General features: G+C 38.6%; 4 protein-coding genes and 1 pseudogene across 8 annotated transcripts in view; 3 read left to right on the top strand and 2 right to left on the bottom strand.

Moving 5' to 3' along the window:
* The first annotated feature begins 1,016 nt into the window (after positions 1–1,016).
* On the top strand, positions 1,017–76,896 carry MED14 (mediator complex subunit 14). Of its 5 annotated transcripts, none has more exons than XM_053670571.1 (33): positions 1,017–1,412; positions 10,076–10,102; positions 12,714–12,819; positions 19,624–19,797; positions 20,442–20,571; positions 21,532–21,660; positions 21,963–22,070; positions 22,552–22,684; positions 23,438–23,597; positions 24,160–24,271; positions 29,223–29,348; positions 31,160–31,238; positions 31,377–31,426; positions 33,785–33,878; positions 37,272–37,431; positions 41,259–41,453; positions 41,839–41,973; positions 44,812–44,888; positions 52,433–52,593; positions 52,680–52,826; positions 53,721–53,812; positions 54,736–54,888; positions 55,389–55,658; positions 59,563–59,703; positions 61,156–61,267; positions 63,989–64,120; positions 65,975–66,157; positions 67,064–67,299; positions 69,255–69,434; positions 69,531–69,638; positions 71,188–71,313; positions 71,673–71,865; positions 74,350–76,896. In XM_053670571.1, exons 1-33 carry the CDS (start codon positions 1,198–1,200, stop codon positions 74,421–74,423), a joined length of 4,518 nt encoding a protein of 1,505 aa, XP_053526546.1. In that variant the 5' UTR covers positions 1,017–1,197; the 3' UTR covers positions 74,424–76,896. The 5 variants fall into 5 exon arrangements, with proteins under 5 accessions (XP_053526546.1, XP_053526547.1, XP_053526548.1 ...); XM_053670572.1 differs by having other exon boundaries at positions 23,438–23,588; positions 74,350–76,894; XM_053670573.1 differs by lacking the exon at positions 63,989–64,120.
* Positions 76,897–78,555: 1,659 nt separating this feature from the next.
* CUNHXorf38 (chromosome unknown CXorf38 homolog) lies at positions 78,556–93,724 on the top strand. Its single transcript, XM_037165278.2, has 7 exons — positions 78,556–78,806; positions 78,978–79,112; positions 81,204–81,323; positions 82,561–82,710; positions 82,991–83,173; positions 90,510–90,672; positions 91,113–93,724. The coding sequence occupies exons 1-6, from the start codon at positions 78,591–78,593 to the stop codon at positions 90,669–90,671; spliced, it is 966 nt and encodes a 321-aa protein (XP_037021173.2). The 5' UTR covers positions 78,556–78,590; the 3' UTR covers position 90,672; positions 91,113–93,724.
* A 2,618-nt stretch (positions 93,725–96,342) lies between these two features.
* Positions 96,343–96,883, bottom strand: MPC1L (mitochondrial pyruvate carrier 1 like). The gene has a single exon (XM_037165630.2). The coding sequence runs from the start codon at positions 96,784–96,786 to the stop codon at positions 96,343–96,345; it is 444 nt and encodes a 147-aa protein (XP_037021525.1). The 5' UTR covers positions 96,787–96,883.
* Positions 96,884–118,760: 21,877 nt separating this feature from the next.
* Positions 118,761–119,523, top strand: LOC119064050 (DNA damage-inducible transcript 4 protein-like; annotated as a pseudogene).
* A 2,270-nt stretch (positions 119,524–121,793) lies between these two features.
* ATP6AP2 (ATPase H+ transporting accessory protein 2) overlaps positions 121,794–121,896 on the bottom strand; it is a 20,444-nt gene continuing 20,341 nt past the window's right edge. Inside the window, exon 9 of the mRNA XM_037165264.2 lies at positions 121,794–121,896. This exon is cut by the window's right edge and continues 937 nt beyond it. The gene's annotated coding sequence lies outside the window, so the exon portion shown is untranslated.

Here is a 121,896-nt window from a genome sequence, read left to right as displayed (position 1 = left end):
CATTAGAATGACCTAGGAAGCTTGGAAAATATCACGCCTGCCAGACTTCTCACATCAAACCAATTAAAGTCCAATCTGTGAAGCCGGCATAGTTTTTTTTTTTTAAAGTACCCTCCCCCCAGTCCAACGTGCAGGTGAGGTTCAGATCACCGTTTTAAAGCAGAAAACAAAATATGAAACGTGGATTTTGAGAGGGGAAAAAGTGGCGGTGGGTCATACAAGACGAACTGAAAGCCCGTGTAGGGCAGGGCAGCTACTGCAAACAGCAGGGAAAGTCAGCAGGAGAGGATTTAAAGGCTGTTTTCTGTGTATACCTGCCGGAATTTGGGGGTCGGTAATAACATCTGTAAGCATCCAACTCCATTAAAGTGAAGTTATTCTGCCAGGGGCCCTGTTTCTACCTCCAATCATATTTTCTCGCATCTTTTCCCACAGTAAAAAAAAAAAAAATGACGGAAACGTTTTCTATCCCACGAAAGGCGCATGAGCAGACTGTGGGAGGTGCAAAGACCTGAGAAGTCACAAGTATGCAGCCGTTACAATTCTTTCGCTATTCCGGAACCACAACTCACGAACATCCAGGAGACAAGCTCCCCTGCCGGATTCGCATCTCACTGGGGAACGCGGATAGTTACCTTAAGGGAAATTGGAGCCTTTTAAACCCTGAGAGCCGAGAGGGCAAGGGTGGGGCAACTACTGCCGTCTGGCTCCTCCTACACAACCGCTTCCGGTGGCGCGCAGCCCCGCTTCCGTTATTCTAGCCCGCGCGCCGGCCCCGCCCCACTCAAAGCACCCTTGCGCGTTCGGGTAAACCGTCAACGGTAGAAAGAGTTCCGTTGGTGTCGGAAGTCCCCCTGCAGGTTCCCCTTCCGTTCTGCCTATCGACTTCCGCTTTGGGCCGTCAATATGGATGCTGAGGCTGCCTGGCGAAACGGACTCTGATCCTTGGCGGGGGCGCACCTTCTCTGCGGCAGCCGTCGCGCTTCCCCGCCCTTCCCCTCCCCCCCCCCCGCTCCAGTCCCTGGGGCTGGCGGGCTCCTCACTATATGGGGGCGGGCCTCAGCGTCCGGCGCTGGGCTTCCTGTTCAGAGGCTGTCTGGCGGTAGGCGGCGGACTCGGCTGGTGCTCACTTCGGCGCGGTGAGCGAGCGCTCCTGAGGCTCTAGGGCCGCTGCGCCAAGCCCGACCCTGCGCCACCATGGCACCAGTACAGCTGGAGAACCACCAGCTGGTCCCGCCCGGAGGCGGTGGCGGAGGCAGCGGCGGCCCCGCGTCAGCCCCGGCGCCTCCTCCTCCTGGAGCCGCCGTGGCGGCGGCTGCTGCCGCTGCGGCTAGCCCTGGCTACCGGCTGAGCACTCTCATCGAATTTCTGCTGCACCGGGCCTACTCGGAGCTTATGGTGTTGACGGATCTGTAAGTGCCGCGAAACCCCTGTCTGCTCCCCAGCTTCCTTCCCCCTTCCCGCCCAAGCTGCTGAGAGAGGTTTACTCCTCCCTTTCCCCTAGAGGCTGCTGTTTTCGCATCTCTGCGGGGCTGCTTACTCGACAATATATATCTGAGCTCCTGGGGTTAGGTGGAGGTGGAAAACGTTGTATTTGTAGTCTTTGGAGAAGCAACCTAGACTAGTTAGTTATATACGTTGTTAGACTTGCCTTGAAAATCTTATCTTTGGGATTTTTGATCAAGTTGCCCACAGAACTCTATTGATTTCTTGGCTCGAAGCTTTTTAGTTCAAAGCTCAAGATTAAGGTTTAGGAATACGTAATACTCGAGCTTTTTAAAAAATCCCAAAGATGGGAAATCTGTTTTACAGCATCTTGATGGTACGTTTGAATGTGGGTTGTAACTGCTTTTAACTTTGAATTCGGGAGATGTATATAAAATAATCCAGAATTTTGGACTTCGGTTTTTTTTCTGGAACATTTGAAACCTCAATGCATTTAGTGTAAGTAAAAGATTTTGCGACATAATTAGAGTGTAATCCCTTCAGAATAGGATCATAATACACTAATGATTTTTTAGTGTGTGAAGAAGAGGCACCATATTACTGTTTTATGTGTTTTACTCCAGGTTCAGAAAAAGAAAGAATTACTACTTTTTTGGTTCTTGTGTTGCTAGACGCCAGATCAGTGTTTTCAATTGAAATAATAGTATATAGGTATTAGTCTGTAAAGTGTCATAGTAATTTGTTATTAGAGACTGTTAAAATATTTGTCTGCAGATGACTAAAAGAATTTGAAAAGATTCTTATTCCTTTAAAACGTCATTCTCAGTCAATTTTAATACACTGTACTTTATTGAATGGGAGAGAAAAAAGTCAACCCGTTTGATGAGAAACTTAAGTAGTTGTCATGATTAGGGATTATTGTAGTAATTTATCATTGGATTTCATAAAAATCCAAGAGTGTCCATGAGAAAATTGCATGTATGTGAAGGTCACATTTCCTATGTTTAACTATGTAAATGTGTTAGAAACTATTGTTATCAGTGATGGTGTAATTTGTATAATTTTTTTTCCATAGGGATTTGTAGAAATTCATTGAACACATTGTGGTGTTCTTACTATTTTAGGGCTTAGTTATGAAGAGAGAAACATTTTATCACTGTAGAATAAGTGTATGATTTTGATCCCCTACCCTTTATATGATGATGATTCCCACACTTATGTCCCCAATATAGACCTCTCCACAGAACTCCAAACTCTATAGCCAGATGCCTACATTTAAATCCCTAATAGGCTTTTAAGTTTACCAAGTCCAGAAGCAAATTCTTGCTTCCACTCCATCCCCCCAAACCTTTCCTATCTCACTAAATAGTATCTCCATTGTTTCTGTGATTACTTAGATCAAAACTAATGGAATCATTCCTGGCTCCTCTTTTTTCTAGCCCCACACCCAGTATAAAAGCAAGTCATCTCTGACTTCAGAATCTGACCACTTTTCAACATTTCCATCATGTGTTATTCCTTTGCCAGTGTTACTGCAGTAGTCTGCTAACTGGTATCTGTACTGCTTCCCTTTCCCCCTACAGTTTTTCCTCAAAAAAAAAAAAAAAAAGCCAGGGTGGTCTTTTAAACCTTCTCACAGCCCTCCAGTGGTTCTCCATCTCACTTAGAGTAAGAGTTTTTATAGTCACCTATTTGTTGGGTGACCATAAATTTGTGGTAAAAATCGGGATACTTTTCTAAAAAATTAGATTTATTGGGGTGACATTGGTTCGCAAAACCATACAGGTTGCAAATGTACACCTCAATAAAACATCTGCACACTGCATCATGTGCCCACCTCCCCAATCAAAGTCTCTTTTTGTCCTCCATTTTCCCTCACTTTGCCCACCTCCACCTAGTCCCCCATCTCCTTTTCCCTTTGGCTATCACTACACTGTTTGTGTCTATGTGTTATGTATATATGGTTTTTGGTTAATCCCTTCATCTTCTTTCATTCAGTCCCCCCTCCCCCTCCCCACTGACAGCTGTCAGTCTGTTCCATGTGTTCATGCCTCTGTTTCTATTTTTGTCAGTTACTTTATTTTGTTCATAAGATTCCACATATAAGTGAAATCATATGGTATTTGTCTTTCTCTGTCTGGCTTATTTCACTTAGCATAATAATCTCCAGGTCCATCCATGCTGTCAAAAAAGGTAAGATTTCCTTCTTTTTTACGCTGTGTAGTTTTCTGTTGTATAAATTACTGCAACTTTTTTATCCACTCATCTACTGATGGACACTTGGGCCGATTCCAAATCTTGGCTATTGTAAATAATGCTGCAATGAACATGAAAGTGTATATATTCTTTTAAATTAGTTTATGGATTTCTTAGTATATATTCCCAGAAGTGGGATTGCTGGGTCAAAAAGCAGTTTTAGTTTTAACTTTTTGAGGTAACTCCATACTGTTTTCCATAGTGGCTGCACCAATTTGCACCCCCCCCCCCAATAGTGCAAAAGTTCCCTTTTCTCCACATCCTGGCCAATACCTATTTGTTGATTCATTGATGATAGCCATCTGACAGGTGTGAGGTGGCATCTCATTGTGGTTTTAGTTTGCATCTCTCTGGTGATTAGTGATGTTGAACATTTTTTCACGTCTATTGGCCATCTCTATGTCATCTTTGGAGACGTATCATCTATTCAGGTCCTTTGCCCATTTTGTAAATGTGTTGTTTGTCTTCTTGGTGTTGAAGTGTGTAAGTTCTTTATATATTTTAGAAATTAACCCCTTATCAGATGTATCATTGGCAAATAAAGTTCTCCCATTCAGTGGATTCCCTTTTTGTTTTGCTGCACACCAAAAAAAGCTTTTTAGTTTGATGTAGTCCCATTTGTTTATTTTTTTTCTTTGTTTCCTTTGCCCGAGGAGATATATAAATTTTTGGAATATTTGTTTTAGATCTTTGAAATACATCATTGGTGTTTTAATAGGAAATGCTTTGACTCTGTAGGTTGCTTTAGATAATATGGACATTTTAATGATGTTAGTTCTTCTAGTCCATGAACAAGGTATATGCTTCCACTTTTTTGTAGCTTCCTCAGTTTCTTTCTTCAGTGCCCTGTGACTTTCTAAGTACAGGTTTTTTACTTCCTTGGTTAAATTTATTGCTGGGTATCTTGCTATTTTTTGTTGTTGTTACAATAGTAAATGGAATTGTTTTATTAATTTCTCTTTCTGATAGCTCATTATTGGTATATAAGCATGCCACTGATTTCAAAATACTAATTTTATATTCTGCCACTTTGCCAAATTCACTTATTAGATCTAGTAGTGGTTTTTTTTTTGGTGGAGTCTTAGGGTTTCCTATGTACAATATCATATCATCTGTGAATAGTGACAGTTTTAATTTCTCCTTTCCAATTTGGGTGCCTTTTATTTCTACTTGGAAATCAAGACACTTTCGAGCATGAAAGATGGGTGGTGTTAGTGATAATATCGAAGCAACAGTCATAAACTGAAACTACCTTGGGCAAACCAGGACATGTGATCACCTCAGCTTTAAGGCCTTACATGATCTGTGTCTTCTCTCCCTTATCTCTTTAATGTCATTTCCCAATACTCTCTTAATTAATTAATTAATACTCTGCCTAATTCTTTTTCAGCCACTTGACCCTCTTGATGTTTCTGGATAGTGCCAGGCACACTCCTCCCTTAGAGTGTTTGCTCTTCTAGAACTCTGTGTGGTTTGCTTTCTCATTTCCTTTAGGTCTTTGTTCAGATATAACTTATCAGAAAGACTTTCCCTGACTGTCCATGAAAAACCCTCTGCCTCTTCCTTCTAGCCTTTTTGACTCACTGCTTTTTTTTCCGTAAGCACTTACTGCCACCAGACATTATTTATTGCCCGTCTCCTCCCCACCGGAAGCTCAGTGAGGACAGGGATTTTGATTTGTTTACTGCTTTATTTTTTTAATATATTTTATTGATTATGCTATTACAGTTGTACTAAGTTTCCCCATTTGCCCCCCTCCCCCTGGTAGCCCCCTTTCCTACAGCAATCTCCCCTCTTAGTTCATGTCCATGGGTCATGCATGTAAGTTCTTTGGCTTCTTCATTTCTCTACTATACTTTTTAAATATATTTTATTGATTATGCCATTACAGTTGTTCTATTTCCCCCCTTCATTGCCCTCCACCCTGCACACCCCCTCCCCCACCATTCCCCCCTTTAGTTTATGACCACATGTCTCAAGTTCTTTAGATTCTATATTTCCCCTACTATTTTTGCCATCCCCCCTATCTATTTTCTACCTACCATCTATACTACATATTTTCTGTTCCTTCTCCCCCTTCTTCTCCCACTCCCCTGTTGCTAACCCGCCACGTGATGATCTTCATTTCTATGGTTCTGCTCCTGATTTAGCTGTCCTCTTAGTTTGCTTTTGTTTTAGGTGTGGTTGTTAATAACTGTGAGTTTGCAGTCCTTTCACTGTTCATCTTTATTATCTTTTTCTTAGGTAAGCCCCTTTAACATTTCATATAATAAGGGCTTGGTGATGATGAACTCCTTGAATTTGATCTTATCTGAGAAGCACTTTATCTGCCCTTCCATTCTAAATGGGAGCTTTGCTGGAAACGGGGCCTAGAACAATGCCTGGCACATAGTCAGGATTTAACTAATTATTCATTGATTTACTACATCAATGAATTAATTTTTAGAATTGTCATTGTAGACCATAAAAATTTTATAGGAAGATTCACTGTTGCTCTTGATAGGTATATACAAAATAACTTTTTTCTCTTTTGGTTTGTGGTAACCAAAATTAGTTTAGGGACCTACCTTGGAAGTTCTTAAATTATGTGTTTTTCCTTGTTCCAGGTATAAACTGTCAGGATAAATGTATTAATAATGTAAAGTCAGTATTCTTATTCTTAATAAGACACTTTTTAAGAGTTTTATTTCTGCCACATTTGATGCTTGTCTGTGAACTATCAAAAGAAAAAAGGACAGCCTTGGCATTTTAGGTGGTTTGTTTTGGGCCCCAGATTTTTTTTCTTTGCTTATACACTACCTGCTTCTGCCACACTCCCTCCCCCAATATAAATGCACTCATCTTCGAGTTTACACTCTTCCTTGGCTTTTTTTTTAAGGTTTTATTCATTCATTTTTAGAGAGGTGGGGAAGGGAGGGAGAAAGAAGGAGAGAAGCATTGATCGGTTGCCTCTCACACTCTGCCATCAGGGGACCAGCCAGCAACCCAGGCGTGCTCCAACTAATCAAACTGGCGACCTTCTGGTTAACTGGCTGGCACTCAATCCACTGAGCCACACCAGCCAGGGCTGCTTTGACTTCTTAGGGACTTAGCATCTGTTCTTTTTAAAAATCTCTTTAAATTAAAATCAGAAAATGCTGGAATTTCAGTCATGTAAACCTAACCACTCTTAGATAGCAATAAGTTTCGAGCTTCCGCCAAGGTGGAGGCATAGGTGGAAGCACTGTGCCTTCTCGCACAACCAAGTTTAAAAACAACAAAGTTTTAGCAACAAAAATGCAGCCAAACCACAGAAAATTGAACTATACGGAAGTCTGACAACAATGAATCCTTCAGCTAAACCGGTAAGAGGGGCAGAGCCAACAGCAGAGCTGGGTCAGGCAGGAAAGAGCCGCCGGACCGACCCAGGTGCATGACCCAGGTGCGCCAGCAACTGTGGGCGGATCCCAGGTGTGGAGTAGCAGGCGGACCCACTGACGGCTGACCGTGGTCACACATTTGCGCGTAGATAAACCGGTGAAGGAGCAAGCAGTAAGACAGACCATGAAGGCCCCAGCGGTGGGAAGTGGCAGAGGGGACCGCTATTGTCCCTCTCTGACCCCGCCTCCGCATACAGCAGCACAAACCAGCCACCTGGGTAGCCCTGCCCTGGTGAACACCTAAGGCTCCGCTCCTCATAAGTAACAGGCACAAACTGATCAAAACATGGCTCAAGAACAACTCAGAGCCCCAGAACCAATAAATCTAAGCGATGAAGAAATAGCCAAACTTTCAGATGCACAGTTCAAAACACTGATGATCAGGATGCTCACAGAAATGGTTAATTTTAGTCACAAATTAGAAGAACATATGAAGGCTAAACTAATTGGAATGAAGGGAAATGCACAGGAAACCAATAGTGATGGAAAGGAAACTGGGACTCAAATCAAAGAAGTGGACCAGAAGGAGGAAAAAAATAACCAAAGAGAAAAGGATGAAGAAACAAGAATTCGAAAAAATGAAGAGAGGCTTAGGAACCTCCAGGACAACTTTAAATGTTCCAACATCCGAATTATAGGGGTACCAGAAGGGGAAGAGGAACAGCCACAGTGGAAAACTTATTTGAACAAATAATAAAGGAGAATTTCCCCAATCTGGCAAAGGAAATAGACTTCCAGGAAATCCAGGAAGCTCAGAGAGTCCCAAAGAAGTTGGACCCGAGAAAGAACACACCAAGGCACATCACACCAAGGCACATCATCATTACATGAGCCAAGATTAAAATGAAGGAGAGAATCCTAGAAGCAGCAAGAGATAAGGGGACAGTCACCTACAAAGGAGTTCCCATCAGACTGTGAGCTGTTTTCTCAAAAGAGACTTTATAGACAAGAAGGGGCTGGAAAGAAGTATTCCAAGTCATGAAATCCAAAGACCTACATCCAAGATCGCTCTACCCAGCAAAGCTTTCATTTAGAATGGAAGGGCAGATAAAGTGCTTCTCAGATAAGACCAAATTCAAGGAGTTCATCATCACCAAGCCCTTATTATATGAAATGTTAAAGGGACTTATCTAAGAAAAAGGAGATAAAAAACATGAACAGTGAAAGGACAGCAAACTCACAGTTATTAACAACCACACCTAAAACACAAGCAAACTAAGAAGACAGCTAGAACAGGAGCAGAACCATAGAAATGAAGATCACATGGTGGGTTAGCAACAGGGGAGTGGGAGAAGGAAAAGGGGGGAGAAGGTACAGAAAATAAGTAGCATAGATGGTAGGTAGAAAATAGATAGGGGGAGGGCAAGAACAGTAGGGGAAATATAGTATCTAAAGAACTTGAGACATGTGGTCATAAACTAAAGGTGGGAATGGTGGGCGAGAGGGTGTGCAGGGTGGAGGGCAATGAAGGGGGGAAATAGAACAACTGCAATGGCATAATCAATAAAATATTTTTTAAAAAAAGTTTCTGTGACTTACCATTTCAAAAAATTAGCATTTTAAGGCTTTTGCCCCAAATCATGGATTTGTTTTCAATAAAGGAATTTTTTAATAGGAGGAATTTGGGGAAAAGGGATACAGACCACAAAGCCAGGTTTTTGTCCCTAAAATGATATGACCTCTGACATGAGATGATCCTTTCAGGGCCCCTGGGGCAGGTAGGAAGAGTTGGAACAATGGTTCCTGTTTTTTTCTATCCTCAAAGGCTCTACTCTGTTTCTCTCTCTCTCTCTCTCTCTCTCACACACACACACACACACACACACACACACACACACCTATGGTTCTTACCATCTCTTTCCCTTGAGGACAGAGATTGTGGCTTCTCAAGGAGTGATCTCAGGAACTTTCCCAGGTAGAGGAGCTTGACAGCTGCTTTTACTTCCAGTCTCACAGTATAGCCTTTATTTTTGCTTCATCCCCTGGTCTTGCTGGTCCTTCCAGCTCCTACTTGATTTCCTTTATTATTTGGATGCTATCTTTAGCGTCCATCCCACTGTCTACCATGAGGATTGTAGGTAACTATAAGCCAGAACTCTTAGTTTTCCCTCCTTGTACCTTGAATCTTTGGAGTTGGTCTTAGTTTTTCTGCACCTGTGGCATGTGGGTAAGAGAAGAGGATCTAAGGGTCTTGGTGCGTATTCTTCAAGAAGAATTAAATGGTAGGGGAGGCTTTAGTAGAGTTGAGTCTTCAACCATGGGATAGAGGTTTGCAGAATAGGAAGACTCGGGAGGCAGATCCTTTGTAAAAGCACAGCAGATGTGTGAGTGTCATATGCCATTATTTGTCAGGGGAAATGGTGACATTGGTTGCTAGCTATCAGTTCTGGAGAACTAACAAAAAAAAAAAACTACACTGGAGCTGTTTAAAGGTAATATAAGTCATTTACATCTAACCACATGCAACGTCATAAATACTGTGTATAACCTTTGCTGACACTGGCCCTTTTGTGTGCTCAGCTTCCACTTTTACCCATAACAAAACAGGGAAGGGTTACAGCTTGAAAGCAAGGTTCCACTGGATATGGGGAGACTGGCAACTAAGTAGTATTCTGCATCTGTGACCATTTTGGTCTTAAAAGAATATTTTCTCTGACTCCCTGCTATAGTGTGCTGATGTAAGACTAAGGCATTTTAAATACCTAAGGTTCATGCAGTACCTTTTGAAGCATTTCCAATGGAGATAAATGTTCCTTTGTTGGTTTTTCCCTTATAGCCATATTGCTGGAAAGTAATAAAAGTAAAAAAAAAAAGAGTTGATAGCCACACAAGCTTGTAGTGGCTATTTTTCTGAAACACTAAGGTCAAAGTCAATAGAGTCAAAGTAAAGACTTATATTTTGATGAAGGTATACATATAATTAGTCAATTTCTTTTGTTTTTATTTCTTTTTAGACTGCCAAGGAAATCTGATGTGGAAAGGTGAGTATGAAAAATCCTTAAATCTGTGTCTCTTTTGATATATCCAAAAGAGTATGTGTGTGTGTGAGAGAGAGTGTGAGAGAGACAAAGTGTGTGAGAGTGGGTGTGGGTGTGGGTGGTGGGCTGTAGGTCAGAAACCCAGGTCCAGAACACCTGGGGTGATTTTTTCCCACATTATTTGTTTGTAATTTCCTTATCCTGGACAATTCTTGATGAGTGACCAGCTTTGGACCTGAGGTTCTAGAAAGCTTTATTTAGTCACTGACTTAAGTGAAGTCCCTAGGGGCATAGGAAAATGTGCGAGTAGAAGATACAGAACTTAATGGAAGAAGCTGAGGAGTAAGTAGACTGATCGTGGAAGTTGGCTGCTAATTTACCATTTGCTACAACGATGCTATTAGATTTCTTTAGAGAATTAACATTTGCCTAGTCCAATTACTGTTTTATAATTGAGAGAGTTTTGATTCAGTTGGAGTTTGGGGCTTAAGATATAATTAAACACTATTACTATCATGTTTCCATAGGCCAGATGAGCAATACAAATTAAGGTTTCAAAGAAATTGTATAATTAAGATTTAAATTATGGCTACAGCATAGGCTATCTAACTGTATCTGTGACACTACTTATGCTCCTTGGTTGATTTTTTTCTTTTTCTGGAAAGCTATTAATCTAGAATTCTATATCCAGTGAAATTACTTCTTCTTTTTTTAATTCTCACCCAAGGACATGTTTATTGGTTTTAGAGAGGGGGGAAAAAAGGGAGAGGAGGGGAGAAACATCCCTGTGAGAAACATCCATTGGCTGCCTCTCGCAGGTGCCCCAACAGGGACTAAACCACAGCCTAGGCGTGTATGTATCCTGACTGGGAATTGAACGTAACTGGGAATCGAACCTGTGACCTTCTACTTCACAGGATGATGATGCTCCAGCCACGTGAAGCTCACCTGCCAGGGCTGATTTTTTTTTAAAAAAATACTAAGTCACTGGGGAGGATTTTAGCATTTATTAATGACAATGCTCCACCCCTACCCCCAACTGACCTTTCTGACAGGATTAGACATAGATCAGAAAGGTGGAGGTGGAAGAGACAATTGAAACATGCCTGTGTTATGGTTTGGTTGGTCAATTTTAAAGGAAGAAAATGAAAAAGTCAGGGTTTGTGCTGTTGACTCTCAGGTAAGAAGGGTAACTGGGCTCTGGAAAACCTATCACTTGAGATAGCATGGTGTCAACAAACAAACAAACATCTTACAATAGTTTGCAAAGCGGGGTGTCTTCTTTCCAGTAGAGGAGCTCATTTGGGAAACCAAATTAATAACATACAAATATAATTCTTCTGGAAGAGAAGCAGAGACCTCTCATCTTCTGTAAACCATCCCTGAGTTAGAGTAACAGTACTGAGGCTCCTGGCACTGAGGTAACTGCCAGGTCATAATTCACATTGAATATTTCTGTTGTGTCCCCCTCTTTCCTTGAGGCTCTACTTATTTTATCTCTTAGGATCCTTCACAGACACTGGCAAAGAGTCATAACTGTCTCTGTCTTCTTGATGATATGACTGGCTGATCCGAAGGAAGACTGTCAGGTTGTTTGTGGGCTATGTATGCTGTCAATAGGAGCTAGACTCTAGTCTTCAGTCAGGATTATACTTCAGCAAAAATTTTATTTTGGTATCATGATATTGGTGTTGTCAAGATGCAGAGATGTGGACTGTATCTGTAGATCATTGAACAGGAGTACTAAGATTAATAGGTCAAAAGCCACTTGGAGGGAGGTTGGTGTCCTGTTCAGTCCCTGCCATTGTCACGGCATGTTGAGTGTTTTTTTTCAGTGTCTTAAGGTGAGCCATGAGAGGTATGATTATCAATTTTTTAGATGACAGGAAGTTGAGAGGTCTAGCTAACACATTGTTTGATCAGGTAAAGACTTTAAAAGGAGATAATAAAAATAGTGATGAATAAGTATTGGGAGAAAAAGCATTGCAAGTATAGAATAAAAATAAATATGGACAGACCTTCTAGCTTTTACTCTTAGTACTCAACTTCTTTGCTTGGCTAATTTAATATCTAAGTTTATCATTTAAATTAGTTTGATAAAGAGTTACATAGTTAAGTTCTTTCATTACCTAATTTTTAAAATCATGCCCTTGCAAGATGTGAATTGTGCCCTTGCTTTTGTAGACATAATACAATTTCAAGCTCCATTTTAATTCCTTTCTTTTACCAAAAAGGTTACTGATTCACAACTCATAATTTCAGTAATGAAATTTATAACTCCTTATTTGGTCCCCTATGTGACCCTGTTAACTTCTGTATAGTGACTTTATAACTGTGAATTTAGTATACTTTAGTAATAAACAATATAAAATTAATTGTTAATATGTGACTTATTGCTAAAACATTCTTTTGGATTTATTACTATGAGGTGAAAAACAATATGCAGATGCTGTACAAAATTTGACTGTATAAGTAGTTAGATAAATATTGTAGGTGGTTCATTTTATTGTAATGCTTTTAAACAAAGATTGAGTCATACTTTAGCTCAGATGAAATAAATTATGAAATGCTCTTTTAAATCTGTTGGTTCATTAACAATTGTTTTATTTTATAGGAAAATAGAAATAGTGCAGTTTGCTAGTCGGACACGTCAACTCTTTGTTCGATTACTAGCTTTAGTAAAATGGGCTAATAATGCTGGCAAAGTGGAAAAATGTGCGGTGAGTTGAACTTTTGATTTTATTTTATATAAAATAACTTTGTAGAATGTTATCTTACAATAGACACAGTTTCTAATTCTAGCTTATTTCTAGCTTTATCTTCTATCTGGTGATTTGTTTTGGGAGACATTACTTATGTGAGTAATCATATTTCTTGTGATAATGTATATTTCTTTAGAGGCTTAGTATTTGTTATAGACAGAAAGAAGAGTAGGCAATATGTGAAGACATCATTACACTAGAAGGCATTAATTAGGAGATTTGAACTAAGGGGGAAGTAGTTAATTTACATTTGTATGATCCCTTAAAGTTTACAAAGTATTCCCTTAAATTTTGCCTATTGATTCTTGACAACCCTGTGAGTATGACAAAGTCAGTATTTTGTTGTTTTATACATGAGGAAACAGGAAGATTCCTAGAGATTAAATGGGTTCTTCATGGTCACAGAGCAGATAACAATGTTTATTTATTTATTTTTGTTTGTTTATTCATCTGCTCATTCTACAAACATTTATTGAGCACAGGTTATGGGATGTGGTGGGTGGAGACTTGAATAAGGCACAGCTCCTGCTGTCAAGAAACTCATAGTTTTTTGACTGTTGAATCACCCTTTTGAATTCAAAGGAGTGGCATAGAGTGAAGCATATCAAAGATGCTTTATCAAAGATGCTAAACCTGCCCCCCTCCTTCCAAAAAAAGTTTTAAGCTATTTTCAAGATGTGTTCAGAGGAAAAATATCACTAGAGATCTTGCGTTAGCCTACTGAGCTCATAACTTGGAGGAGAATAGTGTGGTGTTAACACATGAGATGCACAATTATTCATTCCTTCCTATTTTGCTTCAGTCACTTCTAATGAGAGAAATGGGAGTTCATATTCAAAAGGGTAGAGTAACTGTCATAAAAAAATAAAATCCTAAAATATAATGAGAGCATTTACCCACTTTAATTGAGGTCAGCTCTTCAGGCCCATGTTTCAATGGGCAAGTGGCCTCCTAGTCACTGTTTCTTATATTTGCAAAGTGGGAAATGGGGTAGATTCTCTAAGTAAATTTGACATTGATGCTAAAAATTCTTTTTTTTTAATTTGGTTATGTAATGACATTAAAATTTTTTAAATAAGTTTATCAGGCTTCCTGGATAATTATAATGAACAGCTACCCATTATTGAGATACCATAATAAATTTATTTTTGGCACCCTGAGAAACTAAATTAGAAATACTTTTATAGAATTTTATATTTGCAAATCTGTTGGGGTTTGCATATGCCATAAAATTGCACTTCAGAAAGAAATCTACAGCCCAATTATGTTTCTTTTTGTTTGTTTGTTTGTTTGTTTAAAAAATTGATTTTAGAGAAAGGGAGAAACATTGATTTGTTGTTTTAGTTATTTATTCATTCATTGGTTGAATCTTGTATGTGCCCTGACCAGGTATCGAACCCGCAAACTTGGTTTATCAGGATGATGCTCTAACCAACTGAGCTCTCAGGACAGGGATGGGATAATCTTTTCTTAAAGATGATCAAACTTTCAATGAAAAGTTAGGTATTACTGAAGTATATCAAATCCAAGTGTACAACTTTTCAAATCTGGTGTTAAATCCCAAATTATACCATGGGTATTTAAGTTACCTGTTTGATACTGAGTTGTGCTTCAGTAACATTATATCAAACAAAAACCAGAACTCTTGGTTTTGATATTGAGCTGTATTGCATTCATTTCTTATTAATTCATAGTACAGTGTTAGTTTTTTGAACTGGCTATTCAAGTAAGTCATATTTTGATGAAGTGTCATTAAATTTATGTAAAGTTTTAGTGTTTATGTTTTGTGAATGCAGATACAGATGTGTTTATGTCAAAGATAATGTTCATCAGCTGGAGAATTAGAGGATTATTCATGTTTTGACACTTCTGTTCTCAACCTAGTGATTATTTAACTCAACAGGTGGCAGACACAACATTTGCATGCCAAATCCTGCCCTCCACCTTGTTATATCCAGCCCAGCACCGTGTTTCTACCTTGTGGCACTGAGCTCTCACTTAACTGTTAAGGAATAGTTACGTTTATACAGTCCTAAAATTATGTTTTACCCTTGGAAGGCAACCATGAGGCTGATGTGACCCCGGTGAAAATGAGTTTGACACCCCTGATTTAACTGATATTTTTAGAGGCGCTTTTAGATAATGATTGTTAGCCATGCCAGACATAGTACATGTTTAGCTGAGTGTATAAATACACGGTTTATAGAACTCTGACTAATGACTGTTTTGTCTGGATAATGTTTTATTTAAGGAAAAGAAAATGTCTCTCACATTCTTGTGGAGCTTTAAAAAAAACAGCTTTATTGAGATGTAATTTACATACCATACCATCCACCTTTTTAAAGTACACAATTCAGTGGTGTTTAGTATATTCACAGATATGTACAACCATCACCACAGTCAATTCTAAAATATTTTCATCACCTCAAAAATTAAACCTTCACCCTTTTAACTATCCCTAAGCAAGCAGTAATCAACTCTGTCTATAGATTTGTCTATTCTGAACATTTCATATAAATGGAATCATGTGGTCTTTGTAACTAGCTTCTTTTACTTAGCATGTTTTCAAGGTTCATTTACATTGTAACATGTAGTAGTACTTTGTTTTTACACCTGAATTGTATGGATTTTGTTTATCCATTCATCAGTTAATGGCCATTTAGGTTATTGCCAGTTTTGAGCTCTTATGAGTAGTGTTGCTGTAAACATTTTTATACAAGTTTCTGTGTGGACATACGTTTTTATTTCTCTTGGGTAGATACCTAACAGTGGAATTGCTGGGTTATATAGTAAGTCTATGTTTATTCATTTGAGGAACTGCCAAACTGTTTTCCAAAATGACTGTCCCATTTTATATTCCCACCAGCAGTGTATGAAGGTTCCAATTTCTCTCTGTCAGTATTTGTCTGACATTTTGACTCCAGCTGTTCTACTAGGTGTGGTGGGCATCTCATTGTAGTTTTTTGCATTTCTCTCATGACCAATGATGTTGAACATCTTATCATGTGCTTTTGATCATTTGTAAATATTTCTTAGAGAAATGTCTGTTTGGTGCTCAGTTAAATTGTACAGGTATCAGGGGAACACTTTGTAAAGTATATATGATTGTCAAGTACAGCTGAAACTAATGCAGTATTTCGTAATAGTACTGGATATAAACTGTAATCGAGAAATAAAATTTAAATTTTAAAATGTAAAGAAGATGACTAGTCATATTAACTGCTGTACTTAAAAGGAAACAAAGAACATGCTGATCATTAGGGACCTATATGGATTCACTAATAAGTTACTCAAAGCAAAAGTTTTAATCTTTATCTATTTGATTTCTAAGTCAAAGGAATATAGCTGAAGCTAGTATATTTTGAGTTGAACAAGATGGTTTAGAGTGTTTCATTGATTACCCATGTTTAAAGCAGAGGGCCTTGGGATGGATAAACTGTGACACCTTGCTAGGGCCAATGAATGTTTTCCTTGAGGGCGGTCTTTGCTGCTCTTTGGCCTTGGCTTTATTAGTCTGATAAGCGTTTTTACAGTGTCTTGAGCGAAGGGAAGTTTGGGATAACCTAAATTTGAATAAAAACCAGTTCAGAAGTTGAGAGAAGTGGGATTCAAGATGGTTATATAAATATGTTAAAATCAGATTCCAGTCCTGCTTTAAATTAGGATGGGAAAGTGGATCTTGCCTGTTAGAGAATCATGAACAAGAGATTAAGGCCTTTTAGTTGTGTCCAAACTTGCTATGTGTTAGCTGTGGCTTCTAATAAGAAGTTAGTGTTGGTGGCAGTGATAAAAATCCATTTTACTAGTGTGGGGGCGCAAAAAATGCTCCTCCCAGATTTCTAAGTTCTTCTGATTAAGGTAAAATAATTAGAATAACATGAGAAGTTAATAGGTGAAAATATCCAAATTTATTACATATGTACATATGGAAGTTTCATAAGAATATGAGACTTAAGGGTGCACCTTATATGCCATTTTTGACTGAGGAGGGGAGGCAGGGGTCTGGTATTTCAGAGTGAAAGCAGGCAATTCACAGGTAGCAGAGAAAGAGCAGACATGGTAAACAAATTCTTACCTCACCACTCAGAAACAATGGGACACAGAGGGGAGTCCCACTAATGGCCTCTGCCTAATTTTTCCCTGTCTGCCACATTTAGTTTATATTATGCTAAGGTGATACTCCCTTCCTTTAAACTGGTTTTTCTGTCTGAATTCCTTTAGGTAGGTAAGGAGGAGGAGCAAAGATTTTTTTTTTTTGAGTCTTTGTTTCTTAAAAATAACCAGCTTAAAATATCCCAGAAAATATATTTTGGAGTGGCAAAACTTTGGTCCCCTTTACTAGTAACGGAAGGTAACACTTGTACTGGGTTTGCTGGTCCAATGAAGAGTTAGAAGAAACATTTTTTGGTTCTGGCTTCTCTGATAATTAATTTTCTTTGGGCATATGTCTTAACCTAAGCCTCAATTTTTTTTTTTATCTCTATGGTGATGGTAATTATCTGGTTTTTGTGTACTTCCTGGACTTGTGAAAATCAGATAGTAAAATGAGTATTGAAATGTGAGAAAATGTAGGGCATTTTGTGTGCATGATGTGGTATTAATTCTGGATACCATATTTTAAGTTGGCCACTGGTACAGAAGCATTTCTAGGCAGTGGGACAAGAATTACAAGTCAGGAATTTGGAGATGTGAAGACTAATTAAAGTGATGTGGAATGTTTAGCTTGCAGATTGGTTGGGCATCCCCTTTTTGAAGGGCATGAGAGACTAACTATTGTTCCAGAATAGAAGTAGAAGATAAAAGTTTCAAGGAAATACAAGGTCTGTCCAGAAGGTATCCAGCCATATAATATGAAAAATAGAGACGTTTATTGAAGAAGATACAAGACACAAATATTGTACATAGGACAATGACACCTCAGTCCTTTTCAAAGTAGGCACCTTGGGATCTCACACAGTTCTCCCATTTGCCATCAGCTGCCCTGTCGTGTTTTCCCAAATCACATCAACTATCTGCAATCTCTTTCCTTTCAAAGGTAATTTTACTTTTGGGAAAAGCCAGAAGTCGCAGGGTGCCAAGTTTGGGCTGTAGGGAGGCTGAGTCACCTGGGTGGTTTGATGATTTGCCAAAAAACTCTGCATGAGACATGATGCATGAGCAGGCACATTGTTGTGATGAAGCTGCCCATCACCAGTTGCCCATAGCTGAGGCCTTCTGAATCATCCTAATAGTTTCCATGGAAGAATATTCAAATTTGCAAAATTTGATGCAGATTCATTGCTCTACTTGCTCAGTCATTTTGAATGCAATGGCCACACAGTACACATGCTCACTCAGTGGCATCTACCACCCCCACTGACTAGTACAGTGAAGTTATCATTATTCACACGTGCATTTTAGTTCCCTCTCCTTGGCTGCCAGGTTACATTGATGTTGTACAAACAGTTCTCATTATATTAACAATGGCTGGACTTTTTCCAGACAGACCTTACAGATTTCAGATCTGTGAAGAGCTCTACTAGTTCACATGCCCTTACGAAATGCACTAAGTCAGGAAATTGATGGGAAGGATCTTCATGTTGGGCATGAAGTTGACCTAGATCTCATAACAGGCAATGTTTATTGAATGTTTCCATGTTCTAGGCATTGTTCCAATTCTTGGAACAACCTATGAGGTTGGAAATGATCTCTATTTTACAGTTGAAAAAACTGAGGCACAGAGGGATTAAGTAACTTACCCAAAGTTATAGGGTTAATAAATTGTAGAACTAAAATTGAGACCAAGGCAGTCTGGGTTCAGGAATCCACACTTCATTACCAACTATTAAACAAAAATTTTAATTGAAAGTCTTTTTAAAAGAAAGGGCTCATTAGGCCATTGCCCGCAAGAAAAAAAAAAAAAAAAAGATGACTGGTCTTGGGGCATGGAATCTGAATCACCGTGGCAAGGTAGAAAAGACAAGTATGTCCATCCTTGTAGCATTTTCATACATCAAGTGTGTGGGTTGTGAGGGTTGGCGCAAGCCCTGCTGAAAGGCTTTACATTAGCTCTAGACAAAAGGTGGGAGAAGGAAAATGGGGGTTAGTTCTGGGATAGGTGCAAAGCTCATATGTAAACAAGAAGCTGAGGCTCCTGGGGTTTAATTGTACCTGGCTCTTCTCTCTTTAGATAATCTCAGAAATAGCCACCTGGGAGTTAATTTAATAATTCCAACCTACACTAAGGAGTGTGAGCAGTCTTTTGTTAGTTTTGCACTGCACTTAACGGATTGACCCATTTTTATCTCTTCCTTCCACCCTCTGGCCTGCTGTAATTTGATTTAGGACTTCTCAGAATTTACTCGTTGTTGCCAACCAACTCTTGGAGTCTCTAAAAGTAGTTAAAAGCATTTTATTTTATTTTATTTTTATTTTTTCAAGTTATATTTTTATTGCTGTTCAATTATAGTTATTCCTATTTCCCCCCATTACTCCCCCTTGCCCTGTCTACCCCCCTATTTATTTTTCCAACTCATGATATTGTGTATTTGTAATGTTAATGAAGAAACGAATTAGAAAATCTTTTACTGAAATTGACAGAAAAATTATTGTTTTAAAATTTCTTCAAATAATTGGGAAATTTTTTAAAGAAATATTTTGCAGTATGGAACACCTGTATTAATTCTCCTTGAAATTTACTTTGAAACGAATCAATGATATTTGAAGTGAAAAGTGGTAGTTTTCAAGGAAACTTATTTACTACATTTATCCTTTGCTTTAAAGATGATCTCAAGCTTTTTAGATCAACAAGCCATCTTATTTGTGGACACTGCTGATCGCCTTGCTTCATTAGCTAGAGATGCTCTGGTTCATGCACGCCTGCCTAGTTTTGCCATTCCATATGCCATTGATGTACTGACTACTGGGTCTTACCCACGGCTGCCAACCTGCATCAGGGTAAGTACATTCTCCCCCACCCACCCTCATCTTAAAAGTTGAAGGCTTTGGCACTGGATCTACTATATTAGTAAGTAAACCAGCAAAAACTTTTATATTTTTAAAACAAATATTTTATGTAGTTTTTTCCTCTATAACTGAAATTGTGTATTGTTTTGTTTGTTGTTTAAATCAATTGGGGTCAGAATGTGAGTAGGTATCAAAATGGGTTTTTTGTTTTTGTGGGGTATTTTTTGGTGAGGATAAACAGATGTGCAGATGTAATTTAGATCTATGTCAGATACGAAAGTACTGCATGTTAGTTGCTTTTGGGAAGTATTTTTAAAGATTTATTGTGTGGTAGTTTACTGCCTTGGTACACTTGCACTTTATACTTTTAAGAAGTGGTGGAAGTCATCTAGTGACATTAAGTTGGTTTCATAGAGCATGAAGATCATGTTGTATGACTCTGTTAGATGGGTAACTGTTGGAATCATTTGGCACTCTAACGCATGATAGTAAAGGTCACTATTACTGATATAGACTGCAGAAAGGAATGTGGATATTCTCTTGGGTAAAGTAAGAAAATACTGTGTTAAGACAGGCACAGCTAAAAATTATGCCTCTTTGTATGTTATTTTAAAATCACTTAAATTCTTTTGAAGGATAAAATTATTCCTCCAGACCCAATTACCAAAATTGAGAAACAAGCCACACTTCACCAGCTGAACCAGATTCTTAGACATCGTCTTGTAACCACAGACCTTCCTCCTCAGTTAGCAAATCTTACAGTTGGTATGTACTTGAAGGTTATTGTTTTTTTTAACAATTCACTTGTTAGAATATTTTAAAAGCTTTGGGGTTTTGTTCAAAGAAATATCATTATGAAATTTTGACCTACAATTCTAGTTGTCTTTGAATCTGTCACTTGTCAGCCCTATCATCTCTTTATTACCTGGAAATACAGTGCTGGTATTTGAAGTTGGCGAGTGGGTGAGAGTGAGTGAGATCACTCCAGCCTGGGGGTGGAGGAGAGACACGTCTCAGGGTTGAGCCTCAAGAAAATATTGTTCTTGGAAGTTAAAAGAGTTGTCTTTGGTTTCTTTCTCTTTTTCCCCCCTTTTTCTCTTTACTGTAGAGGGAGGGGAAGGGAGGGAGAAACAGAGAGAACATTGATATGAGAAACATCCATTGTTGTCTCCCATATGTGCCCTGACCTGTGATCGAACCCACAACCCAGGCATGTGCCCTGACTGGGAATGGAACTGGTGGCCTTTGCTTTGTGGGGTAACACCCAACCAACTGAGCCATACCATCTGGGGGCTGCCTTTGGTTTCTCAATGACCTGGAACCTGGCTACTGCTTATGCAGAAACCACTGAACTGTTTGAACACTTAATGAAAAAACATTCAGTCTACTTAAAATTTCTTATAAGCAAGACTGACAGTTCTGGGTTAGCAAAAAGCTTCTTTTTTTTAAATTCTCACCCAAGGACATGCTTATTGATCTTAAACAGGAGAAGGGAAAAAGAGAGAGGGAAAGGAACATTGATGTGAAAGAGAAACATTGATCACTTGCCTCTTTCATGCATCCTGACAGGTGATAGAACCTACAACCTAGGCTTATTCCCTGACCAGGAATCGAACCTCTGACCTTTTGGTCTAGGGACCAGTGCTCCATCCAATTGAGCCATAGCACCTAGGGTGAAAAGCTGCTCATTTTTAAAAATAAAGTAGACTTTTCTTTTTCTGAAAGCAAATGGTCGGGTGAAGTTTCGAGTCGAAGGAGAATTTGAAGCCACCTTGACTGTAATGGGAGATGATCCTGATGTTCCATGGCGTCTTCTCAAGCTAGAAATTCTAGTAGAGGATAAGGAGACAGGAGGTAAATGACAAATATGGATTTAAATCCTAAGTATTGATTTAAATGTTTGGTGTTTTTATATCATTGAAACATTTTTGCAGATTAATGAATGTGTTTAGCAATGTATCATATAATTTGAAGTAGATTTTATGATAATCATAACTACTGACTGACCTTAGAGATTTTAGTGTTTAAATATAATATTCTCTAGTTTTCCAAGATAGTTTCAATTCTTTTTTAAAAAAATTCATTATTAGTTGGTACTGTGACATGATCTGTATGCTTTTCTGATTAACCACTGTCTTGTCTTCTGCTAATGGAAGATGGGCGAGCCTTGGTTCATAGCATGCAAATCGACTTTATCCATCAGCTGGTGCAGTCAAGGCTATTTGCTGATGAGAAACCTCTTCAGGACATGTACAATTGCCTACGTATCCTTCTGCTTCTAGTCTTGAACTGTAGTAGCCTAAACTCTCCTCTTCCCCTTCTTTTGGTAGAAATGGGGCAGGGGGACTAGTCAATGTGAAGAATAGTGATAGGTATATAATAAACCAAGTTTTAAATTTTATTGTTGACTTTGCGGGTAAAAACAAAAAATGATGAATTAGAAATAGTACTATTTGGAGAAAAAAGTAGTACTATTTGGTCTACCCACATTCTCTAAACTGATGAATTAAGGGGCAACTTGAACCTTATGGTTTGTTTATAATTAGATCAAAATTAAATACACCTTTTTCTAAGATTATGGCACAAGTTATATCACTTTTTAGGATGAGTCATTGGAGAAATATAATTTCAGAAATGTTTTATAACCAGCTTTTGGGAATACAGCTTTTACTAAATGAAGTTTGCTTATACTTAATTGGCTGTTGGTAGTAATCTATATTGTGTTTGCTTAACAAGATCCATCAGATTCTTTCTGCTTATCACTTCAGTTAGAAGTGCTACATTCCCAAACTCTAATGTTAATCCGAGAGCGGTGGGGAGACCTTGTGCAGGTAGAAAGGTATCATCCTGGAAAGTGCCTCTCCCTCTCAGTTTGGAAGTAAGTAAAGTTGATTCTGGTGAATTCATGCTATGACTGTAAATACTCTGTTTCTCTTTTTCTCTTATACATCTGATTTACTATATGCTGATAGCTGTGTGCCTCTAACAACATGATTTTGTATAGTAAGGTCCCGTGATAGCATACAGATTTCACAGGACATCCAAAATCGACACCTTTCTTAGAATGTGGCGTGTTTTAAATATGTAGACATCTATCTGCTTGTCCGAAGATTTATTCTAAAAAAGATTACTCTGGGCTAATACCAGATTGCTAAAAAACTTAGGTTGTTGGATATTGTTTTTTTAAAAAACATGCTTGCTTATCACAGTTTTACATTTTGAATCGCACCTTTTTAATATCTTTTGGGGGTAAGGTTTTGGGGAAAAATAGTATCAGGCTGTTCGTAGTGCTTAATTCCCTGTTTAAATTTTGCTTGAGTCCCGTTTTCTATAAAGCAATCAGAGATGACTAGATACCACTTAGAATATAGGTTGTTTTGTTTTGGATTTATGTTTGTTTGTGTGCCTGTTTTAATTTTAAATTCTGTGGTGTTTTTTAATGCAGTAAATCAAATACTGTGTTTGATTACAGACTGGCTCTCTTCCCAATATTAATGTATTCCCTCCACAAACAGTGAGGGTCTGTCATGTTCTAGATTCTGGCTAAGGCACACAATGGATTTCCTCTATTTCAATCCAAAAGTTAACAGTCTGTATTGAAAAAATTGTATATTTCTTTTTTTCTCTTTAGTCAACAGGTCCTTGGGAGAAAAACAGGGATGGCATCTGTTCACAAAGTTACAATTAAAATCGATGAGAATGATGTCTCTAAACCTTTGCAGATTTTTCATGATCCTCCTTTGCCAGTTTCTGATTCCAAATTAGTAGAAAGAGCCATGAAGGTAGATGATGTCAGTATATTTTAATATTGATTTAATGAAATGAATATAATATAACTTATTGTTTATAGTTAAACTTTTAATACATATTCTTTAAAATATCTAATTGTTGGGTTGGGCTGGGATGGGAGTAAAAGACAGAAAACTGTACTCGAACAATAATTAAATTTAAAAAATGCTTAAAAAATACCTAGTTATTTCTAAAATCCTTTGTGAAACTTGTTTTAAATGATTGTTATGCTTCTACACTTGTCATTTGTTAAAAATCTAATATTCTAAGTTTTAAAAATATTCTTTCATATTTTAAAATTTAAATCAGATCATTGTTTTATTTTTAAGGTTTGTCATTTAATCTTTATGATAACTGGTGCATACTGTATCTTGATCTGTACAAGCCAAAATGTTATCTCTAGTCTTTAAGTCACCCATACCATGTTTATTTTTTTAAGTTTAAGTTTGCACTTAATCAGTATGATTCTAAAAGAAAATATCTTGAAGCATAGTAAGCTACTCAGGCTTTTAAAGTAAAAATGTTTAAATTACACATAAGATTCTATTGTTCTTGTCTATGCAGATTGATCACTTATCAATAGAAAAACTCCTGATTGACAGTGTCCGTGCACGAGCTCATCAGAAGCTCCAGGAGCTGAAGACCATTCTTAGAGGCTTCAATGCCAATGAAAACTGTAGGTTCTTTAAATAGGCATTTCTTTCTTTTGTTTGAACTGGTATTCACTTTTATTTTCCGAAGGGTCTGTCTGAATATGACTTCTCCTGATATACTGGTTTCGTTATGGAGGCTGGGCATTTTTGCATTTTTAACTTGTGATCTACCAAGCTTGTCCTAACTTTTCCCTTATTTTCTTTTTATTTAACTTGGCCTTATTTTCAAATGTTTACATACTGACTTTCCTTAAAATTCTTTTTTTCCTAAAAAAAGAATGGAAGCTATGGAAATGAAATGGAAGCTATTTTAACATTTTAATATGAATCTTACTACTTTTAGTTTTTCTTCTGCAATTAAGGCAGCTTTGCAGATTTTTATGATATAGCTATAAAATGTGCCTTTTCGAAGCAGAATATATGCTTTGTCTTTTTAAACATTATTTTGAATTATTAATACATTAACAAGGTTCAAAATAAATACAGATGTACACACATAGTGAAAAATCTTCTATTTAACTAGTAGATTCAGAGCTTTGGGGATAGTCATTTAGAAAGTAAGCACTTCCATTTTAGGAATATAGTTTCACAGTATTATAATGCACCTATTTAGTAATATCACTACCCCAGTTCTTGGCCTTGATTACCTTGTTCACACAGTGAACATCCTTTAAGTGAGATGATGTAAGTGAAATGCCATATAAATATGAAGTCTTAATAGTGCCAGTAGCAAAGACACTGCCTTTCATTATCACAGAGCCCACCTCAATCCATTATACTTAAAAAGCAGCTTCTTAGCTATGGACTAGTCACAGTGGATTAAAATTGCTTTGATGAAGTAGATAAAAACACTGCCTTAAGAATAGACAGAAAGGCAGAAAAATATATTTAGAATACAAGATTTTCAAGGATGGTGAAAGAATATAGGTTAAAAAGCTAAAGACTAAGAGGAAGGGCAGCTTAATTTAAAAATGCAAATGCGGGACTTAAAGAAATAAAGAGTATGTCAGACATCTGTTGAATGTAGTGGCTAAATCTGTTTTGAGGGTACACATCCAGTAGCTTCATCAAGGTTTAACATTAGATTTCTTAGTTTTCTTTTTTCTAAGATTTTATTTATTTTTAGACAGAGGGGAAGGGAGTGAGAAAAAGAGGGAAACATCAATGTGTGGTTGCCTCTCATGCGCCCCCTACTGGGGGACCTAGCCCACAGCCTAGGGATGTACCCTGACTGGGAATCGGTCTGGTAACCTTTTGCTTTACAGGACAGTGCCCAAACAAGTGAGCCCCATTGGTTAGGGCTAGATTAGTTATCTTTTTATTATTGAGCTATAACATTTCTTTATGTAAGTACCTTTTCATATATCATGATTTGCAAGAATTCTTTCATTCTGTGAGTTTTTTCACTTTATGGTATCATTTGTAACACAAGTTTTTAATTTTGACAATGTCAAATTTGTCTTTTTTTCTTTTTGTTGTTTGTACTTTTAGTGTCATACCTAAAGAATCACTACTTAACCAAAGGTCATAAGATGTATGCCTGTGTTTTCTTCTGAGAGTTTTATAGTTTTAGCTCTTATGTTCACATTCCCTTTAGCTAATGTTTATGTTTGGTGTGAGATAAGGGTCTAACCACATCCTTTTGTATAGCGATATGCAGTTGTTCCAGTAACTTTGATTAAAAAGACAATTTTTCCCCTATTGTTTGGGCACCCTTGTTGAAATGCCCCTTTTTTGTTCTTAACAAAAACTTAAAAAAATTTTTTTGCAATTTTAATTTTTCTAATTTCTAATTTTTCTAAACAGGGAAATTCTAAAATTTCATTTGTTGAGATTGCAGGAAAGAGTATTTTGTGATTTTTTGATAGACTCTGGTTTACTTCAGTATCATCTGTAATCAAGGCTTAATTTAAAAAAAACTTAGTATAATTGCCCTGAGGATATTTAAATTACTTTGAAAAACAGACTTTAAGCATATGTTTACATAGGAAGTTTTGTATGCTGTTCGTAAGTTGCGAAGCTTTTTCTTTAGCAGCATTTTGTAGCGATGTCACTACTTGAGTAGCCAAAAGATCTGAGTTCAACCATGTGCTCAAGTGAACAAGTCAGAGTCTTTGGACCCCAGTCTCCTCATCTGTAATTAGAGGATGTCCAGGTTCTTCCTAGATCTCTAACTAGTAGAAGTGTGCTACTGTAGTGGTTTGCAAGCCCTAGGTGTTTGTAGAGTCCTCAGTGTTAGAGAAAGGTGCTTTGGAAGCTATTTTTGGAGTGGGCGGGGGGAGTGCTGGCATATAGGGTTGGGCCTCTCAGTTCTGGAAATGAGGACAGCTGTAGAAAAGGGTCTTCTGACCCATCATTTTAGGGCATATGCTTTAACTTTTTAAAATTCATGTGTATGCATTTAGACTCTTCATGCAGTCTTAATTGATCCCTTTTGTGATGGGAAAGCGTACTTTAATCAGATCTTTACTCAGACCAGGGGCTGTTTTTGGAATCCCTTAATACAGTTACCCTTTCTCCCCTGGCTTTTCTTCCAGCTCCTCACTGGAATGAACTGAAGACATGAGTAGCTAGCCCTCCAAATGGAGCATTTCAAGGGATGGATAGGAGAATGTACAGACAGTGGGTTTTGTATAGCCCAGGTGGCAGTATGTGGTTGCTTTTTAATTTTTTTTAAGATTTCATTTATTTATTTTTAGAGGAGGGGGAAGGGAGGGAGAAATAGAGGCAAAAAACATCAATGTGTGGTTGCTTGTCATGTGGCCCCCACCGGGGATCCAGCCTGCAACCCAGGCACATGCCCTGCCTGGGACTCGACCCTGTGACCCCCCAGCTTCGCAGTCCTGGTGCCGAATCTGCTGAGCCATGCCAGCCAGGGGATGTGGTTTCTTAAGGGTAGAAAAAAGGCTCTGGGTAAAGGCAGTGAAAGGCACTAAAGGTGACTTGCCATGTGGCCCTATTTGCCACATTGACTGATTCTTGGAAGCAGGGATGCTCTCCTTGGGTTGTGCTCTGTCAGCACTGAAATTGGGGTATCGAAGTCAATTCAGAAACTATGAACTACACGTAGCCATTCCTAATTGTGCCTAGTGGCTTGTCTTCAGTCTTCACACTTTATATTACTGTCTATTGGTGCATTCCTCATGTCGTCCTCAATAAATAGATAGGGACAAATAAGAAATATGTGTATATACATTCCTGCTACAGGAGAAAATAGTATACAGTCCTGTCATCTTGCATAGCTTTGAATTCTCCCCTCTATACTTTATTCACAAGTTTCTCCATTTTTGGACACCGTAGCACTGGTTGCTTTTAAATGCTTAGGGCCTCGTTTGTTTTATTTTGTGGACATTACTGGTGATAAAATATGTTCAGATATATACATCAAAGTATTTTCTGTCTTTTGGACTGTGTTGTATGTTCTACTTTGATGCCCTACCTTTTTAAGAATGCTCATTTTTTATAATTAGATTGAAATTATAATTGTTATCCTAATTGTCAGAACTAGTTTTACTTAATTGCTACACTTTAAAAATGTTTTTGCTTTAAGGAATACATTTCTATCCTGTTAGAAATTTTAACAGTACAGATCAGTTTTAAAAATCAGCAACAGTGCTTCAAATCTGTAAGTACTTTTTATTATGTTAACATAGTCAATTCAGCAAAACATGAACTCATTTCTCACACTGCTCTGAATTGTAAAATACTGTGCAAGCAATTCCTGTTTGTGCCTTTTTCTGTTTTTTGTTCTATTTTGTTTATTTTTCGGTGACAGTTCTGCTGGAGCTGCATCTTAAACATTTGTATACAAATATATATCAGATATATTTTCAAGCAATTTGTTTTCATCTGACTAAATATATCTCCTTAAAAAATTTATTTTGCTTTATAAATTTGATAATTTGTATAGATAGTAGCAGTGGTATCCTCACATATTTTAATTATTGCAAAACCATAATAAAAGGTTTTGGTATGTCTTTGAGTTATAAAGAAGTATAGATAATGTATATTGTTAAGCACTTTACTTTTTAAATCACCCTTACAAATGTGTTATTTCTTCCTCTGAAGGATCCGTGGCATGGACAGCAAGATATTACTGTCCTTGTTTAATCAAGTAGCACAGAGAAGTCACATCTGGTTAAAGGCGGGGACTCTATTACCACTCTTCTCACTGCCTGCCTTTCTTCTGTGCTGTGGCTTTAGAGAAATGTGGTAACCAAAAGAGCATACTCCTTTTACAACACTTCAACCTGATCAGCACCGTTGTGCTTTCAGTGCTCTGCTCCTTTACTTACTTTGTTATGCCAACCTGTGGGACTAAGGGAAAAGTTAATTGGGCCTGATAAAAATACTGTGAAATTCTAGAACAAGAATATTGGCAGCTTTGGGAATTTGTGTATAATAGTTGCCTATGTCTTATTTTTCTGTAACTTGAAAATTAGTTATATAAATGATGGAAAACATTTTCCTATATAATCATTAATGTTTAATAGTTCTCAAAAATTTTTTAAACACATGGGTCCTAATTTCCAGAAAACCTTTTTTTATGAAGAATGGCATTGAGAATATTTTGGCCATAGATGAAACTTATTTGATTTACCAAACAAATGATTTTCTTCCTACTATATTAAAAATAAAATCCTAAAAATTAACTTACTTGTAATTACTGAGTGAAAGTAAAACAAGAACCTGGCTCACTAGTGAAGTTAAATTTTCATGAGCTGTTTAAACCTTTTTTAAGGCATCTTGAAATTTTTTTGCCATAATATTTGAGACAGGCATGTTTGTTTCAAGTTACCTTGAAGATTATACTCTTTTGAGCTACTAATTGACTTAATAGTACAATTCCAGTTCTGCAAAAATCATGTTTTTCTTCTGTCTGGATTGTTCAATAGTTGGTTTGTTTCTAGTCACAGAGAAATGCTCTTTTTTAGAACTACTTAGAAATATAATTTTTAATTTTTAACTGTTCAGCTTCCATAGAGACTGCACTTCCAGCTCTTGTTGTTCCCATCTTGGAGCCCTGCGATAATTCGGAGTGTCTACACATTTATGTAGATTTGCATTCTGGAATGTTCCAATTGATGCTTTATGGACTCGGTATGTTACTAAATGATATAGTCATTCAGTGTAAGGAAAAATATTTTTAACAGAAGCAAAATTTAAATTTTCTGCCATTAGATATTGAGAAGAGTGGCATAAGCAAGTATAGAGAGTAGATATGGAAGGAATAACTCACTGATATCTTCTATTCTTTGGGGCCCATTTTAACTCTAGTTTGGATTTTTTTGTACCTGAGGCTAAACTTCCCAATATGAAGTACATTCATGTTCTTTCTCTTATGTAAAAGTAATAATGTTGATGGCTGATGTTTTTTAGATGAACTGTTTTACCACTAATAAATGGATGACATGGAGATGATGAAAAGGTATTCTCATGTCATTCCTGGCTGAAAGACAATTTAATGACTATAAATATCTATGATAACTTGGGGTACAGAATCCTGGAGGAAAAGACTTTTTTCTAGATTAAATACAGTAGAAATTAAAGTTGGATTTCTTACATGTTTTATTACTGAGTTCTGAAATGATGAAATACTAGAAACTTAATGGTTTTGTATTGCTAATAGCACATTTGCCATTTGAAATTTATATTAAGCTAGATAGATTGATGAAAATAAAGGGTTTTTTAGTTATATGGCTAGAAAGGCTGTTCCGTGAATTTCTCATGGAAAACTGGCCACATTACTTTGAATCACATCAAATTTATGTTGGCTAAATGGTAACTGACACATTTATGAATTACCTTTTAACTATGGTTCATACCAACTGGCAATTGTCTGTTCCTCAAAACTTTATTTAACTGTTTTCTTGATTATTAACACAGTATATACTCAAATGAAAATAAACATGTAAAAATGAGAGAAGAAGCAAAAAATAGTTACTCTTGGCCATCATTGTTATTTTCATCTCAGGCTTTTATAACAAAGAACCAGAATGGGTGGCTTAAACAACAGAAATTTATTATTCTTTCAGTTCTGGAGTTTGGAAGTTTGAAAGCAGATTGCCAGCATGGTCCCCTTATGGTCAGGGCCCTCTTCTTGGCTTGTAGATGTCAACCTTCTCACTGTGTGGTCACATGGCAGGAAGAGGGAGAGAGCACTAGAGATCATGAGAGAGCCAGCAAACTCTCTGGCTTTTTTCATAAGGGCACTAATCCCATCATGAAGCCCCCAACTGCATGGCCTTGTCTAAACCTAATCATCTCCCTAAGGCCCTACCTCTAAATACCATCACATGAGGAGTTAGGGCTTCAACATACGAATGATGCAGTTCAATCCATAGCAGTGCTCTTTCTATTTTTTCAAATCATTTTATATTTTGCTTTTTGTTCAACATTCTCTTACTAGCATTTTCTAATGTCATTAAAAATTCTAAGTGACATTTAGCATACTAATCTTTAGATAGCAGTGCTTGCTTATGCCAGAGACCATTTGTATTTAATAAAGGAATAAATGTTATAATGGAGTTTAATAAATTTTATAATTTTTAAGTTTTTAATTCTAGTAATACTGTAAGTTTTAAAAACATACAAGTTAAAAATATTGAGTAGACTAAGAGTTTTGGGAATTAAAATATGGGCAAAATTAATTCATGTATTTGTTACTTAATTCTTCCTGCAATTGTATATTTGCCATTAATTACTTGTCTTAACTGTAACTCTCACTAAATGTTAAAGAGGGAATACAAATTAGCTTAATTTATGCCTAATGACACATCAGTTTAGTTTTTTTCTGACTCAAAAATAACACTACTATTTGCCTAAAACAGTAATTTTCTTTAAGTTTTGGGCTACCTAGATATTTTGTGTCTTGTGTCAGCCATTAATTAATGAAATGCTTTATTTTATAGACCAGGCCACTTTGGATGACATGGAGAAGTCTTTGAATGAGGATATGAAACGAATCATTCCTTGGATTCAACAACTTAAGTAAGCTTATTTATTTAGCTCGAGACTAAAAATGGAAACTTATTTTGACAAGATATATTTTCTCTTGATCACTTTTAATGTTTATGACTTGAAACTTGAGCACCTTTGGGTACTTAAATCTAAATTCTCTTGGAATAGGTCCAGGATGGGAGTGCTTCGTATTAAATTCCCCTCTAGAGCAAATACAGGTATGAAGGGCATGACACTCAACTTTCGTTCCTTGCCACATTTTCTCTTGTACAAGTACTCTCTAAGTACTCTACACAATGAATTTTATTGTATCTAGTCTTCTCTGCAATAGTGTCTTTTTTGTTCTTACTCAGGGCAATCTTCAAAGTATGAATCTACCAGCTGGCACTTTGAAAATTATCATTTCTGCTTCTCTAATAGTGTCATTCATTTTGTCTCAAAATCCTTTGAATGCTTCATATTACGAAACTAAATCAAATTGAAAATTGAGCTAGAGATAATTGTGAGGTTGGTTTCATTACCACTCTAACATGCAAGTGTACCTTACAGCAACTCTTAAGAAGCTCTCTTTTAAAATTAACAAAACAAAATTCCAAGTGATTAAAAATAAATTTTAGAGATTAAAATTAAAGCTGGCAAATGGAGAAGGGGTGGGATCTATTAATTTCGTGATCTTTTAGCCTACCTCTTCTCCTTTGGCAAATTTTAGTTTTGTAAATATTTGAAGATTTTGATATCATCAAGTCATTTTTTCATTAACAGGACATGATTTTATTTTATTTATTTTTTTTATATTTTATTTATTTATTTTTTTTGAGAGAGGGGAAGGGAAGGAGAGAGGGAGAGAAATATCAATGTATGGTTGCCTCTCATGCACTCCCTGCTGGGAACTGGCCTGCAACCCAGGCATGTGCCCTGACTGGGAATCGAACCGTATACTCTGGTTCGCAGGCCCGCACTCAATCCACTGAGCTACGCCAACCAGGGCAACAGGACATGATTTTAAATGTCAGTAGATAGATAATATTACATGAGCCTTTTGGACAGCTGTTTAGTTTATCTGTATATGAAAAATGATAGTCATTACTCCGGATAACAGTTTCTAAAATTTTTGTGGATTGGCATCATTTGTTGTGCATTTTGGCTCAACAAGCAAGGTTTAAATACTTAAATGATTAATTCACATCTTGCATACCTTGAGGTTGTTTATCTGGCACTTTCAGCTAGCAGAAATATAACCTAAAACCAGAAAGCTAAGCCCCAAAAACCTTAAGCTCACATAATTTATTTATAAGAAAGTTCCCATGGTTGTCAGTTATTTTAGTGCTTCTCAGATGATCTTTGATGAATAACCAGTTTACCACAAATTTATCGTGGGGTATTAATTTTTTGAAATAACTATTCAAATATTATTTACCTAGCATAAAATTTACCCATCTCAAGTGTACAATTCCATGACTTGAAGTAAATTTACCGAGTTTTGCAACCATAATCACAACCCAGTTTTAGAACATTTTCATCACCTCAAAAAGGTACTCATTTACTGTTAATCCCTGTTCCCAGCCTCAGCTTCAGGCATGAATCTATTTTCTGTTTCTATAGATTTTCCTTTTCTGGACATTTCATATAAATGAAATCATAAATGATGTGATCATTTGTGACTGGCTTCTTTTACTTAGCATAATGTTTCAGAATTTGTGTTGGAGCATGTATATCTCAGTACTTCATTCCTTTTTTGTTTGTTTGTTTTAGATTTCTTTTAATTTTTTTTGTTTTCAGAAAGAGGGGGAGGGAGGAAGAAAGGGAGAGACCCATCAATGTGTTGTTGCCTCTCATGCGCCCCCTACTGGGAGCTGCAACCCTTCAGTTCACAGACCTGTGTTCAATCTATTGAGCCTCACCAGCTAGAGCAGTACTTCATTCCTTTGTATGGCTGAATAATACTTCAATGAATAGGTAGACCACATTTTGTTTATTCATTCATCAGTTGGACATTTGGGCTTTTTGGCTATTGTAAATAATGCTTCTATGAATATTCACATACAGGTCTATGTGTGGACTTACATTTTCATTCTACTATGAGTGAGATTACTGGATCATACAGTAAATTTATGTTTAACTTTTTAAAGAAACTGCCAAACTATTTTCCAAAGTAGTTGTGCCACTTTACAGTTGCATCAGCAGTGTTTGAGGGTTTTCATTTCTCTACATTCATGCTAACACTTGTTACTGTCTTTGACTATAGCCATCCTCGGGAATATGATGAGGTATCTCACTGTGGTTTTAATTTACATTTCCCTAATGGCTAATGATATTAAGCATCTATTCATGTCATTACTTTTTTAATAATATGCAATGAAAACAAACTTCAGAAAAAACAAATCAAACATATAAAATAAAGCCCCAATTTTTTATTATTAAACAGACAAAATTACATTTCAATAAATATAATCAGAATGAATACTACAAGAAAAAAGATAGTTTGAAATCTGTGTATGTTTTTCATTAAAAGTACATGTATTGACAATTAATATAGAAACTTTGTTAAATATATTTTACTGATTTTGCTGTTACAGTAGATCCAGTTTTTGTGCCTTTGCTTCCCTCCACCCAGTACCTCCGTTATTTCCAGCAGTTCCCTTCCTTAGTTCACATCCATGGGTCATGCATGTAAGTCCTTTGCCTATTCCATTTCCTGTACTATTCTTAACATCCCCCTATTTTGTACTTCTTAATCCCTGCACCTTTTCCCCAATTCTTCCCCTCCCCCTCCCAGCTGATAACCCTACAAATGATCTCTATATCTGTGATTCTGTTCCTGTTCTGGTTGTTTGCTTAGTTTATTTTTCAGATTTAGTTGATAGTTGTGCATTTATTGCCATTTTAATTTTCATAGTTTTGATCTTTTTCTTATATAGTTCTCTTTAACATGTCATATAATAATGGCTTGGTGATGATAAACTCTTTTAGCTTTACCTTGTCTGGGAAACACTTTGCATTTTAAATGATAGTTTTTCTACCCTTCCATTCTAAATGATAGCTTTGCTGGATGATGGCTTTGTTGGATAACATTCAGCAAAGTCTTCTTGGGTGTAGGTCCTTGCCTTTCATCACTTTGAATACTTCTTGCTAGTCCCTTCTACCCTACAAAGTATCTTTTGAGAAATCAACTGACAGTCTTATGGAAACTCCTTTGAAGGTAACTCTCTGCTTTTCTCTTGTTGCTTTTAAGATTCTGTCCATATCTTTAACCTTTGGCATTTTCATTATGACGTGTCTTGGTGTGGTTCTCTTTGGGTTCAACTTGTTTAAGAGTCTCTGTGCTTCCTGGCCTTGTATGTCTGTTTCCTTTGCCAAATTAGGAACGTTTTCTTTTATTATTTTTTCAAGTAAGTTTTCAATTTCTAGCTCTTCTCCTGGCACCCCTGTGATTTGGATGTTGGTACATTTGAAGATGTCCCAGACGTTTCTTATTCCATTGTCTTTTTTTCTTTTTTCTTCTTTTTATATTGAATGCTTTTTTCTTCCTTATGTTCCAAATTGTTGTTTTGACTCTCAGCTTCATCCCCTCCATTGTTAGTTCCCTGTGGATTTTTCTTTATTTTACTTAATGCAACCTTCATTTCTACCGTGGTCTTTTTTATGGTGTTGCAGTACCCAATGAGTTCTTTGAGCATCCTGATAACCAGTGTTTTGAACTGTGCATCTGATAGGTCGCTTATCTTCATTTCATTTAGTTCTTTTCCTGGAGTTTTGTTATGTTTTTTCATTCAGGCCATATTTCTTTGTCTCCTCAATTCAGCAGCTTCCCAGTGTTTGTTTCTGTGTACTAGGTAGAGCTGCTTTGACTTTCTGTCTTAGTAGCATGACCTACTGTAGATAAGGTACCTGTCTGGATGAAAGTGGCTTCTTTAAATTCTTGGTTGTCAGACTTTCATACAGCTCAATTTTCTGACAAATCTGGGTCATGTTCATTTTATAGTTTAGTTGTAATTTTTGCTGTAGTTGTGCATGGAGGCAGAGTATATTTATCTATACCTCCATTTTAGCCAGAAGTCTCTTAATCTGTATAGAGTGAAAGCAAGATATTCTCTCCCCGACATCCATAGGCTCTCAAGCTATCTTCTAACTGAAGATTTTCACTAATTTCTAACTGAAATTGATCATTTTCCTGCCCGCAGCCAGCTGGGTGGTCTGGGTGGTGGCCCCTCACACGCAGCATGCCACAGCCAGGAAATTTCCTGTTAATGCTCAAATTTTTTGTTTCACAAAGTCATGACAAAACAAAAAATTAAAAAATAAAATAGCAATTTCATATACACTTTGAAAAGAAGTCTTTTTTTATAATTTATATATACTTATAATTTATACTTACATTGTACTTACGATATATTTTTTAAATTTATTGATTTGAGAGAGAGAGAGGAGAGGGGAGGGAGAGGAAGTAAGAATGAAATATCCATTTGTTGCTCCACTTATTTATGCATTCATTGGTTGATTCTTGTATGTGCCCTGACTGGGGGTTGAACCTGCAACCTTAGTATATCAGGAGGATGCTCTAACCAAGTTAGCTACCTGGCCAGGGCTATTTATGATATCTTGTATTTAGAATTTTTAATGTGACAAATAAGCTTGTCTCTTGTTTGTTAATTTACCTAATCTAGGTTATATTGAGGCTAATGCTCATTATAGGAGATCACGTATATCTTAATTATTTCTAGGTTATTCTTTTCTGTTATTCTTTGAATAACATACATAATAGAGATACCAGTCCCACAAAGGTATGTTGATGGGACTGGTAGTAGAGATTTGAAAGCAATTTTAGCAAGTTAAAGACATTCATTTTTAACTTCTACCTGCAATAAAGCAACTATTTGGTATATTTCCTTAAAGGTTTTTTTATTTATTTTTATTTTTAGAGAGAGGGAAAAGGGGGGAGAAAGAGAGGGAGAGAAACATCAATGTGTGGTTGCTTTTCACGCACCCCCTATGACTTGCACACCCCTTATTGGGGACCTGGCCCACAACCCAGGCATGTGCCTGGACTGGGAATTGAACTGGTGACCCTTTGGTTTCCAGGCCGGTGTTCAGTCTACTGAATCACACCAGTCAGGATGGTATATTTTCAAAATTTATCTTTATTCTTTTGTTAGTAGCCATTTCTAGCAATTAGTCCTGTGAAGTTAAAGTTTTTCAGTGAAAAGAAATGGTTTCCAGATTTTATACTTTACTGTAACATGGTTTTACGGCACAACTAGTACAGTTTGTGCCACATGCAGCTTACCACACAAAAGCAATGGCAACTGAATTGGACTATACCCTGTTCAGCAAGGCAAGCCTACTGATATGTGCTTGAATGTGTGGCATTATTATGTAGCTATGAAAAGTTTCTAAATTCAGTATTCTTATTTTACGTAGTTGTATCATTGTGGATCAGTGATAGTTTATGAACTCTATTTTACACATATTCCTTTTTTCACATATGTGGTATCCTAGCACTAAAAGTAATAGTATAAAAACCATCAAAGTGAAATCTGGTGGCATAACTGAGAAGAGGGAAAGAAGGTAATTAATACTTACTGGCACCTGATAGGTATACCCATGACATACACAATACAAAAACTGGTACTATAAATTTCCAATAATACCAGAAAAAATGAGATACTTTTATATTTATTGTTCGTTCTATATGTTTTATAAACACTTCAGGCATTTTATAAAGGATGTTGAGATTAGTTTGTGCTGTCTTATAAACCATAGGAAATCTGTCATCTCCAATAATAAACTAATATAGTGCCTCTTCCTTAATGCTAGTTAATTCCACCTTACAACTAATCAAAATCACTCACATTGCAGTTTAACTCCTTAAACTAGAACTAACAAACCAGTGCAAAAGTGGAAAAATGATTCACCATTATGGTCATGTGTCCTTTTTACTAGTTCAATTAAACTTCAAGTTAATTCTTTTTAGTGGTTTTCAGTTATCTACTTATAAATCAGTAGCATGCAATCAATCAGAAAATTCTATGATTTTATGATGTGGTCTGTCTTTTTTAAATTAAGGTTTTGGCTTGGACAACAGCGTTGCAAACAGTCTATAAAACATCTGCCTACAATAAGCACTGATACATTGCAGCTGTCCAATTACTCAACTCATCCTATTGGAAAACTGTCTAAGCATAAGCTGTTCATTAAACTTACTCGTCTTCCACAATACTATATTGTAAGTATGCCAAGGTGTAACTTGGGTGATCAAGTTCAGTAATTCTGTCAGTATCTTAAATGATTTATTGCTTAATATAATTTGCAAGTGTATTTTATTGGATAGCTAACTTTTGTATAGTGATTCTTGACTCAGGAGAGGAGAGAACGGTGGTAGAGGTGGGAGAGGGAGGAAAATTCTGTCTCTAGGAAATTATGTAATAATCAGGCGGGTTTGGGGAATATACGATATGCTCCGGTTCCTCACCCTAGGATCTCCTATAGTGAAACCTAGTTTCTGCTTGGGATGAGGCATCATCTTTGTATAAGAAAAAAAAATTTTGAAAACAACTACTCTGAAGGATTGGAGATGTTTTGATGTCAGATAAATTTGGTTGTTTTTAATTAAAAGTTAACTTGCATGATGCAGTCTTTCAAATATGGACTGGCTGAAGGAGCTTTATTTTTTCATCCTTAATTGATTGAAGGCATATATATCCACTTTATTGATTGCATGTATCTTTAGTGCATATTAAGATCCTTTCTTACTGCTTTTTCACCTTTCTAGGTGTTTTCCAGTTAGTTTCTTTGAGATCTTTGAATTGATTAAAATTTGCAAAAATTTGAAATATAAACTCACCCTAAATACATGTCCCTCCTTATAGAAATTTCTCTGTACACCAAGTAGATACTTGTGGTTAATAATCTAAGGTGTTTGAAAAATATAATTCAGGACTGTTGGTTGAAGATAGTGGGAATGAATTATTTTAAAGCTTTTGAGCTCTACTTTAAAAAGATACCTTTAAAAAGTACCCTGTGTAATCTGACATATCTTAAGTTAGTGTTACTTATGTAAACTGATAAATCTCATTGATATGAATTTCACCTGTTTTCTGAATTTTAAAACACCAGTTGTGGAACTAGATTTGACATGTGACAAAGGATTATTGTTTCAGTTCTCAGCTATCTGCTTAGTCAATATTTGAAATGATTTGAAATGATATGTAGAATACACACACAGTAGTCAAACCTGTGAACATACACATTACCTCTTACACTCAGCCATATACAAGGGGGGACCCACAAAAATCAGAATTATCTTCTGGAGGGCAGGCCCCTTGTAGTATAGGCTTCCCTCACTAGGTGAGTGTTCTGGGAACCCATCTGTATCAGTGTGCCAGTGGGCATTGTGAGAGGTTGTATTCAGCTCCAGTGGATTTTTTGTTTGAAGACTCTTTCAGCACATTTGTCCATTTCATCTTGGGTGATTTACGAGGGCACCTGCCCACACCATGCTGAATGTTCAGTTTTTGACCAAAAGCAGCATGAATCCTGTGCCCCACCCTCCCTATTCACCCAATCTCACCCCACCTCCTGTGACTTTTTTGTTTCCTTGGATGTTTTGCTGATGTGGAAGAAGTGAAACAAAAAAATGGCAGAAGCACTAAAAGGCATCAAAACAGTTCAAAAACTATTTTGAGCAGTGGAAAAACATCTGGATAGATGTATTTCATCAAATGGAGAGTACATGGAAGGTGACTGAAGTTTAAACATGTATGGGAAAATACACACGTTTTTAATAAATAAATTCTGGGGGTTTTTGGGTCCCCCCCTTGTATAAAATAAAATGGTTGTAACTTATTTTCTGACCTTATTCAGTATCAACAAAAAGCTAGGCTTTAGTTTCAATGACCAGTGATTTTATTATAAAGCAATAGTTTGTATAACATAGTTTAGACCAAAATTAAATACATGTTACTCTTCAGCCTCCATATTTCTCACTTATGGAGGACATATTCACAAAAGTGGAAAAACTACTACCATGTAAATTAAGAACTGAGGAAAGCTTTGCTGCCTTTAAATGTCTTTCTGCCATACTTTTCTCAGATTTACTAAGATATAATTTACATACAGTAAAAATTCACTTTCTTGTGTCTTGAGTTTTAATAAATGCAGTTTTGTATCCTCCATGTCAGCATGACTCAGAACAGAGCCATCACCCCCCTTCTCCGAAATTCCCTCATGCTGCCCCTCTGTAATCAAGCCCCATCCCCACACTTTGAATTAATGACTACTGACCTGTTTTCTGTCTCTCTAGTTTTGTTTTTGAGTTTAGTTTCTTTCACTTGCCACGATGCCTTTGACCTTGACCATGTTATTGTATGTATAACAGTTCACTCCTTTTATAGCTGAGTAGTATTCCATGGTATAGATGTGCCATAGTTTGTTTAACCAGTCTCCAGTTGGAAGACATCTCAGTTGTTTATAGTTTAGGGCAATTATCAGTAAAAGTGCTATAAGTATTTGAATATAGGTTTTTTGTGAACTTAAATTTTTGTTTCTTTTTTTTAAAAGATTTTATTTATGTTAAGGGAAGGGAGAGAAAGAAACATCAATGTGTGGTTGCCTCTCATGCGCCCCCTACTGGGGACCTGGCCTGTAACCCTGGCCTGTAACCCAGGCATGTGCCCTAGACTGGGGATCAAACTGGCAATACTTTGGTTTGCAGGTCAGCACTGGATCCACTGAGCCATACCAGCTGGGGCTAAATTTTTATTTCTTTGGGATAAGTAACTAGATTTGGGATTGTTAGGTCATCTGGTTAAGTGTATGATCAGCTTTATAAGAAAATGCTAAACATGTCCAGTGTGGCAGTCTATTTTGCATTTCTACCAGCAACACGCCTTTATCAGCACTTGGTATTATAATTTTTTTAAAATTAGCCATTCTGGTATATAATAGTATCTTATTGTAGTCTTAATTTCTGCTGTCCTCATAACTGATGATGTTGAATATCTTTTCATGGCTTATTTGCTATCCACATGTCTTTGGTGAAGTGTCCATTTTACTTTTAATTCTTCCATTTCCTCAGGTGTATCAGTGTGATGCTTAGGTGTTGGCCAAACAGTTTTCTGAAAAGAGTATGTAGGAAGGAGGGTGGGAAGGGAAAAGAGAGGTGTAGGAAGAGAGACAGGAAAATGTGTTGGTCAAGAGTCTTGCCTAATGGCTTTTATTTTTCAGTTACTAAGTAAGTATTTAGGGGTCTTTTCTTAAATTTCAGGTATACCTTAAAAATAATAAGCTGGTATAGGGGGTGAGAGCAAGGTCTCTGGAGCCCAACTTCTGGGGTCAAAGCATGAATCCATCACTTCTTAGCTCTGAGACCTTGGGCAAGTAACCTAACTTTTTTGTTCCCCCATTCCCTTATCAGAAAAATGAAGATAATTCTACTTCACAGAGTTACTAAGGAGGGTTAAATATGTTAACACCTGTCAAGTAGTTAGGACAGTACATTGTGCATAGTAAGTGCTCTATCAGTATTAGATCTTGTTCTTATCTTCACAGTGACTACATTTTTCAGTTGAAAAATCAGGGTTTGTTTTTTATATAATTCCAAGTAAGAGAGAGTATTGTCATTTTTCTCTACCATAATAGCGGAGTTCTTAGGATGATTTAATGGTGAAGGGAGACAGCAGGGCAATTTAAAATAGATAACATTTTAAAACAGTCTAGCAGACCCACTGGACTTCAGCATAAAATTTTTTCAGTTTATAAGCTAAGGTATGACTATTAAGAATACCTAATGCAAATAGCCTCAATGTCCCATTTGCTGTAGTTTACAGTTGCTTTTATTATTATTGTTCTCCTTTACTCTGATTTATTTTTTAGGAAATAAATCATATGTTTACCAGCAGTGCTTTCTTTTTGACATCACAATTGATTCGTACTTGTTAAAGAAAAAAAACATCAATATTAGATTTATAATTTTGACCCCTAATTGATAGAAGGAGGAAAACATCCCAAACCTAATATTTCTCTGAGTCTTTTTTCTGATTTGGGCTTTTTTAGGTTGTAGAGATGTTAGAGGTTCCCAATAAACCCACACAGCTGACATACAAGTACTACTTCCTGTCTGTGAGTGTTGCGGAACGGGAAGACAGCCCTGTCATGGCCCTCGTGCTGCAGCAATTCAAGGACAACATCCAGGAATTGATTTTACGTACAAAAATCGGGAAACAGCCTAGAGCCAGTACTAAGCGCAAGGTATTGATCACGTGTGGAAATGAGCAAAGAATTTGTATGTATTATGTTTGTTGTTTTCTTACACTGTTTTTAATGTGGAAAAGAATAAGATCCAGTCTTTAAGATACTGGGTAGCAATAATGTTTAAGTAAAAATTATCTACATTTTCTTGAAAATGCTTCTCTTTTAATTAATAATTAATTATATACCCTTTCACACAAGAGAGCTTGTTAAATATACAATATTTACTACTAAATTTCTCTTGTTTAGACCAATATTTGCTCAGTAAATATTTGTTCAATGAATAAAATTTTTGGTTAACCTTGAGCTTTGTTATAATACTTTAACTGCCTTAACTAATTGCATCACATGTACTTTTTTGCTGTGTTCTTTACTTAAATTCTAGTTGTCTGATGATTCATGTCCAGTAGAACCTAAGAAAGCCAAACGATCAGGAGAAATACGTGCCTTCAATAAAATTCTAGCGCATTTTGTTGCTGTGTGTGATACAAATATGCCATTTGTAGGACTTCGAGTGGAGGTAATTTTTGGAACAATTTTAGGTACTCTGTATATGAAAGGGTAATTTTTTAAATGCTTTCCTAGAAAATTAGCTAATTTTTAGCTAAAATTTTAGCTTTGCTAAAGCTACATTGATTCCATTAGGTCAATCTGAATGATTGTCATTTTGTTCATTTTGGGAGGGGTGGGCTTGAAATCATAGTGTCTCATGATGTACACTACGAGACACAATAATTTAAAATGACTTAAATTATTTCATTTCTCTGATTCAAAATTGTGGCCTTCTGCTGTTTATGGAAATTGAAAGTAAATTATTTCCAGTTAAAATTTAAAAACTGACAACTTTGGGAAATTAGTATCCTGCATTATTTAACTGCTAGACATGGTCAGTTGATAAAGAGTAGCTTAGTTTTGAGTTGGTGAAGCCATACATATTGCTTACACACTAATAAAATTGGGTTCCTTTCTGAGAAGCAGGTCAGAAAGAATATTAAACTGAATTTACTATTGTCACAAGGAAGAAACAATAGACTTGGGTAGAATTAGTGGTTTTCAAGAGTATACAGTTGTGATAATCCAGCATGATCTCCACACATGTAAGAAAAGGGGAAGGTAACAGACAGAACCTGTATTTTTCAAAAAGGGCTTTAGGCAGGATTTGTCAGTCCCTAAAAGAGATACACTAAAACCTTAATTATTTTGCTGTAGTTTAAAATTTTACTTACTGTAAGACTCCTTCCCTCTGTAAATAATTGTGAATTAAGACATCTGAAAATGTGGAAGTGGATTATTTTAGTTGAATTGATGATGATAGTCCCGGGAAGACTTTAGAAAACACTTTCATGCTTTAGAGCAGGAATCAGCAAACCTTTTATGTAAAGGGCCAGATAAATATTTTAGGCATGTGGGTCGTATGGTCTCATACCACAACTACTCAAATCATTGTGTAGTGCGAACCAGCCATAGTTGATATTCAAACAAATGAGTGTGGCTATGTTCAAATAACCCTTTTATTTAAAAAAACAAAAAACAGCAGTGGCCTGGATTTGGCCATGGGTTGACCCCTACTTTATAGGGCTTTGGGATCTGAGAGTGTGGGATCAAGTGTGTCATCGCGAAGAGCATCAGTAGCCCAGAGAAATCCAAGCCCAGAAATGGGAACCTAAAATAGATATTCCGGCCCTCAGTGTTCCAGCTCCTAGAGCTATGATCCCGATGAATGTCCATGTCTGGGTATTGGCTATGACTTCTAAAGTGTACAGACTGCGTCCATGCTTCCTGTCAGCTTGACTGTGTTCTTGGGCTTTTTCATAGGGCCATGTGGATTGACTGTATGAATGTCATTCAGTACTACCTTTGCAGTAGGAAAAGAGGCTTACCTGGTGCCCAGGGACAATGTAGTGCAATTATTTCTTCTCTTTTTGTGTGGTCTCTCTTCCCCTACTCACAGGCTAGAAATTGCAGAAACTTGTATCTGTAATGCCCACATGGACCTATAGACATATGTCCTTTCCGTCCCCCTTGTTTGTGCTCCTACATTTGTTGCACACATAAGACGTGAGAACATTGTATAATATTCTTTTGAACTCAGACTCTTAAAAACTTGCCTACTTTTTTTTTCTCTCAATGAAAAAGACATGTTAAAGACAAAAGCAAGCACATTTTCTGTCTAAAGCAAGTGATAACGAGATGTGAATAACTAAATCTAGTCTTATCAGGGATGTTTATTTCTCTGATCCATAGAATAGAGACAACACTTTTGAGCCCTCCTGCACATTGCTTCCTTTTGAATCTGAACCCCTACTGTCTATTTGGTTAGGAGTTCTTTTTCTAAACCTCTGCCCTTCCAAGGCCAAAAGAGCAGGGTTCAGTCAAATACTTAGGGCTGGCTTAAATCCTTTCTGGAACAAGGTAGATATAAATAGTCTGTCATAGAAGACCTGAGAAACACTGCCAAAGGCAAGCATTTCTGTGGTAGATCACGTAACTTTCTGGCATACCTAAAGAACCTGTTATTCCACTGACAGGTTCTTGGGCATTCATCTTTTTAATTCACTTCATAAAATGTATTTTTTAATTTTATTTTTAGAGAAAGGGGAAGGGAAGGAGAAAGAGTGGGGGAGAAACATTAATGTGTGGTTGCCTCTCATGTGACCCCTACTGAGGTCCTAGCCTGCAACCCAGGCATGTGCCCTGACTGGGAATCGAACTGACGATCCTTTGCTTCACAGGCCCGTGCTGAATGCACTGAGCTACACCAGCCAGGGCTTAACTCACTTTTTAGTTCATCCCTGCATTCATATTTCTGACTCACTCTCTGAATCCTCTTATGGGGAAAGGTACCTCGTTTGTGTAAATGGATGAATTGGAAATATTTTCTTTTTGGGTTTCACACAGGAAATAGTTCGTTAAAAATAAAAATGTATTCCAGAAAAGTTCTGAACTAAAAAATATTTGTGATTAGAAGTAAGATATGACTATTGTTCAGTGTTTCAAACATAATTAAATTACACAAGAAAACCAGTATTATTTTAAGGTTACGTCCTTTGGAACCACTAGAATTGATTATAGATTACTTTTGACTTGCTACAAAATTAGATCAATCTCCTGAATTTAGAAGACTTGCCATCTATGGAGGTATTTTTTAATAGAAGCTCTGGGTCATTTTGGAGTTTCACTGTACTTAATATAGTTCCCAGAAAATCAAATGGTGTGAACAATACTCATGCTTAGTATGTTGTAACTTTGGAAAAGAGTGGCCCTAGAACAGATGCTATGAGAATAAGCAGTAGTACTTAGAAAAGGTAGTTTCCTTTGTAAAATTGATAATGTGATATAACTGTTTTTCTCTTCCAAGTTGTCCAATCTGGAGATTCCGCATCAAGGAGTACAAATGGAAGGTGATAGCTTCAGCCATGCAATTCGCTTATTAAAGTAAGTCCCTATAATATGTGTCACTTAGCGCCATACAGTGCCAGAGCTGCTCCTCTCCTTTCATGAGACAGCATAAAGCAGAGTTCAGAGCCTGTGGATGTTACAGATTTATGCACAGATTTACTAAGGTCTGGGACAGGATTTTGTGTGTGTGTGTGTGTGTGTGTGTGTGTGTCTCTCTCTTTACTAGATTCACTTCTTTTTTACTGTTACTCTATTACAGTTGTCCCAATTTTTTCCCCTTTGCCCTCCCCTGCCCAGCCTACCTCCCTACTCCCACAGCCAATCTCCACACCATTGTCCATGGCTGTGGGTCATTCATACATGTTCTTTGACTAGTCCCTTCCCCTCCTGTCTACCATTATCCCCCACCCTCTGCCCCTCTGGCCACTGTCAGTCTGCTCTATGTTTCTATGCCTCTGGTTCTATTTAGCTCATTTATTTTGTTCATTAGATTCCTCTTGTATGTGAGATCATGTGGTATTTGACTTTTCATTCTCTGGCTTATCTCACTTAGCATAATATTCTCCAGTTCTACCCACACTGTTGCAGAAGGTAGGAGTTCCTTCTTTCTTCCTGCTGTGTAATATTTAGAGAGTGGGGAAGGGAAGGAGAGAAACATCGATTCTATAGAGAAGCATTGGTGTGTTACCTCTCGTATGCTCCCCAACCTGGGACCATACCTGCAACCCAGGCATGTACCCTGACTGGGAATCAAACTGGTGACTTTTTGCTTTGCAAAATGACATGCAACTGAGCCACACTGGTCAGGGCAGGGGCAGGATTATCTTTCGCTTACTGAGTGGTGATCCAGCACCACTTGGTATTTTAGGTTGTCTTTCCTCTGCATTTCTATCATTGATTCAACACATGTTTCCTGAGTGTGACTGCATGACATGGTTGATTTCTGATGAAGCCCTTCATCAAGCTCTGGGCTCACATAGCAGGGGGAACTGGGCTAGTTTGGAAGTCAGAAAAGTTATCTCTGATGAAGTGCCAATTGTATGTACTCTGACTGCAGATGTGAGACTTAGAGGAAACGGAGCAAGGGTGGGAGTAAGTGGTCCTAACCACAAGGGATTGCTACTTTTGTGAAGGTTTGGAGGCAAGAGAGCTCAGCCTCCTGGAACAGTATGGCAAGAGTTGGAAGAAGTGAATCTAGAGGTGTAAACAAGAAGGGGTCAGGTCCCTTGGGGCTTTGTAAGTGTCCTTAAGGAATTTAGACTTTATCCTAATGGTAATAAGAAGCCATCAGATGTTTTTAAACAGAAACTGATGTCATATATAGGTGTTTTTGAAAGCTTACCCAGATAGCAAGGTGGAGCATAAATTGCAGAGAAACAAGACTAAAAAGTGTGAAACCAGTTGTTGAAATGCTTCACATGACAGTTGTCGATAGCTTGGGTTAGGGAATGTTCCACAGGGACTTAAGAGATGAAACATCCAAGGGTTGGTTGGTGATTAGATTGCTGTTGCAGGTGAGAAAGAGGAGATGGTGACAAAGATGGCTCTTAGGTTTATCTTGGCCAAATGATAGGTGATTGTTGTTTTCTGAAATTAGGGACACTAATGATGTACATGTGAAGGAGCTTTCCTAAGTTTGAGGTGCTTATACATCTCTTTGGGCAGGTAGGGAAATATCTCAAACTCAGGTGACAGTTCTGGACAGGACGGGTAGATGAGCCATCACCAAAGTGGTAATCATTGAGCTGGGTTGGTAAATTAGATCACCCCGGTAGAGTGTACAGAGGGAGATGGGCAGAGGCCTTCGTTCTAAACATACAGGACAAGGGGCCGAAGGATACTTAGAAGGAAAGCTTGGGGGGGGGGGGGCGTGCTTCATAATGTGACCAGGATGGACTTGCAAAGGTAGTGTGCCATTTAAGAGATCAACCTTTCTGGAGCAGAAAACAATTTTGGGGGGCATTTGTATTGTTTCTTAAATGTTGCTTAATAATATAAATTTTATAAGCAGTTTTTATTGATTCAATTCCTATGTCTACCAAGACATGGCAGCTCTGCAGTTTCAGCCAGCAGGGCTTTAATTTTTGTTCCTTGAGAATCAGTTTGTTTCTGTGGAAGATGCGAAGTGTTAGCAAATGGCATATACTCTACCCATGTGTCATGGTGCTCACACTAGATAAAGGGTTGAAGAACTGAAATAGCTTCCCTTCCTGGCTATCTTAATGCCATCTCTATGAAATATTCTTTTCAGGATTGGGAGAACTAGTCTTACCATGGGAATATAGGGAAATGTAGCACTTTTAACTCAATTGCCTTTGGGGTTTTTTTTTAATTAATTTTATTTAGTTATTTTTCAAGTACAGTTTTTTGTCTATTTTTCCCATCCCAGCCTCCCCCGCCCCTTGCTCCCCCCCTCCCTCCCATTTCCACCCCCCCTCCCTCCCATTTCCACCCCCCCTTAGTTCTCGTCCCTGTGTCCTTCCTATTTGTTCCTCCAAATCCCTCCCCCTTTTTCCCCTTAACTTCCCTTCCTTCTCCCCTCTGGTCACTATCCCCTTGGTCTCTATTTCAGTGTCTTTGTTTTTTTTTTCTGCTTGCTTGTTTGTTTTGTTGTTTAGCTTCCTGTTAAAGGTGAGATCATATGGTATTTAGCCTTTGGTTTTGAATTACTTCTTCTTAAAATACAGCATTTTGGGTTTTTGTTTTTTCACTCTTCTTGGCAACTTCAAATAAGTAGATGATGCTAACATTTGTGCTCTATTAATTACTTATGTTTTTCATATTTTTTAATCTTCATCCAAGAACGTGTTTTGATTTTTATTTTTCATATTTTTAAGAGTTTTACAGTACCTTATGCTTAGCTTTGTTTATGAAAGGCACTTAAGTCCCTTTTCTTCTTGAACTCAAGAGGACTCATAATACTCCTAAGATCTAAGGAGGAAGCACTTAAAAATTAAAAAAATATTTTATTTATTATCTTTAGAGGGAAGGGAAGGAGAGAGGGAGAGAAATATCAATGTATGGTTGCCTCTTATGTGTCCCCTGCTGGGAACTGGCCTGCAACCCAGGCATGTGCCCTGACTGGGAATCAGACCACCCACACTCAATCCACTGAGCTAGACCAGTCAGGGCCAGCACTTACTATTTTTTTGCTTCATTTTACAATAGTTTTTTTAAAAGTCTTACATCCTAGATTATATTTTTTATATTTAAAACATAAAAGGAAAGTATATAGAAATAAATTAACCAGTACATGCTGTCCATTATGTGTGTAGGATATGTAAGAAGAAAGAAAAAGTAAGCAGTAAATGTCTAAACATGATTTACTAAATTATAACCCTGCATTGATTTATTAATAATTAGTAGTTCCTCTAATGCACTTAATCTTCAAAAACTCTTCCTTTACAAAGATTTTAGTCCTAGATATGTTTATATTAAATGGGAGTATAAGGTGATACTTCAAAGCTTTAAAAGTAGCACATTTTTCTCCTCTTTGCTAAAAAAATATGTTCTGTTTTTGTTCACCTTATCTCCTTGAAAATCCATTGAACTGGCCTCGTTGATGTGCCTCTGAAAGTATCATGGCAAACACCTTAGATCGCTATGGTTCATGGACCTATTGCCTTGTGCAGACTCAGAAGAGCCTTGAGTCTACAGCACAAAATGACATAGGTCTCAAGAATGGCCTGCTTATGATGCCCAGTTTTGAGCTCTTGAGTAAAGCTCCCACCTTCCCCAGAACTAACATTATAATAATGGGCAGTGGTGCTGGTCTTCCAGCCACGTCCACGAGGTTTTTTTGTTTTTTGTTTTTTGTTTTTTTTCCCATTTTCTCCATTGTGTTTTCTTGCCTCTTACAACTGATGCAAGTAATACATAGGCCCATCTCTTTTTTGTAAGTTATGTGACTCAGTCCCTTCTGCACATGCAAGTGCAAACTTCATAAAACCCTCTTCCCTTTTCTTACTGGCATAATTGTGCTTCTTTTACTAGCACTTTCAGTGATCACATCGCTTTTGCACTACAGGGTCAAGATGTCGTTACTGATATTTGTAAAACCCCTCAGAATGAAACTGACACACAGCACATAATGGCCAAAAAGGAGCAGCACTGACATATATATCTGACATATATATCTGCCTAGTTCCTAAATTTGTTCAGTACTCAGAGTTATAGGAGAAAAATCAGTCAGGAGTAGCCGTTTAGATCAAAAAACTTTTCTGAGTTGGTGAAAATTTTCAGTTAAGTTTAATTTATTGTCCTGGAAAATATAGTACTGGGTTGGCCAAAAGTTCAATTAGCTTTTACTGTAGTTGTCTTTAACTTAATTCTGAATGATTTTGTTAGATTGTATTGTGACAGCTGTCCTATCAGTGTACATTTTTTAAAAAACCTTACCACAATTGGTGAATTTTGGTACAGCCATTGTAATATTGAAGATGAAAGAAAACATGCAACATTTTTGGCATATTATGCTTTATTATTTCAAGAAAGGTAAAAATGCAATTGAAACAAAAAAAAGATTTGTGCAGTATATGGAGAAGGTGCTGTGACTGATCAAATGTGTCTAAAGTGGCTTGTGAGGTTTTTTGGTGCTATCGACATCTTGGACAAATAATTCTTTGCTGTGGAGCTGTCTTATGCATTGGAAGATGTTTAACAGCACCCCTGGCCTCTACCCACTAGAAGGCAATAGTGGGAAAGAGCAAACATACAAGTTCTGTCCAGAAAGTATCCGGCCATGTATTATGAAAAATAAAGACATTTCTTGAAGAAGACACAGGTACAAGATATATAGGCCAATGGTGCCTCAGTCTTCTTCAAAATAGGCACCTTGGGACCTCACACAGTTCTCCCAATTGCCATTAGCTGCCCCAGCATGAATCTCATCAACTGTCTGAAATCTCTTCCCTTTCAAAGGCAGTTTTACTTTTGGGAAAAGCCAGAAGTCACAGGATGCTAAATCTGGGCTGTAGGGAGGGGTGAGTCACCGGGTGGTTTGATGTTTCACCAAAAACCTCTGTACTGGATGTGATGCATGAACAGGCATGTTGTTGTGATGAAGCTGCCAATCACCAGTTGCCCATAGCTCTACCCTTCTGAATCATCTGAATAATTCCCTCAGAATAATGTTCAGGCTTCACACAAATCATCATTGTTCATGCATGCACATTCCAGTCCACTCTCCTTGGCTGCCAGATTGCATGGATGTTGTGTAAACCAGTCTTGTTATATTAACAGTGGCCAGACATTTTCCAGACAGACCTTGTACTCAAAATATCCAAATTAAACTAGTACAGTTATTGGTGAAAATGAAATATGTGTCTTTTTACAGAAAAAACTAAATGGACTTTTTGACCAACCCAATAGTATTTTGAGTTTGTAACAGTTGTGGGTTTTCTTTTGGAGAACCTGTTCAGTTTTATCTTTTTCTTTCCCTTGCATGATCATGTGTGGAAGATTAGAACCTGTAGTTTACTTTTATTTTCTCTGTTACATTTATAACCATAAAAGCAAGTAAATATTTTACAAGTTTCTTGAAGTAGAGCCAATTATATTTGTGTCACCGATTGAGAAGGTGACATGGAATGTTTTTTCAGGGTTGTGTGATGCCTGAGAGCATAAATTGGAAGGAGTCTTCCTTGAACATGTCCTGGCTTCAGTGTGTTCATTTTCTAACCATTCAGATGTCATGAAACACCTGTTTTATATGAAAGGAGGATAATATACTACATTTATATTTTCAAAATCAAGATTTAAAAATCTATCTGAATTGTTTGCTTTATATCTCTTATGGGTTATGGTTAGGCTTTGAAGGGTAAGGACAGGCAAGTCCTCAGGTACACCTATAATGCTGAAAAGCGTATGCGATTCCTATAATAATACTCCAAATAAAACATTGGATAAAATTTGTATGGTAGTGATAAAAGGTATGTAATATGAAAGATTAACTTTTGAAAAACTTAAAACCTGCACATTTATTTAAGAGGAGTGCTGATGAATTTTTAATTGAGAAAATTTCAGTACTATGTTAACTATTTTTATGCAAACTGTATAGATTTGTTTCTCCCAACCAAGTTTTTTTTTCCTTTTACCTTGTGCAAACTGTGTGTCTTGTTTGCTCTCTTAAGTTGTTTATACTAGGTCAGTGGTTCTCATCCACAGGGTAGTTTTGCCCTCTAGGGGACATTTGGCAATGTTTGGAGACGTTTTTGGTAATCGTTAACTGAGTAAAGGGGGTGGGGGTGCTCCCGGCACCTGGTAGGTAGAGACCAGGGCTGCACTGGACAGCTCTTTACAACAGAGTTATCCACCCCAAAATGTTAATATTGTTCTAGGTGTTACATACTGAATAAGAGGTGTGAATCGATATTCCATATTTCCAATTATTTTAGTTGTTTTTGCCTTAGATATTGACAATCATATCAAGTCTGAGAATTAATCCACCTTCCCTGTGAGTTAAAGGATAACGTATAGTTAAATAATGTTATGTCATTATTTCATCCATTACTGAAAAAGCAGCTAAGCTGTATTCTTAATGTTTTCTGACAAATAAGATAGTCAAAAATCTGCAAGAGGAAAATAGGTAGGTATTTTAAGACACCAAAACTAATTATATGTGATAATATGTATGCTAAATGAATTAACACATGTGAAGCTCATCACAATTTGTTACCTCTCCAGCAGAAAGCAGAAGGGGGATAAACCTGGAAATTATCATTGCCAGTGTGTGATCAAGACTTGGTTTACTGCAAGGGGGAATTAAATATATGGATACCTGCTATCTCAGCCACCATAAGCATTTTATATATTCTTTTGGCATATTTTAAAGTCATTGACACATGCTATAATTTTTATCTCCGTTTTGTAGTTGGGAAACTGAAATTTAGAGGGTTTAAATGTGGCTGAGTCCAAAATAAAATGCAGGTCCCTGCCCTGGCTGGTGTGGCTCAGATGGTTGGGTGTCATTCCACAAACCAAGAGGTCGCTGGTCTGATTTCTGGTCAGGGCACATGCTTGGGTTGCAGGCCAGGTCCCTGGGTTGGGGGCATGTGAGAGACAACTGATAGGTTTCTCTTACACATTGATGTTTCTCTCCCTCTTTCTCTCTTCCTTCCCTCTCTAAAAATAACTAAAATCTTTAAAAAAAAAAAAAAGGCAGGTACCTGACTCCAACATTCTTGTTCTTTCCACTGTATCATCATTCTGCCTTCAAAGAGTGATTTTACAAGTATTTTGTCCCCCTTAGTTTTTCTAAATAGATTTTGTAGAAAGCCAGTATCCTTGATTGTCATTCTGAAGAATTGTACTATTTTTCTAATAACAAGATTAAGGATGAAAACAAGCATCACTTTGTTAAAGTGAAGAGTCCTCACCTATGTTGAAATGAATGGAAGTGGGTTAAACAACTATTAGTTGCCGTGAATTGCTGTAAATTGCTTCCTTCTTTTACAGAAAGTGCCTGGTAGGGGCGTTTGAACTGGAGCTCTAATGTAGATAATCTTTCTGTCACTGTGGAGATTGTGCTTTTGTCTTTCTGTGATGTGAGGTATACTTCATATGCTCTCATTTATCACCAGAATTCCTCCCTGCAAGGGTGTAAATGAGGAAACCCAGAAGGCTCTGGATCGCTCTCTCCTCGATTGCACTTTCCGATTACAAGGTAGAAATAACCGCACATGGGTAGCAGAGTTAGTGTTTGCAAATTGTCCACTTAATGGCACTTCTACCAGGGAACAAGGTAAGATGCTTCACACACTTTGTCTTTGCATATTTCTGAATTTATTTTCATACTGATTGCAGTTAATCTCTTTTTTAATCCGGTAGGACCATCCCGGCATGTTTATCTAACATATGAAAACCTGTTGTCCGAACCTGTTGGTGGTAGAAAAGTGGTTGAAATGTTCCTTAATGACTGGAATAGCATTGCACGATTATATGAGTGTGTGTTGGAATTTGCACGTTCTCTACCAGGTACATGAGATAATCTTCCTTTTGGGGGGGAAAAAAGCATCCCCCCCTTTTAACTGAAGAAGTAAAATATGCACATTGTAAAAAAAATTCAAAAGTATATCTATTGAAAAATAACATTCCCTTTCTACTTAGAGTTCAGTTTCCTTCCCTCAGAGACAAGTACTGTTAAGTTTCTTATGCATCCAGAAATTTTTACACAGAGGCATACCATATATATAATAGGTAGTACCTCACAGAAAGATTACTATGTACCATACAATGAAATAAACAGTTTGCATTTGTTAATTTGTTTACTCCTCACGATCACTCTGTAAGGTGGGTAAATTATTATTCATTTTAAAAATGAAGAAAACAAGTCACAAAGTTAAAAAACTTGTTGAAGGTCACATAATAGCTAGTAAATGGCAGAGCTGGAATTGAAACCTCTAACCACTATGCTACATTGATTCAATATATGTCCAGCCTTGCCCACTCCCCCTTTATTAGAAATGCAAATGGCCCTGGCTGGTGTAGCTCAGTGGATTGAGCGCAGGCCTGCGAACCAAAGGATTGCAGTTTGATTCCTAGTCAGGGCACATGCCTGAGTTGCAGGCCAGTTCCCAGCAGGGGATGCGTGAGAGGCAACCATACATTGATATTTCTCTCCCTCTCTCCTTCCCTTCCCCTCTAAAGATAAGTAAATTAAAAAATCTTAAAAAAAAAAAAGAAATGGAAATGGAAGCCTACAGTGTGTTTAGGCTGTTGCTTTCTTTCTTTCTTACTTTTTTTTTGTTAATAGCATATTTGGAGACATTGATCTATGAATATATTGCCAAAATACTCTCTTTTTCAAAAAAAAATATTTTAATTTTGCATGTATACACTTACTCTCCTTTTTGTTTCCTTTCTATTTAGACATACCTGCTCATCTAAATATTTTCTCAGAAGTTCGTGTTTATAATTACCGAAAACTTATCTTGTGTTATGGAACTACTAAGGGAAGCTCAGTAAGTATATGAATTAATTAAAACTGAAGTTCCTCCCATAAATCTTGTAAAAATCAAGAATTCAAAAATTATAAAAACTACCTTGAGATAATTGAGGGCTCAAGTAAAAATTGGAGATAAAATGGTAAATTTTAAATACTTGTTGGCATAAACATAGTGTACTATAATATTTTACTCTTTAAAATTGAAAACAAAAATTAATACTGCCTTTGATAGGTATATAATCTTGAGTTTTAGACAAGGTAATGTACTTTTGGTATTTGTAGTTTGTTCTTAACTGATTTCAAATCTGCATAGCAATGTGATTACTATAATGAAGTATATGCCTCAGTGGTTTTGAACAAAATGATACGTCAGTGCTTTTGCTCACATGATCATTCACATTGTTTGAACCTATCTTACTTTTGAAAGTATTTCCTCTAATTTATAGCTTCCTTTTGTCTTTTTCCTACCTCATATGTTAAAGCTCTAGAACTTTAGTATGAAATTTAGCCAGCTGGCTTCTTTCTAACCTTTCCACATCAGGTAATATCAGAAATTACCTGAGTGTTTAAAAATCTGTTAACAAAAACATCTGTGTTGGGTGTGGCTTCTTTTCCCTTTAGGACGGTGTGCACCTAAAGGGTGACTCTTCGTCAGTTCAAAAGAAAAGTGAAAATTAGGAACACCAGTGATAATTTTAAAATAAAGTTTCGTCAAAATATTTTTTTAGGACTTTCTGCTTTATTTAGAGCTATCTGTTTTATTTATGGCTATCTAACACACATGCCCAATGAGGGTACTGGTCCATAGTAACGGCACATCTGAAATTTAAAGTGTCCAGTCTTATGCATTGCTTTCATAAAAGGTCTAATTCAGATCTATTCTGATACTTGAATCTGTTACTTTCTCAGTTTCTGAAACATGTATTCTCTTTGATTTAGATTAGTATCCAATGGAATTCCATACATCAGAAATTTCACATTTCTTTGGGAACTGTTGGTCCAAACTCAGGTTGCAGTAACTGTCACAATACCATTCTCCATCAGCTTCAAGAAATGTTCAACAAAACACCAAATGTGGTTCAGTTATTACAGGTAATTACGTTTATTTTCTCTTTAAAAATAAGATTAAGTCAGTGTTAGTGATGAGGGTGGGTGTCTTTGTCATTTTTATGTTTTTCACTTTTCTCGGGGAATTTTTTTTTAAGATTTTATTTATTTATCTTTAGAGGGGAAGGGATGGAGAGAGGGAGAGAAACATCAATGTACGGTTGCCTTTCGTGCATCCCCTGCTGGGAACTGGCCTGCAGGGAACCAGCCTGCAACCCTGGCATGTGCCCTGACTGGGAATCGAACCGCGATTGTCTGGTTCGCAGGCCTGCGCTCAATCCACTGAGCTACACCAGCCAGGGCTCTTGGGAAATTTTTATTCAAAGTGAATACAGTGGTCTGGTTTGCATTCTCTTCCAGGGAAGGTTTTATGGCATGTGTTGGAAGGACATTGTCTTATTTGTGAAAGTTACACATTGAAAATTCTGAGCTTTTAGCACTGTACAGAAACCAGCTGCTCTCACTTTGTTTGTTTTTCACTTTAGGTACTGTTTGATACTCAGGCTCCATTAAATGCCATCAACAAACTCCCCACTGTGCCGATGTTGGGCTTGACCCAGAGAACCAACACTGCCTACCAGTGCTTCTCCATTTTGCCACAGTCATCCACTCACATCAGACTGGCCTTTAGAAACATGTATTGCATTGATATATACTGCCGGAGTCGAGGTGTTGTGGCGATACGGGATGGTGCCTATAGTCTTTTTGATAATAGCAAGTTAGTTGAAGGATTTTATCCTGCACCAGGACTAAAGGTAACAGACTTTAGTGTTACAGCATGAATAAACATAAATATGATCTCAGACATTCCTGCAAGGGGGAAATCATGGAGAAAAGCAACAAATTTGAGTTTAAATTTAGTAAGTAGCCACGTTAACACATTATCTTTGCCAGTTTATTCCGAAGGTGCTAGAAGTTCTAATAAAGTGTTGTGCATATGTTTATGTGTGTTATGTTTATAAACATAAGCACAAACACATGTTTGTTTATGATAAAATGTCTTTATTTTATTTCTCTGTGATGAGCAAGGTAGAAGATACTGAAGAGTCCTATTCACTATTTGCAACTATGAACAACTTTAAAAGTAGTCTTTATCGTTGATTATTGAGTAGGTTTGATTCATCAGTAGAAGTGTGATGCTTTTTTAAATGTGGGATCCTGGGCCCCAATCCCTGGAGATTTTGGAGTCAAACAGTTCCAAATGGCTTATTTAGAAAATTAGTCCCCTGCAGCCTCCTCTTGCCCTCTTCCTGCTGTCTTTTCAACTCTTATGTAGCGGTTTCTCTTAGTCTTTATATCTTATCTCTAAATAGATGCTTACATTGCAATTTGTTGAGGCATTATCTGGTTCTTACAATGAAAGATGAGGATTTAATAGTTTTTATATGCCTCTTCCACATTGTAGGTTGCTATTCCCAGTACACAAATACCTTCTTCCTTTCCTCCTATCCTTATAATATGGTTAGATAGCAATTTTGATTGAGTGATATTTCATTGTTCACATTATTGTGGATACGTAAACACTCTTCTTCCAAGCTTTCTTCAGTACTTTACCCTGTCAGATATCTTACCAGTTACATCTTGAAGAAATGTCTTCCATGGTCCTCTGACCTCTAAGCTGGAATGGTAGTGCTCTGGACCTTTTGCAAAATTTTGACTTGGGAATCTACAGAAGGATAACAAAGGGAGAGGTTTCTTCACTTCTCTCTTGTGTTCTGTGCCCTGTGGCTTGGACCCCATGTCTTTTTCTTGGTTTACTCAATTGTTTATGGTCAAATGCTTCGAAGTAGTTTCTGGGAGAAAGTACATGAGAGATTAATTTGAGACTGTGAATGAAAAGTGTCTTTAGTTTACCCTTATCTAATTGAGAGGGTGGCTAGGTATAGAATTCTAGAAGAAGTTTAATCCTGTCCAAATTCTTGAACTTCCTGGGACTAAGTGGGCTCTTACAGTCTGGAAACTTACATCCTTTTGTTCTGAAGAAATTCTTTGTATTATTTCTTGATTCTAATTTGTTTTCTCAGCTCTTTCTGATATCCCTACTATTCTGGTGTTGGACATACTTAACTCATCCTTTAATCTTCTTATCTTTTCTTTTTTTCTAATTTCTTTGTTTCTGAGAAATTTCCTTCCTTTTTCCTTCTATTTTTCACTTCTGCCAAGTTACTTTTTTGCTGTCTTTTAAAAAATTTCCAAGAGTTTTTTCTTGTTTCTAAGAAGTCATTTCATGACATCCTGTTGCATGTGGTTAACTTATCTTCTCTTACCTCTTTAGTTCCTACAAAACCTCCATTTCATCCATCTTGCTTTTTTTTGTATTGATCCTTTCATATTAGCATCTTTCTTCAAATATTAAGTGATTCTTAACCATGCTCTTATTTAAAGTGAGACTGGTTGGCTGTGGTCTTCACTACAGGGTGTTCTCCTTGTGCCATTTCTCTGAGTGACTCCAGTGTCAGATGTTTTGGTTGGGCTGGTTTGAGCACCAAGAGAAGAGTTTCCAAGTCTCTGCATAGATGGTGTGCGTCTGGCATCCAATTTTTGGCAAGTCAAATAAGAGAATGAAACTGGTGTTTTCAGCAGTCAGTATGTAAACTTTAATCTCCCTTTTTAATATGGTACACTTTCTCTCAGTTATTCTAGAGGTCAACCTAACTCAGTGGAAAGTGACAGGGGCTCTAGGAGGGTTTTGGTTTCTTTTAAAGATTTTTATTTATTTATTTTTAGAGAGGAGAAAGGGAGAAAAAACCATCAATGTGTGGTTGCTTCTCGCACACCCCCTACTGTTTTCTTTGGATAAATACCCAGAAATGGTAGTTGCTGGGTCATATGGTAGTTGTATTTTTTATTTTTTTGAGGCACATCTGTACTATTTTCCCAGGTGGCTGTACCAGTTTACATTCCCCAAAAAAGTGCATGCCGGTTCCCCTTTCTCTACATCCTCACCAACTCTTGTTATTTCTTGTATTTTTTGATAATAACCATTCTGATAGGTGTGAGGTAATTATCTCATTGTGGTTTTAATTTGCATTTCCCTGATAATTAATGATGTTGATCATCTTTTCATGTGCTTTTTTGGCCATTTGTATATCTCTTGGTTTTAGTGTCTCTTAAAGAGACTTTCATCCAGTCCTTTGGTTTTTTTGTTTTACCTTCATTTCTATTTCCAGCAGTATCTGGTGCTGCCAGTTCCTAAGTGTTTTGGGGATCTAGCTGGAAATAGCTTTGCTTCTTGGCTTTCCCTGCTGCTTACTTAGAATACAACTTCCTCACATTGGGTAGTTCATATACCATTCAACCATCTGCTCTGCTGCCTCCAGAATTTATTGCTGTTTTTTCTTTTCCCATTCTTTTTTTCTTTGTCACTTATTGCTTTAAAAATATTTTCATACGTGCTTCAGGTGGAGTATTGGGAGATGAAATGTGTGTTGTGAATTCATCATATTTAATTAGAAATCAGACCATGTACTTTTAAAAGCTTTCACATGATTCTGATAAACTTACAATCTATATTTTTGAAGACTGAGGAGATAAAGAGTATTAAAAGAAAGAAAATCTGCCCCTGGCTGGTGTGGCTCAGTGGATTGAGCATGGGCCTGTGAACGGAAAGGTTGCCAGTTTGATTCCCAGTCAGGCAGATGCCTGGGTTGTTGTGGGCCAGGTCCCCAGTCAGAGGTTTGCAAAAGGCAACCAATCAGTGTACCGATGTATCTCTTGCACATTGATGTTTCTCTCCTCTTCCTCCTTCCCTTTCCCTGTCTAAAAGTAAATAAATAAAATCTTTAAAGAAAAAAAATTTTAATGAAAAATTTGACACAAATTCTGGTAGCCTTGGTTAGTTTTGATGACATATCTTATAAAACAGACTGTCTCATTCCTGATGGTTCAAGATTTAGTCATATTAGATTAAAAAGGGGAACAGATGGTTTAATTCTAGCTTAAAATGTGAGAATTCTCACTAAAAAGGAAATTTCCTAACATACAACTTTTGATTTTTTCCCCCCATTTTTGGTTCAGAAGTCAATAAGAAAATGCGTTTTTTTTAAAAAATATTTTTATTTATCTTTAGAGGGGAAGGGAAGGAGAGAGGGAGAGAAATATCAATGTATGGTTGCCTCCCGTGTGTCCCCTGCTGGGAACTGGCCTGCAACCCAGGCATGTGCCCTGACTGGGAATCCAACCATGGTTGCTTGGTTCCCAGGCCCGCGCTCAGTCCACTGAGCTACACCAGCCAGGGCTAATAAGAAAATGTTTTGACCTATTGTTAAGAAGTGCCAGGGTGTAATTCCTTATTCAGCTTTTTGCTTGCATAATACTTCTTAGTTGATACAATTTTTTTTAACTTAGATGTGTTGATTTTGTTTTTATGGTTAACAGTTTTCCTCAGTATCCCCCCTCAAAATGATCAATATTTCTTTTTTTTTTTAATTTATTTTTTTAAATTGATTATGCTGTTACAGTTGTTCTATTCCACCCTTCATTCCCCTCCACCCTGCCCTCAATATTTCTTTTAGGTTGTCCTAGTAATGGTAATCATGTGTTAAACTTACATTTCAGAGATAGACATATGTTTATTTCTGTTAAAATATTATAAACAATTAAAAGTACCATTTTAAAGTTAGGTAAAATCATCTAAATTTTGCCTGTTTATATCCCTAGACATTCCTGAATATGTTTGTTGACAGCAATCAGGATGCTCGAAGAAGGTCTGTAAATGAGGATGATAATCCCCCTTCTCCCATAGGAGGAGATATGATGGATTCTCTAATCTCACAACTGCAGCCACCACCCCAGCAACAGGTATTGATATAGCTGAAATTCCAAGCAGCATCACGTTTGTTTAACTTAACAGGTTCTACAGATGTCTGGGCTTCTTTCTTAAAAGGCAAAGGGTCCTTGGTGGGCCCAAGATGCTCATGAAAAAATAGTAATAGAGGGTGATGAGGACAAGGCTTCCAGTGGTGGGAAGTAAATAGTGCCAGAAATGGCATCAACCATACCAGAAATACCTTTAACCTCAGACTCATGTGCTTTAAATGACTTCAGGTGATCACCCATGTAATCACAAAAGAGGATGTACAGATAACTAATAAGTACAGAAAAGGTGTTCAGTATCATTCAGGGTCACAGAAATACAAATTAAAACCACAATGAGATAAAACTCCATAGCCACAAATGTGGCTTTAAGAAAACAATTGATAATCCTTATTAACTTTTGCTGTTAGGAGCAACTGAATCTCTCATTTATTGCTCAAGGATTTGTGAAGTGGTACACCTACCTTGCCGTGAGGTTTAGCCGTATTCCAGAGGGCTAGAGCTGAACATTATGCATACCTGTGATTTAATGATTCTACTCTTACGTGTATAAATGACAGAAATGCATTAACACAAGAATGTTCATAGCAAAAGTATATATTCAAATAATTGTAAACACCCCAAATACCCAGCAACGGTAGAATGAGTAAATAAATTGTGGTATGTTTACACAGTGGAATACTTTACAGAAATGAGAAAGCAAACTATCACTACATGCAACAGGATGATGAATTTCGCTGACATAAAGTTGAACAAAAGAAGCCATGTATGTAATGAGTACTTCGAGTATTTTTATGAAGTGCAAAACCAGGCAAAAACCAAACTTGAGTGATGGAAGTCAGAGGAGTCTTACCTTTAGGGAGGTGGTAAAGGCAAGGTGTACAAGGGACACCTCTGGGGTTCTGGTAATGTTCTTCAGTATCTTGATCTATGTGGCAATTACATTTGTAAAAATTTATGCGACTATACATTTAAGATTTGTACACTATATGTGATTCATACCTCAATTTTTTTAAAAAAAGTGTAGAAAGGATTACATTTTCCTAGGGTTTTCATTACCGCAGTTGAAGGTAAAGGTAAGTAGAGGTTAGCTTGAACTACCATATTTTATTGACTCCAAAACTCCACCAAGTGAAAGGTGCACTATTTTTTATATACAGCCAGAAATAACACTGCCAGTTAAACTAGGACAGATAAAATGAGCAAGAAACATCTTGAGAAATACAAGCAATGGTATTGCAAGGTCAGGAATGAGGATGTTGCTATTGTTAAAACATTTGAAAATCAGGGAGTTTTTAAAAGCCTGTGTCATTAGTGTGTATTTTGTACATTTTCATGAAATGTGTAAATGTCAACACTGGAGCTATCTATTGGGGAAAGCCATCGCACTCATACTCTATGCAGTTGGCCATTTTACATTTAAATTTCTTCTTTCAGCCATTTCCAAAGCAGCCAGGATCATCAGGTGCTTATCCTCTTACTTCACCTCCTACATCCTATCATAGCACAGTTAGCCAATCTCCATCTATGATGCACACACAGTCCCCAGGTAAGATATTATTGTCTCGTCGTGTTCACCTTTAAATCTGAAATACACACATGTAGAAGTACTGCACATGTAGTCTCGACTTCAGAGAGAACTCCCTTTCTAGTCTGTGGCTAGATATTTGCCAGTCATTCATTATGGCAGCATTATGAAATCTGTGTTCATGATTCCAGAGCAGTTTAAAAGGTTTAAATCAAATGGAGGTGTTGTCACCCAGAGCTAGACTCATGGCCCAACTCCAGGAAGTGCTAATTACATGATCCCTGTCAGAAGTCGACAACAGGAGCCTGTGGGACTAGTCCTGCCCACCACCTGGTTTTGTAAATAGTTTTATTGGAACACACCACACCCATTTGTGTAGTGTGTATGACTGCTTTCCCACCATGATGACCGACCCCTTACAGAAAGTTTGCCCGGCCCTGTTAATACGTGAACGGTGCCTGCCCCTTTGAGTTGGGCAGTGCACAACCTGTATGTCCAAACAAAATGACTCTGTTGACAACCCCATGAAGCTCACTGTAAAATTACTTGAGGATGCCAAAATTTACTTTTAACTGAACGATTCGTTGTTCAGTTAAAGCACTTGCTCTGCCCAAGCACTTGCTCTGTGCCAAATGCTGTGTGGTGCTGAGGATTCATCCATGAGCCAGATACCAGCCCTGCTCTCGAGCTTATCTAGCAAGGAAGGCAAGTGTCAGATTTCTTGGGTAGGTGATCTTCTACCTGCTCATCAGAGATGGGCTGGACCACAGAAGAAGACTTGGAAGTTGTTTTCATGTCATCGAAGGTCGTTGAAGCCCAAGTGGGTGGGTGAGCTCAGTTCCCGAGGAGCGTTGGCAGTCAGCAATGTAGGAGCTTGAGAAGGAGCAGCCAGGGAGCAAGGAGGAAAACAGGAGACACAGAGGCATAGAACGCAAGGAAGATAGAGTTTTTCTAGGATAGAGCTGAGAGTGCTTTACATAGAGGGTAAGAGAAATAATTATTTTGAAATAACGATAGTAATAGGCATATATAATACTTAAAGTACTTTAGCTGTTTAATCCCCACAGCAAACCTGTGGCAGAAACCTGTTATTCCTATTTTATAGAGGGCAACTGAGGTCTGGAGAAGTTGTTACTTGTCCATGTCACACAGCTAAATAATCAAAATTACACTTAAAAGTTAATCAAATTGATCAGCATATTATATTGAATGTAAGGCATTGCATTAGATATTATAGAACATGAAAATGTGAAATTGTTTTACAGAGAGATAGAGAATTTGAAACTTGATATTGAGGATAGTTATGGTAATGTAGCAAGTATTTTAATGTTGAATTTATTCATAGTTTTGGTAGTCATAGTTCCCCTCATAATTCTAAGTTAAAACTACTCCTGTGGCTAAATACTCTCTTTATTTAAGCTTATGTCTCCCGGTTGTTGTTTTGTTTCGTTTTTTAAAATCTCCTATCTAGGTCTCTCCCCTAAACTCCAGTCCTGTATTTTCCAGCTACCTATTCAACATTTCCATTTAGCTGTCTAGTTGACATCTGAAACTCACCATGGCTGAAACTAAATTCCTAACCAACCCAGCAGTATCACCCGCCCCAAATTGCTCCTCCCACAAGCACCCCATCTCAGTAAATGGCATTCCCTTCCTTCCTGCTACTTGAGCCAAAACTGTTAGAGTCATGTTGGACTCTCATATCCACATTCAGTCAGTTACCAAATACTACCACCTGTACCTTTAGAATTTATCTACAGTCTAACTACTTTCACCATCTCAGCCTGTGCCCTTGCCCAAGTCACTAACCATCTCTCACCTGGATGATTGTATTTAACCTCTAACTGGTTTCCTTGTCCCTGTCCCTGTCCCTGTCCCTGTCTCTGCCCTATAGTCTGTTCTTCACACAGCAGCTAGAGTGATCCTTCTAGAACAGAAATTAGTTCATGACTCCTCTGCTGCAAACTCTTCCTGGCCTCCCATTTCATTCAGGGCGAACTAAGTCCTTTGAGTAGCCTGTAAGTCCCCATGTGATTAGGACCACCCCCTGCTTTTTTGACTTCCTGTCTTCCCACTTCCCCCTCTCTCACACTGTTCTAGCGGCACTGGCCTCATCCATGTTATTTATAACTGCTGCTACTTTTGGGGCCTTTCCCCTAGTTCCACTGTTTGCCTGGAATATCTTATCCCCTGGATATCCTCGTGCCTTTTCCTTCACTTTCTTCATTCCTCAGCTCACAAAGTCTTCTCTAATTGCCTTATATAAAGAACAGCACCCACCTCAAGCACCGCACAATATTGCCCTCTTACCTTGCCCTGTTTTTCTCCATAATAGCACTCATTATTACCTGACATATATTTGTAAGTCTTTCTCATTCCACTAGAATATAAGTTCCACGAGGACAGGAATTTTTGTCTCATTATCTGCTACATCCCCAGTGCCTACCACACACAATACTGGGCGTGAAGTGTACTCTCATGCCTAGTCATTAAACGAATGAATGAGTAAATAAAAAGTACACTGGATATTTTTTTTTAAATTAGCCAATATAAGACCTAGAATTTGGGCCCCGTGGAATTGATCTTTCTTTTTCAGTAATAAAATTATTCTAGTTTTCCTTTGTGCTGCTTATGGGAGCTTTACTACTTGTTTCTTTAGTTTGTAGGGTCTTAACTTGGGGTCCTTGAACAGGACATGATATGTGTCCTGCAAGATCATCTATAATTATTTTCATTTATTAGGAAATCTGCATGCCGCAAGTTCCCCCAGTGGGGCTTTGAGAGCCCCATCACCAGCGTCATTTGTTCCAACTCCTCCCCCATCCTCGCATGGACTCTCAATAGGACCAGGGGCCAGTTTTGCTAGTCCACATGGTGAGTCCGTACATGGAAGTTGCCGTAGCATAAGAGTTTGACGTGAAAGTAGTTTTTGTTAAGTAAATTATTTTCTTACTGCAAACTTAGCACTTGTCTATTGGGGAAATAGCAAAATAAATATTTCCTAATCACACCATACAGAGACCTACCAGTTTTGTCTGCTTTGGACTTTCTCTCCTTTTCCCTCTCCCTCACTCTTCCTGTCACACATCCCCTGCTTGCCAATCTGCTCAAATCTTTTGCTTTTGCTTGCTCTCTGCCCATCTTCTTGTCTTCTGCCTCAAACATCCCCCACCCCCCCCAACAAAAAAATTTGGGACCCTGCCTTATGTGTTATTTTGAGACCTGGATTTTTCTACTCCTTAACTGAAAAATTTTATTTCAGGTTCGTTCAAATAGATAAAGAATAGAAGTAGCCAGTGAAGTGTTTCCTTTCTGTTCCACCAGCAGCCCGGTTCCTCCTCCCAGAAACATTTAGTTAGTATCATTAATTTTTTATTGTTCTTGCACAGATGTTTTATGCATAAACAAACAAGTACATGTAAGTGTTCTTTCCCTTTTCTTTTACATACCCATGGCAGACAGCATAGTGCACATGGTGGTTAGTTCCTAACTTTTTTCACTTAAATATATCATGAATACCACGCCAAATCAGAACATAATGAGCTTCCTCAGATTTATAGCTGGGTAGTATCTGCGATTATTTTACTCTTTATTAGTAATATTTGTGGAAACATATCTGACAGTAAAAACTCTACATCATCATACTAAATGACTTCATAGTATTCCAGTTTCTGGGCATACCTGAGTTAACTGCTCTCCTATTATGATATGGTAGAATGTTTCCATTTTTTCACAACTAAAAATGGTGTCATCTCTGCTCACATGATTATTTCTTTAGGTAAGTTCCTAGGAGTGGAATTGCTGTCCCAAAGGGTTTGAGAAATACTAAAGCTCTTGAAACCTATTACAAATGGGTCACCTGAAAACCTGTCCCAATTTTCTCTAGTATTATAGAAGAATGTCTTTTTCTGCATCATTGCCAACGTGGGGTATCATTATTTTGAATATCTTGGTCATTTTGATAGGTAAAAAATGGTATCTTATTGTTTAATGTATGTTGCTTCAATTATTAGTGAAGTTCATTAGCCTCTGGTGTTTCTTACGTGTGCCAGTTTATATCCTTTCCCTGTGTTCTTGTGTTTTTTTCTTATTAATTTATAAGACTTCTAAGTACCATTTACCCTCTGATAATATGATAGAAAAATTTTTTTCAGTTTGTCATTTAGTTACAAAGGGGTATAAATGTAAAAGTGTCTGCAGGGTAAAATTTAAATACCAAATTGTTCAGAAAATCGCTGCTTTCAAAACCCAATTCTTTGGTTCATTTCTTACTCAATGCAGCCTTCACTAAATAAAGAAAATGGAAAATATTTATCTTTTCGGCCTCCTCTGAGTAGAATGAAAACATAATTTGTGGGAGTTGTTTTAAAAATGTAAGATTTCTTTCCTTAATAGAGCTTTGAGATTTTTTTCCTTAATATTTTCAAACATATAGTTGATTATTACATGGTGTAAGTTGGTAGATATGACACATCTTGAAGGTCATGTGAAGGTAAATTTTATCCTTTCTCAGTTTTGTTTTATGTAATTTTTATACCATGTTAAAAAGTATATAAACTACACAAAATAGTCAGATGTGCCATGCTAAGAAACATAATGCTTCAGTGAAATATCATACAGAAAGGAAAAAAAGTATCACTCTATAGGGTATAAACATTTAAATGCTGTCAAATACTTTTCTGTGATTAAAATACAGATTTTGAAAACCCGTTGTTTACTTGTTTATAGGAACCCTGGACCCCAGTTCTCCATACACTATGGTGTCACCAAGTGGACGGGCAGGGAACTGGCCAGGGTCTCCTCAAGTGTCTGGCCCCTCCCCGGCAACGCGGTTGCCTGGAATGTCACCAGCCAACCCATCACTACATTCTCCAGTTCCAGATGCTTCTCATTCCCCTCGAGCTGGAACAAGTGAGCATAATCAACATTTTTATGTTTGCTTTTAGTATAACCAACAAATAGCCTATTTTATTCTATACTCACATTTGAAGATCATGATCTACTTGTTGAATGGGGAAGCTTAATAATTTCAGCTTTTATCCATTTAGCAAATTGGCGACAATAAGAGTTAATTTTCAAAGTTAGGCAAAATTTAAGAAAGAGAAATGTCTCTTCCAGAAGTTTTCTGAGACCTGTGTTATGACTACTACCTTAGCTGCAATACTAGACCTGAAAAGATATGTAAAGTTTTTGACAGATTTATACAAATTCACACTGAAGAGAAGAATTATACAATTAAGTTAGTTAGCTTTCGCTATGTGACTTTTAGTGGCTTAAAGCGGCAGTTAGATGTTCACTCACCATTCTGCAGTTTGGCATTTTGGGCTGAGGCAAGCTGGGTGATTCTTCCAGGCTCTACTGGGTCCACTTATGCATCTGTGGTCAGCTCCTGGGTTGGCTGGGTCCTGGCTGATCTAAGGTGACCCCAGCCGCATGGCTTCTCTCTGCTCCATGCAATTTTGTAGTTAATTTTGGGCTTGTTCACCTGATGGCTGGACAGGGAGCTCCAAGAGAGTGAGTGAAAGCCTAGGCTTACAACTGGCACTGCATAACTGCCACTGCATTCTGTTGGCCACGGCAAATCAGAAAGCCAACTCAGAATCCAGGTAGAGCAATAGATTGACTGCGTTCCTTCTTGAAGGCGTTGTTTCAAAGTCTCATTGCAAAGGAAGCTAATATGTGATTGTTACACCACAAGGAGCAACTAAAACAGTACAGATTACTGTAGAATGTCAAAGATTTGTACTAAAAACAAATCAGGGAACAATGAGATAATATGTATTTATAAATGAAGTGACATGTTTTCCTTCCCATAAGGTTCCCAAACGATGCCAACAAACATGCCCCCACCTCGTAAACTACCTCAGCGCTCCTGGGCAGCCTCCATACCCACCATCCTCACTCACAGTGCCTTGAACATTTTATTGCTGCCCTCTCCAACACCAGGCCTCGTGCCTGGCCTGGCAGGTAGTTACCTTTGTTCTCCACTTGAAAGATTCCTTGGATCGGTCATCATGAGAAGACATCTTCAAAGAATTATTCAACAAGAAACGGTATGGGTACCTAGTGAACTAACTGATAAGTAGTGATTGTCAAAGGCAGATGCTAAGTTGCCCCTCAGAGAGGATCTGAACTTAAAGTGATACTTCCTCGCCTCCGTTAACCAGCTCGTTAGCATTACACTTTGCACCCAGCCCTAGCATTACAAATGGACTTCACTATTTTCTTTTCCATTCTTATGTTAACATATTTCTTCATTTTATAATTTTTCATGCTGTGGCTAACATGGACCTGGAGATAGGTTCACTCAATATCATAGGACATGTGTAGCCAGGACATCTGGCTTTGTAGAGAATAACATGAGTAGCTACTTGTCCTCTAGGATGCTTTTGCAGGAAGGCTAACTTCAAATCTCAGTCCCCACTGAAATAAAATTATGATCACAAGGCTGAAAGCTGCTTTTTAAAATACACAAATAGTTTGAATTGATTAAAACCCTGGTAGAAGAGGAATTTTAACCTATCTTGTGGTGGTACCCTTAGGAGATAATTCAGAGTTGAGAGTACCTGTTCTAAAGTCGAGCTGCCTGGATTTGTAGGCAAACCATGCCACCCGCTAAGATGAGCTTGGCTATTTTTCTACATCTCTGATAATAGTAGATAATAGTATCTACCTAGCTCATAACGGTTGTGGGAATTTGAGATATTTCACATAAAGCTTGTAGCATAATGTCTTGGTATTCAATACATATTAGTTACTTATAATTACTGTTGTTATTGAGGTGTATATGTGTTAATGAGGTGGTAGACAGGATGATGAATATTGAAAATACTCACTTTATGGATAGCACCAAGCTATGTGGCAAGCTTTATTTTCAGATTTGAAAAAAATAAAGGTTTTAACATAGGTTAAAATAAGTTGGCATTTAAAATGGTAATCTGATCTAGGCTCACCTCTGCCACTTAAAAGCCATATACATGTTTGGCTTGTTTTAAAATTAATTTTTCTCATCAGCATAATCAACATACAGGCTAGAGTAGAGGTCAGTAAACTATGGGCTTGGAGGCAAGTCCTGCCTACCAGCTGTTTTCTGTAAATAAAGTTTTATTAGAACACAGCTAGACCCACTCAATACATGTTGTCTATGCCTGCTTCCAGCCAGAGTGGCATCATTGAGTGGTTGTAACAGAGACCATATAGTCTAAAATACTTACCAACCCCTGGACTAGCAGAAAGAAGGTCCCAATCCAGACCTTTTTTTGTTTGTTTGTTTTTCCTAATGTGCCAGTTTTCTAAAACTTATTATTGTGGGAAAATGTTTAGTATATACACAAGTGGAATTGGATAATGAACCTCTCTTGTTCCCATCACCCACCTTCAACAGTAACTGATACCAATATTGTTTCATTTGTAGTTCCTCCCAGATTGTTTGACAGCAAAATTCCAGATATCATTTCATCCATAAATACAATTTATTGTCAAATATGGTTGGTGTCCAGATTTCACAATTTATCAACATTTTTACACTTTGAATCAGAACCCAAGCAAGTTTTAGTCTCTCTCAAACTATAGATTCCCCCATTCCTCCTTACATAATTTATTTGTTTAAGAAATATCATTTGTCCTATAGAGTTTGTCAGAATCTGGATTTTGCTGGTTGCATCCCTTTAGAATCATTTAACGTGTTCTTTTGACCCCTCTAGATCTATAATATGAATCGATCCTGTGGGTCTAACTACTGTAATTCAGGCTCAAGTTGGTTATTGTTTTGCAAGTATATTTTATTGGTAGTGTTATACATTCTTTTTTCAAGAGACATGTAATGTCTGATTGCCTGTCTTTGCAGCGTTGTTAGCAGTTTTGTTGCTCAGCGCCTACATACTTTGTTTCAGAACAGGTAGCAACAGATTTGTTTTTCTTTTAAAAGGGTTTTCTGGGTAACATTTCATTTTTTTCTTTGTCTTACATATTCTTTTACATGCTAATTTGATGCATCGTTGTTTTGCAGCTGCAGCTGATAAATTCCAATGAACCTGGGGTGATCATGTTTAAGACAGATGCGCTGAAATGCAGAGTCGCTCTTAGTCCCAAAACCAACCAAACACTTCAGCTAAAAGTAACACCTGAGAACGCAGGACAGTGGAAACCTGATGAACTTCAAGTTTTGGAGAAATTCTTTGAAACAAGAGTATGTGTTTTTTTTTAATGCATAATGTTAATGTAATCAGTGAAACAGAAGAGTCAAAGTGCAATGAAAAATAACCTGCTTTATTTGTCCCTGTAGGTTGCTGGACCACCATTTAAAGCCAATACATTAATAGCCTTCACCAAACTTTTAGGAGCTCCTACACACATCCTCAGGGACTGTGTGCATATTATGAAACTAGAGCTGGTAAGTTACAGAGAAACACGAACTTTTATAGCCAGGTATGTTTAAGGATGTTGGAGTAGGTGGGAACAATGTTCACTGGTTTTTACCTGTATAGGTACTTTTATTTTTCTCTTAAATTCTTCTTGATTTCTCACTTGAATATTATGTTTTGAGTAGGCAACATAATCCTCTCGTATCTTTTGAATTTAGAATAAGAAAATACAGTGGGAAATTTCTCATTCATCCCTGTCCAGCCATCTAGTCTCCTTCCCCACAAGCAACCTGAGTTACCACTGGCTTACCTCTTATAGAAACAAATGTATTTAATATACTCTTCCTACTCCCAGATAATGAAATAACTCTCCCAGGGTTTCTTCTAATACTATACGGAGTCATTTTTAAATTAAATTACATATTTAAATTTTGGATCCATTTTAAATGTGTCTAGGTGTCATGTGCGTGAGGTATGGATCCAACTTTTTCAGATGCCAATTGCCCTAATGCCATTTATCAAAAATCTATCTTCTCCATGAGATTTTGAATTTCTTTTCTTTCATATGAGATTATATAATTGTATAGATAGAATCCAGATGATAGCTGATTATATTATTCCAGTCTCACAGTAGTCCTTTCATTTTAATGTTTCTACTATTGCTTTGGGTGATTCCAAATACCTCACTTCTTTTGGGGGTTGGTGTTTTAATATTGGGACAGTATGGCCTCTGCTCTGATAGGCCACAGGAAACATTATTTATGTCAGAAAGATATTCAGGTTTTTAAAGGAGTAAATATTTATGTGGCTATAAAAGCATTAGTGGATATAGTTTAAAATTATTAACATACTCTGACTAGTTTGTTTTAGGAAAGGAATTGGAACTGAAACTGGGGGGTGTCGATTGGTACCGGTTAAGAAGGGCCTTGAATGCCAGGTATTGATCCTTGGAGGAGGTGGAGGACAACATGTAGCATTGCATGTCACTGAACATCCGTGAGCTAGATTAGAACCATTCTCTAGGACAGCAGTCCCCAACCTTTTTGGCACCAGGGACTGGTTGAGTGAGGTGGGAATGGGGGGAGACAAGAGGCTGAGCTCAGATGATATTTCAAGCAAAGCTTCTCTCACTGGGCTACTGCTCACCTCCTGCTGTGCAGCCCAGTACCCCGGGCCACAGACCAGTACCTGTCCACAGCTGGGGGGTTGGGTACCCCAAGTCTAGAACATTGGCAGTGGTGTGAGGGTGGACTGGGAGAAGCGACCCCATTAAGGGGTCATGGGAGAAGTAATAAAACCTGAGCTCCATGGCATCAGTGAAAATAGAACAGATGTCAGAGACACTGAGGATGCAGAATTCATAGGAATTAATGAAGTGAGAAGAGAGAAGGGGAGACATCACATAAATGCATAGTTGACTTGAATTAGTAACTTTACATATATATTTCCTTTGAAAACAGGGCGGTTACCAACTTTATGTTGTTTACTGATATAATTTGGTATAAAATAAAATTCTGTATAACTTTCCAGATTCCTAATGTTCATATAATTTTATCTTGATTTTTTTTTTCAAAACAGTTTCCTGACCAGGCAACACAGCTAAAATGGAATGTTCAGTTTTGCCTGACGATCCCTCCCAGCGCACCACCAATTGCACCTCCTGGGACTCCTGCTGTGGTGCTGAAATCCAAAATACTGTTTTTTGTAAGTACCAACCAGCATATGTGTATGTGCAGAGCTTCTGAAGAAAAAGCCATGTGAGGATAATACAGCACCTTTTGGATAACTGCAGAAATTATCTGTTGCTGCCAATATTGATCCAGATTCCTTGTCAGTTTAGGCTTTGTGTGATCCTAGTTCCTTTAGTATTAGTAGAAAGTTGCTGAACTGCATTATCTGACAGTTGCATGTTAATCATAATCAGTTGTGTGTCACGTGTCATTTAGTTTTCTTTTGCTTGATGTGTCTTAATCTGACAGTAAATGATAGTACCTTTGATAAATTTGCTCAAATGTTTTATTTTAACCATTTTTATTCTCTCTGTGTGTGTTGTGTATTTACAGCTTCAGCTAACTCAGAAAACATCGGTCCCTCCCCAAGAACCTGTTAGTATTATAGTTCCAATCATTTATGACATGGCTTCAGGTACAACCCAGCAGGCAGACATTCCCAGACAGCAGAACTCTTCTGTTGCTGCTCCTATGATGGTCAGCAACATTCTGAAGAGGTTTGCAGAGATGAACCCACCACGACAAGGTACATGACCAGTAGATGATGTTTAATTGCCTATGTGTTCTTTTGAGAGATTCCCCCTTCCTCCGCGCTGCTCTCTCTTTACCCACCTCACCCCCAATCCTAGTAATAGAGTTCTGGTTGCTGTGGCCCTTTAATGTCTGCCTGTCGCTTTCTTCCTTTCTCACTGGTTCTTTGTTTTTGTCCATGTCTCTGCTGCCTGGACTTTATTTTTGTCAGTGACTTACTATTGGGACTGACTCAGTTGCTAATGCCAGAAGCTTGTATTTATAGCACACATTGCCACAAAGCCCTAGGTTAGGATGATAGAATTTGCCATGGCTGTGAATTTCTGCCCTACCATTGATACCTGCCACTCTGTACATCACCAAGTTGAAATGCATGTTGGTTTCTCATATTTCACGGTTCAATCATGAATAGAACAATATCATTAAAAAGTTCTGTATCTTCAAAATGTTTTGTGAAGAATAAAAGCTGATACAAATGGCATCACTGCTTTTTGGGCTTCTTATATAAGTTCAGGCGGGTGCAAGTGAACCTTTTCACCAAGTGCACAATGAAGCTCTCAAACTGAGCATTTTCAAGGGAACCAGAATGTTTCTGGCAAGACAAACAAGGTCTGTTCAAACTGTCGTAGCCTACGCTTAACACATAACTCATGGCAGTGCTAAATTCTTGGTTACAAAACATAAAGCTCAGCAAAGAGAACTTTTCTTCCAATTTGCTTATTTCTAATATTACGGAAGTCTGCTATCTTTCCGTTTAGAATAGTATGATAACAGAATTATGTTTTTAAATGAGGGAAAGTTGTTCTCTGAAACATTTTTATGTACCAGTGTCAAAATTTTACTAGAAACAGGAATCATGGGAGAAATTATATTTTTAGCTGTTTGTTTCCCCATATTGTATACATAGGCAAGTTCTCACTCAAGTTTAGTTTATAAGGAATGCACTGGGCAATAGAGAAGGGTATGCTATTTTTGTTGTAATACTTCCGCTTCTTAAAATTTTCTGCTTTCATCCGTTGACTTATCTCTTCTTTCAGCTAAAAATAAGTCCTTAAGAATGAAAGTTTAAAGCTATCAGAATTTTCAACGTAGTAGTTCAGTAGAACTTTGATAATAAACACTATTCTTTCACAAACATGATTATTATGTCTGTGGAATTTAAAATTAAAAGCAAATAATGTTTTGATCCTATGGCAATCAAGCATTTTTCTGTCAATAATGAAAATGTGTTTTTAAAATGGAAAAAGAAAGACATAACTTCTTTTAAGAAATTGTTGGTATATTTTGGAAGTTGGGTTTTTGTTTTGTTTTGTTATATTTCTGCCTTAGATAAGTTAAACCTTTGGATTTCATTTTCTTTCTGTACCTTAATTTTCCAGTGCGAGAAGAGTGTAGTAACTTGTACAGGGCCCCCGCACATTCTCCCTTTTCAATTAAGTTCTTTTGCTTTCAGTCACTGTAGTGTCAGCCTGTGCTCTGGGGAAGGGACACAGCTTTTGGTCTATAATATTTACAGTTGGTTTTGGTTTATTATATTAAAATATATTAATATTTACAGGAAGGAAGAGGCAGGGTATTTTTTTGTTTTTTGTTTTTCCAGCAAAGGGGAAATTAAGAGGATGAATCATTAGCTTCCTCACTCCCCCAAGCAAATCTTGTTTGGGGATTGTTATTGTACCATAACTCAGTCTTCCTCCCGTCCTCCCAAAACCATCACTTCCTCCCCTGAAGTGCTTTTAAGAAAAATACACTTTTGAGAAGTATTATTTGAATTTTAATGTTGAACTCCAGAAGATAATTGTTTCCTTTAAATTTGGGAGAAAACTCCAATAGAGGTCATAGAACTGCACTGTCCAGTATAACTGCCAGTGGTCTTATGTGGCTATTTAAATTTAATTAAAATTAAATAAAATGTAAAAATTCAGTTCCTCAGTCACCCTAGCTAGCTACATTACAAGTGCTTGGTAGCCACAGTGCATATATAGAGCATTTCCATCATCACAGAAAGTTGTGTTGGACAGTGCCATCATAGAGATTTTATCTGACCTTTAATGCAGCATTAGAAGGACACCATTGGTGTACCTAATGCATAAATACAAACTATGTACATCTTTTCATTAGATTCAAAATATATAAGCCAATTGTCAGTAAGTACCCTTGAAGCCCAACTCAAAGGTTTATCCAATTCTCCTAATCCATTGTTTCTTTAGAGAAATTTTAGGCATATCTTCTTAAATTCAAACTTAACTGAGGCTTGCCCCAAATTTCCTCATGAGGAAAAAACAAAACCCAAACCAAATCATCTGATACTTAACTCCAAAGCTTAATCTCCTGTAACCTGTGCAACTAAAATTTATTCTTTTATTTTGATCTTTATAGTTCTTGCTAATTTTAGATTTAATTACCCTTACCCCACCGGTGTGTTGACATCATCTTTCCTGTATTGCGAATAGCTAATGACCATTTTTCTCTGTTGCAGGTGAATGCACAATATTTGCAGCTGTTCGTGATTTAATGGCTAATCTTACACTGCCCCCTGGTGGGCGTCCATAGACACTATTGTTTTTAAACCAGGAAGGCTGACAAATGAAAGTCTGAATTCAGCCTTCAGTTTTAAAAAGGAAAAGGACTTTTTGACTTAAAGAGCTAAATATTCTAAACTCGCAAAAATTTTCAGGGTGCATTTCTTTCATCAAACAGACCATCAGTCTTTTGTATAGTGAACTTGTATAGTGTGTTGAAATGGGACACGTTTCAAACTAGGTAATTAATACATCAGTGTCCGCTTGCCAATCATAGAGTCAATATTCTGTTTTATACTATAAAGTTACAGAAATGCCAAACTTGTTTATTTAATTGTTTTCTTATGTTTTGGGTGTAATAGTCCTTTTTGGTTTCTGTTTTGTTTTTTTAAGGCAGGTCTGTCATTTTGAATACTGTAAAACTGTGATAAACTTTATATTGAAGCTGTATTTTACTATGACCGCTTTGAATCCTCACATGAAATGTTCTGGGAGTTGTTATAAAAACATCCCAAAGAAGCAATATTTAATAAAACTAGGTTTAAAAAAAAACAGTGACACTCACTTGTGTGTATATCAGCTCTATAGACTTCTCAGGGCCTCCCTTCTTCTTTAACCTGGTGGGGCCAGTAATTAATTTCTAATAATATATTGCCTGGAATTTGACCAAAAACATCTGCTTCTTTGTTTCAAGTTTATTTTCTTCAAACATTCCTAAATCAACTGGTGGTGAACATTTTAGCACCTTGGTTGTCTTTCAGTTTAGGATTTTGGTAAAAGAGAAAGAACCCAGTCTTTGAAAAGAGACAGTGAGTACTTCCTATTAGTCAAGGATCCCAAATACTTCAACATTCTGGTCTGTTGAGGATGTGGTAACTTTTCTGTTAGGCAAATTTAGTTTATAGGATACTTCTGCATACAGCATTAGTTAGGAAATAGATTTGAGTACTCTGTCCTTACATGAAATTTCTGTGATGTTTCCTTATCTTGCTTAACTTCCCCATCAAAGTTGGGGTTAGTCTGAACAATCCCAGTTTAATTAATTATCAATAAAATGATAAAATGTTTTTGCTTGGAAGAAACCTGGTCCAATCCCCTCACTTTGAAGAATCTAACATCCAGGGTCTGTCCAGAGTCAAATGGAGTTTCTGATACTGACACATCTCAGCATAGTTTCCTTTTGGAGTACTGTGCTGTCTCTCCCAATCAGTCAGGGACTTTGATAAGCTTGAAAGAATATAACAGGAGACAAAGGTCTTCTGGTGACTTGATGTTATTTGGGAAGGTTTTTCAAATGACAACTACCATGCCAAGTTATCTGGTCACTGTAATATTAGTTCTCCATTAAATTTCAGATGTTTTATCTAATTCCATTTTAGATGATTTAATTGAGCTTCTGTAACTACCCAAATTCTAGTGTCCAGCATCTCACTGCAGCTATATCATATCTGTTCTCAACTTTGCTTGATTCTCTGTTCATTTCTGGTCAGAGTTGAGGCCTTCTTTGCCTTTCTTCTATGTCTTCTTTATGCCTTCATCTGCCTCTCGCCCAACTCTGCCACTATTCAGGAGCAAGTGACTAAACTTTTATCCTTCCTTTAACTTACCTTTTATCCTTCTGTTTCCTTTAATGCATCGGTTTGTCAATCTAAGATGTCTTTATCAAGGGTCAGTCCTTTTCTATTTAGAGTTTAATCCTGTCTTTCATGTAGAAATCTACATTTAAAAATACAACAAATGTATTTTTATCTACAGGATAATATTGCCTGAAGTAATTTTACTAAAATAGTTAACTTTTCAGGTATTTTCTCTTGTAAGTATGGTTGGTTTTGGAATGTTAATTGCATTTTTAAGCATGACGCATTCAGTGGACACTTTTCCTAATTGTAACTCATTTCTGAATGCATTGTGCAAATCAAAAGTAAAATAGGATTCAGTGAACAAAATTGCTTTTGATGCTTATTTAAGAGTACACCTTTGAATTTTGATAATTATGCTTGGTACTTGGAATTGGTATATACTTTATAAAAGCTTGAACACTCTAGCATTCAAATTTTAGGCTTCATCACAAACCATGTCTTTTGCCTCTTTTGTTACCCAGTTTCAATCACAGGAACTGGATGCCCATAGAGATTTTTTCTTATAGAGGGTTTGGGTCTTAACTTTAAGATGTTTTCAATGTGATTTTAGTAATAAATAAAATTTACACAAGTTTCAGAGAACTACCAACTCTCTAGTTAATTTTCATGAAGATGTTTGGGTAGTAGTATGGTTTAGTATTAATTTAACCTTAAAAGAAGAAATTGGTTCTGATCTGCCACCTTTTCTCTATCTTGAAATGCTGTTTCAGAATGTATAAAAGCACTTTCAGAATTAGGAAAAAAATGAAAACTTCAACAGAATATGTCAAGTTATTAATAATAGGCTGAACCTTATATTTGAACATTAACTGCAGATAAGTGCTAAGTGCAGATGTAAACTAAAATATATATGATTTTGAATTTGAATACCACTGAAAATTAGTGCAGTAACCTGTTCAGCCACAGGATGCTTATTGTTAATCATTCTTTGAACTGGTTTATTTGATAACTTCAAGAAGCACAATTTTACTACTCTGAATTCAGATCCAATTTCAACATAAAAAGTTTCATGATTTCCTCCCCCCAAAGAAATACCTACTACATTGTGCTTTAATATTTAGTTTTTACCCAAGTGTTCTTGATACAAAATCAATATTCTGAAAGTTTTAAGAGAACTTATAGTTAGGGGACTTAAGGGACAGAAAGGGCAAATGTTAATGTATATTTTATTGTTTCTTGTGAAATTTTGTTTCATTTGTGTTGATGGGAATGGACAGTGTGTCTTAAGGGAATGATTTGAAATTTATTTAGTATAGATTTAGTATTGAGGTTGTTAAGAAAAACTTAGCAGAGGCCAGCCAGCATTTTACTACACAACTCCAGTAGACCATGATCTTACAATTTTCTATAAATTGCCTCTGCTTCCAAGTGGCTGTGATTTGTTAAAATACCTTGCCTAGAAATCTGATTGATGGAAGGGCACATTTAGGTCAATATAAAGTAATAGCTGAATGTTTACCTAGAGCTTACTGTTGCCAGGCGCTGTTCTAAGTATTTCAGTGTATCTTTAATCCTTACAACGACCCAAATGGTAGGTATTAATAGCTGCCTTTTACAGATGAGCAAACTGAGGCCCAGAGAAATGAAATAACTTGCTGAGATCAAATTTAAGACTGCTTAAGATCAAACAGCTAAGAAGAGGCCATTTGAGTCCAGATCTAGTTCTGAACACTGCCACTTCGATGTGAAATAGGAAGTCAGGGGCAAGCTTCAGTGTTTAGACTCTTAACGTCAGGACCTTTTGACTACACACAATTTTAACATGTTTTCAAAACTCAGTAAGATGATGAAACCTAACTAATACTGATGTGACCTCTTAAGTTGATTTATTGTATTCCGACCCTCATGGCACAATTATTTGGAACCTAACTCGGACTCCCTTATGGGAGGAGTCCGAGTTAGCACTAATTATCGTATAATGAGTACAAAACAGTCATCTAAGCTAAAACCTTCAGGGCCAAAGATGTCCTTATCTGGCTCAGGGTGGTGCTACCTTCCAGAATCCAGGTGATGTCCACTTTGCCTCTTCTAGGTGGCCCAGTAGCAGATGCTTTAGAGCTTTGTGTCACCTTGGCACACTGCAAACATAACAGGATACCATGGTCACATATCATTAATGCCCTGATTTGCTACAGCCAATCTTTGGTTTAAGAAGAGGTTAAGTAAACTTCCTAGAAGCGAATAATGCAAGGAGCATGTAATAAAAGTGTATCCCTACAAAAAACGACTCTGGACATCAAGCAAGGGGATAATATGCGCCTGGGGGGGGACGGTTCTCAGTTGGGAACGACAGAAAAGGGATTAAGAGTTTCAGGCAGGCTTTCGGTCAAGCACCAGAGGAAGCATTTTTACGTCTGGGTCACGTAAGACTAGGGTGGAGCCTCGGGAGCCAGAACACTCTGCCCAGGGGACGGTCTACATTTGGGGCGGGGTACAGGCAGGGCCACGCCTACGAGGCAGCGCAGAATCCGGCACCGCCCAGGGTTCTGCGCCTGCGCACTGCTGCCCGCCCCCCCCCCCGCCCCTGGCCCCAGGGCCTCCAGGGTAGGAGCGGAAACATGGTACTGTCTGAGCTGGCAGCTCGCCTCAACTGCGCGGAGTACAAGAACTGGGTAAAGGCGGGCCATTGCCTGCTGCTGCTGCGCGGCTGCTTGCAGGGCTTCGTTGGCCGGGAGATGCTAGCCTTTCACCACGGCCTGCTCGCCTCCGACCCCGGCCTGGGCCCCAGGGCAACCTGCCGCAGCGGCTCTCGGTGCAGCCCGCATGCCCGCCAGGTGAGCGCCTGGCCCGGAGCCTTGATCACCACCTCCTGACCCCGTCCCTGTCCCCGTTCCAAACACAGTGTCCCATGCCCTCCCTGGTGAGGGGCTGACCGCAAGGAGTGGGGCTCAGATGCCCAAATGCCCTTCACTCCCGGGGCCCCTCCTTAACTCCGCCCTCTGTAGTTTCATCCTCAGTGTCAGGTGTGCGCAGAGTGGAAACGGGAGATTTTGAAACATCACACCAACAGAAATGGAGACGTTCACTGGGGAAACTGCCGGCCGGGCCGCTGGCCTGTGGACGCTTGGGAGGTGGCCAAGGTAAGCACCTGTCTGTAGGGTTGGAGGGTGGTGACACCAGGTAGGAGTCTTCTGGAGCCTGGGACTTCATAAACAGATTCAGAGAAATTGTATGTTTAAGGTTTGGTATCTAGACTATTCTATTGGACCCAGCCCAGCTTAGTGAAGTAGAAGCTGGCTTCTGTCTGCTTCCTGAAAACATTTTGAGTTTTGCTACCCCTACTTGTGAAGCTATAGGAAGGATCTCAACAAGAGATGCTAGGGCAAGATGTAGAATGAGCATCATGAGCACAGGCACAGAGAGAGAAATATAAAATGAGTTTTTGAGGGTAAGCTCCCTTAGTAGCTATGTTTGGTTCTAGCATACCATGAGGATGGCAAAATGAGGTTAGGAAAGAAAAGGCTGAACTGTGAAGGACTTTTAAGTATCCGTCTAAGGAATACAACTTCAGAGATGGGGTAGGCAGCTAGATAGAAAGATACCATAAGGCCTGTTTTTAGATTTTGACAACATGACTGGTTTAGATTTTGACATGACTGGTTGGTCCAACTGGAGGGAAAATTTTTTTTCCTTTTTGATGTTTGTCAGAAACTGGCTAGGGGGTGTGGAGGGGCAAAATGGCCTCCTAACATAAAATAGCTTTTGGAATCAGCCTTTGTGCAAGTTAGCAGCAGGCACAGGCTTGGTGCCTGGGAAGCAGAAGTCAGAGTCCCGGGTCAGCTGCTGTGACATTGGGCCAGTCTGTGTTCCCTAACCTCAAAAAAGAAGTTGGATTGTGCCAGGGACCCTACACTTGGTGCTTGTGGACCAGTAAACCCACCACATCTGTACCCTGTTCTCCATTTTTTAAAGCCGCTATAGAATTACCAACTTCTCTTACCTAGAAAACAATAAAACTTAAATCTCTACCTTTTACTATGACTGTTCCTCACTTGTTTGGTCTCTGTTGCTGCTTTCTCACTCTCGGAATCCTCTTGAAGCACAGGCCACCTGTTTTGTTGCTATCACCTACAGATCTCCACCCCTCTGTGAATATTCTTTTCTGACCCCATTCTCCTTTTTTCTTATTTCTCTGAACTTGCCTGGACCAGCTCCAGCCCTGATGACATCATCACGTGTTTCAACTCAGGGGAAGAAGCTCACAAGAGAGCTGGCTGGTTTTATTGTCAGTTTTTCTTTTTTTTTAATGAGCAATTAATTTTTTTAGCCCATTCCTCCACCCCCTCCCCTTTAGCAACCATCAGTTATCGACTTGTATGAGTGTGTTTCTGTTTTGTTTATTCCTTTTCCTAGATGCCACATATAAGTAAAAGCATATAGTATTTGCCTTTCTCTGACTTATTTCACTTAGCATAATACCCTCTACATCCATCCAAGTTGTCACAAATAGTAAGAAGAAAACAGAAATACTAATTCAAAGAGATACATGCCCTCCTATGTTCATTCTAGCATTATTGCTAGTAATAGCTAAGATGTAGAAGCGGCCTAGGTATCCATAAATAGATGCATGGATAAAGAATGTATATGAATGTGTGTGTATACACATACACAATGGAATATTACTCAACAATAAAAAAAATAAACTCTTGTCACTTTCAGTTCTCGCTCGAGAGCCCCAGCCATCTGACCACATCTGTGTATAGACTTCTGTTCCTGGAGACCACTGTTGCTGTCTTTCCCTTGCCAAGCTCTCACTTGTGTTCCTCCACCCTCAATCCCAGATGCTAACCTTGCTCATGCTTCTTGGAGTTGTTGAAGACTCCCAGATACATGCTTCTTCATCTTTACAAGACCTACCAACCTACCTCCATGTCCACCATCTTCTTTCTGCTACAAAGGAAGAAGAGTATCTCCGGTCACTACTGGCTGTGTGACGTCATTGTCCTCTGGGTTTCCTCCTACTTCCCTGGTTACTCCTTGGCCTCTTTTTGAGTGTTGGCTTTTCTCAGGCCTCCTCTGTCCTGCTCTCCTCTGATGATACTGCCCAGGTCCATAAAGTTAAATATTAATACTGCCTTTATGCTGATGGCTCCCAGATGTGCACCCCTAGCCCTCCTTTCTCTTCTGAGCTCCATCTCTGTGTCACAACTCCTTCTGTCCCTCTCCTACAGGCCTTCATGCCCCGAGGACTGGCAGACAAAACAGGACCCGAGGAATGTGATGCAGCTGCTCTTTTAAGCCTGATCAACTCCTGCGATCACTTTGTGGTTGATCGAAAGAAAGTCATAGAAGTAAGAGCTGTCAGATCTCAAACCATACAATGGGAATCAGTCCTGTAGGTACTTTGAAGACCAGCTGAGGAACACACCTCGAGATGGCTAAAGCAATGTGTAGATGTAGCACACAGTCTCTCTTCAAAACAGTGATGTACAAAGAAATTTAGACTTTGCTTCAAAGTTGGTATTGCTTAGCAGGTTAGCAGGGCTCACATCCCATGTACCTTCTGTGATGTTCAAGAACACCAGTGCAAATACAGTCAACCTTCAGTTCTCCCTAATTAACACTTTCTGACAACTTGTCATTAATACCTTTCACTGCTAAACTAGGTGAACCTCAAATTTCTCTTCTCTGTTCTGCCATAAACAGAAGCAGTTAGTTTCAGTGTTAAATATATATATATATATACCAAGCAATACATCATTCTGTTCATTGTATGCCAGCATATGAGCCCTGCCCTTCTAAATTTCATTGACTAAAAGTTAAATAGAAGTGGAGAAAATAGAAACACTAGTGAATAAACAAGGTCAGAAAAGATCGCTATAGCAGATTTCCTCTGGAGATTTAGACTTTCTCTGTTTTACTAGAGAGCGGCTCTGGTACATTTATTACTCTGAGGATCTTTGAAGAGAGAGTATTTGAATGGATTATGTGTGATCTGTAGAGAAAACAAATGTATATTTTGCTAGGTTGCCAGTGGCTGAAAGGACTGAGAATCCTCTGTGACATCAGCAGAGACAAAAACTACCACAGTACAAAGGTGACCTCTATGATATCTCTTAATGAAGATGTGGAAGACTTTACATGAATTTAATATATGATTAGACAGTACCATCTATCTTAAAATACAGGCAGAAGTTGGTCTTCTTTGCATCATGGTTTCTGTACTAAGAAACTCTCTCGGCCTAGCTTCCTGGAGCTCCAACAATAGTTAAAGGATTTTTGCATTTTCTGCTTCAGCCTTTGGGTTTATGTGGAGCTGGTAGCCAATATTCTTGCTCTTGGCAGGTTGTTTTTAGTTAAGAGATATGGATCATTGTAAGAGATATGCAGCCAGTCAGAAAGATTTCAAGAGCTAAGGATAGTTGTAAGTTTGTTTATCCTGATGAATTTATTATTCAAGTGGCAGGTGGTTGAACATTTTTGTAACTAACAAAAAATCTTTCTGCAACTTTTCTTAGGAACTACAAAATCTTAGTTTACCCCACTGTTTGACTTTGAAACCTTTTATATTTCTTTGTCTCTCTGTAGGTAATTAAGTGTCGTAATGAAATCATGCACTCTTCAGAGATGAAGGTCTCTTCTGCGTGGCTTCGAGATTTCCAGATGAAGATCCAAAATTTTCTGGAGGAATTCCAGAATATCCCAGAGATTGTGGAGGTGTACTCCACAATAGAACAGGTAAAAATTAGATTGAACAGTTCTGACATAAAGAACTAAGGGAAAAAAGGAACCACAGCCACTTGTTTAGAATTTGAAGTTTATTAGGTTTAATCGGAACTTTAGCATGTAAATAGGGAAATACATGTTGCTATGATATCCAGAATTGTGCTGGTCTGAGAGGCTTTTGTGGTCACAGGATGTTTTTAAAATGGATCCAGTCAGGTACCCAAAATTGGGTAATCCAGAGGAGTATCTTTTCCATTCAGTCAGTTCATATATTTGTTCGATAATCCAACAGCTGTTGACATCTGACTGGGCTGTTCACATCCCCGAGGAAGATCATCGAGATGGGGGTGAATATGATGAAACAGGCATTTACCTGAGTGAGAGCCAAGTAAATGAAATAGAAATGGAATTTCTAAAGGAAAAACTTCAAGAGATATATCTTCAAGCAAAAGAACAAGAGGTGCTGCCAGAAGAGGTAAAAAGAAAATAATTATCTCATCTTCTGTGTGTGAGTAAACAAAGCAAAACAAAAATGCCAGGGAGGAAGAGTTGCTCATTTTAATACATTGCCAGTTATATTTTGGACTAACAAGACAAACCATTTCCAGAAATGAGTATCCTTTTGGCACAGATTAACATTATCTTTAAATAATTATTTTCACTTCATCAGCAAACATTTCAGTGCCTAATAATGTACCACACAGTAGAACAACACAGGAAGGGCTACCATAGAATTCTGAACAAAAGTTCTAGAGATTCTCTGGAGGTCAGGGAGGGGTTGCAAAAAAAGAGGGGGGGGCTTTGCTGAGAAGGTCTGTTGAGTTGGGACTAATCAAATCAGAGTTGACAAATTGGCAAGAGAAGAAGGCATTCTTGGCAGAAGGAGCAGCACCTGCCAAGGCATGAAAGAATAGCTTGGGCCTAGGCAGTGAGCATAGGAGGCATGAGGCATGGTTAGATGTGAGGTGGTCAGGTAGGTTGAAGCCATATTTTGAAAGGTTTTCTGTGCTATATACCACGGAGTTTGGACCTTATTTCCAAACAGTGGTAGGGAATCAACAGACGGTTTAGTTTTTTAAGGTTTTATTTATTTATTTTCAAAGAGAGGGGAAGGGAAGGAGAAAGAAAGGGAGAGAAACATTAGTGGGTGGTTGCCTCTCATGCGCCCCCTACTGGGGACCTGGCTGGCAACCTAGGCATGTGCCCTGACTGGGAATTGAACCGGCAACCCTTTGGTTCACAGGCCCATGCTCAATCCACTGAGCTACACCAGTCAGGGCTCAACGGGTGTTTTTTAAAGCAAGAAAGAGTAAATGAAATAGAGCAGATAGAGCTTTTGGAAAGTTAACTCTTGTGACATTTGGAGTTGGAGACTAGCTAGTAGGCTCCTGCAGTCTTGGAAAGGTGAGAGAAAGAGGGCAGAAACTAGAGACATGGAGGAAGAGCCAGATTTGGGAGACGTTGCTTAGGCAAAGCTGATGGCTCTTAGTGGCTGATTAGATTACTTGGAGCATGGCATGGGACTGGTAGGCGGGAATAAAAGATCAGTGAGGTTTCTAGCTTAGGATACTGCAAGTCAAGGATGAGTTTAAGTCCTAATCAGGAGTACAGGAGAAATGAATCCCATTTGTTCCACGTAAGCTATAAAATTAATTTAAAAAAAAACAATTATATTCTAGTAAGGTTCTGAAATATTCCAGCACTTGATAGATTAGAATTCTAGATCAGCAGATCTTAGACAAATCATTTTATCCCTCCATTTCACCTTGTCCGAGGAAGGTAGTTTTGCTGGTTACCTCATTAAACACAGAGAAGATGTTTATGTACCACAAAGTGTTCATTAAGTTGTGCTCCTTACTGGTCCGTTTGCATGTGAGAACTGTTTCGACCTTGACCCAGATGCTTCATTCAGCTTGGTGAGCTCCTTTAGCATAGGGACTGTGGATGGCTGGTTTTGGAGTGTGCCCTCCCTGGCACACCATAGGTATTTAATAATTTTTTTAAGATTTTATTTATTTATCTTTAGAGAGGAAGGGAAGGAGAGAGGGAGAGAAATATCAATGTATAGTTGCCTCTTGTGAATCCCCTGCTGGGAACTGGCCTGCAACCCAGGCATGTGCCCTGACTGGGAATCGAACCACAATCATGTGGTTCGCAGGCCCGCACTCAATCCACTGAGCTACACCAGCCAGGGCGATATTTAAAATGAGGAATAAGGCTGTTAAATCTTCTGTTTTCTAAATCTATGTGTTTCATCTTGCTTTATTTTAAAATGCCATTAGAGCCCAGCTGGTGTGGCTCAGTGGATTGAGTGCTGACCTGTGAACCAAACCGTCGCAGGTTTGATTCCCAGTCAGGGCACATGCCTGTGTTGCAGGCCAGGTTCCCAGTAGGGGGCACAGGAGAGGCGACTACACATTTGATGTTTCTCTCTCTTTCTCCCTTCCTTTCACTCTCTCTAAAAATAAATAAATAAAATCTTTTAAAAAATAAAATGCCAGTAGAGCCAGCCCCAGTTCTCTTTCTGCTACTGCTTTCAGAAGCAGAGTTGAACAAGAGAAGGCAACTAGAGGATTGGGCTCTTAGCCCCTGAGTTGTTCATAGTTTCCTCTTCTCTGTTGAGGGAGCTACAGTTCTTTCCTGTTTGTGGAACAAAGAGCAAAACACATCAGCAGCAACACCAGCCAGGAGTCTGTGTGAGCTGTGAGCTGAAAGGGGACCTGGCAGTCATCTTATCATAGCCCCTGCTTTATGCATGAGGCAGCAACATCAAGGACCAGGTGCTGTCAGATGTAAGGCCATGCGGAGTTGGAGGGCTGACTGTAGGTCTCCTTGCTCTGGTCCTGTGTCTTTCCATGTGCCTCACTGCATCTTGTATCTGAAGAGTAACACTGTAAACACTTGTAACACTGAAGAGTTAGCAACTGTAAATTTCAAACCCTCATTATCTGTTTTTCGGAGAGGAAATTGGGGTTAATTGGTTTGTTCTCTGGGTTCCCAGGTCTCTAGATAGAGTTGATAAGTTCTCATTTTGCATGCTTTTGTTCAGTAGACCATGGCATTTCTCTTGATATTTCAATTGATCAAAATGTAAATTCAGATTGATTGGTATGTTATCTCTAAGAAGTTGAAGGGTGGCTTTCCATGATGTGTGCAACTTGACCTCACTTGTAAGTTCAGTACCAGATACAGTCATCCATGTTCTTTGGCGTTAGTCTCCAAAGTCAGATGATTCGATAAACCAAATTTCAGTGACTCTAACGTGCCATTAATTGTAAGACACACCATTATTTCATTTAGTTCTAAGACAGAAAAAAATACTGCCAATTTATTGTAAGACACTGTCAGTGAGAAGATGCATTCTCATTTAAGATGTTGAAATATGAAAAAAAAGTGCATCTAGGAATTTAGAAAAACAGTGATTCTATTATGACCACAGTACTTTTTTTTTTAATCAGTGTTTAACAAGATCTGTTTCTGGTATTCCTTAAAACCAAAGGAGAAGGATTGGAAAGCCAAGTTGAAAAAAAATGTTTAATGCTGGTAACTTAGTGTGACAGTTCCCAAAAATGCATTGTGGAGCATGAGAGTGAGTGCCAAGGAGCACATAGTGGAGAGAGCTCATCGTCTCTGTTTTTTTCTGCTTGAGTGTTGAGCCCTAATGATAAATAACATTATAAAAGGGGCTCCCATGAAAACACACTAGGCATGTAGAAGCAATTATAAAATGCATTCCACTTCAGAGGCACATGGGAGCAGCAGCTGGACAAGCTCCCTTGGGACATGTGTAGAGCATGTCCAGCAAGGGCCTCACTGCCGCAGAATTTAGCTGCTACCCAAGAGCAAGAGCCCTTCACATAGCCCTGCCAGCCCTCCACGTTCAGTTCAGACGTGGGAGTTTAAAAAATTCAGCTAAAGCACGTTGACTACAGTAAGTGGCTTTAAAAAAAAAAACACGTAAAGAACTCGCACATTCTTGAAAATCATCACTGATTTCGTAAACCCTGCTGAGGGAACCACCTTCACAGAGATCCATGGGGAGGCCTGGGGAGAAGGGGCAGTGACAGTGTACTCAAGGCAGTCAGAAAGAGGGTCAAAATGTCACTTTGTAACATTCCAGAAAATTTACTAAGCAAGCACCTACTGTGTTGCAGGCACAATCCTAGAAGCTTCGTTTGTGCATCCGTGAACAAAATGAAGTTCCCTGTAGGGCGAAACAGACAGTAAACAGCATAATAAATAAATTATGTGCCTTAGAAGAAATACTGTGTTGAGCAGAGTATGGGGGATCAGGAAACAGTGGGGATGAGTATCAGGTTACAGTAGGGTGGTCAGGGTGGCCTTAGTGAGAAGAAGAGACTTAGCAACACCTTGGAGGAGGTGAGGACTGGCCATGGGTGTATTTGGAGCAAGAGCATTCAGGCGGAGGGAGCAGCAGAAAGCTGAGCCAGGGTGGCTGGAGTGGGGTGAAGGTGAGAATAGTGAGTGAGGAGGTGAGAGAGTGAAGGTGGAGAAGGCAGGACACTTTGGGCCTTAGTAGAACCAGTGAAAAGTATCTAGTCTCTTTGTTCTGAGATGGGAGCTGTGGCAGAATTCCCAGCAGTAGAATAGCAAAAGGAGCACAACTATCTGGTCTGTTGAGGATACTGAGGAGGGGGAGGGCTGGTTAAAGATAAAAGCAGGGAGACCCGTTAAGCGGCTGCTGCGGATACCAGGTAAGAGAGATGGTGGTCAGACTAGGGTGGAAGTGTAGAAGCGGGCAGATGTGGCATATGGGAGAAAGAGGCATCAAACACAAGTCCAAGGGTTTTGGCTTAAGGGAGTGGAAGAATGAGGTGCTCAGCATCTTTTGCCTACAATAGTCTCTGGCACATGGTAGACTGACTCTCATTAAACATTTGTTACATGAATGTGGGAAGGAAGGAACATACCAGACACAATGCTACGTGTTTTTAGTAGGCTATTTGAATTCTCACAAGAATTCTTGTGGGGTCGGTATCATCATCCTTTATTTGCATACATGGAAATAAGTTCAGAGAGGTCACGTGTCTTCCTCAAAGTCACACGATGATTAAGTGACAAAGTAGGGCTTCAATATCCGGGTATCATCTGACTACATTCCATAATTTTCTTCTACTACTTCAGTTTTTCCATTTCTACTTTCTCTTCCCCCTTTACATATAATTCATAATTTAAAAAAAAACTTCTTTTGACTTTTTGTCCCCTCTCCCCACGTAAGAAAACTAAAATAATTGCCCCTCTTAAGCACATTTCAAGGGCAGAGAGGATCAGGAATTGATAGCACATGGTCACAGTTCCCAAGGCTGCAGATGGGGAAGGAGGACCCCATTCCATCTTGGAGCGTGTGTGTGGTACACAGTCACAGCCAACGCTATCACAAGGACCAGGGGAAGGACCCCGGAGGTGCTTTTAGAGCACCAGGCACTGGCAATAAGTGTTACCACTACAGTGCCCACGGTGTGCTGTGTTTGCTGTGAATAATGTCATTGGTATGATCTTCACTTTACATGTTTATGGTTTCCGGATTTATGATTTTAAAGCCCAGGTGTCTTTTGGGGGTTGTAGGCTTGTTTCCAGCCATGTAACAAGCAGCTCCAGCTGAAGGGCATATCGCTGCATACTTACTAACTTTTCTGAAGACCTTCTCCCTGGCCCTCCCTGCTCCCTATTCAGCCAGGCAAAAAGCCACAGCCAGTCTTCCTCCCCTCCCCTCCGTCCCTAGCAGACATTGTCCAGCATCTCTGGCCGTTTCATTTGCTGACATCACAATTGCCTGAGTGTTTGCTTAGTTTCCACCCTAGACCTGCTGCATCAGAATCAATCACGTACACTTGCCCTGGCTGGTGTGGCTCAGTGGATTGAGCACAGGCCTGCGAACCAGAGTATCGAAGTTTGATTCCCAGCCAGGGCACATGCCTAGGTTGCAGGCCAGTTCCCAGCAGGGGGCTCATGAGAGGCAACCATACATTGCTATTTCTCTCCCTCTTTCCTTCCCTTCTCCTCTAAAGATAAATAAATATATAAAATCTTAAAAAAAAAGAATCAATCATGTACACTCTAAAGTTAAAGAACCACCGTTCTGTTAGGGGTAGGGTACTGCACCACCTTTCTTCACTAGATTTTGATCACCTTGACCTAGCTTGATCTTGGTAGTGCCCCATTAAAAAAATATATCACACCCAAAAATATGAGTAAGTCTCATCTTTGTAACAAGCACAGTGACCAGTGTGGATGTCCAGGGATAAGCCCTTGGTACATTTCCATGGTACTATTCTGAGTACTTTTATTAAATATCAGGTATTACATTACTGGTGGGAGTTTAAATTGGTACATCTTCAGTAAATGGAAGCTTTGGCAAAATTTATAAAACTCCATCAGAATTAAAACTGCATTTCACTTCTAAAAACATCCCACCAATGAACTTGTCTTTTATTCAGAATGGTACATATACAGCATTATTGGTCCTAACAGAAGGTTTGAAATAAGTTAAAATGTGAAACATCAAAAACTGAAGTATTCAGCCATCAAAAAAGATAACAAGGCTACTCTTTATAATCTGTTGTAGGAAATAGGAAAGATCTGTTGAAGAACAATGTCTAGTATGCTGGAATTTTTGTATTTTTTTTAATGTGTATACAGTATATACACATGCTCACATGAAAATACATACAGTATCTCTGGAAGAAACATAAATTTCATTGTGGTCACCTCTGGGGGAAGGAGCTAAGTGACAGAGGACAGGGATTTGGAAGAGGACTGATTGTTTACCTTGCACTTTTGTGCTCATCTTGAAGTTTTTATCTATATGTATATTAGTATTAAATATATATAAACAGATCACCCATATGCATGCATATGGATAATCATATACATCTATATGGATATATATTTAATAGTAATGCATGTACAGATACAAAAATCAAAGTGAAAAATCTTCATTTTATATACACATACGTATGTGCATACATATGTATATGTGTATGTCACAAAGGTTTTACTTACGGTTTTTTGGCTTTACAATGGTGCAACACAGATAACGTATTTCAGTAGAAATCATACTTTGCATTTTGATCTTTTTATGGGCTAGCAGTATGCAATATGATGGATAATCTCTCATGGTGCTGAGCAGTGACAGTGAGATAATTTTGCCCTACAGTAGGCTAATGCAGGTGTTCTGAGCACATTTAAGGTAAGCTAGGCTAAGTTGTGATGTTTGGTAGGCTAGGTTGTATTAAATGCATTTTTGAATTATATTTTCAACTTATGATGGGCTTATCAGGATGTGACCCCATCATAAGTTCAGGATCATCTGTGTGTTGCAAACATCGCCTTGAGTGGCCTAGAACCAGCTAGCCTGGGTCCTATTTTGTTTGAGTAGAGGATGCTTTGGTTTTGTTGTTGTTTTTTAATTTTTTTAATTTATTTATTTTTAGACAGGGGGAAGGTGAGGAGAGAGGGAGAGAAACATCAATGTATGGTTGCCTTTTGTGTGTCCCCTGCCCGGAACTGGCCTGCAAGCCAGTCATGTGCCCTGACTAGGAATCAAACCACGATCCTTTGGTTCACAGGCCCGTGCTCAATCCAATGAGCTACACTAGCCAGGGCAGGATGCTTTGTTTTAAAGGGTTTGTTTGGTTTTGTTTTTCAAACCTCAACCTGTTTATGGACAGTCACCTATAGCCAAGGTTTCTGTCTCTTGGTGGAGACATGAGCAGGAGCCAGTTTTCACCTGAATTACAAGCCTGCTATAAAATGATCTCAGCTGTAAACTGTATGGTTTCTTTTTGCAGATCTTAAATCAACTGGAGGTGGTAAAAGAATTTCTAAGAAACAATGAAGATCTTAGAAATGGTCTTACACAAGATATGCTGAAGCTGGACAGCCTGTATCTACAGCATCAGAAACTGGATTCAAAGGAACCTGGAGCACAGGCATCTGAAGGGAAGGCCTGAGGTAAATTTAGGCATTTGATGTTAAATAAGGATACAATAGCCTCATCTCTTTGATGTCGGTTCTTTTATGTAAGGTCATAATGAACACACACTTAGTCTCATCTGAAGTTTCCCCGTGTCCTTATTGTTTGAGAGAAAGGACACTGGGCTTTGTGCTCTTTCTAGTTGATAGTTTTCATATATGAAGTAATTCAACAAAAACGTCCTGCCAGCTTCATGTAGTCAGATATACCTGAAGTCATTGGTCTAGTCTTAAGGGATTCAACTTTACCACATAATCAGAGAGTATGTCAGCCCTACACTGATGCCAATGATGTCTAGCTCTAAACTGTGGTGTTGATAGCAACTTGTTAATTTCCTTAAGTAAAACTTGTTAAAATAAATAACTGTCTTCAGTATTTTACCCCCCCAAATAAAATTAAATATTTTCTTTTATTTTAGGTTGCCCTTTGACAAAAATCAGACATGTCCTATGAAAGTCAACACGCCTTCCATCTCAGCCATCCTTTTCTGTGCAAAAGGGAACACTTACCAGAGTCCTCTACCCAACCAAAAAGGCATTTTGGGTTTTTTTCCTGGACTTTTCCTTTGATTCTTTTGGAGCTTTTTAAAATATTCATAAGCTTAGTGTTGTGTGATTTATACTGGCCAAAAAATATTAGATACTCTTATACCAAACCTGTTATTCAGGGGGTTTTGGTGGTTTTTTTTTTCCTTTTGTTTGTATCGTTTTGTTATGTTGCTATTAAAAGGTAAGATTCTTTTCTGGTACTAAACTCTAGCTGCTTAACACAGTAAAGGCTGTGTTTGGTGGCCCATGTGAAGGGTCATACAGAGTTCTCTGCCCCCTGGCACACAAGCCCTGCTCCACCCCACCCCCTTCTTGAAAGTCTCATTCATGAGGATGCCCAAGGGGTGAGCTGTGATGTAAAAGTCAAGATATAAATCCTTCCTTTTTAGAAGAAGGTAAGAAAAAAAAATTGCCTGAAAGGCCATTTTCTAGCCATTTCCAATTAGTTACAGAGCTATTTCAACAGGCTCTGGTAGCCTGAGGCAGTAGGACAAGGAAGTGAGCCCAAGCTGGTCAGGGGGATGGGGAGTGGAGGAAACAGTGACTTGACTGACCAAAGAGGGGCAGGGGGCTCTAGGCCAGCATCACAGACAGGGATGTTGGGGAAAGCTCTGCAGTTGCTGACTTGTATGTGGCACTTAGGAAAAGTAAACTCCCTTGGCAGTCACAGCTCTTTCTGTTCAGCCAGATCCCAGGTGCTGAGCACAGGGACTGGCCCTCCGGTGCTCAATGAATATGTGTTGACTGAAGGGTCAGCCAATAGCTTAGGAGTATTTGTATATAGATGTAAATGTTAGTTGTACTGTCATGTAAGACAGTACAACTTAAATCTTTTTTTGCAAGATTCAAGAATGAAATTTCACCATTCTTATGGGAATTCAAAGACATCATTTTCTTTCAACAGATTCACAAATTCATTCATACTTCCTTACTCCTTTTACCCAAAAAACCATCCAGTTCTGTTTTTGTTCTGTTTGTTTCTGGAACTGTGAAACCTCTGTCCCATCGTATGCAATGGTGCTCAACTGGGCCACGTTGCCTCTGAACCTTCAGGGATAGAATTGCCAACTGCCACATTCCCCACTGCCTGGAGGAATAGCCCCACTAAAACTGAGCCCTTTTGCTTCCTCAGCTGCCCATCAAAACTGTGATCTATAGAGAATGGGCCGAGGGTGGAGGTATATTTTTACATTAAAAGGCATTTAATGTAATTTTGTAAAACCTGGATGAATGCAGATGTGCCTATAACTTCCTGTTTTAATCTTTCCTGTTTCTATTTGGTCTTTTTTTTTTAAGATTTTTTTCTTATTTTTAGAGAGGGGAAGGAAGGGAGGAAGACAGGGAAAGAAACATCAGTTTGTGGTTTCTTCCCGCATGCCCCGCACTAGGGACTTGGCCAGCAACCCAGGCTTGTGCCCTGACTGGGAATCCAACTGGTGACTCTTTGGTTTGCAGGCCGGTGCTCAATCCACTGAGCCTCACCAGCTGGGGCACTGTTTGGTCTTTAATCTTACATATTCTTTCTCCCTTCATTACATGGAGTTCCTTCAGATGACTTCAATAGTGAAGTAAGAATTTTCATTCAGCTTGCAACTCCTCTAAACTAAGAAACTTTGAAATATTTCCTATCTTCTAGATGTAAGAGTCAAAACTTGGCATCAAATTAAATCTTGATTCACTAACCAATTTAAGACCTCATTTCCAGTGGGATTATGAACTCCTGATTTTCATACCTCTTGTATCTAGTTAGTTTTTCCTTATCTATCTAACAATAATCAAGTGTCAACCATGTGCCAGGCACTAAAGTAAATGCAAATATGAGGATTTTAAAGGTATGGATGGTGGTCTATGAGCCTTCCTCTTATTGGACTTAATGTCTGCTTTGATAAATTAAAGATACTGTTCAGAAAACTATACTGGCGGTGTTTAATTACATTGAAATTAAGATAGAAAAAGGAAGACATTCCCAGAGAGGGCTTAGAAGCGAATGTGGTGTGTACAGGGACATCATCAGCCTGTGACCCTTTCTTCTATAGACCTGCACATGTGGACACCAAGTATCCACAGCAGAATTGGCAGCCAGCTATCAGGGGAAGACTGGTTAAATAAGTCAACACAACCATGTTACATAATATTAAGCCACTGGTAAAAAGAATGAGGAAATGCTGCAAAGCAGTAATATAGGGTAATTTCTAAGACCTATTAAATATAAAAGTAGAATGTTTAACAATGAATAGCATGCTGTAAAACTGTTTGTATTTTAAGGTAACATGTCTGGAAAGTTGTGTGTTTTTCTCAAGATTTCTTGCTGATCTGTGAAAGGAATTGGGGTTGAATGGAGGGGTTCAAAGGAATTTGGCTTTTCTATATGTGAGAATTTTACAACAAACGCAGTTGTGTATTTTGAATTTCTTACTGAAAATTTTAAATTTCAAAATAAAGAGATATAAACAATATAAACTCATACGGTAAGATTTATGTGTCACATTTCCTGTAGTATGTCGTAGCATCCATTTTTTTGTGGAGATCAGCTCCACTTCTGGGGAGATGTGTGAGTTGTCAAGGTCAGAGGCCCCCAGGAAGTGGTTTCCTTTGTGCATGAGGCTTTGTTTCATCTCAGAGTGCCTTGTTTTCATCCAGCAATATGATTTGCTCTCAGCCTCTTCCTGAAACACAATATGTGGTTCATGCTTTGAAAGACTTAGAGGAGAAAAATGGCTTTTAGCATCATAGTTACAAAGATAAGGCAGTTCTTTGGCTTTTAGCCTGTGCTTTGCCAGGAAGCTCAGAGGACCTAAGAAGGAAGTAATAACTTATTAAACTCAATATAGAAAACAAATTTTGGGAAACTGCAAATGTGCATCAGTAACAAAAACTTCTGGGAAAAAACTGCCAATTGAGAAAATGTTATTGGCTTCATAAAGTACTGGTAGAGATCTGTAGACAGTTTAAAGTTAAATTGCAAAGGCCAGAAAGGATTATTTATGTTTGAGAGTTTAGGGGGATTATGAAATGATTGTTACCCTAATGGTTTTAAAGTTTCATTTTTATTAAAGTATTAATCACTCATATGGCTTTAAGCATGAATATCCTAGGCAACCAAGGGTTAGATCTCTTAATTGAGTGGGCATACTATGAACTGGATCCTGTAAGCGTAGCACTGCATGAGATAGAGGTGTTATAACCTTCTGAATGTTTTCTCTAACCTTTTTGCCCAATACATTATAAATGTAGAATAATAGGAAATTATCAGCAGAGAGTACCTCCGTTTCCCTTACCAGGTTAATTAGAAACCCACCTGCTCTGACATGTGTTCAACAGACAGTGGCCTTTTATTGAAACATGATACTCAAATTACAAAATACATTTTGTAAGACAAGTCTAAAAATACATTAATTTCTACTCATGTAATAGTGAAGGGGGAAATCCTTCAACGTTTTCATAAAAATCTAGATAAAAGGTTATTATGATTCAGTTGAGAACTTTAAGAACAGCTTTTTACTACTGCATGAGAATTTTTAGAACTGTGTGTGTGGTTGCCAGCCTAGAAGATCACCCCCAGCGGTGCCTGCCTCCTGGTATTTCCACCCTTGTATTGTCCTCCCAAAGTGTATCAGCGTTGGTCCATGTGACCAATAGAACACAGCTGAAGTGACGGTATATCTCACTTCCCAGGATAGCTTCCATCTTGGGTTCTCTCTTTCTCAGAACACCTGCTGTGAGTGAAGTGTGTTATAAGCAGCCTCCATGGCCCACATGACAAGAGACTGCAGCCACAGTGGACAGCTAAGAAACCCTGAGCCAGCAGCAAACACCAAGCTAAGCCATTCCCATTCCTGACCCTCAGAAATTGTGTGAGATGATATTTGTTGTTAATTTTAAATATCTGTTGTTTAAAGCTAAGTTTGGGAGTGATTTGTTACATCTTCGAGAGTTCCACTAATGTGCCTGTCTTATCCCAAACCTGATCATTTCAGAACCTTTCAGATGGCCGTTTTAAATTTCTTTGCATTTGAAATATCTAACTAAAGCAGTCTTAAACACATTTATTGAGGTTCCCCAGTAGACCACTCTGGAACTTCCTGCATCCTCCAGAGGTAGGTGGAAATTTTGCATCAAATCCTAGAGGGTAGCCTCTGTGGCAGAATGGCCTCACACCCACAGCCCTACCCTTCTCTTTTCTATCCTCCCTGGTTTAAGAAAACTCCTTAGTATCTATGAGATTTCTGCAGGGGGAGGTAGATACTCTGGGCTAATACTGTTGACCACAGACCCTCGTCCCCAACCATACAGCTAGTGTTCAACACAGGGCAATAGGTAAACCAATTTTACAAACTGCCATTTCCCCATTTTTAGGCATGAGGAAAACAGGAAAGGATTCTGATTTTGTCATTTTTATTTCCTAGTTACCTAGAGTTCAGGGTTGACAGTAATTGACCTCACAATTATTTATTCTGTTTCCATGGAAGGTTCTATAGTTGCCCAGCAACAAAGAGATTCTAGATTCTCTTAATAAGTACTCCTTAAAAGTCTCAACTTGACTTCACAGAGTTTATTTAAACTCACTTCCAAGTATTTCCATCAATAGAAATAGCCCCCAGACTTTTGTTTTGTTGTAAGGAGATTTGTGACTCTACCAAGGTTTAAAAGTCATGTGTACTAAGCATCCTTATTTGGCCCGGATATACAAAACAACTAACAAAACATGTTCCCAAGAGACCTTTAAGAAATTTTTTAAAAAAGATCATTTGAAATACCATTCAAATAATCTTTCTTCCCTATGTAAATTAAACCTTCAATTTGTGGGTACCATGAAGAAAAAAATCAAACAAGTTACCGTCCTCAGCTTCTACAAAACAATATATTTCTAGGGCAAGAAAGAGGCAGCACTCGGTTTCAGTTCTATGCTACTTCGCTTTTTATTAACCACACTGCAGGTTTAAATGAGATTCGCACTGTTTTAGAGTCTAATTGAAACTGTTCATTGGTCTTTTCTTTAGGAAGAAAAACAGTTCAGTGCTTACAAGCTGCAAAAGTTCGGTAGGGTCATCTCAGCCATTAATCTCATTTCGTGGACTGCAGATTAGGGCCAGTGGCCACCTAGTCACAAGCTGTGTTGTCGGTGGTGAAATGGGCGTCGTTGTCAGTGGCGGCGGGAGTGGTGGGAGCGATGGTGGCACTGGTGGCAACGACGGTGGCGACAGCAGTGGTCTCCTCGGCGCCGCCGCCGTAATGGTAGACTACGTAGCGGCTCGCCTGCACGCTCTGCGCCACCACGTTGGCGCCGTGGCAGGCCATCAGCAACAAATTTCGAGGCTGCACGCGGTAAGCAAAGCGCATGAAAGCCATCGAGTAGAGAATGAGCGCTGTTGTCATGCGGCCGCTGATGATGTCCGGAGATGCCTTCATGTCCCGAAAGGCAGCTATTGGCAGGCCCCAGTTGGCCACCGGACCCCAAAAGTGAGTACTAGTCACATAATCCCGGAACTCCTTGGTCTTCATGTAGTCCGTTGCCTTCCGCCACAGTGCCGCTATCGCCGCCATGATCACGGAGCCGCGGGACTGCCAAAGGATGATCAGCCAGCTCACAATGAGGTGGAACGTGGAGAGGGTGCCATAGCAACCCGGATGTGACGTCAATGCACTGCCTCGCGCCTTAGCTTGACTGCTGTAAAGTGTACCAGACCTTACGTGTCGCTAGCTTGCGTGCACGGCAGTGCCGTAAAGTGCGTCTGACAGCACTGGCTGCAGTTGTATGTGCCTTCATTCTGGTGAGTACCTGCAATGTGTGGAATGCACAAGTGTGCATGAATGTCTGTGTGTACCCCTCTGGCAAAGGTGGAACCACCGGCTCATCATTTGTACCCATCATGCTGCGGCCACCATAAAGCTCTCAAGGCTCTGCTTACCACCAGAGAAGGTGCAGGTTCATCTGCCTGATGTAGGAAAACTTTGATTCTCCTGTATATAACTTTGATTCTCTAGTCTGTGGACAGACTAGAACAGAGGACACATCTATGGACTAGATGCTGACACAAAATTCTTTAACCACGTAAAGAATTTTAGGCCTTACACAATTTGCCAGAGTGTTATTTGCAGACATAGTGGCAGCTCACCCCTAAACATTCCAGCATCTGGCTCCTAACAAGGACATTCTCCTAACTTAACCACAATACTATAATCCAGTCACATATTTAACACTTAATACAGTGCTGATATCTAATATGCAGTGTATATTTAAGTTTTAGAATTTTACAGGGTTTTTTCCTTTCTTGTTGGAGTAGGAGAAATCCAGGATTCAATCAAGGTTCATATTGACATATCATCTCTTTTAGATTAATCTCCCTTAATCTGGAATAGTTTTGTAGTGTTCTTTGTCTTTAGTGACTTTGGTATTTTTGAGGAATACAAGTCAGTGGTTTTTCAGAATGTTCTTAATTTGGGTTTGTCTGTTTTCTCATAATTAGATTTATGTTAAACATTTTTTTGGTACAAATACTACACAGGTGATATTGTGTCCTTAATACATCACAGTGGCAGGCACTGTGTCATTTACTCCATCATTGGTGATATTAAGTTTGGTCATTTGGTTAAGGAGCCCTGGCTGGTGTAGCTCAGTGGATTGAGCGTGGGCCTATGAAGCAAAGGATTGTGGTTCTATTCCCAGTCAGGGCACATGCCTAGGTTGCAGGCCAGTTGCCAGTGGTTAAGGAGTTGTCTGCTATGTTCCTGCATTGCAAAGGCAGCTTTCCCTCTCTGTAATCAACAAATAAACCAGGGGGAGCCTCTTTGAGAGTGTATGGATATTCTGCTCCAACAGTCTTTCATCTAACACTTAATATCCATTGATGAAAATTCTTAATGACAGCCCTGGTTAGTGTGGCTTAGTGGATTGAGCACTGGACTGTGAACCAAAGGGTCACTGGTTTGATTCCCACTCAAGGCATATGCCTGGTTTACAGGCCAGGTCCGCAGTGGGGGGGCATTAGAGAGGCAACCACACATTGATGTTTCTCTCTCTCTCTCCCTCCCTTACCCTCTCTAAAAATAAATAAATAAAACCTTTAAAAAAGAATTCTTAATAACAAACGGATTATTATTTTCCCAGTGTTCTCTACCTTTTCCTAATAAAAATAATAATTGTTAAAAAGTAAGTGTACATTGAAATATTAATATTTTAAGTGCTGATTTATAAACAAGCCCATTGTACCTTTAAACGTTATTACATTCAGCCCTGGTCAGGTGACTCAGTTGGTTGGAGCGTCATCCAGACACCAAAAGGTGGCGAGTTCAATCCCCGGTCAGGCCACATACATAGGTTGCAGATTCAATCCTGGGTTGGGCACGTATGGGAGGCAACAAATTGATGTTTGTCTCTCACATTGATGTTTCTTTCTCTCTCCCTTTCTCTCTCTCTCAAATCAATTTTATAAAGAACATATCCTCTAGTGAGGATTACCAAAATGTTATTACATTCATTATGTTCATTTACATCCCAAATATTTCACAAATAAAACCTTAAAATAAAATATATAGTATAGCCATTGCTCAAAAGGAAAGCAGCATACTTTTTAGATAACCCTTCTAAAATGCTAAGCTTCCAAATATGGATGAGTGGTATACTGGTGTAAATCAGTTCAGTCTAAGTTTGAATTAATAAATCAGCAAGCATGAATTGAATGACATTGTAGGCTTACACCGCCAGATGCTCCGATGTCCTAAAAGAAATGTACATTACCATTCCTTGTCCACAGAAGGTTTTAGTACTTGTAGATCACAGGTGGCAAACACAAGGCCTACAGACTGAATCCAGCTCTCCACCTTGTTTTATCTGGCCTGCACCTTGTTTCTACCCAGCAGCAGCGCCGAGCTCTCGCTTAACTGTTAAGGAGTAGTTACATATAAACAGTCCTAAAATTATGTTTGGCCCTTTGAAGGCAATCACGAGGCTGATGTGGCCCCTGGTGAAAATCAGTTTGACACCCTTGTGTAGATCATCTCATTTGGGTTGTCAATTGGTTTCAATGATCTATTGCTGCATAACAAGTCATCCCAAATCTTAGTGGCTTAGAACAACAACAATTCCTTCTTTTACTCACAGATTTGCAATTTGGGCTGGACTCAATAAGGATAGCTCATCTGTTCCATGGACTGCCAGCTGGGCAGCTCAGCTTGAGGCTGGAAGATTCACTTTCAAAGTGACTCACTACACGGCTGGCAAGTTGATACTGGTTGTTGGCTGGGAGCTTAGCTGGGACTGTTGGTGGGCATGTGTCAGTTCCTCTCCAGAAGCTGCTTGTGCTTCCTCACAGTGTAGTGGCTAAACTCTAAGAACAACAAAACAAGATAATCAAACAGAAGCTATGTGGTAGACAGAATTCTAAGAGGGTCTCCAATGACCCTCTTAGAACTCAGTTTAGCCAACACCTTCATTTGGAGCTCATGAAACCCCAAGCATAGAACCCAGTCATGCTGTACCCAGAATTCTGACCTACAGACTATGAGCCAATTAAATTGGTATTGTTTGAAGCCACTAAATTTGTGGTAATCTGCTGGGCAGCAATAGGAAATTAATATAAGCTCTGTTGGTTTTTATGATCTAGCCTCAAGTCACATAACATCATGCATTTTCTCTAGTCACAAGCCTACCCAGATTCACTGAGAGGGAACATAGACTCACCATCAAAGGCAGAAGTGTCAAAGTCACACTTTAAGAAGAGCATTGTGGGGTGGGAAATATTGTGGCCACTTTTGGAAAATGCAGTTTACCATATTACTTAACTTGAATCACATAATTATAGAACATTGGAGTTGAAAGAATCTCATAGACTATCTGTCAAATGAGGATAATAGTGTTATGTACCTCCTAGCAGCATTGTGAGGTTTCAATATGTTAATCTCTGTTCAGTGCTGAGCATTGGGCCTGTTAATGTAAGTGCTGAGTGAATTTCAGCTATTATCATCCAATGCAACTGCCTTGTTTTATAAATAAGTCAGGAAGCCTTAAGAGATCATGTTATTTGCCATGGTTATGCAGTGAATTCATGGTAGACCAGGATTAAGGTTTCCTATCTCTCACATAAGTCCTGTGCACTGATCACTTGAACGTCTGATGTGTTTCTGTCCTTCTGATTATGTTGTAAGCTTCCTTAGGCCAGGGAAAGTAGCACCAAATGAAATATTCCATCTCCCCACAAGCTTTTCTGATATGTTGACTGGATGTGGCCCAAACTGAATAAGACAAGATCTGCCTTCTCAGAGGGGCATTTTACAGCTAGAGAAATGGAGGTATAGACAATGTGTAAGTGGCTTTAGTGGCAAATTCCAAACTGGTAGATGCCGGCTAAAAGTAGCTTTCTGTAAGTTTTGCGCCTGGTAGATATCTGTTGGTTGTTAGAGTAGCAATAAATGGCCCAAACATATGGTAAGACATTGTAATGGAACTTAACCAGCACTTGAAGAGAGACATGAGAAAGATACAGGGCAAGAAATGAGCAGAGCTGTAGAGAATTGAATGACTGAAGCAAAGAATGACAAAACAGTTTTGAGGTTAGAGAATATCAGTAGTGCTAACCTGTGACTACCCTTCATTGCAGGTAAATTAGGTTTTGGGTTTTTTTTTTGGTTTGTCTTCTTTTTAAAGATTTTGTTTATTTATTTGTTTATTTATTTTTAGAGAGAGGGGAAGGGAAGGAGAAAAGGAAAGAAACATCAATGTGTGATTGCCTCTCACATGCCCCCTACTAGGGAGCTGACCCACATCCCAGGCATGTGCCCTGACTGGGAATCGAACTGGTGACCCTTTGGTTTACAGGCTGGTACACAATGCAGTGAGCCACACCAGCCAGGGCTTTTCCAGGTAAATTAGTACTGCTGTATATTTCACTGTGTTTTAAAAGATGAGACTAAACATCTTTAAAAGATGAGAGCTAAAGGTTTATCAATACTTTAATATTTCTTTTAATATTATTGGAAGTGGGATTTCTACTCTCTGTGCTGCCTCTTTAACATAAGGCTGTCAGAGCCGACTGTGTGACTCAACCCAAAGACACTACCATGAACATGGTCAACAAGTTCACCATCATCTTTCTTTTTTTTTTAATGTATCATATTGATTATGCCATTACAGTTGTCCTATTTCCCCCCTTCATTGCCCTCCACTCTGCACAGCCCCTCCCCCACCATTCCATTTAGTTTATGACCACGTGTCTCAAGTTCTTTAGAGTCTATATTTCCCCTACTATTCTTGCCCTCCCCCCTATCTATTTTCTACCTACCATCTATGCTACTTATTTTCTGTACCTTCTCCCCCCTTCTCCTCCTCCCACTCCCCTGTTGCTAACCCTCCATGTGATCTTCATTTCTATGGTTCTGCTCCTGATCTAGCTGTCCTCTTAATTTGCTTTTGTTTTAGGTGTAGTTCTTAGTAACTGTGAGTTTGCTGTCCTTTCACTGTTCATCTTTTTTCTCTTCTTTTTCTTAGATAAGTCCCTTTAACATTTCATAGAATAAGGGCTTGGTGATGATGAACTCCTTGAATTTGGTCTTATGTGAGAAGCACTTTATCTGTCCTTCCATTCTAAATGAAAGTTTTGCTAGATAGAGCAATGTTGGATGTAGGTCTTTGGATTTCATGACTTGGAATACTTCTTTCCAGCCCCTTCTTGCCTGTAAGGTCTCTTTTGAGAAATCAGCTGACAGTCTGATGGAAGCTCCTTTGTAGGTGACTGTCCCCTTATCTCTTGCTGCTTCTAGGATTCTGTCCTTCATTTTAATCTTGGCTAATGTAATTGTGATGTGCCTTGGTGTGTTCCTTCTTGGGTCCAACTTCTTTGGGACTCTCTGAGCTTCCTGAATTTCCTGGAAGTCTATTTCCTTTGCCAGACTGGGGATGTTCCCCTTCATTATTTGTTCAAGTAAGTTTTCCACTTGTTGCTCTTCCTCTTCCCCTTCTGGTACCCCTATAATTCAGATGTTGGAACATTTAAAGATGTCCTGGAGGTTCCTAAGCCTCTCCTCATTTTTTCGAATTCTTGTTTCTTCACCCTTTTCTGTTTGGTCATTTTTTTTCTTCCTTCTGGCCCACTCCCTTGATTTGAGTCCCGGTTTTCTTTCCATCACTATTGGTTTCCTGTGCATTTCTCTTCATTTCACTTTGTTTAGCCTTTATTTGTTCCTCTAATTTGTGGCCAAAATTAACCAGTTCTGTGAGCATCCTGATCACCAGTGTTTTGAACTGTGCATCTGATAGGTTGGCTACTTCTTGGTTGCTTAGAGTTATTGGCTCTGGAGCTTTGAGTTGTTCTTGAGCCATGTTTGGTCTGTTCATGCCTGTTACATATGAGGAGCAGAGCCTTAGATGTTCACCAGGGCGGAGCCACCCAGGTCTCTGAGTTGTGATGCTGTATTTGGCGGGGGGAGTCAGAGAGGGAGCAATAGAGGTCCCCTCTGCTGCTTCCCACCACTGGGACCTGTCCGGTCTGTCTCACTGCTCGCTCCTTGCCTGGTTTATCTGTGTGCGAATGTGTGACCTCGGTCAGCCAGGTGCCTTGCGCCCTTAACTGGGTCTGCCCGTCACAACCCTAAGCCTGGGATCTGCCATCCGCTGCCTATGCGCCTGGGTTGGTCTGGCCGAGTTTTCCTGCGCAACCCCGCTCCACCAGTTGCTGGCTCCGCCCCTCTTACGGGTCTGGCTGAAGGGTTCGTTGTTGTCGGACATCTGTATAGTTCAATTTTCTGTGTTTTGGATGCGGGTTTTTTTTTACTAAAACTTTGTTGTCTTTAAGCTTGGTTGTGCAAGAAGGCACAGTATTTCCACCTACACCTCCAACTCTGCTGAAAGTTCACCATCATCTTTCAAAGAAAAAGGATGGGAGAAGACAGGCAAATACAAAGATAGGTCCCAGTCTATTGAAAATGTGCCACACACACTTTCTTCTAACCAAGATTCTAAGTCACAGGTCCTATGATATCCTGCTTGATATTAACGATGCTGAACCTACGTGACTTCTCACTGAGTTTCAGTACAATGGATCATAGAGAATGCATCTTATTTTAATTGTTCTTTTCAACTTTTTATGTTAAAATAATTTCAAACTCACAGAAAAGTGAAAGTAGTTTAAAACAAGAATAACAAAACAGGAAGTGTCAAACAACTTCCATATATCCTTCACCCAGATTTATCAACATTTTACCATACTTTATTGTTTTCTCTATTCTAAGGGTATTTCTTAAGAACATCAGTATTTCCTAAGCCTATGGACATTCATGGACTTTCTTTTATGTTACCACAACACACCCATCAAATTCAAGGCACTTAACAGTGATGTAATACCGTAATCTACAAGTTGTATTCAGATTTTGCCGATTGTCCCAATAATGTCTTGTATAATAATTTTGTTTTTCTAGTCCAGGATCCAGACCAGGATTGCACATTGCATTTAACTGTGATGTCTCTTTAGTCTCTTTTAATCTACAAAGAAAGTCCTCTGCCTTTCTTTGGCATTCATAGCATTGACATTTTAGAAGAGTACAGGCCAGCTCTTTGATAGAATGTCCCTCAATTTGGGTTCATTTGATGTTTCCTTGTAACTAGTTTCAGATGTTCCTTTTGGGCAGGAAACCCATGGAAGTAGTATTCTAGCCACACTGTATCGCACTAGGAGGGACATGATGCCATGTGTCTGCCTACTAGTTTTATTAAGGTAGTGTTCACCAGATTTCTCCACTGGAAAGTCAGTATATCCCCTTTTGTATTTAATAAATAATTTGCGGGAAGATACTTTGAGACTATGTAATTATTTATTTCCTTATCTAACATTTAACCAATTAGATTTAGTATCAATTGATGATTCTTGCCTGAATCAAGTCTTACTCTAATGATGGCAACAATTTATTTATTTATTTATTTATCTATTTATTTATTTATTTATTTGGGTTTTCTAAATTTATTTTTTAATTTTTCAATTACAGTTTACATTCAGTACTATTTTGTGTCAGTTTCAGGTATACAGTATAGTAGTTAGACGTCATATACTTTTCAAAGTGTATCTCCCCGATATTTTCAATACTTCCCTGGCACCATGCATAGTTATTACAATACTCCTGACTATATTCCCTAGCCAAGATTTTATTTTTTAAATGATTTTCTGTCTTATGGTTTAAAAATCATAAATGTATTTTGTCAAAATTGCTCTGGAATGCTGGCCAACATTTTACAAAGCATGAGACTATTCCTGAATTATGGCTGTGAAAACTGAACATTTAAGATTTAGGTATTTTATGATTTTTTTTGCCACATCCTATGCTGATTTCCTTGGAATATTTGTTCTTAAACTCTACCAAAGGGAATAAATAGCATAGTGCCTCAAGAGAAGCTGGATGAATAAAACAATAGGCGGATATATTGGCTCTGCTATTTTCAGTTACTGCTGAAAGTAATTTTAGAGCCATCTGTGTCTCTGATTCTAATCTTCTGCCTTCTTACACTGTTTTTCCCCTCGTGAATACAATGGCTGAAGGCTGGGTAGTTATCCAGCATCTTTCAGTAGCTACCAGAATGGCAGCGAAATGTGTGTTCTGTCTCATTTTCTCTAGCAATAAAATGCCCCTTGTGTTGTAATCTGGTCTGGGTCCCTCAGTGGAATCAGGTGACAGGAAAGAATCGGTTGGGTCCAGCCCCAGTGACCTGCTGTTTCCTCCCAGTCTTTTGTTTATCTCTACCTATTCGAGTGTCCTCAGTGCAGGCTAATGATGAAACAAGCAGAAGGCTGCAAAGCCTTCCTCCACCAGCTGCTGTCTTGCCAGGGCTTCATTTGGAGGGGGTCCTGTCACGGGAAGGACCTTCTGTCACAGGGGGTCCTGTCACAGGAATTAGGTTAATGCCTACTCCACATACTTAATTTTTGTACCAGAAGTAAGAAAACCTTTTAGTGGGAGGATCATTAAATATTTTAAATCATAAAAAAATTTAAAACTTTATTTTGAAACTATTTCATGCTTGCAAAGAAACGTTGCAAGAATACAGAGAACTCTCACATACCCTTTACTCAAATTCCCCTACATCAGGGCTTTGTCAGGGAGGAAGGGCTGCTGTGAGTGAGAATTTGTCACAGGGAATAGAGGGAACAGAGCTGTGGAGGGTGCTGGGGGGGGTGGTGACATGTGAAAGGGGAGCTGGAAAATGAGAAGGGTCACCAACAAGTCAGTGTGAGGAGCCAGGCCCATTCAACCTCCAGAGTGGGGCCTGGGGTCCAAGGGAAGATGGCAAGGAGGTGGGGTGGTGGGGTGGCTGTTGCCTTGGTGGCCAAGGGTCTGGTGATGGGCTAAGGGAGGGGCCGCTAGACCAGCAGTCAGTCAGGAAGAGCTGGAATCCGAGAACACCTCTGCACCTGTTTGTCTTCCACTGCATTTCCTGCCAACTACCTTCTGAGAGTCATGTTTTATTTTCATATGCCAAATCTCTTACAGTAGTTTCTGAGCCAGGTCTTACCTGGAGCCATGTTAATATGGGAAGCTTTGAAGAACCTTTGTTTACCCAAACCCCAAGCACCCTAACCCTAGGAGGAGTGATAGGGCCAAAGCAAACAGCAGGATATTCACAAGGGCTAGGACTAGCACCCCCGCGGTTAGAACTAACTTCCGCACTCCGCTTCTGTATCTCGCTTTGCTACGTAGACAGGAAGACCCCGTAGACTATATAAACCCCAAGAATCCTTTGTTCGGGGCTCAGATTTTGGAGACTGACTCCTCTGGGCCTGTGCACGTTAATAAACCTCCTACTCCAGAATCCCTCAGTGTCTGGTTGCTTCATTTTCCTGTAACAGTGTGGGGAAGGGGACTCTGGGAAACATGATCCAGCTCAGCCTGGCTGACACAGTACGAACCACTGCAGCCCATTTTGAACTTTGCTATGTTCGTTTTATTCTCTTCATAGATTTGTATGTATGTATGTATATGTCTATGATGCTTCACTTTATTGTACTTCACAGACATTGTGCTTTTAAATTTTATTTTTTTAAAGATTTTATTTATTTATTTTTGGAGAGACCAGAATGGAGAGAGAAAAGGAAGGAGAAAGAGGGAGAGAAACATGGATCAATTGTCTCTCACACACACCCTAATAAGGGATGGAACCTGCAACTCGGGCATGTGCCCTGACTGGGAATCAAACCAGTGACCTTTCACTTTGCAGGATGATACTCAACCAACTGAGCCGCACTGGTTAGGGCAAGACATTGCAATTTTTACAAGGTGAAGGTAAGACCCTCTTCCAGCAAAAAGACTCCAACTTGCTGAAGGCTCAGGTGATAGTATTTTTTAACAATAAAGTATTTTTCAATTAAGGTACATACTTTTGTTTGGACATAATGGTATCACACACTTAATAGACTGCAGTATAGTATAAACTATGTACTGGGAAACCAAAAGATTCATGTGACTCACTTTTATAATACTTGTTTTATTGCAGTGGTCTGGAACCGAACTCGCAATATTTCCAAACAAACACACATTACTATTTATTTTATCTGAAACATTTGAGAGTAGGTCGCAGACATTTTTCTGCTTTACTCAATATTTCAGTGTGTATTTCCTAAGAAGAAAGATATTCTTTGATGTGATCACAGTACAGTTATCAGTGATGTAACCTTGTATATCATACTTTATATGATTATAGTCCATAGTTTAGTTTTGTTAATTGTCCCAATAATGTCCTTTATAGCATTTTTTTCTTCAGTACAGGTTCTAGTCCAGTATGACTTCATAGTCCCCTTTCATCTGGAATAGTTTCTCAGCTTTCCTTTGTTTTTCAAGATACCGACATGTTTTAGGAGTCCAGGCAGGTTATTTTACACGGTGCTCCTCAGTTGGAGCTTGCCCAGTGTTTCCTCACAATTAGATTCAGGTTATAGATTCTCAGCCATTAGACTCTCAAAGTGATCGGTGTCCTTCTCTGAGGATCACTCCCAGAGGCACACATCTCTCTGTCCCTCTTCGGTAACGTACGTTTGGATCACTTCGTTGAGTCATTGTCCAGCATCTCCACTGCAGAGTTACAACTCTGCCCATTGCAGCTAACAAATGATTAGTAGGTAGATACTCTAAGACTATGTAAATATCCTACTCCTTATCACACTCTCCTGTAGATTTAGCATCATTAATAATTCATGTCCACATCAATATTTACTGTGATGGATGCAAAGTGACAATTTTCCAATTCTACCAGTCCTTCCATATATATGTCAGTCAGCATTGCTGTAAGGAAGAACCTCCCTTGTCTCCCCACTGACATACTCACCTATTTATTATTAATGTGGTCCCATAGATTGCTATTGTATTCAGTGGGTTATAATCCTTTACTGTCCTCTTAGTTTTGGTGCTCCAGTTGGCCTGTATTAGGACAGTAGGAGCCCCTTGAAGCTGTCTCATCTGACCTTTCAGTATTAAACTACCCACAAAGATATACCCTGCAGGGGCTGGTTCCTCCTGATTTATTCCATGCTGTCCACCTTTCTCCCCTGACACATGCACACCTGATAGGCAGTTAACTTCATTATTTTCTGGGTCATCCTTCCTGTGTTTCCTTTTGCAAGAAATAAGGAGATATATGCATTTTTACTTATTTCCCCTTTCTTGCACAAATGGGAACAGGCTATTTATACTCTTTTTCACTTTACAATATATCCTGGAAACCACCCCATTTCACCTCAGAGAGATCTTCCACATTCTCTCTTTTTTATAGCTGGTTTGCTAATCTGATAGGTAAAAAATGGTATCTCACTGTTGTTTTTATTTAATAACAGCTGTAGCAAGGTATACCCATTTCAAGTGTACAATTCAGTGGTTCTCAGTATTTTCACAGAGCTGTGCAACCATCACTACAATCAATTCTAGGACTTTTTATCACCCCCCCAAAGAAACCCCATACCCATTAGTAGTCATTCCTCATTCTCCCCTCTCTGAAGCCTCTGGCAATCTCTAAACTACTTCCTGTCTCTAAGGAATTGCTTTTTCTGGACATTTCCTATAAATGAAATCATACAATGTGACATTTTGTGTCCAGCTTCTTTCACTTAGCATGTTTCAAGGTTCGTTCGTGTTGTAGCATGTAGTAGTACTTCCTTTTATGGTAGAATACTATGCCACTATGTAGGTACACCACATTTTATTTATCCATTCATCAATTGATAGACATTTAGGTTGTTTCCATGTTTAATAATGAATAATGCTGTTATGAATAATGCTGCCATGAACGTATTTTTGTGCAAATGTATGTTTTCATTTCTCTCGGGTGGATACCTAGGAGCAGAATGGATGGACCATATGTAACTCTACATTTAATCATTTGCGGAATTGCCAGACTCTTCCAAAATGGCTGCAATATTTTATATCCCCTCAACTTAGTATGAGGCTTTCAATTTCTGTACATCCTCACTAATATTTGTTATTTTTCTTGTTTAAAAATTTATTGATTTTAGAGAGAGACAGAAACATTGATTTGTTGTTTAACTTATTTATGCATTCATTGGTTGACTCTTGTATGTGCCCTGGCCAGGATAAAACCTGCAACCTTGGTGTATCAGGTTGACACTCTAACCAACTGAGCAGCTACCTGGCCAGGGCATTTTCCTTCTTTTTTATTGTAACCATCCTAGTCGGTGTTCTCAGTATATCTTCTTGTTGTTGTTGTTGTTGATGTTGTTTTAGAGAGAGAGGGGAAGGGAGGGAGAAAGAGAGGGAGAGAAACATTGATGCGAGAGAAACATCAATTGGTTGCCTTCTGTAAGAGCCCCAAACAGGGACCCAACCTGCAACCCAAGCATGTGCCCTGACCAGGAGTCAAACTGGCAACCTTTGAGTTTGCAGGATAATGCCTAACTAACTGAGCCACACAAGCCAGGGCTTTCAGTATGGTTTTAATTTCCATTCTTTTTTGTTTGTTTCGTTTTGTTTTTTTTTTTTTTTTTCGTTTAATTTATTTTTGTTTTCTTTAAATTTTTTTCTTCCTTTGGTCTTTTGCATTCTTTTAAAAAAATCTTTATTATATTTTTTCCATTACCATTTAGTCCCTTTATACCCCCCCTCTTTTGCATTCCTATTATAAGTGAATTTGCACATCTTTTCATATTTTTAAAAGCCATTTTAATATCCTTTTAGGGGAATTGTCTATTCATGTCTTTGGCTCATTTCTTTTTCTTTTTTTTTAGATTTTATTTATTTATTTATTTTTAGAGAGAGGGGAGGCAGAAACATCAATGTGTGGTTGACCCTCACATGCCCCCAACTGGGGATCTGACCCGCAACCCAAACATGTGCCCTGACTGGGAATTGAACCGGTGACCCCTTGGTTCACAGGTTGGCACTCAATCCACTGAACTACACCAGCTAGGGCTGGCTTATTTCTAAATAGGAATTTTGGACTTCTTTCAAATTTTGAAAGTTCTTTATATATTAGAGATATTAGTGCTTTATGTATGAGGCATGTTGCAGATATTTTCTCCTAGTAGTCATTTGTCTTTTGATATTTTTATGGTGGTTTTGGCATCACTACTGATAATACTTCCACATTGTGAATGGATAGACAAAATGAGGTATATCCATACAAGGAATGCTATTCAACAATAAAAATGAATGAACTATGGATATATGCTATGACATAAAGGAACCTCAAAAAATTATGCCCAGTGAAAGTTGTACACAAGAGACCACATGCTGTATGATGTCATTTATATAAAATGTCCAGAAAAGGCGAATCTGTAGAGACACAAAGCAGAGTAATGGTTGCCAGGGGCAGGAGGTCAGGTGGGAAATGGAGCTAACAGTAAGTATGCATGAGGGGTCTTACTGAGGCAATGAGAATGTTCTAAATTGATTTATGGTGATCTTGCACAACTTGGTAAATTTACGAAAACATCATTGAAATAGATATGTTATATAATATCTAAAAATATACTTCAACATAATGATTTGAAGTTAAAAAATTTTAGATGGTCAAATTTATCAGCATTTTATTTTATTGCATCTGAATTTTGAGTCAAGTTAGAAAAGCCATTCCCTACACTCAGGCTATGAAATAATTCTTTTTTTTCTAGTATTTGTATGGTTTTTTTCTCTCTTTACAGTTTAGATCTGTCATCAATTTGGGGTTTACTCTTGTGAGTGGTGGGAGATGTGGATCTAGTTTTATCTCTTCCAAAATGGGTATCCGATCGCCCCCACATTGTTTATTAAAAAGATGCTACCTTTATCATATACTAAATTTCCATATGGACTTCAGTCTATGTCTGGACTTTCTATTCTATTCCATTGGTTTTTCTGTCTTTTAAAGCACCAGTGAGGCAAGAGACAGCATAGGAAGAACTCTGAGACTCCACTGCTGTTACTGGCCAGCATCTAGCATCTTGGTTGCCAGGCAACGCCTTTTTGCACTTAGGTACAATGGATAGTAAAGAGAGGCAGGGAGGAGGAAGGAGATTTGTCTCACCCGCTAACTCAGCAGTCCTGAGCCTGGTCTGATAATACTGCCAGGTGTTCTATCATCACCAGAAATGCTATGTTAGCAAGAGAGAGGGAAGTCCTTGAAATTCTGTGTAGCATTTCCACTATCTGGGAAAGAAGGCCTTGAAACTGTGCTTTCATCCCAAGGCCTAGAATGTGGGAGAGGGTCCCTAGTACCCAAAGAAGCCCATAAAACAACTTTGGTTAATTGTCTACCTCTGGTCACTATCTGTTTTACGAGGGAGTCCCTGATGTGTACAGAAAGAGCCCATAAATAACTTTGGGAAGTGCCCCAATTTTAATTAACTGCCTCCTGTCACATATTTGTTTTACTACAAGATGAACAAATGGAGCCTGGAGCAAGATAAGGATTCAGGTTAACAGACCCCCACACATATCTAAGTTTGGGTAGTCACATTCCCCCAGGAAAGCTGGCACCGTCAATCAATATGTCACTTTTTTTCTCCTATCCCACCAACTATATAAGTCCTCAGAACAAAGGACTCACTCATTCTCTTAGGGGCTTGGGGCATTCTTGGTACTCTTGTCTCTTGGGCCACCAGGCCTCTGGCCACCCGGCCTGAGGCCACGGGGGCGGGGGGACTTGCCACCCTGGTCTTCAGCCACTCCTACTTTTGTCGCACTGCTTTGCCCTGAAACTTTGCCTTTTACACCTGACTAGCTAGGCCCATTTTCTTCCATGGGAATGAGTCACTAGTAAGTTGATTACACACTAATCGATTCACTGATCTGTAATTCTTTACATGTGTCAGCAAAAGAACCAGGTCTCTCCTGTCAACACCAGTACTATTCTGTGTTCAATCAGATAGACTTTGTTTTAATACCTGGAAAGGCTAGTTCACCTATGTAACTTTCCTTTCTCAGGGTTGTCATAGTTTTCAGTTTTCCACATATAAACTTTAGGAGCAATTTGTCTAGCTCCATAAAAACATTTTTATTTTCATTGGGTTTACATAAATTTCTTAATTAACCTAGGGAGAAGTGATATTCTTATGATGTTGTGGGTTGAATTTCATCCACCAAAAAGATAGGTTGAAATTCTAACTGCCGACCTTACTTAGGAATAGGGTTGTTGCAGATGTAATTATGTAGTTAAGATGAGGTCATACTGGACTAGGGTGGGCCCTTAATCCCATATGGTTGTTCTTATAAGAGGAATTTTGCCTCAAGACTTTAACAGAAATACCTGCCTGATTTCCCAGCCTGCCTCTACAACCACATGAACCAATTCCTTAAAAGAAATCTATGTGTATACACACACAAACATATTATATATTCTCTGAAGCACATTGACTCATATACAGGTTGTTTTCCTGTTCAAAAAGATGTCTTCTTTAAAATCTATTTTTAAAACATTTTATTTATTTATTTATTTATTTATTTTTAGACAGAGGAGAGCGAGAGAAACCTCCATGTGTGATTTCTTCTTGCACTCCCCCTACTGGGAACGTGGCCTGCAACTCAGGCATGTGCACTGACCAAGATCAAACCAGTGAGCCCCTGGTTCATAGACCAGTGCTCAGTCCACTGAGTCACACCAGCGAGGGTTTTCAAAAAATATATTTTATTGATTATGCTATTACAATGTCCCAATTTTTCCCCTTTGTCAACCTCCACCTGGTACCCCCATTACCTCCAGCAGTCTTCCCCTTAGTTCATGTTCATGATTTATGCATGTAAGTTCTTTGGCTATTTTATTATCCATACTGTTCTTATCATCTTTCTGTCTATTTTGTACCTACCAATTTGTTCTTCTTAATACCTGCACCTTTTCCCCTATTCTCTCTCTTCCTACTCCCAACTGATAACTCTCCAAATGATCTCCATATCTATGATTCTGTTCCTGTCCTGCTTGTTTGATTAGTTTGTTATTTGGATTCAATAATAGATAGTTGTGAATTTATTGCCATTTTAATGTTTGTCATTTTGATGTTCCTTTTAAATTTTATTTATTTATTTATTAAGATTTTATTTATCTTTAGAGGGGAAGGGAAGGAGAAAGGGAAAGAAACATCAAAGTGTCTCTATTTACTATGGTTGCATAGTAAGTGCAAAAATCTACACCCATACTATTTACTATGGTTGCCTCTCATGAGTCCCCTGCTGGGAACTGGCCTGCAACCCAGGCATGTGCCCTGACTGGGAATCGAACTCTGGTTCGCAGGCCCACACTCAATCCACTGAGCTACACTAGCCAGGGCTATTTATTTATTTTTAGACAGTAGAAAAGGTAGGGAGAAAGAGAGGCAGAGAAGCATTAATATGTGATTGCCTCTAGCATGACCCCCCACTGGGAACCTGGCCTGCAACCCAGGCAGGTGCACTGACTGGGAATCAAACCGGTGATCCTTTGGTTTGTAGGCTGGCACTCAGTCCACTGAGCTACACCAGCCATGGCTGATCTTCTTTTTTTTTTTTAATATAACTCCCTTTAGTATTACATACAATAATGGCTTGGTGATGATGAACTCCTTTAGCTTTACCTTGTCTGGGAAGCAGTTTATTGACCCTTCCATTCTAAAATGATAGCTTTGCTGGATAGAGTAATCTAGGTTGTAGGTCCTTGCCTTTCATTGCTTTGAATACTTCTTGCCAATTCCTTCTAGCCTGCAAAGTTTCTTTTGAGAAATCAGCTGACAGTCTTATGGGAACTCCTTTGTAGGTAACTCTCTTCTTTTCTCTTGCTGCTTTTAAGATTCTCTCTTTATCTTTAACCTTTGGCATTGCATTTTAATAATGATGTGTCTTGGTGTGATCCTCTTTGGGTTCATCTTGTTTGGGACTCTCTGTGCTTCCTAGACTTGTATGTCTATTTCCTTCACCAGATTGGGGAAGTTTCATTACTTTTTCAAATAAAATTTCAATTTCTTGCTCTTCCTCTTTTCCTTCTGGCCCCCCAGTGATTTAGATGTTGGTACATTTGAAGATGTCCCAGAGGCTCCTTATTCTATCCTCATTTTTTAAATTCTTTTTTCTTCTTGCTATTCTGATTGAATGCTTTTTCCTTCCCTGTGTTCCAAATTGTTCATTTGAATCTTGGCTTCATCCCCTCTGCTGTTGGTTCCCTGTAGATTTTTCTTTATTTCACTAAATGCATCATTTACTTCTGTTTGGGTCTCTTTCATGTTGTTGCAGTACCCAATGAGTTCTCTGAGCATTCTGATAACCAGTGTTTTAAACTCTGCATCTAATAGTCTGCTCATCTCCATTTCATTTAGTTCTTTTTCTGGAATTTTGTTCTGTTCTCTCATTTGGGTCATATTTCTTTGTCTCCTCATTTTGGCAGCCTCCCTGGGTTCGTTTCTGTGTCTTAGGTAGAGCTGCTTTGACTCCATGTCTTAGGGCACCTGTTAAATTGTATGAGGCAGATCCTCAGGTGATTGCCAGGGCAGGACAACCTGTGTCACTGTTCTATTGCTCTGTGTGTGGGCAGGCTCAGAGAGTGGACAATGCTTCTGCCTGGTCTCTGGAGTTTTGCCCAGGAGGAAGCTGTCTCCCTACTCACACTTCACTTTCTCTCCATATGCCACTAGTACCCTTCCACCTGTTGCCCTGGTGCTGAATCCTAGAGGGGGTGGGTCTACTTGAGTCCTAAGTCCATGGTGGGCCCTTTAAGAGCATGCAGTTTCTTCCACTGCCCCAACCCCCACTGGTTTTTACAGCCAGAAGTTATGGGGACTTATCTTCCTGGCACTGGGACCCTGGGCTGTGTGGTCTGTACCAGGGCTGGGATCCCTTGCTCCATAGGTATCCCTCCCATTTTTTGATCCACCACACATAAATGTGGGATTGCCCATTCCCTTCTCTGCATCTCCACCCCTCCTATTTGTCTGGATGAATGTGGCCTCTTCGAATCCTTAGTTGTTGGACTTCCACACAGCTCAATTTTCTGACAATTCTGGGTGAGATTTCTTTTGTAGTCTAGTTGTATTTTTTGTTATAGTTGTGCACAGAGGCGAGACATGTTTACCTATGCCTCCATCTTCAAAGAGATTCCTTTTCATTTGTCAAGCCTATTTTTGTGTGTTTGAAGAGTGTTTCAAAGTTGAAACATGTTTTCTGTGTTATACATGATTTCTTAAATGGCAGCCAGGCTAGATATAAAATTCTTGGCTTGCATATTCTTTCCTTGGGTTTTTTGAAAATGCTGTTCCAGTCTTACAATACTGTGTATTATTCTTGAGGTCTGATGTTAGGCAAATTTTCTTTTTTGTATTAATAATTTAACTGTTTATCTGGAAGCCCTTAAGATCTTTTCTTTGTCTCAAAAGTCTAAAATTGTATTAAGAGATGTCAAAGAGTTGATAGACTCAGGTCAATTTTCCCAAGTATGTGCTGGATCCTTTCAATATGTAGATTTTTCTCGTTTCTGGAAAGTTTTCTTGGATGACAGTTTTGAAAAATTAGCTCTCTTCCATTGTTGTTTTTCTTCAGGACTCAAATTATATCCATGTTGGAGTTTTCTTATATATTTTCCATTTCAACCACTTTTTTCCCTGACCTTTTTTACTTATTTACCTGCTTTTCATTTTCTTGTTCTTTTCTCCATCTTTATGCAATATCCTTTATTAAAGTTTCATTTGAATCCATTTTCCTTGGGTGCCTTGTAATTTATTCATTTGAGATGGTTGTCTTTTACTTTGACTTCAATTTCTTTCCTGAGTTCAACCAACTGTCTTGCATATATTTCTACCCGTCTGTCCATATCCATTGTTAGTTTTTACATTTCTGATTTTAGGATTGTTTATATTGTAAAACATGTTTAACTATTTTAATTCAGTTTGTATTTATCATGATTGGCTATTAGGGGGAGATTTTATTGGCCTGTTTTTTCTGTTTTCATCTTAAAGTAGCTTTGCATTGAGTTAGTTTGTTTTTTTTCCTACTCCCAGGCATTTTGTGGGCAGAGTTCCTAGCTCAATAGCACCTTCTCCTTCCTCTCAAGAAACAAATAGGGTTGTTACCACACAGGGTGGGGGTGGGGTGGAGGGACAGGCAGAGGCTCCACTGGGGCACTACTTCTGTGCTGTGGTAATGGACCAGCTTTAAATTTTTAATTTTTAATTTCACATCCATTGTGAATCAGTATTTTTGTAAAATATAATAAAAATGAATTTTTTATGATAAAAATACAAGGCCAATTGTTTTATTATATTTAACAGATAAAATTGCATTTTAAATCAACATAATCAGAAGAAACAAGAAAAATCTTTAAACATGATGCATTCATTGAATGTGAATATAAAGACAATTAATAATCACTATTATATCCATAACTTTATTATTCCATAAGCATAACTAAATTAAAAGTTATGGGTCAAAGCAATTCCCCTGCATTAAATACCTGTATATGCACATTTTGAATAAAAACTATGTATATTAATATTTAAAAGTTTTAAATATGACAGATAAGCTTGGTTGCTTGTTAACCTATCTAATTGAGGTTGGGTTGTTGACAGTGCTACACGTAGCGGATGATATATAGCTAAACTATTTCTATTTTTGGTCTTAACATTTATAGTAGAGAAACTAGTCTCACAGAGTTATGTTGACAGGAAAGGAAGAAGATATTTTAAAGTAATTCAGACAGCTCAGGATATTCATTTTTAATTTTCATCCAAAATAAAAGCAAGTGATGATTTATTCCCAAAATGTCTTCAAATCTTCATACAGTTCTAACAATTTATGATGTAAAAGTTAGAGTTAAATATAAATTCTGAATTTTATATACGTGTGGGTAACAGTTGGCAAACCAACCTTAAACTGTCTCCCATTATGGCATGGTTTTGTTGTGCATGACTGGGACACATCCTGTCCTGTCTGTGACTCACCATGCAAGCTTTGCGATACCCAAACTGGCCTGTATCTTGTTCAGTGAGATGAGTCTATTGATCATGTGTTTGGTTATCACATAATATCAAATTGTTATAAAAACTGCTCAACACTGATATCAGTTTTTATACTTATCACATGGCAAACTGATAATAACCCAGACCTGTACCGGTCTGTGTGTCGCTTTGATTAACCCACCTGGCCCACTGGCAAGTTACTAGAAGACTCCTTGGATCAGGGAGAGCTGAAGGTCCAGGGAACACTGATGGAGTAGTAGATTTAAAAAGCTCATAAAAGCCAACCATTATCTTATTACCTGTTTTTTAATATTTTATTTATTTATTTTAGAGAGGGGGAGGGAGGAAGAAAGAGGGAGAGAAACATCAATGTGTGGTTCCCTCTTGTGTGCCCCCTACTGGGGACCTGGCTTACAACCCAGGCATGTGCCCTAGACTAGGAATCAAACTAGCGACCCTTTGATTCTCAGGCCGGCACTCAACCACTGAGCCACACTAGCCAGGGCTACCTTATTATCTTTTGAAGTGACCAGAACATCTACCCCCTAATTCCTTCCTTATTTTGTCACATATTATGTTTATATATTTTAAATGATACCACTTTTTCTTTCCTCACTTGTCCCGCCCATCTTTCTCCCCTACACATAAAAGTGGTTCACTTGGAAACTTTGTGCATAAGTATCATGTGGTGCCAGAAAGTAAACAGGTGCTCAAAAAATAATGACATGTCAAAAGGACACAGGAGCCAATGAAAGGGGCTCCCATTGGTCAGATCTGGGACAACTGAGCAACAATATAAATGATAGTAATGGATTATAACACAGAGGCAAAAACAAATATCCCTGAGTTTGTGTGATTATAAATGGAATAGATAAATGAATATGAGAGGAGGGAAAGCTCTTCTTTATATAAATCCAATTAATAAATATAGAAGGAATAATGGGTTGAGAAAATCATTACTTGGCAAACACCACAGTAATAATTATTTCAGGGAGGAATCATCAGTGGATACTAAAATGAATGGGTGAAAGTTGGGTGAAAAATGGGTTATAAACATAGTCTTAAAGTGTCAAAGTATAAAAGAGAAAAATAACTGTATAGGGGAGAAATCTGGGATGTACCACCAGTTACCATCACCAAAATGAAATATATTGACATCATATGCCTCCTGATAAGGATGCACTGAGATGGACACACCACTTCTGTGGTGTTCCTTCCAACAACCCGTAACTCATAATGGAACAACTGAATTCCATTATGAGGATATATCAAACCCAAACTGAGGGACATTCCATAAAGTAATGGGCCGTTACTCTTCAAAAGTTAACTGTCCCACCACAGTCTTGTGCCTGTGAGTTTTCGTTTGTCTTGTTTGTTCATTTGTTACTTTCAGTTTGTTAAAAGAAAATTTTTTTAAGGGAACTGTCCCAAAATAAAGGAGAGTAAGGGGATAGGACAACTAGATGTGTTGTGTGTGTTCCCAAATTGGGTCTTGGTCCAGTTAAAGGTCATGAGTAGGCCCATTAAAATAATTTAACCAGACCCTGGCTGGTGTGACTCAGTGGATTGAGTGCCAGCCTGTGAACCAAAGGGTCGCCTTGTTCAATTCCCAGTCAGGGCACATGCCTGGGTTTCAGGTCAGGTCCCCAGTAGGGGGGTGCACACAAGGCAACCACACACTGATGTTTCTCTCTTTCTCCCTCCCTTCCCGCTCTCTAAAAATAAAGAAATCCTTAAACAAAATTATAATGCTTCTTACTAATGGCATTCTCCAACAATTCTATTTTTTCCCAAGAAACCATTGCATAGTCATGCTGTCACAAGGTTAGAAAGAAACTTTGCCTCAGTCTAAGGGTGGAAGGCTTTATGTCACTGCATGACTTATAGAATAATCATTGACCCCAGTTCCTATGTACTTTGGAAATTGTTGGTTTGATCATCCATTAAAAAGTGTATGGACCATGGCAGACCAAGGGAGAGATGAGGGTGGGTAGAGAGACAAGTCTGGGCAGCATTCGGGGGCGCGGCACCAGTTTGCCCACCCATTCAAGCAATACTTGTCCCTGCAGTTCTTGCTGATCGCGCTAGTTGCATCTTCTGTGCTCCTGCACCCTGAGCTCATCTGCAAACATCCTGGTGTTGGCTTTCACCATGCCTAGGCTTTGGGATTGCTTCTCATTGTCCTCCTCCTCTTCATCTTCGTCCTTGTTCCCAACTCCCACCCCAGATCAGCCATAGTGCTTAGCCTGGGGGTTGGCAGCCCCAAAAGAGGTGCTTGGCTGCTGCTTGAGCCTGGAGAGCTTGTACTGCAAGTCTCTGGACAGCAGCAACAGTGGCTTTGGGCCAGAGGAAGACGCGGCATACTTGGATGAGCCGTCCCTGCTGGACTTCAAGCTGCCCTGAGGATGAGCACCTGTGTGTTAACCTGATGCAGCTGCTGCAGGAGAGCCTGGCCCAGGCACATCTGGGCTCATGGGGCTCCGTGTGCCTGCTGATACCAGGCCAGCTGGTGAGCCAGGTGGGCAAAGTACTGTGCCTGGCCTATAGCGAGCCATGCAGCCTGCAGGGGGTGCTGGTGGATGTCTGAGTGGAACAGGGCAAGAACTGCCACAATGTCGGCCAGCTGGCCCTAGACCATGCCTGGTGCCTGCCTTCCACCTGACTGGCATGCTGTGCCTGGACTCATGCCTCTGGTCTGAGGTCCAGGGGCTGTTTAGCTCCAGCTCTCCCTTTAGCCAGTCCCTGTCACTGAGCACCAGCTGCTCACTGAGTGTTGAACTTGGGCCTGGAGGATGGGCACTGCCTCCCCAACAGCAGACAACTGAACTTTTGGGGTGGATGTTGGCAGGCAGGAACTGAGGGACAGACGCCTGTCGTTATAAAACTGACAGCCACCTGAGGGGAGGAAGATCAAGGGCGCGGAGTGTTTCCTGGGAAACTCACTGAAGTATGTGTGGTGGCTTCTCATTGAGGTCATAAGCTTGCCTGCCCCTCAGTACTGTGGCATGAAACAAAGGTTTAGGGGCCAACCAGGCTTCTGGCTGGATTGTATGTAGCATGTGCCTTATTTTTATTGTTACTGACAAGACAACTGTGGCATGACAACAGCCAGGAGAGTAGCTAGCTGGCCCTGGTGGGAGTGGGGAGGTCGTCAAGGTGTTTTTTGTATTTCATGGTCTAAAAGGCCCAAATGTGTTTGTTCTTTGTTTTTGCATGTTTTTTTTTAATCAGAGCTTCACTACTGACCTGTTCTGAGCAGTGATATTCCAAATGCATGGATTTTAAGAGTAGGAAGAAGTGAGTGTTGGGATCCCTTAGTGGATCTTTGAACCTTGCAGAAAAAATACACCTAAAACAGCTACGCTTGGCCCATCCCACTGTGTACTGAAGAGTTTATCTGTGAGGGGGTGGAGCTAATTGGAGTGGGGGCTGGAACCCTCTCTCAGAGGAGTGCCATCTGGGCCCTTCATCTGTAGAACTGTTTATAAAGTTCATGAACGTACTTGCTGTTTAAGTATTAAGACCTATGCAATATTTTTTCCTTTTCTGATACGAAAGTATGTTTGTGGCCCTGGCTGGTGTGGCCCAGTGTATTGAGTGCCAGCCTGCAAACCAAGTGGTCGCTGGTTCAATTCCCAGTCAGTACACATGCCTGGGTTGTGGGCCAGGTCCCCAGTTGGGGGCACATGAGAAGCAACCTTACATTGATGTTTCTCTCCCCTCTTTCTCTTTCCCTTCCCCTCTGTCTAAAAATAAATAAAATCTTAAAAAAAAACAAAACAAAAGTATGTTTGTTTTTTTAAGTAAGTTTATGGCTTCCATATTATTTGGTACCAATGAAAATGGATTGAGAAGCTCATTCCTTCCAAAATGATATAGCAAAAGAAAATAAAATTGGTTCTATATTATTGCTAACAAAATTAGGCCATAAGCAGTATATATCACATGTAAAATCTCATGTTTAATAAACCCAGAATATTCTACCAATTAGATATTAAGTGACTGGGTTTTCTCTCTCAGTGCCTGTGAAACAGTCAGTCGGCCATGAGTCTGGCTTTCCTGCCTCTCACACACTGTGATTTATGTTCCTGAACAAATTAGACTTAATTTAAGAGCAAATCATCAGCAACAGGTATAATAATCTTGGCAGAACATTTATTTTAATTAATTGCTTTCTGTCTAACATAGATAGAAGGGTGCTGGAGCCATTTACCCTATAAGGATTGGTGCTGTCATGTAATTAATATTTTTTCTTCCCCTGGAACTTAAAGTCTCATCAGTTTTAAATTATAAAGGCATTGGTTTACTTCATATTTAATCATAACAATCTTTCTGTGTGCTGTTTACAGAAGAAACTTGTGAAAGAAAAATGAACTTTAATCACTGCAGCATTATAGATTCCTGTTCCTCAAACATAAGCCCTTTGGGGGGTCAGTGTTTCAGGACCAGGCAGGTGAAAAACCCTCACTTAGCAATGGGTAGTGGTGGAAGAGACTGCAGTGACTTTAGAAGTGTTGTTTTTCTTCCCTATGGAGTTGATTATCACCTTCACTGTAATTTATAGTAATGACAGGCAAAAAGAGAACAAAACTTTCCTCCACTCTATGGATGCTGAACACCACAGCCATCAAAGGTACCTTGTGGTAAACAGTAGAAAACACAACTAAGTAAACTCCTATCTTCTCAAATCTGCCAACCCTCAATGTTCTTTATAAATGATTTAATGATCTTTCCAAAGAAAAGCCAGGAACAGTTAACACTAAACCCAAGTAGGGTTCCCAGGGGCAGGGCAGCATAACTCTCACACTACAATGTTAGCTACATCATCATGAAATTTTAAATTCTAATATGTCTTATTAAGAAAATTATTACTTTTAAGCCTTTATGATAGCCCTTCATATTCTAACCAATTAGTTGCTTATTAGTCTTTTAAAATGCTATAAGGAAATCTAAGCCTTTACTACCTAAAGTCTAATGTGAACTTATCATATATTCTGTATAAATTCTGTAAGTAATTAAAATTTCTACCTTCTACAATCTTAGCAGGCAGTGAGAATAAACAAATGTATTTTTTTAAAAAAAAGCAAGACTCTATATAACAAAATAGCCGATTCTGATTAAATAAAATCCTGATGCATTAGGATTTTACAATATAAAGTAGATTTAGTATTGAAATGACACAAATTTGGAATCATCATTAACTTTATTTGTCACTCTTTATAGACATTGGTCCACTTCCACATAAAAAGTAGGGAGCATGTACTTACACTTACTATTCTAGAATGAC

This window comes from Artibeus jamaicensis, unplaced genomic scaffold (genome assembly GCF_021234435.1).
Source record: "Artibeus jamaicensis isolate MK-2021 breed Jamaican fruit bat unplaced genomic scaffold, CSHL_Jam_final contig_60, whole genome shotgun sequence".
NCBI classification, from domain to species: Eukaryota; Metazoa; Chordata; class Mammalia; order Chiroptera; family Phyllostomidae; genus Artibeus; species Artibeus jamaicensis.
The sequence above is the reverse complement of the archived record's forward strand: the minus strand, read 5'-3'. Positions and strand labels throughout refer to the sequence as shown.

Bases quoted from the DNA above. Each gene is read 5' to 3' on its own strand.
- MED14 (XM_053670571.1), top strand. From the start codon at position 1,198: ATGGCACCAGTACAGCTGGAGAACCACCAGCTGGTCCCGCCCGGAGGC. The intron at 22,685-23,437 runs GTAAGTAAAGTT...TTTTCTCTTTAG, and splicing joins CTCTCCCTCTCAGTTTGGAA to TCAACAGGTCCTTGGGAGAA. The intron at 33,879-37,271 runs GTAAGTCCTTTG...TTTTAAATTAAG, and splicing joins CACATCCATGGGTCATGCAT to GTTTTGGCTTGGACAACAGC.
- CUNHXorf38 (XM_037165278.2), top strand. From the start codon at position 78,591: ATGGTACTGTCTGAGCTGGCAGCTCGCCTCAACTGCGCGGAGTACAAG. The intron at 81,324-82,560 runs GTAAGAGCTGTC...GTCTCTCTGTAG, and splicing joins ATCGAAAGAAAGTCATAGAA to GTAATTAAGTGTCGTAATGA. The intron at 83,174-90,509 runs GTAAAAAGAAAA...TTCTTTTTGCAG, and splicing joins AAGAGGTGCTGCCAGAAGAG to ATCTTAAATCAACTGGAGGT.
- MPC1L (XM_037165630.2), bottom strand. From the start codon at position 96,786: ATGGCGGCGATAGCGGCACTGTGGCGGAAGGCAACGGACTACATGAAG.